General features: G+C 39.9%; 2 protein-coding genes across 2 annotated transcripts in view; both read left to right on the forward strand.

The window, feature by feature from the left end:
- Positions 1 to 33,214: 33,214 nt before the first annotated feature.
- On the forward strand, positions 33,215 to 110,856 carry asz1 (ankyrin repeat, SAM and basic leucine zipper domain containing 1). The gene is made up of 13 exons (XM_060840060.1): positions 33,215 to 33,277; positions 49,903 to 50,065; positions 55,584 to 55,706; positions 63,016 to 63,127; positions 68,782 to 68,893; positions 69,142 to 69,276; positions 69,932 to 70,059; positions 70,542 to 70,617; positions 71,327 to 71,383; positions 83,491 to 83,603; positions 102,076 to 102,181; positions 103,274 to 103,387; positions 110,707 to 110,856. The coding sequence occupies exons 1-13, from the start codon at positions 33,275 to 33,277 to the stop codon at positions 110,854 to 110,856; spliced, it is 1,392 nt and encodes a 463-aa protein (XP_060696043.1). The 5' UTR covers positions 33,215 to 33,274.
- An 11,210-nt stretch (positions 110,857 to 122,066) lies between these two features.
- Positions 122,067 to 144,179, forward strand: part of wnt2 (wingless-type MMTV integration site family member 2) — a 24,122-nt gene continuing 2,009 nt past the window's right edge. The window contains exons 1-4 of the mRNA XM_060839340.1: positions 122,067 to 122,149; positions 129,747 to 129,967; positions 131,079 to 131,356; positions 133,103 to 133,367. Of these exons, the coding sequence (XP_060695323.1) occupies positions 122,067 to 122,149; positions 129,747 to 129,967; positions 131,079 to 131,356; positions 133,103 to 133,367 (847 nt within the window). The remainder of the gene's footprint in view (positions 122,150 to 129,746; positions 129,968 to 131,078; positions 131,357 to 133,102; positions 133,368 to 144,179) is intronic.

A 144,179-nucleotide genomic window follows, 5' to 3' on the forward strand; every position in this document is an offset into this window, starting at 1 on the left:
GGAACTGAGAAATAAGAAAGGGATGATCCCCCAATAGTCAGCAGGAAATTGAGAAACAAACTTGTAAGGAGATCTCAGTTATCTGTAAGAATAATAGGGTAGTTATGGTAGGGAATTTTAACTTTCCAAACACAGACTGGGACTGCCATAGTGTTAAGGGTTTAGATGGAGAGGAATTTGTTAAGTTTGTATAAGAAAATTTTCTGATTTAGTATGTGGATATACCTACTAGAGAATGTGCTCTTGGGAAATAAGGCAGAGCAGGTGACTGCGGTGTCAGTAGGGGAGCACTTTGGGGCCAGTGATCATAATTCTATTAGTTCTAAAATAACAATGGAAAAGGAAAGACCGGATCTAAAAGTTGAAGTTCTAAATTGGAGGAAGGTCAATTTTGACGGTATTAGGCAAGAACTTTCAAAAGTTGATTGGGTGCAGATGCTCACAGGTAAAGAGGGCGGCTGGAAAATGGGAAGCCTTCAAAAATTAAATAACAAGTTCAGAGAAAGTATATTCCTGTTAGGGTGAAAGGTAAGGATAGAAGGTGTATGGAATGCTGGATGACTAAAGAAATTGAGGTTTTGATTACGAAAAAGAAGAAAGCACATGTCAGGAGTAGACAGCAGAGATCGAGTGACTCCTTAGAAGAGTATAAAGGCAGTAGGAGTATACTTAAGAGGGAATTCAGGAGGGCAAATAGGGGACATAGAGATAGCTTTGGCAAATAGAGTTAAGGAGAATCCAAAGGGATTTTACAGATATATTAAGGACAAATGGGTAACTAAGGAGAGAATAGGGCCCCTCAAAGATCAGAGTGGTGCTGGAAAAGCACAGCAGGTCAGGCAGCATCCGAGGAGCAGGAAAATCGACATTTCGAGCAGGAACATCAATTTTCCTGCTGCTCGGCTGCTGCCTGACCTGCTGTGCTTTTCCAGCACAACTCTAATCTTGACTCTAATCTGCAGGGTCTGCGGTACCCACATCTGCCCCTCAAAGATTAGCAAGGCAGCCTGTGTGTGGAACTACAGGAGATGGGTGGGATACTAAACGAGTTTTTTGTATCAGGGTTAAATGTGGTGAAAGACATGGAAGATATAGAATGGAAATAGATGATGACATCTTTAAAAATGTCCATATTACAGAGGAGGAAGTGCTGGATGTATTAAAATGCATAAAAGTGGAAAAATCCCAGGACCTGATCAGGTGTGCCCTAGAACTCTGTGGGAAGCTAGAGAAGTGATTGTTGGACCCCTTGCTGAGACAGTTATATCATAGATAGTCACAGGTGAGGTGCTGGAAGACTGGAGAGTGGCTAACGTGGTGCCACTATTTAAGACAGGTGGTAAGGACACGCCAGGGAACTATTGACCAGTGAGCCTGACATCGGTGATAGGCAAGTTGTTGGAGGGAATCCTGAGGGCAGGATTTACATGTATTTTGAAAGGCAAGAACTTATTAGGGATAGTCAACATGTCTATGTGCATGTGAAATCATCTCTCATGAACTTGATTGAGTTTTTTGAAGAAGTAACAAAGATGATTGATGAGGGCAGAGCAGTGGACATTTGGGTGGCACAGTGGCACAGCAGTTAGCACTGCTGCCTCACAGCGCCAGCGACCCGGGTTCAATTCCCGCCTCAGGCAACTGACTGTGTGGAGTTTGCACGTTCTCCCCTGTCTGCATGGGTTTCCTCCAAGTGCTCCGGTTTCCTCCCACAGTTCAAAAAATGTGCAAGTTGGGTGAATTGGCAATGCTAAATTGCCCGTAGTGTTAAGTGAAGGGGTAAATGTAGGGGATTGGGTCTGGGTGGGTTGCGCTTCGGCGGGTCGGTGTGGACTTGTTGGGCCGAAGGGCCTGTTTCCACACTGTAAGTAATCTAATCTAATCTATATGGACTTCAATAAGGCGTTCGACAAGATTCCTCATGGTAGATTGGTTAGCAAGATTGGATATCGTGGAATACAGGGAGAACTAGCCATTTGGATAAGAACCGACTTGAAAGTAGAAGACAGAGGGTAGTGGTGGTGGAGGGTTGCTTTTCAGACTGGAGGCCTGTGACCAGTGGTGTACCACAAGGATCGGTGCTGTATCCACTGCTTTTTGTCATTTATATAAATGATTTGGATGTGAAGATAGGATATATAGTTAGTACGTTTGCAGATGACACCAAAATTGGAGGTGTAGTGGACAGCAAAGAAGGTTACTTCATGGGATAACAGGATCTTGACCAGATGGGCCAATAGGCTGAGGAGTTGCAGATGGAGTTTAATTTAGATAAATGTGAGGTGCTGCATTTTGGAAAGGCAAACCTTAGCAGGACATACACTTTAATGGTAAGGTCCTGAGGAGTGTTGCTGAACAAAGAGATCTTGGAGTGCAGATTCATAGTTCCTCAAAAGTGGAGTCGCAGGTAGATAGGATAATGAAGAAGGCATTTGGTATTCTTTCCTTTATTGGACAGAACATTAAGTATAAGTGTTAGGAAGTTATGTTGCAACTTACAGGACCTTGTTTTGGCCACTTTTGAATATTTTGTGCAATTCTGGTTTCACTCCTATTGGAAGGATGTTGTCAAACTTGAAAGGATTCAGAAAAGATTTACAAGGATGTTGCCAGGTTTGGACGATTTGAGCTACAGGCAGACGCTGAATAGGCTGGGGTTGTTTCCCCTGGATTGTCACAGGCTGAGGGGTGACCTAATAGAGGCTTATAAAATTATGAGCAGCATAGATAGTGTAAATAGACAAGGTATATTCCCTTGAATGGGGGAGTCCAGAACTAGAGGGCATAGGTTTAGGGTGAGAGGGGAATGATTTAAATGGGATCGAAGGGGCAACATTTTCATGCAGAGGGTGATGTGTGTATGGAATGAGCTGGCAGAGGAGGTTGTGGAGACTGGTACAATTACAACATTGAAAAAGCATCTGGATGGGTATATGAATAGGAAGGGTTTGGGCCAAAGTGCTGGCAAATGGGACAAGATTTGATTCGGCTATCTGGCCAGCGTGGACGAGTTAGACCGAAGGGTCTGTTTCTGTGCTGGCATCTCTATGATTCTATGTGTACAAATTAAACCTCCTCCACAATCAATACGCACAATTTTATGATTCATTGGATGTAAGGATCTGAATAAGTTAACCCCTAGTGTCCAAGGGAAAACAAGTATTTATAAAATCTATTGCCTTCATTAAATGGAGAAATGTGCTTCTCACTCTAACTGCTGCAGTTTTGTCCAAAATGTTTTATGGTTTACTAAGCTGGCTATTTTCTAAAAATCTTTGTTCAGGCACCTTGAGCATTATATTAATAGAGCAATATTAATAATGGGGTTAGGAGTCATTTTATCTCTTCATCCATGTTGTTGTCACATTCATACTTGACTATTTCATTCCTGGCCATCATACTGAAATAATACCGCAGTGGCCCATATGCCATCACCAAGTCACCCATTATTTACATGTGTGTAGTACATAACACAGGTCTGGCTTTCTCAGAGCCAGCTTTCAGAGTGAATAGAATGTTTGACACTCCAGTTTGTATTTGTCAGCCAGGGCTCCCAGATTGGACCAAATTAACAGCCTCAATCAAGGAACGCATATTCTATGAGATCCACTTGGTTGACCAAGTTACAAGTCGAGAGTGTGGTGCTGGAAAAGCACAGTAGGCCAGGCAGCATCCAAGGAGCAGGAGAATTGACATTCAGGCAAAATCCTTCATCAGGAATGATTACACATATGATTTATACTCTCCATAAACATGAACACATCTAAATGTCTGCTGCCAATATCCTGATATGCAACAATTTCTATCTGTGCTTGCTTATCCAGCAAATCCCTCACTGGCCTTTGCCCTTCCTATTTCTGGTAATGTTCAACAACCTGACAACTTACCAACAACATTTCCGTCCTCTAATTCTGACTTCTTACTATGCTTTTATCTGCATTAAGGTTGGCTGCTCATGTGAAAATGAGTGAAGAGTAAATAAGATTAGAGAAGTAAATGTACGGCTCAAAGATTGGTGTGGGAGAAAAGAGTTCTGATTCATGCAGCATTTGCACTAGCACTGGGGAAAGAGAGATGATCAACAGGACAAGCTTAATATAAACTATGTTGGGACCAGTGTCCTGCAAAAGTACATAATTAGGGTAGAGAAGGGTATAGAAGGTTCATTTGAAGGGAAGTTTAAAAATAAAAAGAAATGAGAGAGAAGAGGTACAGGTTAGTGAAGTGTGATTGTGGCAGAAAATAGGAAGTGACAGAAAATATAAGCAGAAGAATGCAGTCAAAAATAATACCATAACAAGTAATAATGGTAAAAAAGTCAAAGCTTAAGGTTCTCTATCAGAATTTGTGCAGCATTTGTAAAAAGATAAACAAGTTGGCCACAAACATAGAAATAAATGAATATGACTCGATAGCTATTACAAAGATGTGATAGCAAGGTGACAAAGACTGGGAACTTAATAGTCAAGAGCATTCAACTTAGAGAAGAATTAATAAATAAGTAAAGGATGTGGGATAAGGATATTAATAAGGGAAGGCATCAGTGTGGTGGTGAATAGTGATCTAGGTGCAAGGGTGGCATGTAGCTCAGTAATTAACTAGGACCCAGGTTCAGTTCTGGTCTTGGATGACTATCAGTGTGGAGTTTGTAAATTCTCCCTTTATCTGTGTGTGTTTCTTCTGGGTGCTAAGATTTCTTCTTACAGTCCAAATTTGAGCAGGCTACGCCGATTAGCCATGATGAATGGGGTGGGTGTGGGTGAGATGTTCTTCAAAGGGTTGATGTCGACTTGATGGGCCAAATGTCCTCTTTCTGCACTGCAGGGATTCTATAATTGCAATATGAAATAAGAAATAGCAAGGGAAAGAGTCATAGATCAGAGACAATTGGAGGTTTCCAAAACAGAACTTCATTATAGGTATCCCCCCACTTTTTGAATGTTCATTTTACACAATGTTGCATTTACGAAAGACCCACCTGTTTCCTCGAATCTGAAGAGGATTTTTGCTTTTATGAGAAATGGCGTTCCTTTTTCCCATATAAATCATGCACCTTGGCTTTATGCAATTTCCGGCTTACAAAAAGTTTCCTGGGAACGCTCTACTTTTGAACAGCAGGGACCACAGGATGAAGTATAAATCTGAAAATTATGGAGATGTGTAAGAAGGGCAATATAATTCCTATAGCTAATTTTAATCTGTATTGAATGGATAAATCAGACAAGCAAGTGTAACATGACAGATGAATTAATAAAATGCATCAGGAATTGTTTCTTAGAATTGTATGTTGCTCACCTACCTAGGATTATGCTTATTTACATCTAGGAATGTAGAATGAAGTAGGCTTAATAAACATCACCGTTAAGTGTTATCTAAGGTATAGCAATTATGACATGTTAGAATTTCAAATTCAGTTTGCGGGAGAGCAATTTGAGTCTCAAATCTGCATTGTCAAGTTAAATTAGGGCAATTCCAGAGGTATGGAGAAAGTGAGGACTGCAGATGCTGGATTTCAGAGTCGAGAGCTTGGTGCTGGAAAAGCATGGCATGTCAGGCAGCATCCAAGGAGCAGGAAAATTGACATTTCAGGCATAAGCTCTTCATCAGGAATGGGATGAGTGATGAAGGGCTTATGCCCGAAATGGCAATTCTCCTGCTTCTCGGATGCTGCCTGACTTGCTGTGCTTTTCCAGCACCACATTCTCGACTCCAATTCCAGAAGTATATCAAAAAACTTGTTTACAATTAACTGAAAAATGGACTGAGAAGAAGGTCAATTGAATGCTGGATAGTCTAGCCAAGCATCGAGACCTTGCAATCTTGCCAGGTAATGTGACATTCGAATAATTGAATGCCAGATAATCGAGGTTCCTCTGTAATTAAAGTGAGGATAGTGCAAGGCAAAAGGATGTGATAATGATACAAGTACAAAAATAAAAATAAACCCAGTGGACGTATAAGTGAGATATTATACAATGCACCAAATTCTGGGAGGGTTCCAGCACATTGGAAAACCACAAATGTGACGTTGCTGTTGAAGGGAGGGAGACAGACAGCAAAGGAGCAACTTAGCTTAAGATCCGTGGTTGGGAAAATTCTGGAGTCCATTGTTAAGGAAGAATGAACACAGTATTTAGAAAACTTAACACAATTAAATAGAGTCAACATGGTTTTGTGAAAAGGAAATCATGTTTGAAAATTTGCTAGATATGTTTGAGGATGTAACAAGCAGACCTAATAAAAGAGAACTGGTAGATATGAAGTATTGGATTTCCAAAAGGCGTTCAATAGGTGCCACATAAAAGTTTACTGCATAAGATAGGAGTTTACTACATTGGAATAATGTATTAGAATGGATTGAGGATTGGATAATATACAGAAGAGAGAGTCACAATAAGCTGGTCTTTTTCAAGTTGAAACATGTAACTAATGGAGTGATACAAGGATCAGTCCTTGGGCCTCAATTAATAACATTCTACATTTATGATTCGGAGGAGGGCGGCAGATTGTAATGTAACCAAATTTGCTGATAATACAAAAACAGGTGGAAGAGCATGTTTTGATGAGGATGTTCAGAATCTGTAAGGTAATATAGGCAGGTTGGGGGGATAAATGCATTTTGGTAATAAGAATCAAAAGACTGAATATTATTTAAATGGAAAGAGACTCCAAAAATTGCAGAACATTGGGATCTGGGTGTTTTATGCATGAAACACAAAAATTTGAGAAGGCAAATAGAACTTTAGCCTTTATTGCTTGTGGGTTAGAGTTTAAAAACAGGCAAACCGTTTTGCAATTGTATAGGGCGTTTGTGAGCATTTAGAGTACTTTGTACAGTTCCAGGTCATCAGCAGAGATTCACTACACCGATTCTTGGCTTGAAGGGGTTGACGAACTGGGAACAGGATAAGCCTTTATTCAGTTGCATTTAGAAGAATGAGGAGATATCTTATTGAAACATACAAGATTTTGAGGTGGCTTGACAGGGTAAATGTTGGGAGTGGGGACATCTGGAACTAGGCACAGGGTAGTGAAATTCTGGAATTTTCCAGCTTAGATTGTTACATGAATTAAATCACTGATAGCATTTAATGGTTAGATTTTTGAGGTATCAAAGAGTTAAAGGATATGAAGACATGGAGATGACAAAAAGAGTTGAGGCCATCACAAATCAACCATAATCTTAGACAATGGTGAAACAGCCTTGAATGGTCAAATGTTCTATTCCTGCTCCTATTTCTTGTGTCCTGATTCATGGCCAAGGCTCTGGTTGTCGGTCCCCTAATTTCAGGAATTCCCTTTCTAAACCTCTCCAGCTCTCTCCTCCTCTCCCCCTCCTCAAAATTTCCTAAAATTTACCTTTCAGGGCATACTTTTAGTCAGTACTTTAATTTCATCTCATGTGATTTTATCTGCTAACTCTCTTTTGTGTGATGCTTTGGAATACATTCAATGTGCTCTTTAAATGCAAGTTCTTGTTGTTTCGCATTCACAAATTATACTTGACTCATATAAGCATTTGCAAATGTAAAACATGTTTCCGGCTCTACATTTTTTCTCTCTTTAATTTATTATTTTGTATCTTACTTGCAAACTGTGTTATGCTCATTGTTTAAGGTTCATCAAATGTTATTTTGTAAACTGGAATTATGTCTTCAAAATGCAATGAAGATCTCCTGTCGTCACATAGCCATGAAGGGTGATTCTCATCGCTGTATATTTCTGTCTTTCTACCATCAGTTTCCAGCCAAGGCAGTTTATTCTTTCTTCCATCATTTTGTGTGCTTTCCCCCTTCTCTGCTGTAATCACTTGCATCTCCATTGCACCCATCTGCTGTTTCTATGTTTGTAACATTAATACATCCTTTTGCCTTACATTATAATCACTTCAGTTATATATTAAAAGCTTCTTGCCACCTTGTCATTAATGTTTGATTTTTGTTCTTTTTTTGCCTCCTTTCGACAGCTGGAAGATATTCATTTCTAAAATCATCCAATTCGGATTAAAAATCATTGACCAGACATGTTAACTCTGGCCCTGTCTCCACAATTCCTGTCTGACCTGTTAGGCATTTGAATTTTTGTAAATTATATTCTTCTGATTTTAATTAACATTAGTATTTTGACAGGTTGAAATTTGTTTTCATTGTCCATCTTGTCTACTGATCAGGTTTAAAAAGATTAATTTTGGCTGCATCAGCAGAATACTAAGTCAACAACAGCAATTTATTATTGAGTGTACATTTATATGGCATTTTGAACATGTAAAATTTGTTTTGGAGGTTCATAGTTAAAATTGTAGATTGTGATCCAAATAAAGACAGTTTAGGAGATGTGATCAAAAGTTTGGCAAGAGAGGTGATTTAAGAAGAAGCTCCTAATGAAAACAAGGTTGGAGGAGATCTGAAAGCCTGAGACCCAAGTAATGGAACATATGGTCTGTACACAAGTGTAGAAAATGCAGGAATACTTGTCAGGTCAAAGAGCATATGTGGAGAGAGAAATAGAACTACATTTCAGATCAATGACTTTTCATCAAAACTCATTTAATTAATAGTTTTGACAAAAGATCATTGACCAGAAAGGTGAACTCTTCCTCTTTCCACAGATGCTGTCTGACCCGATCAACTTCATGCCTTTTTTTAATAACAACATGTGATTTTTACAAAAAGAATATACAGCAAAAATATGACTATGGATATCAGTCCAGTGGCTGTCTGGAGGGAGAGAAACAATGGAATGTCACACCTGACAGGTGTCAAGGAAAATACAAAGGAATGGACTTAAAGAGGAAATTGCATTTCAAACTGAGCTATAATCTCCTTGGAGTTACTTTTGACTGTATATGATGGGAGAAATGACAACAATCTAAACAAGAGATACATTTTGTGTTTTATCTTTTCAAGAATACAGAAGAACCTGGGTTAAAAACAAATTCTACCCTTGTCTGTGTGTGACTGGAAGAAGGTGTTCACCTGTCTGTGCCACATGCTGAAGTACTCATGTGTATTAGCATTGACTAAAATGCTACTTTGCTGTCAAAGTCACAGTCAAAGAACCACACACTAGTCATTCTGCACTGCAGGTAAATGAGTCTCTCAGTCAGAGTCTTATAAGTCAGCTAGGCTGCAAGCTAATTCAAATGAAATAAGACCAAAGAAGGACTCTCTCACTCTGCATGTTGCCAGCCAGCTATCATCAAGACAAAAGAATTTCAAGAAACCTGCAAAGCCAAGGATCTCAAAGTCAATTGTTCAACTATTAATATTCCACTAACTGCCCTTTATGAACAACATATAGAAACTGATCCATATGTATTTTCTCTTTAATACCTATTGGTCTCCCTTCTCGTTTCTCACCTGTGTGTATTTGTGCTACATTACTGTTTTTTCTTGTATTTAGTAGCACACTCTTCTTAACTCAAGAAAACGAATTTAAATTAGCTAATTTTTAACAATGTAATTAATTTGGTTTGGAAGAGAAGTATCCATGAGACAGAGATTCTTTGTAAATTAACCTTGTAATATCCAAAGAGGGACTGAGTGAATAAAGAAGGGAACTAGCTCATCTAGCTTTACCCAATAGTTTGACAATTTGAAGTATCTGGAACTGTAACAATTTGTGGAAACCCGCTCCAAGGTTGGTTATAACAAATTGTAGTTTTCCAAATTACTCAATACTTTGCTTTCTTTAAGATGCAAAAGAGTCTTGCATTAACAGAAAGAGAATTTGTAGTGGAGGAGTAGTGTGGTTGACAAAACTGGAGAATGTCTAAGAAACAGAACCAAAGATTTGAACATTAAGATGAGAATTTTAAGTTTGAGATTTTGTGGAGTAAATGTCAATCAGCAAACATGATAAGTGGGTGGGACTTGGTGCAAGATAGGTTATGGGCAGCAGAGCTTTGGAGTAGCTGAATTTTATAGAGGGTGTCGATTGGATAATGGGTGGTCAGAAGACATTTTAAGAAGTTAAGTCTAATGGTGGCAAGGGCACAGATGAAAGATTCAATGTAGAAAAGCCAGGAAAAAGCAGAAGCAGGTACAGAATTGCAAATGTGTAGCCCTTATTCTGGACAGAATATTTGGTGAAAATTTTCATTTGAAGTTGAATAGGGTTCTGAGATTGACGCTGAGACTATGGTTGAGGAATGGAATGGAATGTTAGTAAGTATAGAGTCTTTGGCAGGCTCCAAAGTCATTAAACCATAGATAGTTATAGCATTAAAAGTTGTTATACATTTAGTGTTAAATTAGTGGCTAGTGAGTGCTTATTTATTTAGGTCTTAACTATATTTTGTTAAGTAAGTTCATAGTTTAATAAACAGAGTTTTGGCATGTAACCTCTATCCCACGAGTTGCACATCCTGTTCCATGTGATTAGGCCAGTACGCTTTGCGTGACCTGGAAAACCATCCGTGCAAGAACTGTTCAAGCTCCAGGCTTTGATGTTTGAACAGAAGTTTGTGTCACGTAGTGCATCAGAGGCTGACAGGATCATAGATACTTGGAGAGGTGTTCACCCTGTAACTTAAGGGTGTGCAGATACAGAAGGAGCGGACGACTGATAGCTAGCCAGGAAGGAACAGGTGGATGGTGCAGAAGTCCTCCTGAGAGATATTGTTCTCTAACCTGAACCCTGATGACAGCTTTTATTCCAATGGGAAATGCAATTAGATCCAGGTCCACAACTTCTTGACCGGTTCAACAAAGGGCCAAGAGGATGTTTGGAAAAACATTTTTGACAGATGATTTTATGGTTAGGGAACAAACAGGTATTTTGCGTGTGTACCAGGATGATATGTAGCCTAGTAAAAACCAAAAGAATTGTAGATGCTGTAAATCAGAAACAAAATGTTGCTGGAAAAGCTCAGCAGGTCAGGTAGCATCTGTAAGGAGAAATCAGAGCTAACGTTTCAGCTCCTCTGACCCTTCCCTCCGAATTTGATGATATGTTGCCTCCTTAGTGCCAAGATCAACAAGGGGACTGTAGACCACCTTGAACAAGGAGGTTGAACAGCCCTTACTGGTATATGGAATGAGGATGAGGTCATGCAATCAGATTTAAGAGAGCCTGCAAAGTGACTAACAAGCAGGACCTCGAAGTTAGTAATCTCTGGATTACTCCCAATGCCGTGTCCTAGTGAATACGGATATATAAGAATCGAACAAATGACGTGTGACTGGAGAGATAGTGCAGGAGAAATAGCTTTAGGTTCCTGGGACACTGGAACTGTTTGTAACAAAATGAGATATGAATGTGTTGCACAATTTGCACTTGAACTGAGCATGGACCAGTCACCTTGTGCGCTGGTTTGCGCATGCTATTGGGGAAAGTTTATCCAACTTGGCAGGATTTGGGAAACAGGAAACATTAGTGAAAAAGTAAAACAAAAGACACAATGAATTTGGAGACACAGCCAACATTAGATTAAGTAGTGGGTAGGCACTAAATGGGATCAGAGTGGAAAACCCCACTGGTCCTCACCTACCACCCCACCAACCTCCATATACATCGTATCATCCGTCGTCTTTCCGCCACCTCCAAACGAACCCCACCACCAGGGATATATTTCCCTCCCCTCCCCTATCAGCATTCCGAAAAGACCACTCCCTCTGTGACTCCCTCGTCAGGTCTACATCCCCCCCAACCAACCCAACCTCCACTCCCGGCACCTTCCCCTGCAACCGCAAGAAATGCATTTTCAGCTCTGATCCCCAGCATCTGCAGTCCTCACTTTCTCCAATTAAATGGGATCAGTAAACAGAAATACAATAAAGTCCAAATTAAAAATAAACACTGCTGGAAAACCTTAGCATGTTTGGTAGCATCGGTGGAGAAAGAAACAGAGTTAACATCTTGAGTCCAGAAGGGTTTTTCTTTAGAAATCAAGGGGCTTAAAAAGTGATGAGTTTTCTGGTGTAAAAAAACAGAGGGGGAGGAGTAAAAGTGGAAGTAATGGCAAAGGACAAGAGCAAAAGGCAAAGGGAGTGCTAATAATAGTAGAGAAAAGATATAGATGACAAGTAGGCATTAATGGTTAGAGCAAAATGCAGAAAATAGGTCCGTTCTACAATGAGAAAACCCATTCAAACAAGACACTAGGGAGAGAGGTATGTGTGATCAAAATGGGGAACAGAGTTTATGGTCTGAAGTTGTTGAACTCAACATTGGATCCTGAAGATTGTAAAGTGCCTAAGTGGAAAATGAGGTGCTGTTCCTCCAGCTTGTATTGGGCTTCACCGGAACATGACAACAAGCTTAGCACAGAAATGTTAGCATGAGAGCAAAATGCTGTATTAACAGGTCAACTGACTAGAAGGCTAGGATCATTCTGGCAAACAGAGTGGAGGTGTTCTACAAAATCATCACCTGGACTGCATTTAGTCTCACAACATGGATGAGACTGCAATGTGAGTGGCAAATAGATTAGATTGAAACAAAGTACTGCTACACCTGCAAGTTGTGATTGGGATCTTGGATGGTGAGAAAGGAGAAGCCAAAGGGGCAAGTCTTCTATGATTGTGGATGAAGATGTCTCACGGAAGCTGCGGAATCCTTGGGAGTGAACCAGGATATCACGGAGAGAAATCAAATTAGCTTCCCCGTGCATGTATGTGAACATACAGAAAGCGGCAAATAGATTTGGCGAGCTGCAAGTACAGATATTGCCACATTAAGAAAATGTTAATGTGGTGATAACAGAGATCTAGATCAACAAATGGTAGGACTGGGTATTAAATAGTTTTTTGATGCAAACTGTTCAGTGAAGACAGGGAGGAAATAAAGGCAAGAAACAGTAATATTGATTAAGTAGAATACTACTCTGTTGAAGAAAGAGGATATCCTTGAATGCTCAACAATAAAATATATTTGGTCAGAACTAAAAGAGAAAAGATGCATTATTACATATTGGATGTATTCCATAGGCATACAAGTAGTGGGAAAAATGTAGAAAACATGTTTGCAAAGAAATTAAAGAGATGCAGAAGTTATCAAGAAGTTATAATGATGTTTCAATGCATAATTAATAATTATCTTAATACAGAGTAGAGAAGTAATTGTATAAGAGAGAGTGGCAAGAGAGTCAATAGTTTGTACAAGAGAATTTTGTAAATCAGTGCTGTTCTGGCCCCCAAAAAATGATGGATTTGATGCTGGAGAATGGGGTAGGTCAAGTGAATAAAGTAATACATGGCAAACATTTAGAGGACAGTGATCACAGTATTAGTTAATTATAGGAAAGGACAGGGAGAAATCAAGAGTGAAAGTAATTAATTAGGGTAGTGCTAATATTAATGGCTGTGGAATTGATTGGGTCAGGTAAAATGGAATCAAAAACTGAAAAGCAAATTGGATAGAATAATGAGCTGTCTTTAAAGAGGAGATAGTGTGGGTATTCTGGAGGTACATTCTCTCTGGGGGGAAAGATAGGAAAGCAAAGCCAGAGCTTCCTGAATAATGAATGAAATAGAGTATAATGAAGCAGAAGCAATGTGTGTAAACAGATGTCCAGTTGAGTTCTGATAAGAGTCAAGTTGGACACTAAATACTAACTCTGTTTCTGTCTCAACATACACTGCCAGGTGAGCTGAATTTTTCCAGCATTTACATTTTTTAAATTTTAGACCTCCAATATCTACAATACTTTTGTTTTATTTTCATGAAAATATACATTTGGTGACAAGAATTAGTAGAGAAAACATAAATTAATGGATTACAATTCAAAAGGGGGCTTCAGAATCCGAGTGATCTGGGAGTGATCATGGGCTGCACGGTGGCACAGTAGTTAGCACTGCTGCCTTACAGCGGCAGAGACCCAGGTTCAATTCCCGCCTCAGGCGACTGACTGTGTGGAGTTTGCACGTTCTCCCCGTGTCTGCGTGGGTTTCCTCTGGGTGCTCCGGTTTCCTCCCACAGTCCAAAGGTGTGCAGGTTAGGTGAATTGGCCATGCTAAATTGCCCATAGTGTTAGGTAAGGGGTAAATGTAGGGGTATGGGTGGATTGCGCTTCGGCGGGTCAGTGTGGACTTGTTGGGCCGAAGGGCCTGTTTCCACACTGTAAGTAATCTAATTTAATTGAGAACAAGTAATTGAATACAGCAGGGAAGATTGAAATCAGGTCATACAAGATGAGGTTCTGAATTTTATAAATAGACGCATAGAGTACAAAAACAAGAACGTAGTGATGAATTAAAAACAGAAAGTGCTGAAAACTTTCAGCAGTTATGTGGCAAGAGCCACATTTAAGTCAAAATGTAAACTGTTTCTCTCTCCAAAGATGTTACCAGACATGCTGAATTTCTCCAGCACTTTCTTTGGTATTTCAGATTTCTAATACTTTGATTCTGTTTTGGCTATATGTGGACCTTTATAAAACATTAATCAGCTTCACCTCTGGTATTGTACCTAACTCTGGGCTTCACACTTACAGAGAAATGTGAAGGCATAAGAGGGATGAAAAGTCACTGGAATAGTTCCATGGATGAGGTATTGCAGTTACATGGATAGATTGGAGAAGGTGGGATGGTGTTCGTCAGAGAAGAGAAGTTTGCGGGGAAATTTAATAAAAATGCTTGAGGTCAAGAGGGATTTGACCAGGCTGGGTAGGGATAAATGGAAAAATAGATTTCTATTGGTCGAAGATTGAGAACAAGAGAAGAATAGTTTAAGCCAAATAACAAAAAAAGGCAATATGAGGAGAAACTTTTTTATGTCATGAGTGGGTTAAGCCTAAAATTTTGATGAAGGCATATTTAATAATTGTTCACAAACAAGAATTGAATAATTTTTTGCAGATGAATAATTTGCAGGGCTATGGTGAAAAGGCAGAGAGTGGCACAAGCTTGCTTGCAGGGACTACAAATGGATATGAGATGGAGAGGGTGGTATAATGATACTGTTGCTGGGCTAGAAACCCAGAGGCCCAGGATAATCTTTAAGTACATAAGTTCAAATCCCACAGTAAACCCAATGGATTATTCTGGGATGTAAAACTAGTCTCAGTCAACTATCATCAATTGTTGTTACAGCCCGTCTAGTTTGACACTGCCCTTTGGGGACAGAAATCTGCTGTCCTTACCTGATGTGGCCTACATATGACTCACAACACATAGCATGTGTGATGGAATCATAACTGCTATATCTGAAATTGTTGAGCAAGCCACTTACTTCAATTAATGGTGGGCACCAAATGTGACACCTAAATCCTGCAAGAGAATAACGTAGAAAATGGTCTCCTTCTGTGCCCTAAACATTAAATAATTTTATGATTATATCAACTCTCAATAAATCCAGTGTACTGTATTTAAATAAGCAGGTTTTCTAAAAGTCACTAAGAAACTTGTAAATGGAATTTTATCCTACCATTTGTAGATCTTAGGTTGCTCACCATGGTTAGAAAAATGAACATTGACCTAAAGCGTCAAGTTAAAATATAACAGAGGTTCACGACAGCTGACCTATTTGCATTGAATTATGACTGGAGGTTCCGGTCAAGTATATGTCACGAGCCAGCTGTTGCTTTGAAGAGAAAACAAAAACATACACAGCACTCCTTGTTTATGTGGTGAAAGAAACAAAATTGTTCATCAGAGTGGCAACAGACTGTAACATCTAGCTCATAATAAAAAGTAGACTCTTGCAAAAAAAACATGATGAATTAAAGTTTTATACCACAATGACTAAAGATAAGGTTGACAGTTTAATATTATTAAGGAAACAAGGTGAATTAGCATAGAAAGCAGCTTTATATAATATAATGTACAAGGTCTTACTACAGTGAGTACATTATGATGCTATTGATGGTTCCATGGTAAATACACCCATTGATGCTATACTGAGCCATCTACAGCAGGGCAACTTCAAGCTTTGTGCCTTAGCTGCATTGAAGCAAATGATGCTTTGAAGATGTTTACTACCACTAAATAATATGTTATACACCGTTTTATGCAGCATAACATCTCAAAAAGTTTCACAAACAGCAGATAGACATTCACAGAAGTTACAACACCGGCAAACCATCTTGGATTATAGTAAAAGAACAGTATTTAAGGAGGTAATTCATTCTGACGGGTTTACGCTAGCTCTTTCAAAGAGTAGTCCAGTTAGTTCCAGCCCCTGGTAATTTTCCTACGTTCCTCCAATTGTTTCTCTTCCAAGTATTAATACAATTCTCCATTTGAAAGTTGTGTTTGAATCCATTTCCATTATTCTGCCAGGTAGTACACCTTAAATCTATTCATAGTGGTTACCAATACTTCAGCCACTCAAAACAATGTATCTAAAAACTTCATGATTTCTAGGAAAGGGTGGAGGACTTGCTCTATTAATAAAGACCATATTGAAATGTAGGTGTCAGGGAGGTAGAAGCATTTACAATAGCAATGTTAAAGATACGTTTAGACAGACACATGAACAGGTGGGGAGTAAAGGGATACAGACCATGTGCAGGCAGATGGGGTTACTTTAGAATGGCAGCATGATCAATGTAGATGGTCGGATGAAGGTCCTGTTCCTGCACTGTACTGTTCTATGTTTTGTTCTATTTCACAGAATGGTGGAACAGGCTCACAGCGCTGAATGGCATACTCCTGTTCTTACGAAGTGTATCCTCATAGTGGAGCCTTGACATTATAATGGCAGCTTGCCAAATAAATGCGGAAAATATAGTCTGTACCTCAAATGTAAAGATATGTTCCAAGGTAAAGGTAAGAGGCAGCTAATCGGAGATCATTTTAGTTTTTATATTTGCTCAAAGCAGATTGTAATTATTTGCCTTTATCGAGTCTTAAAATTTTTTTTTCGCATATTCATTCATAAGATGTGGATGTCGCTGGCTAGGCCAGCATTAATTGCCCAAGCCTAGTTTAAGAACATGGTGGTGAGCTGCCTTCTTGAATTCCTGTTTTGTGTTTTCTGTAACAACACATATAATATCATTAAGGAGGGAGGTCTAGAATCTTGACCCAGTGACACTGAAGAATTGCGTTACATTTCCAAGTCAGGATGGTGAGTGGCTGAAGGGGGACTTTCAGGTGGTTGTTTTCCTGTGTGTGTGTATATATATATATATACATATATATATATATATATATATACTGACCTCATCCTTCTAAACGTTCCTGGTCATAGATTTGGAAGGTGCTGGTTAAGGAACCTTGGTGAATTTCTACAGTCTGTACGTGGTATGTGGTGCTGCTATTGAGCATTGGTGGTGGAGGGAGTAAATGTGATGTCAAGCAGACTGTTTTCCTTGAATGGACTCATCCATAAGATAGAATGCATGGAATTGCAGGGAATGTACTAGCATGGATAGAGGACTGATTAACCAATAGAACGAGGAGAGTAGGAAAAAATGGGTGTTTCTCTGCTTGGAGATCAGTGGTGAGCAGGATACATAGGTCAGTATTAGACCTGCAGCTGTTCACAATACATATAAATTATTTGGAAGAGGAGACCGAGGGTAACATATCCAAGTTTGCTGATGACACTAAATTGAATGGGAAGAAAACTGTGCAGAGGATGTGAAGGGTCTGCAGAGAGAGTTAGATAGGTTAAGTGAGTGGTCAAGAGTCTGGCAGATGGAGTGCAATGTTGGCAAATGAGAAGTTATCCACTTTGCAAGTAAAAATAGTAGGTCAGAGTATTATTTAAATGGTGAAACATTGCAAACATTGTGCAGAGGGACTTAGGAGTGCTCATACAAGAATTGCTAAAAGTTGATTTGCAAGTGCAACAGGTAATCAGGAAGGAAAATGGAATAATGACTTTCATTACTAAAGGGATTGAACTTAAGAGCAGGGAGGTTCTGTTGCAATTGTACAAGGTGTTGGTGAGGCTGCACCTGGAGTATTGTGCACAGTTCTAGTCTCCTTACTTGAGGAAAGATATACTGGCTTTGGAGACTGTGCAGAGCAGGTTCACCAGGTTGATTTTGGAGATGAACGAGTTACCCTTTGAGGAGAGATTGAGCCACCTCAATTGCTAGAATTTAGGAGAATAAAAGGGCATCTTATACAAACATATAAAATTATGAAAGGGATAGATAAGATAGAGGCAGGCAAATTGTTTCTGCTGGTGGATGAGATGAGGACGAAGGGATATGGCCTTAAGATTAGGGGAAGTCGCTTTAGGACAGAGGTGAGGAGGAACTGTTTTTCCCAGAGAGAAGTGAATCTATGGAATTCACTGCCAAAGAAAACAGTAGAGGCAGCTTCATTAAATATATTCAAGATACAGCTGCTGCATGGGCGTTTTCATGGTAGGGGAAGTACAGGTTATGGGGATAATGCAGGCAAGGAGGAGCTGAGACAATGAATCAGCCATGATCTTAATGAATGGTGGAGCAGGCTCAATGGCCTATTCCTGCTTCTATTACAATGAAACTATGAAACTATAAGCTTCTTGAGTATTTTTGGATTTGCACCAGGTAAATGAGGTGTACACCATCATACTGGACCGGCTTTGGAGAGTCAGGAGGGCAAGATAGTCACTATAGGATTCCAACCTCTGATCTGCTTTTCTAGTCACAGTATTTATATGGCTAGTCCAATTCCATTTCTGGTCAATGGTAGCCCCCATGATGTTGATTTTGGAGTGAGGAAAGAAGTGAAAAACAATAATGCAATGAAACTACAAATAGAGTTTGTGTGCAAATTATGAAGTGATACAGAACACTTTATTTGTTAAAAGGAAAATACTGCTTTTTTAGGTGTGTATGAATCTGCATGGATATGCACTTTGCTTTCCTAGAATTGGCAACTAAACCTAATAGTCTGTAAAGTACCTTCTGTAAAGACTGTAAAGATTTGGAAGGCCGAAATCTACAAACTGGAAAAGAAATTATGCTTTGAAGGAATGTCCTCATGTAACTTTATTGAACTGCTTTCCAGGACTTCCAACAATTTCATTCGGTCTAACAAATCTTCTTCACTCAATAAAAGTCCACACCACGCCACGCCACCTTTCATTCTCAGAACAAAACTCACATCTTCCTTGCTCCCTATACATCAGGCATTAGTATCTTTTCATCCCCTCACCTGAACAATTAAACAATCACAAATGTCTCCCATGTTGCCTCCTTCATTTTATGCTTGGGATATATGCTTCCCATTTAATACTACTTGCAGCTTGCCTTTTCTTCCTAAATGACAAATGTGTGCTTCACATATCCAACTCCCCTTTTCAGCAACCATCTAGTAACTCTTACAATTTCTACAGGATAAAACTGCGCAAACTAATCATGGCAGGAGCAAGACCGGGGCAGATCTCATAAACTTCAGCTGTAAGAACCATGTCTTTTTTGTATTTTCCTAACCAATCCAAGCCCCCCCAAATTTTATTATGATCCAGATCCTGGAGTAGAGTGGTGCTGGAAAAGCACAGCAGTTCAGGCAGCATCTGCGGGGCAGGAAAATCAATGGTTCAGGCAAAAGCCTTTTACCTTTTTACCTTTATTATGACCCACCCAGGTAAAGTGCCATAAATTGATCCTCACTATTTCTGGGGTTGTATCAAAGACCACAAAAATAAAAAAAAAGCATGGTTCTTGCAGCTGAAGATCATAAGGTCCACCCTGATCTTCCTCCTACCATGATTAGTTTGCACAGTTTTATCCCATAAAAAGTATAAGAAAACAAGCAATGGAAAAGAAAAGACAGGAAACTAAAATAAGACATTAGAATTAGAAATGCAAGAGAAAGATAAAGTGTGGGAATGTGAATGTAAACCTTTATATGATGCAGATGAAGCAGAAGGCTTCATACGCTGATAAGACTCAGGTGGGGAGAAGCTGAGTCATGACTTAAAGTCCAAGGAAAAGTTTAAGTTGCACAGGCCCTACAAAAATTTGGGACAAAGGGATGTGGAGGCATTCTTCATGTCATTTGAGAAAATAGCTAGGCAGGTGAATTGGCTAAAAGATGACTGGACATTGCTTATGCAGAGTAAGTTGACAGGTCAGGTTTCTCAGGATTATGATGTGGTTAAGAAGACATTGGCTGCAAATAGTTAATATCTGAGGCTTATAGGCAAAGATACTGGAATTTAATGGAACAGTCTGGGCAAAACTATATTAAATTTGAAAGGGTAAGCAAAGTACCTTTGACAATAAGATAAGAGCATCAAAAATTTTACCCATGCATGAAGCTCTCAGAGGGCTTAACAGAAGAATTGAAAAGCTCACTACCTTCTGTAATAAGAACTCACGATGAGGACTAAATGGCTGCAACTATAAGACAAGCAGCATAATGGCTAACAAGTATGTGTTAATCCATTAAACTGAATATTTTGTTCTGTCATCCTTTTAAAACCAAAAGGGGAAGAAAATGAATGAGTGAATGAAAGGCAAGTAACCAAAGTAAGGAACAGATAACTGGAAATGGGTAACAAGATTTTGTCCTCAGATCAAAAAAGAAATTACAGAGTGTGGAAGTGAATAACTGAAGCCAAGGTATTTCCATTGCAACAAGTTCAGATATATTGTTTAAAATGTTGGACATTGAAAGGGAACCCATAGGAATATTGGAGTTCATAAGAATGAGTCTGAAAAGAAAACACTCTAGAAAAAGACCACAGATCAGATTACAGTTTAACTACAGTAAGAAATCAATGGTAAAAACTACTCAGTACATAAGAAGAAATTAGGGTAAATGACAGATTTTTTTTATCTAAAGGGAAGATAGCCCCTTTATCTTCAAAGAAAGGATCCAAGTCCATAACTGTTCTAGGAGATCCAGGAATTATCCAGTACTTCTTGCACAAGGATTTTGTTTTCCCTCCAGATACTTCATTGAAAGCAAATGTGTTAGTAAAGGGGATGACTGGAGAGTACTGTGTATGCCAGTTCTAATGTACGGGTCCAATTACAGTGTGAATTGTCCGGACTAGTGATAGTTGGGATGGCTAAGACATTATTTGTAGGTGAAGTTGATTTATTTCTGAAGAATGATTTGGCAGGAATGAAAGACCTACATTCGTCTATAATCAAGGAAAGTCCAGTTGAGGCTAAAGAAGCAGAACAGTTGCAAGTACAGGTTCTGGATATTTTCCATCATGTGTAGTGACCAGAGCAATGGCCAAACAAAGTCCATCATCAAAGGTCACATTAATACAACAAACAGACTTTAATATAGCTGAACATCTGTATAAGAATGAGAATGTTTCAAAAGTGGTGTTTGACATGTCTTCATTATTTGAGGCTCAGGAAGCAGATTCAGAATGAAGTTAGCAAAGAAAGCTCACAGTGAGAATAAAGGAGTTCCAGAGTGTTATGAGGAAGTTTTAATGAGGAAGTGAAGACATCCTCACAGATCTTCAAATGCAGAATGGACAGTTGTTCATCAAATAATCATACTGCCCAGATATTATAAGGAGGTATTGTGAGTAGAACATGAAGCTTCAATGGCAGAGAATATAGAAATATAAAAAACACAGGCATCAATAAACAAGTATCTTATGTGGCCTGGATTTCATAAAGGTGTAATGTAGTTCAGTCATACACATCAGGTGATAGGAAAACCTTAAAATATAATGAGACCCAGACTGACTCCTGGTGACCATGACAAGGACTGAATGACATCACAGGTTCTAAAAAGACACAGTGCAAGATAACAGACTATGACACTTCCCTCCCAGATCATCTCAATGCCTTCAACGCTCGCTTTGAGAAGAATTTTAGCAGAGAGGTAACACCTATTTTGACTGGTCCTGATGAATCTATCCCAACAGTCACTGCATCAGAGGTCAGATCAGTTTTCCTTTGTGTGAATCCAAGGAAAGCGATGGGGCCAGATGGAGTACCAGGCTGTGCACACAGAGCATATGCAGATCAACTGGCAGAGGTCTTCTCAGACATCTTCAATCTTTCCCCGCAGTTGGCCACTGTCCCTGCCTGTTTTAAGAGGGCCAACATCGTCCCTGAGCCTAAGAAGGCTCATGCAGCATGTCTCAATGATTACCACCCAATGCCCTAACTTTGGTGGTCATTAAGAACTTTGAAAGGCTGGTAATGGCATTAATCAACTCCAGCCTCCCCTCTACTCTTGACCAACTCCAATTTGTCTATCTGATCAACAGATCCACGTCAGATGCCATATCACTTGCCCTTCACTCCTCCCTAGAACATCTTGACATCAAGAACAGCTACATAACAATCATTGACTACAGGACAGCCTTTAACACAACTATCCCCTTGAGACTGATTACTAAATTTCGTGATCTTGGACTAAGCCCCAGTCTCTGCAGCAGGATCCTCAGTTTCCTGACCCACAGGCCACAATCAGTGAAGATTGTGGACAATATTTCATTCTCACTAACACTCAACACTGGAGCCCCCCCAGAGGTGTGTACTCAGCCCCCTACTGTACTCATTGTATCCCCATGACTGCGTCACCAAATACCAGACTAATGCCATTTACAAGTTGACTGATGACACCACCATTGTCAGTCGAATCTCAGATGGCGATGAGACAGACTACAGAAAGGAAGTGGAAGACCTGTAAAAATAGTGCACTGAGAACAATCTAGCTCTCAATGCCAACAAAACCAAGGAATTCATTATTGATCTTTGATGAGATGTTATTGATGCCTCCTGCACTTTAACAGCACAGAGGTGGAATGAGTGGAGAATGTCAAGCTCCTGGGAGTGGTCATAAACAATAAGCTTTCTTGGACTCTTCATGTGGATGCACTGGTTACAAGGGCCCGACAACAATTCTTCTTCCTCAGGTAGCTGAGAAAATTTGGCATGTCAGCGAATAGCCTTGCCAATTTTTATAGGTGTGCCATCGAGAGCATTCTGTCTGGATGTATCCCTATCTGGTATGGCAACTGTACCATTCAAGATTGGAGACAGCTACAGAGAGTGGTGAACTCAGCCTGGACAATCACAAAGGCCAACCTCCCATCTATAGAATCCATCTCCCAGGTCTGCTATCAAGGAAAGACCGCCAGCATTCTCAAAGATCCATCTCACCCTGGCAATGCTTTTCTACAACCTCTACCATCGGGGAGAAGGTGCAGAAGCCTGAACACATGCACCAGCCAGTTTTGAAACAGTTTCTACTGCTGTTAGAATACCGAATGGACTCACAAACTCGCCTGTATCTGTGTTTTTGCTTTTGCTACTGTTTACTTATTATTTACTTAGCTATGCTACTTAACTCTGTGATCTGCCTGTATTGCTCGCAAGCCAAAGCTTTTCACTGTGCCTCAGTACACATGACAATAAATTCAATTCAATTCAGTTCAATTCAATTCAATTCAACTTTTGCTACCTATACCAGTTTTTGAAGAAACACTTAGTCCACAGTTAGTGGATTGTGTATGACCATTACCATGAAATAAAGCAGGACATCAATATACTCTTACAATTATGGAGTTTGACAATACAAGACCCAGCGACTATTCCTTTAAGGATGATTTTGGATGGGGTAGTGGAAAAGTTAACTCAGTTTTTTCCTTATTATGTACTACCAATTGAGATACAGTCAGATCTTTCATATCTGAATTTCTGTAGGAAATTATTAGCAGTGTGGGAGTAAAATAATTGAAGTCAACTGTGTATTGTTTATGAACATAGGGAACTTTGGAGAGGTTACCATCAAACTCTCAAAACAATGAATGAGACATGCTGTCACAAATACCTATGGTTTGGGATAAAAGATTAGGTTTGTTATTATTTGCTACTAGAGATTCTCTAAATGAATCTATTGGATTTCACTCATTTGAATTGGTTTATGGTCATCTGTTAAAACTAATCAGCAAGAAGTTATTGAATGAAAAAGAGGAATTCTTATTGTTGGGCTAAATGTCCATGTTTCTAGAAAGAATCACAGGAGCATGTACAGTAGCACAAGAACATTTAAAAGTTTCACAGGCAGAAAAATGAAAGAGTGGATAGACAAGTGTTCAGCGACTAGGCACTTTAGGTGTGAGATGATGTATTGATAACTGTCACCTTTACAAGATTTCAATCTCTGAAAGCAAATTTCAGGGGTCCATATAAAGTAGCTAGAAGTGATAAATACTATTAACATAAACATGTTCAAAAGGTATTATTGCAGGGAAAAGGATAAAGATGAGCAAATGTATAAGGTGGTAAGATCCTTGAAGATGGTGGAGATAATAAGAGAGATGGAGGGATAGACAGTTGTTAAAGTGAGCCTCCTACAATTTGACTACCTAACAGAAATACTGAGACAGTGAGACATAGTGTTCTTGTATTTAGAGAAAGAAAAAGAGGAGGATCTGTAAGACTACGGAGAAAGTAAATGGTAATTTGTAATGATGCACTCAGATGCATTACATTACCTAGACATGATGTGTATGTAGGAGATTCACAACTGATAAAACAACATCCTTATCAGCTGAGCCCAGAAAAAACAAGCTCAGGTGGAATCAGGAATCCCATACATTGTGCAGAACAACTAGACTGAACCTAGTCAAAGCAGCTGGAGTTCACCAATAGTGTTAGTTCCTAAACTGGATGGATTAATTTTGTATAGATTACCGAAGGTGCAAAACAGATTTGTACCCAATTCTACAATTGGAGGATTGCATTGATTGGGTTGGTGGTGCTTCATTCCTTGCTAAGATTGACCTGTTGAAGGGGTAATGGCAAATACCATTAATATCAAGGGCGAAAGAAACTGACACTTTATTACCTCAAGTAGGTTACACCAATGTTGGGTGATGCAATTTGGCTTAAAAATGCCCCAGCTACATTGCAGAGGCTTATGAATCAAATGATAGCTGGAGTTGGTAACTGCATAGTGTACTTTGATGATGTTGTTGTAGTTTATAGTAGCACTTGGCAAGAGTAAGGAAGACAAGTTGAAGACCTTTTTAATAATTATAGCTGGCTGATGTAGTGATAAGCCTAGGGCAACAAAAGTGAAGGTTTAATAGAATTCCGGTTCCTAAAACGAAACATAAATCAATGTGTGGATTTTACTGGAAATTTGTGCATACTTTCAGTACAATAGCTGAACCTTCAAAAGAAACAGCAAAAGTGTTATGTTCTGCAGAATGCCAGACAGCATTTGGGAAGCTGAAGGCAATTAAATAAATGAACCAGTGCTGACTGTCCATGACTTTTCCAGAACTTTCCAAAAGGCAGTTGAGGCTAGTGATGTGGGAGCAAGTGCTCAGCAGAGTGGGAGGGGGAGTTGAAGTGTTGAGGCACGGGGCGGTGTGATTGATTGGTGCGGGTGCCCCGGAGATGTTCCCTACAGCACTGTGCTAGGAGGCGCCCAGTCTCCCCAATGTAGAGGAGACCGCATTGGGAGCAACGGATACAATAAATGATATTAGTGGATGTGCAGGTAAAACTTTGGTGGATGTGGAAGGCTCCTTTAGGGCCTTGGATAGAGGTGAGGGAGGAGGTGTAGGCACAGGTTTTACACTACCTGCGGTAGCAGGGGAAAGTGCCAGGTTGGGAGGGTGGGTTGTAGGGGGGCGTGCACCTGACCAGGTAGTCATGGAAGGAACGGTCTTTGCGAAAGGCAGAAAGGGTTGGGGAGAGAAATGTATCCCTGGTGGTGGGGTCTTTTTGGAGGTGGCGGAAATTTCGGTGGATGATTTGGTTTATGCGAAGATTTGTAGGGTGGAAGGTGAGCACCAGGGGCATTCTGTCCTTGTTACGGTTGGAGGGGTGGGGTCTGAGGGCGGAGGTGCGGGATGTGGACGAGATGCGTTGGAGGGCATCCTTAACCATGTGGAAAGGGAAATTGCGTCTCTAAAGAACGAGGCCATCTGGTGTGTTCTGTGGTGGAACTGGTCCTTCAGGGAGCAGATACGGCGGAGGCAGAAGAATTGGGAATACGGGATGGCATTTTGCAAGAGGTAGGGTGAAAAGAGATGTAATCCAGGCAGCTGTGGGAGTCAGTAGGTTTGTAAAAAATGTCAGTGTCAAGTCGGTCGTCATTAATGGAGATGGAGAGGTCCAGGAAGGGAAGGGAGGTGTCAGAGATGGTCCAGGTAAATTTAAGGTCAGGGTGGAATGTGTTGGTGAAGTTGATGAATTGCTCAACCTCCTCGCGGGAGCACGAGGTGGCACCAATACAGCCATCAATGTAATGGAGGAAGAGGTGGGGAGTGGTGCCAGTGTAATTACGTAAGATCAACTGTTCTACGTAGCCAACAAAGAGACAGGCATAGCTGGAGCCCATACGTGTGCCCATGGCTATCCCTTTGGTCTGGAGGAAGTGGGAGGATTCAAAGGAGAAATTGTTAAGGGTGAGGACCAGTTCGGCAAAACAAATGAGAGTGTTGGTGGAAGGGTACTGTTGGGGATGTCTGGAGAGGAAAAAAACAGAGGGCTTGGAGTCCCTAGTCATGGCGGATGGAGGTGTAGAGGGATTGGATAACCATGGTGAAGATGAGGCATTGGGGGCCGGGGAAACGGAAGTCTTGGAGGAGGTGGAGGGCGTGGGAAGTGTCTCGAACGTATGTGGGGAGTTCCTGGACTAGGGGGGATAGGACAGTGTCGAGGTAGGTAGAGATGAGTTCAGTGGGGCAGGAGCATACTGAGACAATGGGTCGGCCAGGGTGGTCAGGCTTGTGGATCTTGGGAAGGAGGTAGAACCAGGCAGTGCGGGGTTCCTGGACTATGAGGTTAGAAGCTGTGGGTGGGAGATCTCCTGAGGTGACGAGGTTCTGTATGGTCTGGGAGATGATGGTAACCCTCCAACCCCTTACACCTCTGATTTTAATCATTTCATTATTGGTGGCTGTTCTTTGGCTATCTAGGCCTTATTCTCTGGATTTCCTCCCTAAACTTTATGTTCCTCCTTTAAGACAGCCCTTGAAACCTAATTCTTTGACAAAACTTTTGATAACTGACACATTATCAATTTAGGTGCCTTGGTGTCACATATTTTAGATATAAGCTCCTTAAGAGATTTTATTACATTGATGATGATAGTGACCTCTCCCTACTCCCCCAATGAAGATACTTCAGTGGAGGAGAATCAGTAAAGCCTTTGAACAAGCACGACACCCAATCCTCCCATAGCCAGTCATTTTAACATAGCGTCCTACTTGCATGTCCGTGTCTCTGTCCTCAGCATCATGCAATGCTCCAGTGAAGCACACCGAAAAATAGAGGAACCACATCTCATCTTCAGGCTAGGCACTTTTCAACTTTCTGGACATAATATTGAGTTCAACACCTTCAAATTGTGAACCCATTCCTTCCCTTTCTTCTAGCTTTACTTGTTACATTCTCTGTCACCATGTCCTCTCTATCCTCCCCCCACCCTATTGGGATTGTCTGTTCTTTCCAGTTGGGCAGTTGAATACACCCCTGTTCTGAGTCGAGAGTGGGATGCTGGAAAAGCACAGGAGAATCGACGTTTCGGGTAAGAGCCCTTTATTAGGAATGAGGCCTATGAGCTGAGGGGTGGAGAGATAAGTGAGGGGGTGGCAGCTTTGACAAAGGGTCAGTTAGACACAAAACGTCAGCTCTTTTCTCTCCTTACAGATGCTGCTAGACCTGCTGAGATTTTCCAGCATTTTCTCTTTTGGTAAATGAGAGGGGGTTGGGGCTGGGGGGTGGGGTGGGGGGTGAAAGGTAGCTGGGAGTGTGATAGGTAGATGGAGGTTGGGGTAATGGTGATAGGTAGGAGAGGAGGGTGGAGCAGATAGGTGGAAAGGAAGATCGACAGGTAGGACAGGTCATGATGGCAGGGCTGAGTTGGAAAGTTGTTCAGCCATTCTCACATTCTAATCATTTAATCTGAACTATCAACATCTTTTCTCCCACAACACTTTACACCCCACCACCATCCACCATGGGAGGGGTTAATTATATCCAAGGGAGGGATTAATTATATTCAAGGGGTCTGGGGGTAATTACTTTCAGGGAAGAGGTTAATTATACCCAACGGGGCTAGGGGTAATTATACTCAAGGGGACTGGAGGTAATTATACTCAGGGGAGGGGTTAATCATATCCAAGGGGCTGTAGGTAATTATACATTGTGTTTGGGGGTAATGATTGCAGGGAGTGGAGTAATTATACCTAGAGCAGCTGGGGCAGTTATACCCTGGGGGATTAATTTACCCTGGGGGTTAATTAACCCAGGGATGTGTGTGAGAGTAATTATACCCCTGGCATTAATTTACCATGGAGGGGTGGGTGTGGGGGTAATTATACCTGGGGGTTAATTTACCTGGGCAGTGTGGGGGTAATAATACACTGGGGGTTAATTTACCCGGGGAGGGGAATGAGTGGGTAATTATACCCTGAGTGTTAATTTACCTGGGGTGTGTGTGTGTGGGCGTAATTATACCCTGAGTGTTAATTTACCCGTAGGGGGGAGATAGTTATACCCCGAGTGTTAATTTACCTGGGGGGAGTGTGGGGGTAATTATACTCTGAGTGTTAATTTACCTGTGGGGGGTGTTGGGGGGTAATTATACCCTGAGTGTTAATTTACCTGGGGTTTGTGTGTAGGGGGCAACTATACCCTGAGTGTTAATTTACCTGGGGGCTGTGGGGGTAATTAAACCCTGAGTGTTAATTTACCCAGGGGTGTGTGTGGGGGGATGTAATTACACTTTGAGTGTTGATTTACCCAGGGGTGTGTGTGGAGGTAATTATACCCTGAATATTAATTTACCCAGGGGTGTGGGGGGGGGGGGGTTGTGGGATAATTATACCCTGAGTGTTAACTTACCTGGGGGATATGGAGGGTAATTATACCCTGAGTGCTAATTTACCCGGGGGGAGGGTGTGGGGGTAACTATACCCTGAGTGTTAATTTACCCAGGGGTGTGGGGGTAATTATACCCTGAGTGTTAATTTACACGGGGGTTGTGTGTATGGAGGGGGGAGGTTAAGTATACCCTGAGTGTTAATTTACCCGGAATGGTGTGGTGGTAATTATACCCTGAGTGTTAATTTCCTTGAGTTTTAATTTATCCGGGGGTGTGGGGGGGGGGTGTAACTATACCCTGAGTGTTAATTTACCCGGCGGGGGAGGTAATTATACCTTGAATGTTAATTTACACGAGGAGATTGTGGGGGTAATTATACCCTGATTGTTAATTTACCCGTGTGTGTATGGGGGGGGGGGGGGTAATTCTACCCTGAGTGTTAATTTACCTGGGGGCTGTGGGGGTAATTAAACCCTGAGTGTTAATTTACCCGGGCGTGTGTGTGGGGGGATGTAATTACACTTTGAGTGTTGATTTACCCAGGGGGTGTGGGGGGGGGAGTAATTATACATTTGAGTGTTAATTTTCCCTGGGGTGTGTGTTGGGTGGGGAGGTTAATTATATCCCGAGTGTTAATTTACCCGGGGGGATGTTTGGGGGTGTAATTATAACCTGTGTGTTAATTTCCACGATGCAGGGGGTGGGAGTAATTATACCCTGAGTGTCAATTTACCCGGGGGTGTGAGTGTATGGGGGTAATTATACCCCAAGTGTTAATTTACCAGGGGTGTGTGGGGGTAATTGTACCCTGAGTGTTAATTTACCTGTGGGGGGTGTGGGGGATAATTATACCCTGTGCGTTAATTAACCCAGGGGTGTGGGGGTAATTATACCCTGAGTGTTAATTTACACGGTGTGTGTGTGGGGGGGGGGCTAAGTATACCCTGAGTGTTAATTTACCCAGGGTGGTGTGGGGGTAATTATACCCTGAGTGTTAATTTCCCTGAGTTTTAATTTATCTGGGGGTGTGTGGGGGGTAACTATACCCTGAGTGTCAATTTACCCGGGGGGAGAGGTAATTATACCTTGAATGTTAATTTACACGAGGGGATTGTGGGGGTAATTATACCCTGATTGTTAATTTACCCGTGTGTGTATGGGGGGGTAATTCTACCCTGAGTGTTAATTTACCCAGGGGCTGTGGGGGTAATTAACCCCTGAGTGTTAATTTACCCAAGGGTGTGTGTGGGGTGGGGATGTAATTACACCTTGAGTGTTGATTTACCCAGGGGGTGTGGGGGTAACCATACCTTGAGTGTTAATTTACCCGGGGGGGGGGGGGTTGTGGGGGGGAGTACTTATACCTTGAGTGTTAATTTACCCAGGGGTGTTTGTGGTGGTGGAGGGTAATTATACCTTGAGTGTAAATTTTCCCTGGGGTGTGTGTCGGGGGTGGGGGGGGTTAATTGTATCCTGAGTGTTAATTTACCCTGGGGTGTGGGGGTAATTATACCCTGAGTGTTAATTTACCCGGAGGGGAGTGGGGGAGTAATTATACCCTGAGTGTTAATTTACTCAGGGGTGTGTGTCGGGGGGGGTTAATTATATCCTGAAAGTTAAATTTCCCGGGGGGGGTGTTGGTGGGGGGTGGGTAATTATACCCGGAGTGTTAATTTACCTGGGGATGTGTGGGGGGGTAATTATACACTCAGTGTTAATTTACCCGGGTGGGATGGGGGGGGGAGTAATTATATCCTGAGTGTTAATTTACCCAGGGGTGTGTGTATGGGTGGGTGGGGGTAATTATACCTTGAGTGTTAATTTACCTGGGGGTGTGGGGGGGTAATTATACCCTGAGTGTAAATTTACCCAAGTTGTGTGTGTGGATGGGGGGTAATTATACCCTGCGTGTTAATTTACCCAGGAGGTGTGTGTGTGGGGGGGATAAGTATACTCTGAGTGTTAATTTACCCAGTGGAGTGTGGGGGTAATTATACCCTGAGTGTTAATTTACCCAGGGGGCATGTGGGTGGGTAATTATACACTGAGTGTTAATTTACCCGGGTGGGGTGAGGGGTAATAATATCCTGAGTGTTAATTTCCCTGAGTTTTAATTTATCCGGGGGTGTGTGTGGGGTAACTATACCCTGAGTGTTAATTTACCCGGGGGAGAGGTAATTATACCTTGAATGTTAATTTACATGAGGGGATTGTGGGGGTAATTATACACTGATTGTTAATTTACCCGTGTGTGTGTGGGGGGGGCGAAATTATACCCTGAGTGTTAATTTACCCGGGGGGGGGTGTTGGAGGGGGGGTAATTATACCCAGAGTGTTAATTTAACCAGGGGTGGGTGGGGGGGTAATTATACACCGAGTGTTAATTTACCCAGGGGTTGAGGGGTAATTATACCCTGAGTGTTAATTTACTCGGGAGGTGTGGGGTAATTATACCCTCAGTGTTAATTCACCCGGGGGGGTGGGTGTAATTATACCCTAAGTGTTAATTTACCCGGGGGGGTTGTGGGGTAATTATACCCGGAGTGTTAATTTACCCGGAGGCAGGGGGGTAATTATATCCTGAGTGTTAATTTACCCGGGTGTGTGTATGTGTGTGGGTGGGGTAATTATACCCTGAGTGGTAATTTTCCCGGGGGTGGGATGTGGGGTAATTATGCCCTGAGTGTTAATTTACACGGGGTGGGGGGGGGGGGGTGGGGGTGCAGGGTAATTATACCCTGAGTGATAATTTACCGGGGGGGTGTGGGGTAATTGTACCCTGAGTGTTAATTTACCCGGGGGGGGGTAATTATACCCTGAGTGTTAATTTACCCAGGGGGGTGTGGTGGGTAATTATACTGAGTGTTAATTTACCCAGGTGGGATGGGTGTAATTATACCCTAAGTGTTAATTTACCCGGGGGGGTGTGGGGTAATTATACCCGGAGTGTTAATTTACCCAGGGGTGTGTGTGTGTGGCGGGGGGGGGGGTAATTATACCCTGACTGTTCATTTACCCGGGGGGTGTTTGGGGGGGGATAAGTATACCCTGAGTGTTAATTCACCCAGGGATGTGTGTGTGTGGGGGTAATTATACCCTGAGTGTTAATTTACCCAGAGGCTGGGGGGGATAATTATATCCTGAGTATTAATTTACCGGGGGTGTGTGTGTGTGGGTGGGGTAATTATGCCCTGAGTGGTAATTTTCCGGGGGACGGGATGTGGGGTAATTATATCCTGAGTGAAAATTTACCCAGAGGGTGGGTGTGGGGTAATTATACCCTGAGTGTTAATTTACCCGGGGGGGGTAATTATACCCTGAGTGTTAATTTACCCGGGGGGATGTGTGGAGTAATTATACCCTGAGTGTTAATTTACCCAGGGAGGTGTGGGGTAATTATACCCTGAGTGTTAATTTACCCGGAGGCTGGAGGGGTAATTATACCCTGAGTGTTAATTTACCCGGGGGGGGGGCTGTGGGTGGGGCAATTATACACTGAGTGGTAATTTTCCCGGGGGTGGGATCTGGGGTAATTATATCCTGAGTGCAAATTTACCAGAGGGTGGGTGTGGGGTAATTATAACCTGAGTGTTAATTTACCCGGGGTGGGTGGGGTGCGGGGTAATTATACCCTAAGTGTTAATTTCCCAGGGGGGGTAATTATACCCTGAGTGTTAATTTACCTGGGGGTGTGTGGGGTAATTATACCCAGAGTGTTAATTTACCCGGAGGCTGGGGGGTAATAATATCCTGAGTGTTAATTTACCCGGGTATGTGTGTGTGTGGGTGGGGTAATTATACCCTGAGTGGTAATTTTCCCAGGGGCGGGATGGGGGGTAATTATACACTGAGTGTTAATTTACACGGGGTGGGGGGGATGCAGGGTAATTATATCCTGAGTGATAATTTACCGGGGGGGGGTGCGGGGTAATTATACCCTGAGTGTTAATTTACCCGGGGGGGTAATTATACCTTGAGTGTTAATTTACCCAGGGGTGTGTGTGGGGTAATTATACACTGAGTGTTAATTTACCCGGGTGGGGTAACTATATCCTGAGTGATAATTTACCCGGGGTGTGTGTGTGTGTGGCGGGGGGGTAATTATACCCTGACTGTTAATTTAACCGGGGGTGTTTGGGGAGGGGGGTAAGTATACCCTGAGTGTTAATTTACCCAGGGATGTGTGGGGGGTTAATTATACACTGAGTGTTAATTTACTCAGGGATATGTGTCGGGGGGGGTTAATTATATCCTGAATGTTAAATTTCCTGGGGGGGTGGGTAATTATACCCTGAGTGTTAATTTACCCGGGTGTGTGTGTGTGTGTGGGGTAATTATATCCTGAGTGGTAATTTTCCCGGGGGGGGGGGAGGGGTGTGTGGGGGGTGACAGTCATTGCCGATGGGGAGGGTGTGTCAGGATCACCCCCCCCCCCCGGGTGCTGTGACCTGACCTCTCGCCGCCCCGCTGTCGCTGTCATGGCGGCCCCAGCCCGAGCCCTGTCCATGTCCCCGGCCCCGGCCCCGGGCCGCTGTGTCGCTGCCGGAGCAGAGACGGAGGATTCCGACGATGGCTGGTACCTGGGCTGTGACACCTACGATGACATCCAGGCAATGGTGAGACTCACAAAACACCGAACCGAAGGGAAGGAATTACCGCCAAACACTCACCGGCGGGGGGGAGAGGAGAGTGGGAAATACCCCTCACCCAGAGAGAGGGGAAAATACCCCTCACCCAGAGAGAGGGGAAAATACCCCTCACCCAGAGAGAGGGGAAAATACCCCAACCAGAGAGAGGGGAAAATACCCCTCACCCAGAGAGAGGGGAAAATACCCCAACCAGAGAGAGGGGAAAATACCCCTCACCCAGAGAGAGGGGAAAATACCCCTCACCCAGAGAGAGGGGAAAATACCCCTCACCCAGAGAGAGGGGAAAATACCCCAACCAGAGAGAGGGGAAAATACCCCTCACCCAGAGAGAGGGGAAAATACCCCTCACCCAGAGAGAGGGGAAAATACCCCTCACCCAGAGAGAGGGGAAAATACCCCAACCAGAGAGAGGGGAAAATACCCCTCACCCAGAGAGAGGGGAAAATACCCCAACCAGAGAGAGGGGAAAATACCCCTCACCCAGAGAGAGGGGAAAATACCCCAACCAGAGAGAGGGGAAAATACCCCTCACCCAGAGAGAGGGGAAAATACCCCTCACCCAGAGAGAGGGGAAAATACCCCTCACCCAGAGAGAGGGGAACCCCAACCAGAGAGAGGGGAAAATACCCCAACCAGAGAGAGGGGAAAATACCCATACTCCCCACCCAGAGTACAATGGAGACCAAAGCTATTATCTTCAACCTAACATTAGCACTACGACTGTGCCACTGACTGTATTGCATCTTCAGGGACACTCAGGCAGAACCATACATTGTGAAATCTTGTCATTCTGGTCAATTCAGGTCTGAACTTCAAATGTCACATCTTTCCTGTTACCAAGGCTGCTGATGCACATCACAATATTGCCTGTGTCAGTCCTTCTGCTAGAACCTTTAATCATGATCTGGTGGGAAGCTAGGGAAGTCTTTGCTGGGCCCCTTGCTGAGGTAGTATCATCAATAGTCACCGGCGAGGTACCAGAAGACTGGAGGTTGGCTAACGTGGTACCATTATTCAAGAAAGTTGGTAAGGACGAGCCAGGGATCTATAGACCAGTGAGCCTGACGTCGGTGGTGTGCAAGTTGTTGGAGGGAATCCTGAGGGACAGGATTTACACATATTTGGAAAGGCAAGGACTGATTAGGGACAGTCAACATGGCTTTGTGCATGGGAAATCATGTCTCACAAACCTGATTGCGTTTTTTTGAAAAAGGTACAGAGGATTGATGAGGGCAGAGTAAAGCGTTTGACAAGGTTCCCCATGGGCGACTGATTAGCAAAGTTAGATTCATGGAACACAGTGAACTAGCCATTTGGATATAAAACTGGCTGGAAGGTAGAAGACTGAAGAAGGAAGGTGGTGGTGGAGGGTTGTTTTTCAGACTGAAGGCCTGTGACCAGTGGAGTGCCACAAGGATGGGTGCTGGGTACTTTTTATCATTTATATAAATGATTTGGATGTGAACAAAGGAGGTATAGTTAGTAACTTTGCAGATGACACCAAGATTACCTCAGATTACAATGGGATCTTGATCAGATGAGCCAATGAGCTGAGGAGTAGCAGATGAAGTTTAATTCAGATAAATGTGAGGTGCTGCGTTTTGGGAAAGCAAATCTTAGCAGGACTTATACACTTAATGGTAAAGTCCTAGGGAATGTTGCTAAACAAAGAGACCTTGGAATGCAGGTTCATAACTCCTTGAGAGTCGCAGGTAGATAGGATAGTGAAGAAGGCGTTTGGTATGCTTTCCTTTATTGGTCAGAGCATTGAGTACAGGAGTTGGGAGGTCTTTTGGCGACTGTACAGGACGCTGGTTAGGCCACTTCTGGATCACTGCATGCAGTTCTGATCTCCTTCCTTTCAGAAGGATGTTGTGAAACTTGAAAGGGTTCAGAAAAGTTTTACAAGGATGTTGCAAGGGTTGGATGATTTGAGCAACAGGGAGAGGCTGAATAGACTGGGGCTATTTTCCCTGGAGCTTTGGAGGCTGAGAGGTGACCTCAGAGTTTTATAAAACCATGAGGGTCATGGATAGGATAAATAGACAAAGTCTTTTTCCTGGAGTGGGGGAGTCCAGAACTAGGGGCTGTAGGTTTGGGATGAGAAGGGAAAGGTATAAAAGGGACCTGAGGGGCAATGTTTTGATGTAGAGGGTGGTGCATGTATGGATTGAGCTGACAGAGAAAGTGGTGGATGCTGGTACACTTGCATTATTTAAAAGGTAAATGAATAGGAAGGATTAGATGGATATGGGCCAAGTGCTGGCAAATGGGACTAGCTTAGGTTGGGATATCTGGTTGGCATGGATGAGTTGGACCGAAGGTTCTATTTCCATGCTATACATATCTATGACGTTCTAAATGCATGCAGTTTTGATTTGCTAGCCTTCCATCCTCCAAAATCTATGAAGTCCAACTTTGCCATAAAGTGTATTTAAGTATTATGAATAGCATTAGAAGTGGAATTCACTGTTTCACAGAGCTTGGTTCCAACAGATGGCAGTGAAGTACAGAAAAAAAGGCAACTTGAGTTTGTATAGTTAGGGCATGGAAAATTTTTATGTAAATATTGATTAAACATATATATTATGAATTTGACTTTAACTGCTCAGATGGTTAATTTATTGATGCAAATTGGGTGTGCATGTTTTTGAAATTATGCAAAACCGAAAACCTTCAGTTTTTTTTATATGTTAGTGCTGTTGTTTTACATTGAATTCAAGCATTAAAGCTTTGGGCATTTAAAATTTTCAATATTAAAATAGTGTTAAGGAACCAGGATTCATTCCTTTTTAGAATGTAAGCATTTTGGTATACTGTATTTTAGGTTATTCATTTTATACTTGTAAAAGTACATAATTAAGGTTTACTTAAATTCAAGGGCAAAGGGCAATCATTTGAATCAATGTTGATGGTATGTGTGTGTGGCTACTGAGTTTTCTCATTCTTCAAATGGGGACAATCTATGTGCAGAGCTTAATAATTTGTCTATACGATAAAATCTAAATGCAGTCAGGCAGGTAAAGGAGCTTCATAGCCCTTTGCATGTATATCTTAATTTAGTTTTTAACTTTATGCAAATTTAGCTCGTTCAAATGTTTTGCTTTGGATATTAACAAGAATTATATATTTTACAAACCTTGTCCAGTATACCGAGTGTACTTTTGTCCAAAATTTATCGAGTTTGGAACTTGGCACAAATTTTGCTTACCTACTGAACCATCAATATTTTTCCATCCTTGTCCTGCCCTATGGCAGTCCTTGCACTTGAAGAGTTCTGTACTCAACAGCAAATGGTCAATAACTCTAAACTAGCCAGTTGGTTAGCACAACAACTAATTGGAGCCAATAAAAGAATGTTGTAAAAACTAAGGTTAACATTGTAGGAACTAGAGTTAAACTGGATTTTTGGGCCTTCCTGGGGCTTGCTTATTTGTTTTTGATTGCTACCTTTCCTTACTCACTAACGCTTTAATCATGTTAGCTGTTGTCACATAGTAACAGTTGAAAAGGGTGGCACTGGAAAAGCACAGCAGGCCGGCAGCATCCGAGGAGCAGGAAAATCGACATTTCAGGCATAAGCCCTACTAGGAATGTGACAATACCTTCAGTGTTTTTTGGTGATATGAGATAATTGGATTCTTGCTGAAAAGCAATTAGAAGAATCAAACCACATGATCAGTAATTGTCACCTTTCTATTTTACACTGAAAAATAGAAAATAGGATCATGAGGAGGCCTTTTGACCCTTCAACCTTGTTTCACTGTTCATGACTGATTATCCAACTCAGTCCCAGATCCGACCTCACCCCCACCTCCCCGCCCCATAGTCTTTGTGGTCCCTTTAATCCAAAGAACTATACCTAACTCCTTGAAAATATAGATGGGGACCAAGTACAGTACTCCAGTAACCACTGTCTGCCACTTGGGATTGGAGATGGGGAGGACCCATTTATTTCTACTCTTTATTTCTAGTCTGCTAACTGTCGCTGTCACTACCCCAATCACATATACATTAATTTTACATGTTGATTTTATGTTGGTCCTTATTGAAAGCTTTCACATTCACTGGCCCCCACTTGTCGATTCTACTAACCATATTCTTAAAAAAATTCCAGATTTGTCAAGCATGATTTCCCTTTCGTAAATCCATGCTGACTTTCATTGTTTTCCAAGTCCTCTGTTATTTAATATTACATAATGGACTCTAGCATCTCCCCCCCCCCCCCCCCCCCCTGCCGCCGCCCCCCCCCCCCCCAACCGATGTCAGGTTAACCACTGTATAATTTTTTGTTTTCTCTCCCACTTTTTAAAAGATGAGAGGTTATATTAACTATCCTCCAATCCAAAGGAACTGTTCAGCCTTTGTAGAATTTTGAAAGACGCTTAGCAAGGCACCTACTGTTTCTGAGGACACTTCCTTTAATATGCTGGGATGTAGATTATCGGGCCCTGGGGACTTATCATTCTTTAATCCCATCAATTGCCCAAATCTGTTTCCTTACTAATATTGATTTCCTTCAGTTCCTCCCTCTAACTAGATGCTGTGTCCAGTAATATTTTTAGGACTTTGTGACGTCCTTTGAGAGAGAGAATATCTGGCACACGAGGATTGCTTTAGTGTTATACACTTCACACTATCTAAATTGGCACAAGGCAATAGTCACAAGTAAACAGCAAGTTTTTTTTCCCCAAATTAGCTGACAACACTTCATAATAATCACAGTAATTGGCATTACCTCAGTGATTCCAGTTTTTCCTGTCTTCCAGTTAACTGAGTATTCCTTTGTTGATGGGATTTAATTCATTCTCTTCCTTTCACAATCTCCCTTGCTTTCTCCCTTTTCTGCTGCTGGCTTCTCTCCATCTCCCCTTTACAGTGACTTCCTTCATTGCTCTCCATCTAGTCTCTGTTTCGGTCACTCTCCCATACCTCCCTTGCAAACACTCAATTCTCTCCCCTGCCCCTTTGCAACTATGTGCTTCCCTCCCCTCCCTTTGCAGCCCCTTACTTCTGAAATGCTCCCACCCACTCTTTGTTCCACCCAAAATTTGCATCCACTGGCTAATGCCTCAATTTCATCAATTGCAGGCTTCTCCCACCATTTCTGGTCTTGCACAACAGACCAGCTGGGTCCCACTGCACCCACATCCAAATCCATCATCAAAAGACAGGAACGAAGCAGCATGTGACAGGAGAGAAACAGCCTCTTTTAAAAGTTCTCAGTTCTAAGTACAAGCTTGGCATCTTCTTAATTGGTCATGATATGTACGAATGATTTAGATGAGGGAACTAAAGCGTAACTTCTCCAAATTTGCAGATGACATAAAGCTAATTGGGAGGGTAAATTATGATGAGGATGCAGAGATGCTTCAGTATGATTTACACCAATTGAGTGAGTGAATGCAGTGTATTGTGGATAAATGTGAGGTTTTCCAAATTGGTAACCAAAACAGGAAAGCAGACTATTATCTGAATGGCAATAGATTGGGAATGGGAAAGGGAAAGGAGCAACAAAACCTGGGTGTCTTTGTACACCAGTCAGTGAAATTAAGTATTGAGGGCAGCATGCGGTGAATAATGCATAAATGTATTGGCATTTGTAGCGAGAGGATTGGAGTACAGGAGAGGGGTGTCTTGCTGCTATTGAACAGGACATTGATACCACACCTGGAATATTGTGTGTGGTTTTGATCACTGTATCTGAGAAAGGTTGTTCGGCTATGAAGGGAGTGCAAATAAAGTTTATCAGACAGATTCCTGGGACAGTAGAATTGACATATGAAGAGAAACTGCATAGGTTAGGACGATATTCACCAGAGTTGAGAAGAATAAGAGGAGGAAGCTCAAAGAAGCCTATAAAGTCCCAGCAGAACTGGACAGGATGAATGCAGGAAGGATGTTATTGGTGACCAGGGATCACAGTCTAAGGATTTGGGAAGGGCCATTTAGGACTGAAAAGAGGAGAAGTTTCTTCATCCAGAGAATGGGGAACCTGTGGAATTCTCTGCCACAGAAAAGCATTTGAGGCCACATTATTCAGTATTTTCAAGAAAGAATTTGATATAATTATTTGGGCTAAAGGAATCAAAAGATATGAACAGAAAGTGGAAAAGTGGTACTGAGTTGGATGATCGATCTTGATCATATTGAATGGCAGAGCCAATTGGCCTGCTCCTATTTTCTTTGTTTCTGTGTAATCGAAGGGTGGCAATTATTAAAGATATTGTTGAATTCATCTGGAAAAAGAAATTATTTCTGAGAGTAATCGATTTAAGTGTGCTCAAGGCAGAGATAGATCTTTAATTAGTAAAGGAATCAAAGCAACTAGAAGATTACAGGGAAAAGGCAGGAGAGTAGAGGTGAGGATTACAAGATCAGCCATAACTATATTGAATGGCGGAGTAGGCTCGAAGGGTTGAATGGCCGACTCCTCATACTTTCTGTGTTTCTGAAGTGACAATCTCTAATACTTCACATTTGCAAAACTGAATAATGAACGTGTGCATTAAAAATTCTTAAGGAGATTTCTCTGGTTTTGTTGGCTGAATCGACATTCACAGGAGCTGTACATATCAGCAGGATGGTGCATGTTTGATCCTGAGTCTACACTAAGGGCAATGAAATTTTGCATGTCAGTGTCAGGGAGAGGAATCAACAAGAATTCTTAGGATCAATCACCATTGCTAGGAAATACACTTATATGGAGATCAGGGTGAGATCTAAATCTAGCTTGGTTATGGGCTCAACCTGGTTGATTGTCTGACTTTCTGTCAGCACTTACTATCTTAGTACGCATAAAGAATGGCTATTTGGACAAGGTATTTGAGGACTCCCACTGTGCTGGACCATGTACCAGTAAGAATCAAGCTTTCAAGACATAAGAAAATTAATGGTAAAAAGGGGACAAGATCAATGTAACTTAAATATTTTATTACACATACACCCCCTCACAGACTTAAGACACTCTGCACTCACTTTGTACTTGCAGAGTTACGTTGCACTTTGCTCAAAAACTGCATACATTCACGTGGAATTCTGAGCTCAAAAACTGCATGAATTTATGTAAAACTCTGTTATCTCACTTTTTAGATTAGAATCAATTTAAACATCAGGTCATAGACAGAGAACACAGAGGGCTAACACCTTCAACATATTGTCTAACTATCACCATTGTTAACAGCCAACCCGAGAATGCAACTTTAGAAAAATGATTTTGTGATTTACACATGAAAGGAGTGAAACTATCACTGTATTCTAACGGATGAAAGGCTTAACAGACAATCAATTTTTCAATGTATAATTTCAGTTACATCACAATGCAAATTTTTGCAAGAAATTTTGTATTTCGATCGAGCCCTCCACTATCACCTGATGAAGGAGCGTTGCTCCAAAAGCTAGCGTGCTTCCAATTAAACCTGTTGGATTATAACCTGATGTTGTGTGATTTTTAACATTTTATTTTAAGTTTTGGAGGTGACCAGTTATTTGAAATCATCGTTTGGTTTTGTTGTCTGCTTAGTGAATGGATAACAAGGTTCATGGTGGACTAGTTAGTAAAGTTAGATCACATGGGATTCAGGGTGAACTTGCCAATTGGAGACAAAATTGATGGTGAATGGTTGTTTTTCAGACTGGAGATCTGTGACCAGCAGTGCTCCACAGGAATTGGTGTTGGGTCCACTTTTGTTAGTCATTTATAGAAATGATTTAGATGAGAATATAGAAGGCCTGGTTTGTACATTTGAGGATGACACCAAATTGGTGGCGTAGTGGACAATAAAAGTTATCTAAGATTCCAAACAAAACTTGGTAATTGGGTCAATATGCTGTAGAGTAGCAGGTGGAGTTTAATTTGGGTAATTGTGGGGTTTTACATTTTGATAAAACAAACAAGGGCAGGATTTGTACAATTAAAAGTAATGCCTTGGGTAGTGTTAGAGAACAGAGACCTAGGGGTTCAGGTGCATAACTCTTTGAAGTTTGCCTCACATATAGGTAAGGTGGTTAAGAGGACAATTAGCACACCTACATTCATTGCACAGACCTTTTGAGTGTAGGAGTTGGGATGTTGTGTTGAGGTTATACAAGATGTTGGTGAGGCCTCTACTGGAGTACCGTGTCTAGTTCTGGTCACCCTATTATAGATAGGATAAGTTGGCTGAGGGCTGGGAAGAGATTTACCAGGACCTTGCCAGGAATGGAGCGTTTGAGTTGTGAGAAGAGGCTGGATAGTCTGCGACATTTTTCACGCGTGTAGAAGGGTGAGAGATGACATTGTCAAGTTTTATAAAATCATGAGGGTTATAGATAAGGTGAATGGTAGATGTCTTTTCCTTAGGGTGGGGGATTTCGAGACTAGGGGATATATTTTTAATGTGAGAGGAGAGAGATTTAAAAAAGACATGGGGGGCAGTTTTTTTTACAAAGAGTGGTTTGCGGGTGGCATGAACTTCCAGAGGAAGTGGTGGATGCGGGTAGATTAACAACGTTTAAAAAACACTTGGATAAATATATGAATAAGAAATATTTGAAGGGTTATGAGCCAAGTACAAGCAGGTGGGACTAGTTTGGGATTATGGTCAGCAAAGACTGATTGGACCAAAGGATCTGTTTCTGTGCTCTATGATTCTATGATGCTATGACTCATTGTATGATAAACAAACTGCTTTAATAGCTGCTTGTTCAAATTTACAGTTGGGATGAATGAATTTTTTGTCAGTGCAGATTTTTTTTAATCAAATAAGTTTACTGACTGCACTTTTAGTCCATGTTGTTCAAGGACCTTAAATGTTAATGCTTGTTTTAATTCCTGCCCACTGGTTGACTGACTTTGCATATCAATCTTATGGTTTATATTTCTATAACTGCGAGGTTCCAATCTGAATCTCTGGCACCTGTAAAAAAAACCTTCAGTGCTCACTCTGCTGAATCAAGCTTCCTTTCACAAGCAACAAACTTGTAGGTCCAAAGACAATCAATAGGGCTACATATCTCTTGCTGGAGAAGGGAGCCAGATTTAGGCTAGTAACAGCCAATGCTGGCTAACAGATATTGGTAACTCCTGTCTAAATTAACATGTTTCAAAAATAAAAGCATCATATTTTAAATTCCACCTTTAAATGTAGCTTTGTTACTTATTAGAACTGTTAATCTGCAGTTTTTTTAAGATCTTGTTTGCAGTAATAATGGGAGAAAAGTTCCAGATGGGAGAGTTATATTTGCAAATTATAATGTAAATGTCATTTGTAATTTTACAAGTATATGTATGTCTCAACCTTTAGCATTGTAAGGGATTTATTTTGCATATACAATAGTACACGTAGTTCACTTTCTGCTACTCAATGAGCTGGCAAATTAGACTAACCGTACTAGCTTTATATTTCCTTGATGTCCTTGGCATCTGAAAGAAAGGTCTATTGCAGCTACATGTTTGTAGTCAACCATTGTACCCGAGTATAGTAGTTAAGATCAGAACCTCTTGATAATTTACCTCTTAGAATTTTGGAAAGCATTATTTGATGGACTTGAATGCTTTAGGCCTATTTTGTAAGTAGCTTTAAAAAGAACACCTCCAGTTGTTTACTTAATTATGTACACTTTGTTCATAATTATGCAAAATTAATCTTAACATGTCAAGTACCAACAAATCTTATGAATAATTGTCTGTGTTTTATCATCTAGTTTATAGTACATTATTGCTATATTTGCACATCTTCAAAGTTGAGTCATTTTAGTGGCATGTACAATTTTTTAAAACTCATCATCCTCATTTGTAGATACATTTTCATCTTGTTTTGTTTATGTAGTCATTCCAAATTTTTGAAAGAAAATGCAAGAAGCCTAATCCTTGTATTAAATGTAATCTCTTTAGTGACAACAATAGTAGTAATTTGCCTTTTCGGCTGCAAATGTAATTGTTTTAGTTTTTGTAAGTAGTACAACATTTGCTGGCTTTTCCCATGATTTTCCAAGCAAGATTTTAGGTTTAAGTTATATAGAGAAAATCAACTCCATTAGATTGTGTTTGACAGCATTCCAAAATTCTCAGATATTGCTCAGAAATTCCAGTGGTTGGATAGCTGTTTCTCTGTTGTAGACTGGAGTTGTGCATTGGGACCTTCTGGAATTTTTGACACAGCTGACCGAGGAAATTGCCTGGGAATTGAAACTTCTGTTGGGCAATTCCCATTGATGCAGAATCTTCTGATAAATCTCCTTAAGTTGGAGAATTCTGTGGATTCAGACTTGCATAAGCTTAGTCGTCAGCCAGGAAAAGTTGGAGGATTTAGTATCATTCCTGGGTAATTATTAAACTGGATTCCTGACCCACCATTGTCCCCTTGCCACTGTACCCTTCATTCAACCTGAACCTTCCTGAATCCAGATCCACCCTTCCCCTCCTCAGCCTTTCTCAACAGTTATCCACTTAGCTAGCGTCCTAACCCGCTGATCCACCTAGCACTCTAGTACCTTGTCCAACTGCCATCCTATCCCTCACTTACTTTAGATATGCCATTCCTCAGTCACAATGGCTTTGCACCTTCAAACAATTCCACTCCTGATATACAAAAGCAAATGTCATCTTGGCCTGCACTGAGTGTTTTACTTCCCTGTATCCTCCATATTCAGAATAGGCCAGATTCAGCATTCTGGCTGGAAGATTCATCAACAGGTAAGTGGGTAACCTTAAAAAGTTAAACCTGTTCCAACTGTAATCAGAATTACTGAGCCTTTGCAAGAGAGGCAATCATTTTGCACCATTCAGTAACCACTTTCACAGTTCAGCTCCTCCATAGCTTCGCTCTACATCACAATTACCGCAGTAATGTTTCCTTTTACCAAATTTGCATTGAACATTGCAGAACAACATTTTAGTGGCTCGATGGAAACAGTGTTGATATGGCTGGTGTCTCTCCAGCATTCTTTTGACTTGGTCCAAAATGTGAAATTAAAGCAATGCCTGGTAGTCACAGTCTTTGAAGATTAAATGTTTTGGCTTTCTTAAAATGAATCAGTTGCTTTTAATTTATAATTCTAATCGATTATATGACCATAAAGTATAGGAGCTGAAATAGGCCATTCAGCCATTCATTAAGGTCATGGGTGATCTGATATTTCTCAATTCTATTTTCCTTCCTTTTCACTATAACCCTTGATACCTTTATTGATTAAAAATCTATGTTAGCCTTGAATATACTGAATGACCCAGCCTTGACATCCCTCTGTGGTAAAGAATTTCACAGATCCAATCCCCTCTGAGAAGAGAAATTTCTCATCTCTGCCCTATTATTCTGAAATTATGCCCTCTGGTCCTACAGTCTTCCACAAGAGCAGATGCCCTTCTCGCATCTCCCCTGTCAAACATCTTAGGAATGTGTTTCACTAAGGTCGCCTGTTATCCTAAATTCCAATGATTGCAGTCCCAACTTACTCAACCTCTCCTCATAAAATAGTCCCTCATGCCTGGCATCAACCCAGTGAACCCTTTCTGGACAGCCTCCAATACCAGCATACCTTTCTTTTGATAAGCGGCACAAAACAGTTCACAGTGTGCCAGTTGTGGTCTGATTAGTCACTTATGTAGTTTTAGTAAAACCTCCTTAGTTTTATGCTCCATTCCCTTTGAAATAAAGACCAACATTTCATCTCCCTTCCCTATGAACTGCTGAACATGGATGACAGCTGTTTGTGATTCACGATGAAGACTCAAATTCTTCAGTACTTTCCTTCATGTTTCTTCAGTTAAATAATATTCACCTTTCCCTCATTATATTCCATTGCTAAACTTCTGCCCTTAATCCTGCTGAATTTTTCTATATCGCTCTGTAGACTCTGAGGCATCCTTATCACATGCCTTTCCACCTGTTTTTGTGTCATCTGCAAACTTGGCTTTATACATTTGCTTTGCTGTTCCAAATCTTTCATATATACTGTAAATAATTACAGCCCCAGCACTGGTCCCTATGGTACTCTACTAGTTACACATTGTCATCCTGAAAATACCCCTTTATCCCAACTCCCTCTTTTAATTATTAGACAATCCATTATAACATACCATCTCTAAAATTGTGACCTGCTATTAAGTAACCTAATGTGTATACCTCATCAAACAACTTCTGAAAATTCGGTTGTACCCACCGCTCTCCTTCATCTATCTTGCTTGTTACATCCTCTCCGAATTCTAATAAATTGGTTAGACGGATTTTCTCTTTATGAAGCCATACTGACTCTGCTTAACCATGTATTTCTAAATGCTCTGCTTTCAAATCCCCAATAAAGATGCAACATCGTTCCAGTAACAAGTTTTAAGCTAACTGGCTAATAATTTCCTGTTTTCCTTTTCTCCTCTTTTTACACAAAGGTTTTACATTGGCAGTTTTCCAGTACTCTAGGATTTTTCTAGAATCAAAGGATTCCTGGTAGATTACTGTTAGTGCATCCACTATCTCTGTAGCTACTACCTGTACTATCCTAGGATACATTCTATCAGAGTGAGAGAACTTTTGATTCATTAGCCCCATAGTTTCCCACACTTATTCCTAGTGATTAGTTCGATTGTTGATTTCTTCTCTTCTTTTTGCCCTTTGACTATTTTGTAATTTTGAAATGCTGTTAATGTCCTTTACTATGAAGACTAGTGCAAAGTATTTATTCTTTTCCTCTGTGTTATTTCCTGGCTCCACATTATTATTTTCCCAGCTTCATTCTCTGAGAGGCCTATATTCACTTCTGTCTTCATTTTTGAATATTGAAAAAAGCTCTTTCTATCTGTCTTGCTATCACTTGCCAGTTTGCCTTTTTTTGGTCTTTTTTTGTTGGTTTATAAAACTTTCCTTATCTTCTGACTTACCACGAATCTTTGCCATTTTTTTTCTTCTTTCAATTTGATGTTATCCTTAACCTCCCTGGTTATCTCATCACCCTTCCTAGAATCCTTCTTTACTGGAAGACAGCTTTGTTTTGACTATTTCTTTGTTAATATTCAGGCTTTTGGAGAGCATATAGTTTGGAATGGGACAGGATGATCTCTGTTTCTCTTGCTGCAGCTGATGGAGCAATATTTAATGTGTGGCACTGGTGCATCCAAGTGCAAACAATGGAGGGCATTATCTTCACATTGAATATCTGAGTGTGGGTACCAGAATTTATTAATCACCAATTCTGGTTTATAAGACAGTTGGATATTTAAAAGTGAAAGCAATGTCAGGTTTGTCAGTTATTCTGGATATTATGGACAGCTATGGACATAACATTACACTAACTGCAAAAAGGTGTGCTGGCTATGAAGGGAATGCACGAAGGTTAACAGACTCATTTCTGGGGTGGCAGAATCAATGGATTCACAACACAGTGATCTTAAAACACTCAGTGACCCTCAACTTTATTCAGTTGTTCCTCACCAGACACCACAAATGTGCTACTTGCAGTATGTCCCCAAAATAGCTGGGCAGTACGACTCTCTAATGAACAAACATTCATCCAACACTTATGGATCTATAACGGGGCCTCCACTTCCTTATCAGCATTTTGTTATTAAAGTAGTAGCACACTGCAACTCCTTTCACATCTACCTCAAAATAAGCTAATTGTGCTAATTTATTTATTTTAGGATCTGCTTTTTGTGCCTCAATTAGTGATGTCCTACCAAATTACTCCCTCTGAAGTATCTTAACCTTTCTATCCTTTTGTTTGTGGAGTCGTTTCAACCTTTATTTTAACTTAACCAGCATTCTGATTACCCCACAAGTAGGGAAAATACCCAGAATCTATTCCTGTAATTGTTCTGTTTCTTGAACCTCCTTTGAGCATTCCATAATTATGGACAAAGCTATGACCTTTAGTCCCTACAGATTACAACAGGATCTTGACCAGATGGGCCAATGGGCTGAGAAGTGGTAGATGGAGTTTAGTTTAGATAAATGCTTTGGGAAAGCAAATCTTAGCAGGACTTATACACTTAATGGGTAAGGTCCTAGTGAGTGTTGCTGAACAAAGAGACCTTGGAGTACAGGTTCATAGCTCCTTGAAAGTGGAGTTGCAAGTAGATAGGATAGTGAAGAAGGCATTTGGTCTGCCACTCCTTTATTGGTTACAGTATTGAGTACAGAGTTGGGAGGTCATTTGAGGCTGTACAGTACATTGGTTAGGCCACTGTTGGAATATTGTGTGCAATTCTGATCTCCTTCCTATTGGAAAGATGTTGTGAAACTTGAACAGTTTCAGAAAAGATTTACAAGGATGTTGCCAGGATTGGAGGATATGAGCTATAAGGAGAGACTGAATAGGCTAGGGCTGTTTTCCCTTTTAGCTTCGGAGGCTGAGGGGTGACCTTATAGAGATTTACAAAATTGAGCGGCATGGATAGGATAAATAGGCAAAGTCTTTTCCCTGGGGTGGGCGAGTCCAGGACTAGAGGGCATGGGTTTAGGGTGAGAGGGGAAAGATATAAAAGAGACTTAAGGGGCAACCTTTTCACACAGAGGGTGGTACATGTATGGAATGAGCAGCCAGAGGGAGTGGTGGAGACTAGTACAATTATAGCATTTAAAAAGCATCTGGATGGGTATATGAATAGGAAGGGTTTGGAGGGATATGGGCTGGGTGCTGGCAAGTGGGACTAGATTGAGTTGGGATATCTGGTCAGCATGGACAGGTTGGACCGAAGAGTCTGTTTCTGTGCTGTAAATCTCTATGACTCTAAGTCCAGAAGTTACCAAGATGTAAATCTACTCCTTCAATAACCAATGTCTTTTCTACTCAAACAATTACTACTTCTGATAACATCCTATTCCAGTTGTATTTTGTGTAATGGAACTGGAATGTAACCACCATCAATCCCATTTATTAGTACTTTGCTTCCTCGGAACTCTCCGGAAGGAAATCTAAACATTTTTCCAATAAGTGACTTGTGTTGTCCCTGTATCTCTTAGTGTATTTATGGATTTAGCTACATCATCTGAAAATAAAGAAATAACTTTTCCTTTCAACAAAAACCCTCTATAACTTTCATCTATCTTAAATATTTAATTATTATTAACAAAATTCACCTCTGGCTTATTTGTTATAATCAGAGCTACAATCTGGTCCTTTGTGTTATCTCTTTGAGTTGCCTTCTGTGACTTATTTTGACAAACACTTTTAAGTCCCATGGATTTACCTCATAACTTTCAACGTTCCCAACTTATTGAAAAATAAAAATTTGTGGTTGGCTGACCAGGGCTGGATCTCCCTTAATTGTCCAATTCAATATCCAACCAGTTACCTGTCTCTGAGATTAACCACATCTTGATGCTAAATTTCTCCAGTGTTCTTAGATCATTAATAAGCCTGTATAATCTTTCCCACCCAGTTTGCAAGAGCAAATGTGAATCTTTTGTTCATTTTTTTTAAAACCAGAATCTGTTCAAAGTTCAATTGTCAACTGAAACTCTCAGTTCCAAACCAAAAATGAGAAAAATAATCGCAGCCTCAACACAGTTCTCTGGTCTAAATGGATCAAAAGGTATGGGAAGAAAAATGGGAACTGAGTGCCCAGCTAGATGATTAGCTTTGATCATGTTGAATGACAAATCTGGATTGATGGGTCGAATAGCCTACTTTTGCTCATATTCTGTTTCTATTAACATTGCAGGATGGATAAGTAGAACCATTGATGGCAAGTGAATGTTTAAGGTCATTTGTTTGGTAGCAAAAGTTGGTACTCTATACCTTCCTTCCTTTTTCCTTCATCCTAGCTCCATTTAATTACATTCATTCCCCTGAAAGGAACAAAAGCAACAGAATAGAGCAGAAGGATATTGACCTCATGCTGCACCTAAAGATGGTGCAGCTGTAAATAGTCACTGTTAGTACTGTGTAAATTTTTCAAGCTACTGCAATCTGAATACCTGCAATTAAACATGGAAATCCAGATATTTCTGCAAAGTATGCCCCTGCTTCAAAGGTGTGCTTGAAGAATTTGCAAGTGGAATTAATTCAAATTCACCAATTTATTAATTTCCAACAATAGCTAGAGAAGAAGCAACAAAACATTAATTCTTGTTCATTGAAGGTTAACTACTTACCAAGTTATCACAATTGCCATACAACCATTTTGGTTCTGAAAAGCTAATTTTACATATGTACAGTCTCCCTCATTTTACATTTACAATATTGCAGGTATTTTAATGAAAGATATGTTATTTTTTTGTAAAGTTTTCCTTTTGAAATTTGTGTTTCACCCTTATCTCATATGGATGCCCTAACTTTATTTTCCTTTCAGGTCAATTATTTCAATGTGACTTTAAATTCTCTACCTTTTACTTCTTTCTTGTTTGTGAGAATTCTTCAATTAAACTAATCAGTCTGTTGCTGCCTGTCCAATTACCACAGTCACACTAAAGAATGGACTAATTTGAAAGAGATTGAGGTGGGAAATCTATGTTCCAGTGCCACCTTTAGCTTTTCTTGAAGTCAGCAGCAAGCACTACACTCTAGCCTACTGCAAAATATGTTAACTGCTTTAACCACATTAAAGAAGAGCATTTACCAGTTCATTTCTGTCTACTTTACTCCCCTGTGCTTACCAGGTGTCATTCCTTTTTTTTCAGGTAGTGAAGACTTCTCAAGTGAAAACCGATTCAAAGGATGAGCCTTCGTTACTCATGCTGTCAAAAAACAAAAAAGCTAAAAACAACGATAAAGATACAGGAACTTTGAAGGAAGCTCTGGCATCACAAAAGTTACATTTGGTCGAACAACTTCTAAACTCAGGTAAGGAAATAACTGCATTTTTCTACTTTGTTTTGTTTTAATGTATTGTTTCCTGCTATGCATGCTAAACTCCTGATACTGAAAGAGACATGTTTGACTAGCACCAGGGCAAAAAAAAACCTTATTTTCCCTATCTGTTGCAATCGCACTGTTTGTGCCATAAACAGGAAAAAGCAGCAAAGGAGGACTGGTTGTCAAATGAGAGCACTGCCCATATCCCACAGAACCAAAACTTGAATGTTGCCTATCGTGTAATTATAAACCATCCTTCTTCGCTTTGCTGTTCAGGTTGGGTAAGGTTGAATCCCTCATTACCCAAAAGTTGTGAAGCATACAACATATAATTATAACCTGGTTATTTTTGAAGAGGATACCTATTGTCACTAGGTAACCAGCCTGCGCAAGGAACTGCTGCAGAATGAATGAATCATTACTGTTGCTTGGACACTGTGTACAGACTTGCCTGATGTAATGGTTGTGGGTACAATCAAACTGGACATCGAAACAATAGAATTAATCTCTATTCAGAAAGATGATGCGATCATGCAAAGTGATCTGGGCGCAGTTGATGGAACCCTGTACTTTTTGTGACAACTTGCAATGCAGACAAATCTGAGTGGTTCCTCGTGCAACTTTGAATAGCAAACTGGAAAATGTTGATGTTACCAGCTTAAAGTCTTACGGCAGACGTGTGCCCATTGATCGCACAATGTTGTCGTTCCTAAATTCGAACCTGTAATCAGTAGTGTAGTTTTGGCAGTGCCTCATTGGTGAAATGGTGTTTGAAATATCAATTATGTGAAAATAAAGCAGAAATGTCTCCCAATGACCCTTTGTGGCTATGGTATCCTAAGGGATGCCCACCTGTCTCTTACCAGATCCTCTGCTCAATCTTATCTTGCCTGATCTCTGTTAATTTCTAGCTCCACTGGCTAACCTTCCATGTGAACACAGAACCCCACTGGTTCTCACCTACCACCCCACCAACCTCCGTATACAACGTATCATCCGCCGTCATTTCCGCCACCTCCAAACAGACCCCACCACCAGGGATATATTTCCCTCCCCTCCCCCATCAGCGTTCCGCAAAGACCACTCCCTTCGTGACTCCCTTGTCAGGTCCACACCCCCCACCAACCCAACCTCCACTCCCGGCACCTTCCCCTGCAACCGCAGGAAACGTAAAACTTGCGCCCACACCTTCTCCCTCACTTCCCTCCAAGGCCCCAAGGGATCCTTCCATATCCGCCACAAGTTCACCTGTACCTCCACACACATCATCTATTGCATCCGCTGCACCCGATGTGGCCTTCTCTATATTGGGGAGACAGGCCGCTTACTTGCGGAACGCTTCAGAGAACACCTCTGGGACGCCCGGACCAACCAACCCAACCACCCCGTGGCTCAACACTTTAACTCTCCCTCCCACTCCACCGAGGACATGCAGGTCCTTGGACTCCTCCACCGGCAGAACATAACAACACGACGGCTGGAGGAGGAGTGACTCATCTTCCGCCTGGGAACCCTCCAACCACAAGGAATGAACTCAGATTTCTCCAGTTTCCTCATTTTCCCCTCCCCCCATCTTGTCTCAGTCAGTTCCCTCAACTCAGCACCGCCCTCCTAACCTGCAATCTTCTTCCTGACCTCTCCGCCCCCACCCCACTCCGGCCTATCACCCTCACCTTGACCTCCTTCCACCTATCACATCTCCATCGCCCCTCCCCCAAGTCCCTCCTCCCTACCTTTTATCTTAGCCTGCTTGGCACACTCTCCTCATTCCTGATGAAGGGCTTATGGCCGAAACGTCGAATTTCCTATTCCTTGGATGCTGCCTAACCTGCTGTGCTTTAACCAGCAACACGTTTTCAGCTGTGATCTCCAGCATCTGCAGACCTCATTTTTTAACCTTCCATGTGAACAGTTACATTTTTAAAGCAGATGGAGTACTGCAGTATCATCAAAATGTTGTACAAGTCACAAAGTTGTTATGGAAATCAAAACAAAGCCTAAACAAAAGGACAATTGTAGCTTTCGACTAACATTATTGATCTTCACTACCAAGTGGTCTTTCATAATCTTCACATTTTCATTTATGTGGTTTAGTCCATTTTGGCTTAGACCAACAGATTTGTTTCTCAAAGGCAACGTTTATTTTGGATTGCAAGTGGCAATAGATTCAATCATTTCCTGATTATAGTTACTTATAGTGCTGGTCAAGGCAGCTTGAGTAAGAAATCAATAGGTAAGTTATCTACTTGAGAATTCCAATATAATTTTGAATTGGTTGGACAGGATTTGTATCTCGACAACTTTTACTGTTTGACACTCAACTTCAAAATCTGCAAACTAAATGTGTTCGTTCAGAGAAACTCGAAAAAAGTTTTGTCTTTTGCACTTTCATGGATAGGTTGTGTTTTGTACCACTTCCAATAGTTGCTGCATTTTACTGCAATTGTGCCAGATAAACAATATAGGTAACCTTGTTTGGAAATTCAGAGTGATGAAATTATCTAGTGTAACAGATATTGATCTTCAGAAATGACATGGGTGTGCGGTGGAAGCCCAGGTGTAAATTGGCAAGAATAAACAAAGTCTATTGTTCTCCCAGGATGCTGTGAATCCTGGGAGCTAGAGGGCTTGCTTGTAGTTGCTAAGCTTCCTAGCAAATTAGACAAATATCTGTTCAGCTCTTGAAATATAATCCAATAATATCATAGGCAGTGGGTCTCATTTATTTTGAGGTTATGTAAATGTGAAAATAAGAAACTTGTAACTTCCTTTTAATTATATGTTGCTACTTAGTAGTAATCAATTATTTGGGCTAAAATAGAAATATTTAAAATCCGGAATTATGTTTTCTATTTCTATCCTGTTGGACCGTGACAGTTTTTCTTTATTTTTCAAATTTTTGATATGGAACTGCGAACTGAAGTTGAAAGTAAAATTTTGAACTATGAGTGGCAACCTGTCTTTAACAAACAATCTGATATTTGTTTATGGGGACTGACCTGGAAAGTTAACTGAACATGGATTATTGTTCCAAGAGCATTGTACACATTTCCTCAGCCGAGATTTATTGTGCTCGCGGACTGGCAGCTGCCTGGATGTCAAAAGGGACAATCAGTGGGAACCTATGCTGACCACTCAAACAAAGACAATGTTGAGAAAAAACAGAAAGGGAAACCAAGGTTTGACCTTTTGGCCGAGTTGCATTTGTCATGCTTTTTAGGGACAGAACGTAACCAGAGAATTTTCCACATTGCTGGGTGGGTGTCTGTTTTAATTATATTGGAAAAGCTTGGCTAAGTGCTACACTTTGGGCAAAAGCTCCTTCATCAGGGCTTTTGTCCGAAATGTCAATATTCTTTCTCCTTGGATGCTATCTGACCTGCTGTGCTTTTCCAGCACCACTCTAACCTTGACTCTAATCTGCCTAAGTGCTACACTTGTTGTGGCGTGCAAATCTTTCGAGTTATTGCCGGAATTTTGTCAGGCCCATTAAACTTTGCAGTATCCAGTGTCTTCAGGCATTTTTGATATCAAGTGAAGTGAATCAAATTAGTTAAAGACTGCCAGCCATTATTATCTACAATATAGTTTTTCCTCTGCACAGACCCCTGAGTGCTGTGCATGGCAGAGTCTCTGCAAGTGGAAGCCAATCTGTTGCTACGCTTATCACAGTGCATGGAACCTTCTAACAGCTGTGCTGTCATGTAGTTCCGAGGAAATGTTGCTAGCATGTGATAATGGTGCCCTCTGAGGTCAAAATAGATCATCTGTTCAGTAACTCTGGCTGAAGATGCTGCCTACTTCCCTTTTTAACTAATGTTTTGGGCTCCCATCATTGAAGATGGGGATTTTTCTGGAGCCATTTATGACTGGATGTGATAGATCTGTGCATCACAGTCTAATCTGTTGGTTGTGGATTTCCTTAGCCTGTTGACTGTTGCTTCTGCTTTGGCATTCAGTAGGCCTGTATTTTAGGTTCACCAGATTAGCTGTTCCTGGTTGCTGCTGACATACACTGATGCATTCTTTCATTGATCGAATGTTGGTTTCCCAGCTTGATGGTAAAGTGGATGATATACTGAGTCATGATGTTTCAGATTAGGTTGAAATTCAATTCTGCTGCTGATGGCCCACAATCTCCCATGCATGCCCAATTTGAAGTCGATAGATCTGTTCATCATCGGTTCTATTTCACATATGGTGGTCCGACACAACACAATGAAGGGTATCTTAATGTGACAACTGGAATTTGCTGTATAATGAATTCATTTTTATTATCTGAGAATGGGGCTTTCAGGCTACATTTGCCAGTTTTGCAAGTTAGTTAATTCAATTTTAACCACCAAAGTAGAGGCACTGATTCAAAGGTTTTCAGTGGGTCATTCTAAACCGTTCAGGCATCACTGAAGAGTCATAAAGTATTACAGAGCAGAAACCCTTTGGTCCAACCAGTCCGTGCCGAGCATGATCCCAAACTAAACTAGTCCCACCTGCATGCTGCTGGCCCATATCCTTCCAAACCTTTCCTATTCATGTAATTATCCAAATGTCTTTTAAACGCTGTAAACTTGCTAACCATGCCTTCTGTACTCTTATTCAAATCATTCAGATAAATGATGAACAAAAAAGGACCCAGAACCAATCCCTGTGGATCAGTGCTGGTGACAGACCACCAATTCTGAAAAGCAACCCCACATCATCACTCTCTGTCTCCTGCCGTTAAGTCAAGTTAAAAGATTACAGGCAGTTAGGAAACTCATGAGTATGAAAGAGGGAGTGAGAGACGTAAACTCCATGTTAGGAATGCTGCTATTAACTATATTGTTGAAAAGACAGCTGAGATATATATGCTTTGTGAAGGGGTCTTAATGAGGAATCAGTTGCGACTGGATGGATCCCAGACGTTATGTTAAAATATAGTTCATTATGAAAGTAGCTAATAAGTGAAATGTGATTGGTTAATCAGCCAATACTTTTTGAGGTATTAATCGTCTCCAGTTGATGAATAGCACAGCTTATGTTAAGATTTTTATTGTCTCTGGTGAATATCGTGCTCTGACAAGTAGCCAGATCTGGTGTGTTGGCTTTTTTGTCTTACTAATAATGCAGTTGTTTATCAATAGAGTATTTGACAAGGGAATTAAGCAGTTTTCGTTGTCTGAATGTAAACCAAATGGACATTGAAGCTCCTTGCTGTTTCACACTAGCACTTCAACACACTGTACGGTTATGCTAATGACTATTGAAATATTTAAATATTGTGAAGTTGTGACATGTATTAGATGCAAAATAACAATAAAACTTCTGTTCTGCATTGATCTTTGATTACAAACTTGTAAGATATCTCTAAAAGACACATGTTTAAGAAATATTTATTGGAACATAAATATTAGACATACAAGATCATTTTAGAAGCCATTCTAAATATAAATAAGTTCTATTTGTGTATTTTTTTTTGTAATAATACAATAAATTACTGTTCTAACCTTTAACATTCTTTTTACAGGCATAGATGTTGAAACACGTTTTGGTTTTGGTTGGACGCCATTGATGTATGCTGCAAGTGTTGCTAACTTTGAAATTACTCGTCTCCTTCTCAATAGAGGTGCTAATGCAAGTTTTGCAAATGGTAAAATTTTATTCTAAAGTATCACATCTTATTTTTTATTTTCCTCGCTGTGACACTGTCTCACCTCCATCAAATCAACCAGAGGTGTAGAGATAATCAACAGAAAAGATGGGAGACTGTTCAACTTACACCACCTTCAGTCCACAAGCAAAGTCACTCAATGTGCAAATGACGTGTTCGCACTCACTCAGAGATCAAGTCCTGGGTTACTGCCAATTCCTTACTAATAATGGGAAAATGGGATTTCATTAAACACCTGGAAAACTAAGATCCTTTTAAACCCGCTCTATTGAAAATGGAATCAAGTGACTTCTAAATTTATGATAAACTTGAGAATTGCTGAAAAAATATACATTTAGTTGAAACTTCTTGTCTTTCACTTATCAGCACATTTCACAAGAGTACCAATTCAAGGGAAAATCCAACATTTATACTGCTTGAGAGGAGGTTGCTGATTGGTTGGCAGGTGGACTCTGGTAGAGGCATGGCATGGTGAATTCAACAAGTAATTGGTGATTGTTAGTTAAATGCAATGCTTTACTTAATGTTTAAAAAGGGATGTTGATCTTGATTGGTCAGGGCCCTGAGAAATTAACTAGTGAATGACTATCACCTATTTTATTGAGTTGAAAAATATACAATATGTATACTTATTCTTTCTATCCACAGAGAATAGGGTCCTGTGTGTTAATATGACATGACAGCAAACGTGTCATGTCACAAGCCCAAGTGTCTGAAGAGTTATTCACAAATTCCCCAAACTTACAACTCACGATATGTCACCGAGACAGGTTTAGAAATTATGCAGCATTAGATAAATGAGGATATGTTTTGAGTATAGCCTGGGTACATTCTCACAGTCAGAGGTCCCTTGGTGAAAAAGTTAGAAAATAGGATGTTGTACCACAAGTGGTTTTTAAAAAAAAAGTTTGCAGTTTGATAATACAAGGACAATCAAAACTGTCAGGGAGAATGAAGAAAGAAAGTGAAAGGAAAAGATGCAAGTGGTACTAACTAAGTAATGGGTCCAAAGATCTTCTAAAGACATATTAAAGGAATAGTGGGGAAAATTAAAAACCAATGCATGACTTAGATTCTAAATGATGCTTTCCTTTTTTTTTGCCAAAAAAAGGAGTTTTTAAAAGCTATGTTAATGAAGAGGTTGACAAGATATTAGATGAAATCAAAATAAAACAAGAAGCACTCAAAAAGGGTGTCAGATTAATGTGGATGAGTCACACATGCAGAAGATGTAGATATTTTTACAAACAATCTGGGAAAAAATTAACTGTTATTTGACCGAGCTTGGACTAGGAAAGGAGAGTTGGTATTAATTTGTTAGACGTCATAAATTAGTTGCAATCACTTGATTTAGGTTTTAAATATTGTAACAGAGGCTGGATCAGGGTTGATGTGTGTGTGTGTAGACTTCAGATGTTTGATAAGTACTATATATTAGACATCTTGGTGATATTGAAACCCATTGAGCAAAAGGGCTGGTAACAGTAACACAAAATGAGCTAAGGCAGACCTTGACAACAGGCAGCTTGCTGGCCAGAATGTGATCCACCAAGGGTTCCTATCTGGCCCAGAAATGAAGTTCCAAATACAAGTGAATAGATATGGAAGATTTTGCAAGAGGATGCTCCTCCAATCAGAGACCGCTCCTCTTCAATGTTTGAGCATCGAACAGGCCTTTCAGCCCATAATGCTGTGCTGAGCATTCATCTTAATCTAAGATCAACCTTAGCTATACACCCCTCAATTTACTGCCATCCATATGCTTGTCCAGCAGTGGTTTAAATGTCCATAATGTCACTGACTCTACTACCACTGCTGTCAGTGCATTCCACGCACCCACCATTCTCTGCGTAAAGAACCTCTGACATCTCCCCTATACCTTCCCCCTGTCACCTTAAAATTATGACCCCTAGTGACAGTCACTTCTGCCCTGGAAAAAGTGTCTGGCTATCTACTCTATCTATGCTTCTCTCATTGCCATGTACACCTCTATCAAGTCACCTCTCTTTCTTCCTTCTCTCCAGTGTGAAAAGCCCTAGCTCACTCAACCTCTCTCTTCATAAGAAGAGCCCTCCAATCCAGGTAGCATTCTGGTAAATCTCCTCTGCACCCTCTCTAAAGCATCTACATCCTTCCTATAATGAGGCGACCAGAACTGGGCACAATATTCCAGGTGTGGTCCAAACAGGGTTTTATCGAGCTGCAACAAAACATTGCAGCTCTTAAAATGCATCCCCCTGGTAACAAAAGCCAAAACACCATGCGCCTACTTAACAACCTTATCAACTTGGATGGCAGCTTTGAGGGATCAATATACTTGGACCCCAAGATCCCACTGTCCCTCCACACTTCCAAGAATCCTGTCTGTAACCCAATAATCAGCATTCAAATTTGACCTTCTAAAATGAATCACTTTGCATTTATCCAGGTTGAACTCCATCTGCCACTTCTCAGCATCCTGTCAAAGTCTTGTAACCTGCAACAGCTCTCGACACTATCTAAACACCACCAACCTTGTGTCATCAGCAAACTTACTAACACAACCTTCCACTTCTTCATTTATAAAAACCACAAAGAGCAGCGGCCCAAGAACAGGTCCTTCCGTGACACCACTTGTGTCACCACCTCCAGGCGGAATAGTTTCCATTCATTATCACTCACTGTCTTCTTTCGGCCTGCCAATTCTGTATCCGGACAGCCATATTTCTCTGTTTCCCATACCTCCTAACTTTCTAAATGAGCCTACCATGGGGAACCTTCTCAAATACCTTACTGAAACTCATATACACCAATCCACTGCTTGACCTTTATCAGCTTGCCTCATCGCATCCTCAAATAACTCAATAAGGCTTGTGAGATATGACCTGTCCCTCACAAAGCCATGCTGACAATCTTTAATTAAACAATGTTTTTCCAAATAGTCATAAATCCTATCTCTCAGAACCCTTTCCAGTACTTTGCTTGCCACAGATGTAAGACTGACTGGTCTGTAATTCCCAGGAATTTACCTATTTCCTTTCTTGAACAGAGGAACAACATTTGCCTCCCTCCAATCACCCGGTACTACTCCCATGGAGAGTGAGGATGCAAAGATCATCGCCAGAGGCACACAGTCTCCTTCCTTGCTTCCTGTAGTAACATTGGATATATATCGTCCAGTCCTGGGGATTTATCTATCTTAATGCTTCCCAGAATTTCCAGCACATCCAGTTTCTTAATATCAATCTGTTCATACCCATTAACTTGGTCCATGGTGTTCTCACTATTAACAAGGTGACAAGAGGAAGAAAGAAGTTTACAAGGTTGAGGAAGCAAGGTTCTGGCACAGCTTTAAAGGATTACAGGTAGCTAGGAAAGAACTCTTAAAATGGACTGAAGAGAGCTAGGAGGGAACATGAAAAAGCCTTGGCAGGAAGGATTACTGAAAACCCAGAGGTGTTCTACACTTATATGAGGAATAAGAGAAGGATCCGAGAGAGTGGAAGTAACTTGTGCCTGGAGTTTGAAAAGTTAGAGGAGGTCCTAAATGAGTTTTTGCTTCAGTAATCGCTAGAGAGAGGGACCTTGTAAGTAAAGTCTGGGTGGGATGCTGTTTGCTGAGTCAATGGAGACTTGTTGGGCCGAGTGGCTTATTTCCACACTCTATTCTGTGGAAAAAGGTATCAGTCTGCCTTGGGACTGTTGTCAAATGGCACAATAGGCCTTCTGAAGGAACACACTGTTTGTGTTCTGAAGATTCACACGGGAGTCAATGTTAACTTTCTTTCCTCTCAGCACAGATGCAATAAGACGTGCTGAATTTCTCCATCATTCATGTTTGTATGAGAGAGAGGAGAGTGTGTGTATATGAATGAAGGAGACAATATTGGAGGCAATGAATGGGCAAGCTTGTGTGTTCAAGACAAAGAATGTTTCTGGGTATGTTTGGGTTGGGGTGAGGGGGGAGGGGGTCAAAGGAAGGGGTGTGGGTGTGGATAAAAGGGAGATTGACTGACTGTGTGCATGCATGTGGCCAAGGACGAGGTTGGGAGTTTGTGTGTATATGAGTGATGGAACAAAAAAAGCAGACAAACAGGCACCCTTCCCCTCTCAACCCTCTTCCTGAAAAGCCTTATCACAAAACTGGCAGAAAGAGGAAAATAACTTGGTCTGAAAGGTATCCTACTCCCAACCTTCATTTTTGTATAAATTCCACCAAAGTTCACACAGCGTTTCTGTCATCAGAAGCAAGCACAAGACCAATGTTCATTAAATTCAACTTAGTCAGGTGCCAGTCCTCAACATTTTCCATATGATCTGAACTTAGTGCCTTGTGTGTTTCTCTCTGCTTTCAATCAAGATGACAAAAAAAAAGCTTTGACGTAGATCTTCTGCTTGGTGCTGTTTTAATAGTCATTTTTATGAAATGCTCACCAATTTATGTTATCATAACTATGTGCTGACTTGCTGTACCTAAAGGTAAAACTCCTGTAATTCATGTATTGGGACAGCCAGATACCTGCATCTGAGCATCACACTTTCTTACCATTTCAATCATGTGCTTTTTTAATCTTCCTGCCAAATAGATAATTTCACATTTTCCCACATTATACTCCATTTGCCAGATCTTGTCTATTCACATAACTTTTGTAGCTTCCTTATGCCTTCTTCACAATTTATCTTCCTATGTATCATTGTGATATGAGCAAAGTCAGCAACTATACCTTTGGTTCCTTCATCCAAGTCAGTTATGTAAATTATAAAAAGTTGAGGAGCTAGCACTAATCCCTGTGGTAGACTGCTTGTTACATTATGCTGAATGGAAAATAACGCATTTCTGATAACCGACTTTCCTATTAACTAGCCACTTTTCTGTCGGTGGCAATATATTATCCACTGCGCCATAAACTTCATTTTTCTCAATAACCTACACCTGCGGAAAAGTCCTCAGCTATTCACCTTATCTATGCCGCTCATGATTTTATAAACCACCTAAGGTCACCCTGAAATGAGCTGTCAGAGGATGTGGTAGAGTTTGGTACAAGTGCAACATTTAAGAGACATTTGGATAGGTACGGGGATAGGAAATGTTTAGAGAGATAGTGGCCAAATGCAGGGAAATGGGACTGGATCAGTTTTTGGAACCTGGGCAGCCTGGGCCAGTTGGGCTGTTTCTGTGCTGTATGATTCAAACTCTATATCCTTTGATGTCGTACCTTATCAATGCCTTCTGAAAATCCAGGAACAGTACATTGATATATTACTTCCTCAGAGAAATCCAATAAATTTGAAATAATTTCCCTTTTGCAAAATCATGTTGACTCTGTCTGTTTACCTTGAATTAAATGACCTGATATAATAACTCTTCAAAATAAATGTTACCATCTTCTCTATGGCAAATGTTAAGCTGTAGTGTCCTGCATTCTGTCCTCCCTACTCCTTTTGAATAAAGGAGTTAACATTCATTTTCCATTCTAACGGAACCTTCTCCAAATCTGCAGAATTTTGGAAAATTAAAACTAATACTATAATTATCTCACTAGCCACTGCTTAAGATCCTAGGAGGAAGTCCAGGACTCAAGGATTTAGCTGCTTGTCGCCCAATTTGTTTAGTCCTGGTGATAGTTTTTTAGAGTTCTTTCCTCCTTTTATTTTATTTGTAGCTAGTTTGATCATGCTCAGTATATCCTTTACATTGAGGACAGATGAATAATACTTCAAGTTGCCTGCCATCTCCTTATTTTCCATAACTGACTCCCCAGACACTCTTTCTCTAGAACCAACATTCACTTACTTAAAAAGGAGAAGAGTTAACTATCTATAGGAAAAATTGGGATCTGTTTTTATATTTCTACGTTAGCTTTTCCTAGCTTGGCTGGAATGCGCTGCCTCGGAGGGTAGTTGAAGAGGGAAACCCCAACCTTTTCAAGTGTTCATCCAAATATATTTTAAATGTCGTAACATTCAAGGCTGTAGGCCAAGTGCTGGAAAGTAGGTGTAATGTAGATGGGTTATTAGATTTTTGACTGCTGCAAAAGAAATCAGTGCTGCTTGTAGCTTTGTGAAAGAATTCCTTCTGTCCCCTTATTCACTGAAGAAAGGAAAGTTCTGTACCTTCATCATATTGTAATTCAGTTTTCTATTATTTTGTGAGTCAATATTGGCCATTTCTGAAGATTTAGATTTTGAGTTTTTGCAGGGTTGAACGAAGTAATTTTGAGAATAGCTTTTTAATACTTTTGATGTAAAATTCTGTTAGAAATAAGATTATGCATGTGGAGCTATCGTAAGATCTCAAAGTTGAATATTTTTCAGGACTTCAGTTATTATCAACTGTAAACCATGACATTAGTAGGAGGTGGGCCAAAGTTGCTACAAGCATGAAACAAAACCAAGACAGACTGGAAAAAAAAATCCCGACCAAAAAGCCACAAACTGTTGCCTATTTAATTTTATGAATGGCTATGACGTAGATTAATGTAAAATCTCAGATTCACTTTGTTCCATTGTATATTTTTTCACTTGTAACTTCTACGTTTCAAATTGACCACATCTGTGAATACAAGTGGCCTGTGTTAAGACATTCATTCATACAATTTGTAGTTACTGAGCTGCAGAACATTGCATGTAGTGAACAGATGGTTAAGAGTATGTTCAGGAGGGTAATTGGTGCTTGAGGCTGTGAAAGGAAGCAATTATTGTGCATACGTCAAAATTCCAACAAAGTTCCTTTAAATACGTGAAAATTGGGCACAGTTATTTTATGTTCTGCAAATATGGCCAAGTATTTATGTGGAATTTTGGTTTGTGTTTTATCGTGAACTGAAAGTTAAATGCTTTAAGCAGTGATAGAGTGAAAGACTATTATGTATTACTACATAAAATGACAAACCATTTTATGACCTTGTTCTTTTAATATTTTGAATAAAATTAAACTTAAAATGGTTTTAATAATTTTAATTTATAAAGAAACTTTTATCACTGATATAGTACATAACTTTGATTGTAATCTTTACTCATTAAATCACTTCACTTCATCTTACTTAAAATATTTAATTTTGTGATACATACATATCGCATTTAAGCAATAAAAATGCAGGTTATATATTTTGCTTTTAGACTGAAAATTAATGACTGATTTGGAGTGGTGCGAGCAATAAGTAAAACCAACTTAATTTTCCACTACATAGTTAATCTTCACATTTGAATCAAACGTTTCACAATATTCCTTTCCCTCTTTGTTTCGTATTTTTATATCCATTCTAAGTATTTTCCCTTTTTGTCATAATACTTTTCTCAAATTCTGTAGATCAATATACTGTGTTGATGGCTGCCTGTGCTAGTAATGAACCAGAAGAAAAAGTGGTCAAGTGTGTAGAGTTGCTGTTGTCCAGAAATGCAAATCCAAATACTTTCAGCAGGTAAAAATGTTTACTATAAATCCATAAGCTGCCTTGAGAAAGGGGATCACGGAAGTATTCAATCTTGCTCATAAGGCTCCTATTCTGCTTTAATCACAACTGTACACTGTTGACAAAGGTCTAGAAGTAAATCTCCCAATGATTCCAGCAGAGAGATTTGAGATGATGGAAACTGAAAAAATAATTGTGTACAATCAATAATTCTACCCATTTGCAAAATGTTTCATAACTAAAATCTTAAGGTGGCTTGGTAATTGTAGCAACTAAACATTCGAATTTCATTTCCACTTCAAGATCTGGTACTAGATACCAATCTTAATGTTTACCAACATTTCACTTTGACAGTGAATTTCAGAACGTTTTCTGGGAGCCTTCCCAGTCTAGAAAGTTGACCAGGGAAAATACCATTCAGAGCTTCCATTGGAGTAACTAGGTAGGCATTCATAGATTTCTGGTCAAAGCTGCAGTGCAAATGCAGGTTAATCCTGTTTGATGAGGAGTAAGAACAAGATAGAAATAGTCTATAATGTGTAAGAGTTTTTAAAACAATTATTTGAAATCAATGATACTATGAAAGTCCTACAAATTTATTTGTTGTTAGGAATGAGTATTGAGGCTGTTATACTGTGGAATCATTACCCTTTGTGTTGTGACACCAAAACTTCTTGTTGTATAATCTTGTTCATACATATCTGCACAGCACAGAGTCTACCCATCATGATTCTGTATGTTCATTCTTGATTTGGCACCTGCAATTCTGCTGTTAAGTAAATATTTATCATGCTTCTTTTAAAGGAGTCAATGGACTGAGCCTACTGTTGACTTGTATTTTATGGGAGTTAAGTTCTTTCAGTTTCTAATTTTAAAGTTTGCTCATTTTGCACCTGCTTAAATATTCTCTGAACTTTCAGAAACCAGCTTCGTTAAAGACCTACATGCCTCCCTTTTTACAATACCAATTTAGCTTTCTAACATGATTACAGGCGATTAGGTTTCTTGAGAAGCAATAGCTAGCTTTCAAATTTGTTTTAGATATAGTGTTCGTATATCTTTTCTTTCATTCTCATTTTGGAGCATTTGCACTATGGACTTCCATTGGTCCATTGTAATGGGCAAAATATTGTAGTGGGTTGCCAGTGGCTTCTGCAGGGTGACTAACCAGGAAACTCTACTCTACCACCTAGCATCCAGTGACTTCATAAACCTGGCTGTGTTATGAATGAACATTCCATGACAAGCAAATCCTGGCATGGAATTCAAATCCAGAGCTCCTGCTTCAAAGATTAGGATGCTACTTCTACACCTCATGATCTTTTCAAAATTTTACACGAACAAAAACATTCTTTTATATTTGCAAAGCTCACGGAGGACCTCTGGTGGTAGAAATATTTAGTACACCATAGAATTTGATAGACTTTAATCTTTTTTATTCAATTTTGACATCACTAGCTAGCCAGCACTTCTTGCCTATTTCAAGTGCCCTTGAGAAGGCGGTCTACTGCCTCCTTGAGCTGCTGCAGTCCCTGTGCTGTAGGTTGATCCACAATGCCATCAGAGAGAGAATTCCAGGATTTTGACCCAGCGAGTGTGAAGGAATGGCAATATATTTCCGATTTGGGATGGTGAGTAACTTGGAGGGAAACTTGCTGGTGGTGGTCTTCCCATGTACCTGCTGCCATTGTCCTTCTGAATGGAAGTGGTTGTAGATTTGGAAGGTGCTGTCTGACAATCTTTGGTGAATTTCTGCAATGCATCATGTAGGTAGTACACACTACTGCTACTGAGCGTCAATGGTGGAGAGAGTGAATGCTTGTAGATGTGATGCTAATCAAGCAGGCTGATTTGTCCTGAATGTGGCTTTGATGTCAAAGGCTGTCAATCCTACGTCACTTGAACTCTTCAAAACTGTTTTCTCCTCTATTCAGTGTTCCACATGAACAAAAGTTTGTGCAGCATTTGATTCGATACATTCAGGAACATTGGAACCAGTCATGTGCTGTAGTCCCATTATCACTAGTTGATCTGTTAATCAAACCTTTAGAGAACTATTTGAGTGCCATCTTTGGATAAAAACAAAATACTATTGGAAGTCTGAAATAGTAATGAAGTACTGGAGAAATTCAGCAGATCTATCCGCATCTGAGGCAAGAGGTACAGAATTAGCATTTTTGAGTCTGACATGATGCCCTTTGTTTCTCCACAGATGCTGTCAGACATGCTGAGTTTCTATCGCACTTTGTCTTTGCTATATATAACTCACTTCAGGGCAAATTGATTTTGTTTTAGTTCATGAGTAATAGTTGCTTGTGTAGTGTAATAGGGAATGGTTGTTCATGTAAGGTAATTGAATTCAGTTATTTAGTGGATTCAAAATGGCTCCTAAGCACTTGGCTACCTTGGAAGCTCCTCATATTCCATGACTATCCCTAGCCATCTGTAGGCATTCATTCTTTTCTTCCCTCACTGAATTCTTTCTTTTGGTGTTTCTATTCCTTTGATTCTAATACTGGGTGCATTTTATTTAAAACATCAAAGTCAACTGTTTAGATACCCTGCATATAATAGTTTGAACCTTATTCTCCAATCTTCCCTTGTGAGCTCTGGTAAAGACACGAATGTGGAGTTTCTCTCAGATGTGGCTTCAAAATTCTGTCTGTTTTTTGGACATATAGGACCATACTTCTGCACTGGACTTTATATTAGAATAAAGTGAGGTCTGCAGATGCTGGAGATCAGAGCTGAAAATGTGTTGCTGGAAAAGCGCAGCAGGTCAGGCAGCATCCAAGGAACAGGAAATTCGACGTTTCGGGCATAAGCCTGAAGAAGGGCTTATGCCCGAAACGTCGAATTTCCTGTTCCTTGGATGCTGCCTGACCTGCTGCGCTTTTCCAGCAACACATTTTCAGCTATATTAGAATAAACTCAGCTTTGTAATAATATGATTTTCTTTGAACTGTTGAAAAGATCTGGAAAAATCTAAATCTTCTTTCAATTTTAGTTTCCAATTCCTGGACTTCTCTCAACACCAGTAAAACATTTTACCTCCCAGATTGTCACTATTTACACCTTATCAACTTCTGTCTCTGATTTGCTGCTCTTTTGTAGTATTCTGAGTGACTTTGGCCAACCTTTCCCTGCTGTCACTGAGCGGCTTCAATTTCCTGCTGAACCTGTGAATGGCCATTGATTGTGCTGGGATTTTATACTCTGTTCATTACCAGAAAATCACACCTGGACTCGAGCAAAGTTCTGCTTTCGGATTTTGTGGTGCCCTTCAACATCACTGTCATCTTACTATCTTTTTAACTGACTCTGTACATTTCCCATGTCTTACTTCCTACAAAAATACTTCCATCATTGTGTTCTCCAGTACTCTAGTTTTACATTTTCTAATAAACCTGCTCAGAGATTTATGACACACTTCTGAAATACTGGGACTTGAATATTGGATTCCTGCCTCAGAGGAAGGGACATTATCACTGCATCACAAGAGACTTGCCCTGTCTTTACATAGCTCCTGGATTTGACTTGCTTCATGTCTCCCAACTCAGACAACTGCCCATCGATACTTCATGCTTACTCTGATCTCTGAAGCAGACTGGAAAGGAGATGGCGAACAGAAGGTTAAGCTTCTAATGTCAGATCCAACTATATTACATAGAGCACTAGGAGGTTCTCCTGTTTTCTAATTTTAATACCCAGATCTTTTTGTTTAAAGGGAAACTGCTTTAAGTGAGGCAGGTGGTTATGTTTTAAAATGGCTGCAGAGGTCTTCATACCTACAAGAGAAACCAGTTTTCTGAAGTGGATTGACAGTAGAAATGTCTGGATAATTTCCATGGATAATTTCATACCTGCCATTGTTTGAACTAACTGACAAAACGCCTAAAGACAATGGTCAACAACTCTTCGTCTGTACAGACTACCAAAGACAAAGAGAATCCCTTATATATAAAGGATGCTGAAGACTCCACGCTAACTTTGAGCTTGTTTGTTTGCTGCAGAAATACATTAACATGAAGAAAGTCCACAGAATGGATCACCAGCATCTCTTCACAGTTTCTTTATAATAATTTTAAAAAAACCTTTGTGTCATAGCACACACTCCTAGGAAAAGAACAGGTTAAAATTTAAAAGAAGCTGAGTCCTGAAGAACAACCAGCTTAGCTGTTGTAGCATCATCACATCTTCAAGACCAATATAGAAACATGTATTTTATTGCATTGATTTTGACTTAAAATTATACCTTTCTTATCCTATAGCTTGTTTTGTTTGCTTGCATGCTAGTGTTTCTTTATGTTGTCGTATTTGGGACAGGTCATAACTTTTTAATAATGTTTTAATATTTTTAATTAAGCAAATTTACAATAAAAATATCTCCTTAATATTGATTACCTGAAGAGATTTGGTAAGCTCATTTCTTCAAAACATTACAAATGATTTAAGTCATATTGAATTGTAAAAAAAAACACATCATCTAAACATTTCAAACCATTATAGCCAACCTCAGGAGTGCAAGTCCTCCAAGAACCTATCCGTTGTCCTCTTCTAGCTCTCATCTTTATTTTGTCTTTCAGAGCATTATCCAAGAGGAATGCTAGTTTTCCAGAATGCACTAACAACATCCCATTCTACCTTATCACTAATTCTTTTGATTCCTGCACTGTTGCTAAACTAGTTTCAAGTTGCATGGAATGTTAAACATCACTGATTGTTTAAAGGAACTTCTGTGGTCTGCATTAAATGGGACTGAATTCTGTAGCAGTCCATTTGATGGCATGGCTATCATTAGAGTCAACTTGGCTTTCTACTGATCGAAAAGGGGAAAGATTAGTTTCAAGGTATAGCTCCATGAGTATGGTTTACAGTGTTAAGTAGAGATAATGTGTTATTGGTACCAGGACAAATTATTATAACCTTGAGGTATGATGTTTCAACTGTCCTTCATTAATTAACACATTTACTGAATCAAATACCACCAACAGTTAGAATCACTGTTTAGATTCTAAGACTGTTTAAGCGCAACTACTGTAAATATAATTTATTTATAACAAAAATACAGCAATCTCAAAATTTGCATTTTTAAAAATTGCTCCCTTGTTTATCTCTTCTTCCTGGGTATGTTTCAATGTGTATATGTGACCTTTTGGCAAGCTTGAGCCAGATTTCATAGCATATGCATTTCCAATAAAGTTGATCTTCTTAATCTGTACTTTGGAGTTCAGCTAACTCTGTACTTTGACTCAGTGCTCATTCCTTTAATGGGCAAACCATCAAGAGTATGGCTAGCCATTACATTTCTCTTAATGAAATGTTATCCCAGTTTTATCTTTTTCAGCTGTATTTTATTTGAACAGAAACAACTCACATTATTACCGAATAATCTGACGGTACCATCCATCCAAAATGTCAACATTACGGAATTTGATGGTTTCTTTTGTTCAGAATTTGTGAACTGATAGTCCACAGGTATAAATAATTTAAATCAATTGCAGAAACGTAAAGATGAGTAGGTTGGCGAGATTGGGAACCTATGAAGCACTACCTTTAGGAAAGCAAATATCAATTCGAAAGTATTTCTTCTAATTTATTTAGATAGTTTGTTTATCTGCTGTGTTTTGATTGCAAGCTCAACTGTTTATTTTCCCTTTCAGGAATCAGATGACCCCATTAATGTATGCAGCTAGAGAAGGCCATACTCAGACTATTATACTGCTGGTGGCTCATGGAGCAGAAATAAATATTCAGGATGAAAATGGCTACACAGTATGCAACTTTGGTCAAGTGTCGTTGTCAGTTTTAATATTTGAAAAACATCTTTGTTTAAAAGTACATTTTAACAAAAGCAATTTTTGTTATATCTTAATAAAGACATTTTGCTTCAGGGAAAAATATGTGAATAAGATAACAGGTGATATTACCAGAGTATAAAACATTACAGCCTCTAAATTAATTTTCCAAACTGAGTCATTCTAAGTGGTCTGTAATAAATTTTTCTACTCCATAAAACTTAGGCACTGACATGGGCATCTTGTCGAGGCCACCAAAGTACAGTGCTGAAGCTAATCGAGTTAGGAGCTGATAAAACATTGAAGACCAAAAATGGAGAGACGGCAGCTGATATTGCTGAGAAAAATCACCATTCGCAGGTAAAAAAAAACAAAATTGTAGCCTAAAAATACGGAATTGGGGCTGTAGGTTTTAACTGTTTCTCTGTACACATTGGGTCATTAAGATTGTGCTGTCTGAGTTTACTGGAGATGTAATAGTAATGTTTGGCTTTCCTATATATTAGATAAGCAAGTCCCAGAAGAGCAACAATCAGTTCCTAAATCTTTGGATGTCTCCTGCAAAACATCAGAATCAAACCAAGTCCATAAACCCAAGTAATTGAGAACTGATCCATCAGTGTAGAAACTGAATTTGAACCACTAATGGCAGAATTTTTATGTTCAACATTAATAATTGAAATCCTAGTCAGAAGCTTAGCTGGTACAGCTGTATAATTCAGCATGTGAATTCAACAGACTAAGCAGTACAAAAATGCTTAAACATAACTAATGCACTTCCTTGTGTAACATATTTATTTCATTATCATCCATGTTTAGTATTAGATATGTAATCTGTTATTGCCATAGGTTTTGTTTTACCAAAAGTTTATTAGAAATTTAAAAAGAAACTTAATTTGAAATTAAGTTGTGCAGAAATATGTATGTGGACCATTAGTGACAAACAATTTGTAATTAAGATCATTGTTTAATTCAATATAATAAAACTTAAAACATTCTTTTATTTTCCTTCCAGTTAGCGTCATTACTCACTGTGACTTCAAATTCGCCCTTATTGGGAAAACTCCAGAATGTAACGAAAGAGGAGGCAATTTTCAAATACGTCACAAAACATTGTAATGCAGGGAAGAACAGCAGAATATGGTAACAGGCAATGTTTCTTGTGGAATAAAACAAATCATGAGAATTTTTCAAGTTATGTAGTTTCCAACCACATTTGTTTTAACAGATTTAACTATACTGAATAAATGTCAGTCTAAATAAATAAGAAATTACTGCACAGAAACGCTTCCAAATGGTTGCTGAATATAAAGGGAAATAATTTTTAATCTGTTTTAATCTCTATTAAATAATGAACGGTAAAATAGCTCTAGGTAAGTACATTTTTAGATTTTGAGTTAGTTCACCGACTTATAGACTTATAACTAAAATATTAGAAGTCTGGACAACCAAATACAATGTGTTTCAAATCTTACAACTTTTTGGACATACTTAGGATTCAGTGTTATTTAGGAAAATAAATGTAGATATATAATAGGAATTATGATTTAATTTTTGCTTAAAACATTGATGTTTTAACCATAATTTTCCCATTGATTAAATATTGTAATATACAATCTTCATAGTTCAATTTCAAATTTTGGTGATGTACAACTGTTTCTGTCTGGACTTGAACTTGAACATCTTCAAGGCTTATTTGAGGTATGTTTTGTTCAATTTTTTTGATAGCTCAAAGTAATTCACTTGGCATTGGTATTTTATATCGCCACCAAACTATCTATCAAAATATCCCATATTTTGAATAACTGATATACATTTCATATACTGGGAGAAAGTGAGAACTGCAGATGCTGGTGATCAAAGTTGAGAGTGTTGTGCTGGAAAAGCACAGCTGGTCAGGCAGCATCTGAGGAGCAGGAGAATTGATGTTTCAATCATAAGCTCTTCATCAGGATCCTGATGAAGAGCTTATGCTCAAGACTTTGATTCTCCTGCTCCTCAAATGCTGCCTGACCTATATTTCATATACTCTCAAGTGCACGTGTTATGTTTTCAAAATGTAAGACAATAAATATTTTTTGTTATGGAGCTATAATTTGCAAAGCTTGAAATCTTTGACCAATTATGGAATAGAACTCCCAAATGTGGCCTATATAGAAGTTGATTGTAAAAAGTTTGCAGAAGTTTTATAAGCTGGAAGCAAAAGTGTTAGTTAGAATGTAGCAGAACATATAACTTAATTATACTTCATCATGGAAATGTTAATGAGGAGAGTTTTTACAAACTATGTAATTGATATTTTGTGATATCGTTGCAAGTTAATGTCCCTCCATTAGAGTTGAACTCCATGTTATTAAAAACATTTGTAAAATATGCTATTTAAAATATCTTCTTTTATTACCTTCTGAAGGAGAATGAGATATCTTTCAGAGGACTTCTGACAATGGGAAAAGAAGACCTTGAAAAGGTTTGTTAACCATTTTTTTTAAGAATCATTTTATAGTTAAAGAATTATTCTAGTCTATGTGCCTTTATACTACATGACTAAGGAATATGTTCATAGAATCCCAACAGTGCATATGAAGATCACTTGGTCGATTGAGTCTGTACTGACCCTCTGAAGAGCGACCCACTCTCCTACCCTAACCCTGCATTAACCATGGTTAATCTACCTAGCCTACACAACTCTGGACACAAAGTTTACACTAGCAATTTAGCATGGCCAATCCATCTAAGCTGCATATCTTCGGACTGTGGGAGGACATTGGAACACCCAGCAGAAACCCATGCAGACATTGGAGCAACATGCAAACTTGACATAGACAGTCATCCAAGGCTGGCATTGAACCTGTGATCATGGCATCGTGAGGCAGAAATGCTAACCACTGCTGCCTTATATAGTTGTAATAAATATTTTCCTATTCATAATTGAGTCCTGTATTTTTTAAAATCTTTTCAATGATGTGTTTTAATATTTGTTAATTTGCTTGTAGAGGAGAAAAGACTGAGAGAGCATAGACTTAAAGTGATGTATAAATGAAGCAAGAGCGGTTTTTCACGTAGCTCATGGTTAGGATATGTAATGTACTGCCTGGAAGTATGGATAGAGGCAGATTCATTCAAGGTATTCAAGAGGGTATTTGATGATTATTTGGATAGAAATAGTGTGCAAGGGTATGAGGAAAAGGATTGGCATTGGGAATAGATCAGATGCAGGCATGATGGACCAAATGGCCTCCTGTGTCGAAACAATTCTGTGACTCTGTGAACACGCTGACACAGGAAAAGCAGCTAGGAGAAGTGGGATACTACTTAATTAACGTTTGAACAGTTAGACTGCCTGCCACTATAGGCATTATTTATAATGCCGTCATAGTAAGAAATTAAAATTATGACACTAGTCAGTTTCTTGACATTATTTCTAAGCCTTGAACCACATTTGTAATGGTCTTTAACCAGAATTCCACATTTTTTTTTGTCTTAACTGGAAAGCAAAAGTATCATCATGTGCCTTTCCATTCTTTAGGTGATGTATCACTTATTTTCTTTGTGATACCATTCAATTAGGATGTCACTTATAATGTGGACCAACTGTAATCAATGTGAAAAACATGAATGCTATCAGCTTTACTGTTATATATGTGTACAAGAAAGCTAAATGTAACTTTTGGGTGAAAATTTGTGAAAATTCTGTAAATCAAAATGGGTTCTAACTTTCCTTTTGTTCATTCGCGGGATGCATGTGTTGTTGGTTGCACCAGCATTTATTGCCCAACCCTAGTTGCCCTTGAAAAGGTAGTGCTGAGCTGCATTGTTATTGTTGATAGACCCACAATGCCATTCGGAAGTCCACGATTTTAACCCAGCAACACTGAAGGCTTGGCGATATTTTACCAAGTCAGAACGGTGAGTGACTTTGAGGGGTACTTGAAAATGATGGTGTTTGGACATATCTGCTGTCCTTGTCCTTCCAGGTGGTAATGGTCATGGGTTGGGAAGGTGCTATCTAAGGAGTCGTGGTGAATTTCTTTTAGATGATACAGACTGCTGCTACTGAGTGATGCTGGTGGAGGTTGGAAAAGTTTGTGGATAAGGTGCCTATCAAGTTGGCAGATTTCTTTAAAATGGATGGTATCAAGTTTTTTTTAGCTGCATTCACCCAGGTAGGTGGGGATACTCCATCACATTCCTGACTTGTGCCTTGTACTTGATGGACAGGCTTCAGAGAGTCAGGAGGTGTAATTCCACGCAAGAATTTGAGCCTCTGACCTGCTGTTATAGCCATTGTTTTTGCGTGTCCAGTCCAACTGGAAAGTAGAGTTAACACATTTTGGGTCCAGTGACAAACCTTCTGCTGAGATTTTCCAGCTGTTTCTGATTTCCAGTATCCACAGTTGTTTGCCTTTTTGTCCTAGAACTGAGATGACTGGCCTCCAACAAAGTTTTTTTCTCCCCTGATTCCCACTGATTCCAATTTTCCTCGGGCACCTTGATGCCACAGTCTGTCAAATGTGGCCTTTATGTCAAAGACAGTCACATTCACCTCATCTCTGAATTCACCTCTTCTGTCCATGTTTGAGCCAAGGTTATAATCAGGTCATGAGATGGATGGTCCAAACTGAGCAATTAGGTGAAAGTGAGGACTGCAGATGCTGGAGATTAGTCAAGAGTGAGGTGCTGGAAAAGCACAACAGATCAGGCATACTGAGTGATTGCCACGTAATTGCTGCTTGATAGCACTATTTTTCCTTGCGTGTATAAGACAGCTTAAACAGCTGCAGCTTTTACGATTCAAGCTTCCCTGAAATTACGTGAATACCAATGATGCTGCTCTGACCACCTCTCATAACTGTACTCATAATTAATTCAGAAAACAGTGTGGATGAACAGATCTGTACATCTGTATTCTCTACATAACTTGTATATTCCAGTCAACAATTGACCAGGGGTAATTCAGGAGGTATTCACAGTTCCTGATGTGGGAAACTTTTGCCAGAATGTAATGATAGCCTTTGCCCAGTTTTTCATGTAAAGAAGAAGCAAATATCCTGTAAATGTCTTTCTTGCAACCCATTCATCAAAGGTTGGGTGAAAGTAAGGTATCAGCTTAGCAATCTTCCATGTTATACATCATGGTTTGGGCCATGATCATCAACTGAATTAACATAGCTGATGTGATTCAGAGCTCCACTCCGGCACGGCAGCCTCCACTGTATATGCTGCAGCTGAAGGCTTTGGGCTAACAAGGTGCAGAATTCACTGACCTAATTTTCTCTGGGACATTTTTCTCAGCCAGCTACGCTTTTCATTTCAGTTCACCTCTTGCAATGTGTTTCCAAATAGTCAGCCTGCAGATGTCATAACTCTCAGCAACAATCTCGCAATTACCAGTGTCAGTGTCCACTATCTTCATATCTCACTTGTAGTAGAGTTATGAATGCTGTGGAGGTTATGGCTCAGAGGCAAGCTCACTGTACAGAAGGTCTTTAGGCACTTGATGGAGTGGACAGATAGGTGGCAGACGAGATGCAATGCAGAGAAGTGTAAGGTGATGGAAAAACATTGAAAGGCCATATCAAATAGGGGATATAATTCTAAAGGGTCTGCAGGAGCAGAAAAATCTGAGAGTAAATATGCATTGATTACTGCTATTGGTAATTGACTCCTTGCAGACCTTTTTTTTGATGGATCTGTCAAATGTCCTCCCCTGTTAGATAAGTCTGGTCAACATGCAACTAGACATTTCAGGCAGAATCTTGATTGTTTCAGTCCCACCTTTAGAGAATACGTGATGTACTCTAATCACTTCCTGGCTGCAATCTGAACTGACCTGAGAATAAATTAGGCATTCTCAGGTAGTTTTCTCTTTCTCTTCCAGGTCAAGCTGTTGAAACATGTATGTTCGAATAAAGGTGTTAGACTGTGCACTGAATACAAACTGAGAATGTATAATGCTTTTAATCATTTCGATTGATAGATGTTTTATCCAATCTATATGATTGTCTGGGCAAGTAGTTTAATTTCTGTTTTGTGAAACCAGCCAAGCACTTGTATAAAACAAAACATTGACAAAGATATCAATTAATATTTAATTAAATACCTTATAATTCAAAATACCCAGGTTTCCATTTGGTACTTAGCTCATTCTTCAACGTTTTCTGAAATTTTACATGAGTTTGCACGGCTATTTGTTTGCCCTGACCATGTTTTAAGTTTGACAATATCTTTCTAAATTGTGTTGGGGGATTCTCTAGTCTGAGGTACAGACAGATGTTTCTGTGGCCAGCAGCAAAAAATCAGAATGGTGTGTTGCTTTCCTGGTGTCAGGATCAAGGATGTCTCAGAGAGGGTGCAGAATGTTCTCAAGGGGGAGAGGGGCCAGCAAGAGGTCATTGTCCACTTTGGAAACAACGACATAGGAAGGGAAAAGATTGAGATTCTGAAGGGAGATTACAGAGAGTTAGGCAGGAATTTAAAAAGGAGGTCCTTGAGAGTAGTAATATCTGGATTATTCCTGGTGCTACAAGCTAGTGAGGGCAGGAATAGGAGGATAGAGCAGATGAATGCATGGCTGAGGAGCTGGTATATGGGAGAAGGATTCACATTTTTGGATCATTGGAATCTCTTTTGGGGCAGAAGTGACCTGTGCAAGAAGGACGGATTGCACCTAAATTGAAGGGGACTAATATACTAGCAGGAAGATTTGCTAGAGCTGCTCAGGAGGATTTAAATTAGTAAGGTGGGTGACCCATGGAGATAGTGAGGAAAGAGATCAATCTGAGACTGGTACAGTTGAGAATAGAAGCGAGTCAAACAGTCAGGACAGGCAGGAGCAAGGTAGGACTAATTAAATTAAACTGCATTTATTTCAATGCAAGGGGCCTAACAAGGAAGGCAGATGAACTCAGGGCATGGTTAGGAACATGGGACTGGGATATCATAGCAATTACAGAGACATGGCTCAGGGATGGGCAGGACTAGCAGCTTAATGTTCCAGGATACAAATGCTACAGGAAGGATAGAAAGGGAGGCAAGAGAGGAGGGCGAGTGGCAATTTTGATAAGGGATAGCATTACAGCTGTATTGAGGGAGGATATTCCTGGAAATACATCCAGGGAAGTTACTTGGGTGGAACTGAGAAATAAGAAAGGGATGATCACCTTATTGGGATTGTATCAGACCCCCAAATAGTCAGAGGGAAATTGAGAATCAAACTTGTAAGGAGATCTCAGCTATCTGTAAGATTAATAGGTTGGTTATGGTAGGGGATTTTAACCTTCCAAACATAGACTGGGACTGCCACAGTTTTAAGAGTTTAGATGGAAAGGAATGTGTTAAGTGTGTCCAAGAAAAAAATCTGATTCAGTATGTGGATGTACCTACTAGAAAAGGTGCAAAACTTGATCTACTCTTGGGGAAATAAGGCAGGGCAGGTGATTGAGGTGTCAGAGGGGGAACACTTTAGGGCCAGTGACTATAATTCTATTAGATTTAAAATAGTGATGAAAAAGGATAGACCAGATATAAAAGTTGAAGTTCTAAATTGGAGAAAGGCCAATTTTGACGGTATTAGGCAAGAACCTTCAAAAGCTGATTGGGCCAGATGTTTGCGAGTAAAGGTACAGCTGGAATATGGGAAGCTTTCAGAAATGAGATAAAAAGAATCCAGAGGAAGTATATTCCTGTTAGGTTGAAAGCAAAGGCTGGTAGGTATAGGGAATGTTGGATGATGAAAGAAGTTGAGGGCTTGGTTAAGAAAAAGAAAGAAGCATATGTATGGCATAGACAGGATAGACTGAGTGAATCATTAGAGTATAAAGGCAGTAGGAGTATATTTAACAGGGAAATCAGGAGGGCAAAAAGAGGACATGAGATAGCTTTAGCAAATAGAATTAAGGGGAATCCAAAGGGTTTTTACAAATACATTAAGGACAAAAGGGTTACTAGTGAGAGAATAGGGCCCCTCAAAGATCAACAAAGCGGCCTTTGTGTGGAGTCGCAGAAAATGGGGGAGATACCAAACGAGTATTTTGCATCATTATTTACTGTGGAAAAGGATATGGAACATATAGAATGTAGGGAAATAGATGGTGATACCTTGTAAAATGCCCATATTACAGAAGAGGAAGTGCTGGATGTCTTGAAACGCATAAAGGTGGATAAATCCCCAGGACCTGGTCAGCTGTACCCGAGAACTCTGTGGGAAGCTAGAGAAGTGATTGCTGGACCTCTTGCTGAGATATTTGAATCATCGATAGTCACAGGTGAAGTACCGGAAGACTAGAGGTTGGCTAACGTGGTGCCACTATTTAAGAAGGGTGGTAAGGACAAGCCAGGGAACCAGTGAGCCTAACGTCGGTGGTGGGCAAGTTGTTGGAGGGAATCCTGAGGGACAGGATGTACGTGTGTTTGGAAAAGCAAGGACTGATTAGGGATAATCAACATGGCTTTATGCGTGGGAAATCATGTCTCACAAATTTGATTGAGTTTTTTGAAGAAGTAACAAACAGGATTGATGAGGGCAGACCGGTAGATGTGATTTATATGGACTTCAGTAAGGCGTTTAACAAGGTTCCCCATGGGAGACTGATTATCAAGGTTAGTTCTCACGGAATACAAGGAGAACTAGCCATTTGGATACAGAACTGGCTCAAAGGTAGAAGACAGAGGGTGGCGGTGGAGGGTTGTTTTTCTGACTGGTGACCTGTAACCAGTGAAGTGCCACAAGAATCGGTGCTGGGTCCTCTACTTTTTGTCATTTACATAAATGGTTTGGATGTGAGCATAAGAGGTACAGTTAGTAAGTTTGCAGATGACACCAAAATTGTAGGTGTAATGGACAGCGAAGAGGGTTACCTCAGATTACAACAGGATCTGGACCAGATGGGTCAATGAGCTGAGAAGTGGCAAATGGAGTTTAATTCGGATAAATGCGAGGTGCTGCATTTTGGGAAAGCAAAGATTAGCAGTAATTATACACTCAAATGTAAGGTCCTAGGGAATGTTGCCGAACAAAGAGACCTTGAAATGCAGGTTCATAGCTCCTTGAAAGTGGAGTCGCAGGTAGATAGGATAGTGAAGAAGGCATTTGGTATGGTTTCTATTATTGGTCAGAATATTGAATACAGGAGTTGGGAGGTCATGTTGCGGCTGTACAGGACATTGGTTAGGCCATTGTTGGAATATTGTGTGCAATTCTGGTCTCCTTCCTGTTGGAAAGATGTCATGGAACTTGAAAGCATGTTTACAAGGTTGGGGGATTTGAGCTATAGGGAGAGGCTGAACAAGCTGGGGCTGTTTTCCCTGGAATGTCGGAGGCTGAGGGATGAACTTATAGAGGTTTACAAAATTATGAAGGGCATGGATAGGATAAATAGGCAAAGTCTTTTCCCTGGGTTGGGGAGTCCAGAACTAGAGGACAAAGGTTTAGGGTGAGAGGGGAAAGGTATAAAAGGGACCCAAGGGGCAACCTTTTCACACAAAGAGTGGTACTTGTATGGAATGAGCTGCCAGAGGAAGTGATGGAGGCTGGTACAATTGCAACATTTAAAAGCCACTTGGATGGGTATATGAATAGGAAGGGTTTGGAGGGACATGGGCCGGGTGCTGGCAGGTAGAACTAGATTGGGTTGGAATATCTGGTCGGCATGGACAGGTTGGACCAAAGGGTCTGTTTCCATGCTGTACATTTCTATGACTCTATGATTTGCCCTTTATCCAGATTTTGCACTATTAAGAAGGAGCAAGCAATGATAGATTCCCCGTTTTTTTTTTATTTTAGTTGGCAGCTACCAGTATAATCATGTAATTGGTGGCAATAGCACTGATCCTTCCACTGAGTGGAGTGTATTTTTTTTTCTTTCAATTTTATGTTTTCAATTTCTCCAAAGTCACTACAACTGAACACTTGAATGAGAGGACATTCAAAGTAAGTCATTGAAACAGTTTTATTTTACATCCCATGGATGGAAAAGCCATGATCAGATTAATCTATTTTAAATTGTCTTTTAATGTCTCTGACACTCATTCAGGCATTCTGAAAGGATTCTTGTCTGTCTCCTTGCCTTGCTGCCCTAAGAATTTAACCTCTAGAGAGCAATGTTTAAGTTAGTCATAACATGATTAACAAATATTACATTGATACCCACAACCCTGTCCCTGTGACAGTGTTGTCAGGTATCCCAAAAGTTAATTACCTGAAAAAAACTTAATTTTTAAAAAAGGTTGTTAGGTTTTCAATTACAAAAGGGTTTGTTGTTTACAAGGGAATGTTCTCTAGTACATTAAATATGCACTGCAGTTGAATTTGGCGATAGGAAGGGGATTTCATAAGTTTGATGTCTGCCTGTACATCTGTAAGCATTAACTTATCACTCAATAACTTTAAATGTCGAATTAGAATTTAAATAAGCACAAGTAATTTCCTGTCATTATGCACTCTGTTCACCAAACATTTGCTGGAAACTGTATACAGTTCTATATCTGGGTCTGAAAACACTGTCTTGCAATATACTGAGGTCATTTAAACTGTCTGATTGTGGCTAACAGCCTATAAACTTGCCAAAATTTTACAGTTTGATTTGACACATAATTGAATCATTAAGCTCACAAGATTTCTTGATACTGTTTCTAATACCACAAATAATGTTCATTCAACAGTCAAGTGGACAAAATTGTTCTCACTTCAGTGTCCATTCTAAAAATCACTGGAAAAACAAAGCTTTCAGCACACTGAGTGGTATGTTTCATTCTGTGTTTGAATGTTCCTTGTCACATTTCAGCTGCATTTAAAACATTTCAATTTTACCAGTAAGGTTTTCAGAAACATTGACCATAAAAAGCCATTTGTTCAACTGAGCTCATACTTTCCAAAGAGTTATCATATACTGAACCTTATTTAATCTTCAAAAGGAAATTTCTGTAAATCTTCTCCCTGTCAAAATATTTCTGCATCCCCATACATTTAGTACAGCATCCAGACTCGAACTATCTCACCATTCCTTCACTTTTGCTGGGTTAACAACCTGGAACTCAGGTTGTGGGCGGCACGGTGGCACAGTGGTTAGCACTGCTGCCTCACAGCACCTGTAGACCCGGGTTCAATTCCCGACTCAGGTGACTGACTGTGTGGAGTTTGCACGTTCTCCCCGTGTCTGCGTGGGTTTCCTCCGGGTGCTCCGGTTTCCTCCCACAGTCACAAAGATGTGCGGGTCAGGTGAATTGGCCAAGCTAAATTGCCCGTAGTGTTAAGTAAGGGGTAAATGTAGGGGTATGGGTGGGTTGCGCTTCGGCGGGTCGGTGTGGACTTGTTGGGCCGAAGGGCCTGTTTCCACACTGTAAGTCTAATCTAATCTAAACTCCTCTCCCAGTAGCATTGTAGGTGATCTTGTGTTAGGAGGACTGCAGTGTTCAAGAAGGCAACTTCTCCTGGGCAAGGAGTGGGTAATGAACAATTTCTGAGCAAGTGACAATTACATTAGTTGCACACATAAAAAGGCAATTTGCACTTAGACAGCAGCATTGATATATCGAATTTTGAAAAATAGTTTTGTTCTGAAAATGAATCCTGTTTGACTTAAACATTTTTGAGCAAATGAGACTGAAGAATCAGTACTTGGGTCTTTTAGGAGACTAACTTTTCTCTGTTGCCAATTGTCTCCTGAAAGAGCTTTCTTTTGTTATCTCTGTCTCCAACAATAAAATAGTTCCTTCCTTCTCCATATAATTGAGGCCATCTTCAAGTTGTTTCTGATTTTTCACAAATTATTCCCACTTGCCCACCAAACTGATCACAGTTGTGTTGAAATAAAGGGTGCAACATCTGAAGAGAGGAAGCTACTTACAAAGTAAACCAGTATGGTGACTAGTAAGAGACTTTGGGTGGTCAGTGATCAGTAAGAATGGGATCATGGGTGAGGTGAGCTTGAGGAGGGTGGAGTAGGCTAGAAAAGAGAGATGAGGAGAAAACAGACAAGAGTTTGGGCAAAGAAAACAAGGATTAACTTGTACATTAAAAATGAACATCAAGCAACATCTTATTCAGAATGACAATGTGTCCTTGTGCAGGTGAAACAGGAATTAATCTCTCTATAACTTGTTTGAGTAACCATTTCACTTGAATAATCATTTAAACATTCCTTGACCTTTGCAGTTGGCAGAACCCTGCTGTTGAATATTATTCCACTTGGTATTTCAAAGTGGATACTCTCAGTATTGCTGATATCCTGTAATGTGTCAATATACATATATTGGGCCGAATGGTCTTCTCCTGCACTGTGTAACAATTCTATGATTCTATTTTATTCTAGGACCAAACATTCCACTGTCAGGGTAGATAATTCTTTCCCATTTAAATGACCACATAGCATTCTTCAGGTGTGAACTTGTACGGTTAAACCTTGATTTTCACATTGGAGTTGGGGTCAAAGCAAAAGGAAAATCTAGCCCTGAGTTAATTCGAGACATAACAGAGCATTTGACTTCATATTTATCACATTTCTAAGCAACACTGCCACTTACCAGACTTTTAGAAAACTTAGCTATAGTATTTTTAGCTTCAATTGCACTTACTCCTTTCTAAATTTTTGGACCTTTTGTAAACTGGGTTAACTGTCATTGTATTCTGAACCTTTAAACAGTAACTCTTAACAGTTGTCCTGGATCGGAATATTTTCTGTCTTTCTTTCCTGAAAGAGAAAATTTAGCTTCTTGGTGCCAAATGCCTTGTATCTCTGTATCTAATTCTGTATCAAACTATTATATATATTTTCTTCACTGCCATCCTGATTACTTTTCTTAATGTAACTCATGGTGTCTCTGTTGCACTAGGGATTCCATTTATAAGAATGGCAGATGTTCTCAAATTAAATTGGAGAACTTATTGGAGTTTGAAAGAATTTGGATAAGCTCATGATTAAGAGCGGTTTGGAGGGATATGGGCCAAGTGCAGGCAGGTGGGACTCGTTGAGTTTTGAAAACCTGGTGGGCAGGTCTGGTTGGACCAAAGGGTATGTTTCCCTATTGTATGACTCTCCTGACTGCTATAGATTTACCTTAGAAGACAGGATGGAAGAGCAGGAGCTGAAAACAGTTGTCTCAAACTAGAAAACAAACCTATGCTGATGGCAGTAGTTGAGGATGAGAGTAGAGTGATGGGGAAGAGAATTGAAGAAGCTCATAAATAGAGAAGAAAAATTGAGTTGTTCTCTTCCCTCTCCTGGAAGAGTGGATAGCTTTGCAAAGTGAATGAGGAATTTGAGGAATGAAGCTGTGGCCCAACTTGGGATGCAATAGAGAAGAAAGATAGTAAAGGTTTTGTTGCAGACATGAACATCAGTGGTGGTGAAAGTGTTCAAACAAACTGGTGACTACAGAAACATTGCTGCAAATTAAAATTTGGAAGCATGTTTTTTCCAGTGATGGAAGAATTATTTCCTAGTGGACACAGCGTCTTTGGTTGGAAGGGGGTGAAGGGATAAGGCTAGTGAAGCATTTAAAGAAGTGATCAGCAATGGCCTAGTCAATTTTATTTATTCAGCCAGTGTGGACATGCATACACGCCTCCATATTTACCGTCTTTCTCTAGTTACCTTTCAAAAAGTAGTTGCCTTTGAAAAATAGTTGCCTTTGATCACTGAGCTCTTTATCGTGAAAATATTCTCTGTTGTTTAATGAAGAGTCCAACATTTTGATCCTGTTATGATGAAAGAAACTACATATATCCAAATCAAGATGGTGTGTGACTGGAGAATGTGTGGTTCTAATGCGGGGACAAGGTTAGGGATGCTGGACAGTCACCTGTGTGTTATTGTTTGAGATGTAGGTGAAGAAATATTGAGTTGCTTCAGTGCATCTTATAGATAGAACACACTATAGCCATGGTGCAACAGAGCCAGAAATTATGGCACTGTTGAAGGGTTGACCATGATTATGGTTGGGAGAGTCTGTTTGAATGGAGGCCTTTAGGGAGGACGGGAAGGCAATGATATCAGAAAAATTAAGCAGAGCTAATAAGAAGATTCAAATCATCAAGAATCGATCCACCTCCCAGTGCAGATGCTAAGGAGAGTAAAGACGATTAAATACGAGACACTCAGAATCAAGTTTCCTGACCAGTTAATTTTTAAGGGAAACACCCATTTGTTTGTTTACCATGCGAAGTTAAGAATTATAACTGAAAGTTGATATGTGTATAATATTCTTCAATAAAATGAATTGCAAAATTATTTGTCAATTTGTACAATGGCCCTGAGAAAATCTTATGAAATGTGAAAATACATTTAATAGTCAATCATCAAGTCATAGAAATATACAGAATAGAATCAGACCCTTTTGTCCAACTCGTCCATGCCAACTAAATATCCTAAATAAATCTAGTCAGCATTTGGCCCATATCCATCGAAACTCTTCCTCATCATACACTCATCCAGATGCCTTTTAAATGTTGTAATTGTACCAGACTTTTCCACTTCCTTTGGCAGTTGTATATTTGTAGAGAACTGTGAAAAAATGCATAGTCATTCAAAATTTTTCCTGGACTTGGTGCAAATTACAGACATTTTACTTTTAATGCAGATTAAGATCACTGATCCTGATGACCAACGGAAAATTTTGGAAGCAGTTTGTGAAATGCAGCCAGAAGACTTACAAGTTACTCAGTTACCTTCACTGGACAATTTTGATTGCAGGTAATACAAATAATAACTTAAATTAATTTAAAGTAAAAGATAAAACGGGTGTTTTTCTAACTGCATAGTAGCTGTTTTAAACAAAAGAAAAATGCCATGTTGCCAAACTACCATTATATTTTGGAACAGTTCTGCAGTTTAACATCAATTTTAACATCAATCTGTGTGCTACTGTTACTTTAAAAAGATAGCCTGGCACAATAGCAAGTGCTACATTGTTTGAGGTACCATCTTTTAGGACATTCAAATAACTGAAAACATACTTAAAGGATCCTATGGCATATAATTTTTTTAAATGAAATTGAAAAAGCAGGATATTTTGCCGGTAAGCTAATGAACATTTCACTTACTTAAAACAAAAATGAGATAATCTTCTTTTGCTTGTGGGGCAGCTAGTTGCCATGGTTTCTTACATAACGATACATACAGTAACTTCATAAGTAGTTCATTGGTTATGAGTACTTGGAGATGTTCCAAGAAAGTTATTCTATACAAAAGCGAGTTCCTTTTTTTAATTTAAGGGAATAACTAAGGCTATTGTAGGAAGTGGTTCAGACACCTTTGGTTGCCATTATTGAGGTAGATATAGCTGATGATGCAGCTCACAAAATATGGGTGAATCCACCTGGGAAAAGTCAGTAAACCCAGGTAAGTGATTGGAGGGGCAGCAAATAGTTAGGGACATAAGTGCTGGCAGTGAGGAAGTCATCAGGAGAGCATCCACCCAAGGATGGTGGGGGGTAGCTTGGAGGCTGCAAGGAAGGTAAGAGAAGGTGGAGACTCCTGGATTATTGGTGGGTTCAGTGAGACTACAAGGACAAGGGAGAAAAGGAAAGGGCATGGAAAATGAGGGAAGGCATGCTGCAAGGAAAGCAAGGGGGCAGGGAGGCTGCAAGAAAGATGGGGGCAGACACCGGGTAACTGCAAGGAAAATGGGAAACAACAAGGAGGGTGAGAGGAAGCTTAAGGATATCAGGCTTATGTTGAAGGTGGAAGACACCGATCTGCTCTGTCCCAGATGTAGAGACACTACAATGCCTCAAGATTTTTGGATAGCAGACAATTCTGTGTTGATGGTCTTAAATTGATAGAGACCTACATTCTCCCCAAATTCACCCGTTTAATTTTCTCTGGTTCTAAATCTTGCTTTAAAGAAAGAACAATAATATTTCCCTTCTGATTGAGTATAGCTCATAGCAATGTAATCATTCGTTTGGTTAACTCATCTTATACTTGAAAAACAAAGTTGCCACTTCTTTTTTCCTTCAAATAACATTTATAATCAATCAGCCTGATATGAGTAGTGGGGAAAGTGCTAGAGTTCATTAAAAAGAAAAATCATAGCTTAACACTTAGAAAACAGTAATAGGATTGAACACAGTCAACGTGGATTTAAGAAAACAAAATCTACTGGAATTCTTCAAGGATGTGACCAGTGCAATTAATGATGTGAAGCTAGACTATATGGTTTATTTGGACTTTCAGAAGGCCTTCAACAAAGTTCCACATAAGAGACTGGTGTGTAACATTAAAGCATATGGAATGGGAGGTATTCTATTCAGATAGCTAGAAACTGTTTGGCAGACAGGAAACAAAAAATAGGAATCAATTTTTTTGGGGGGAATGGTAAGCAGTGACTGGTGGCGTATCATAGAAATCAATGTCAGAATCCCAGGTATTCATAATATATTAATGAGTTAAGATGTGTAATCCAAATGTAATATTTCCAAATTTGCAGATGACGCAAAGCTGGGTTGGAGGGTAAGCGGTGAGGAGGATGCAGAGGTGCTTCAGTGTGATTTGGACCAATTGAGTGGGTGGGTAAATGTATGGCAGTTGCAGTAAAATGTGGATAAATATGCAGTCTCCCGATGCAGTCTCCTCTACATTGGGGAGACTAGATGCCTCCTAGCAGAGTGTTTTAGGGAACATCTCTGGGACAACCACACTGCCTTGTGGCCCAACATTTCAACTCCCCCTCCCACTCAGCCGAGGACATGGAGGTCCTGGGCCTCCTTCACCGCCACTCCCTCACCACCCGACGCTTGGAAGAAGAACACCTCATCTTCCACCTCGGAACACTTCAACCCCAGGGCATCAATGTGGACTTCACCAGTTTCCTCATTTCCCCTTCCCCCACCTCAGCCCAGTTCAAAACTTCCAGCTCAGCACTGTCCCCATGACTTGTCCTACCTGCCTATCTTCCTTTCCACCTATCCACTCCACCCTTCTCTCTGACCTATCACCTTCATCTCCACCCCCATTCACCCATTGTACTCTTTGCTACTTTCCCCCACCCCCACCCCTCCTCTCATTTATCTCTCCACCCTGCAGGCACTCTGCCTCTATTCCTGATGAAGGGCTTTTGCCCGAAATGTTGATTTTCCTGCTTCTCAGATGCTGCCTGAACTGCTGTGCTTTTCCAGCACCGTTCTAATCTAGAACCTAGGCAAGAAAGCCAACTACTATCTAAATGGCTATAAGTTGAGAAAGGGGAATGTCACCGAGACCTGGGTATCCTTGTGCATGTGTAACTGAAGGTAGATGCTGCAAGAGTAAGGAAGGCAATAACACGTTGACCTTCATAGTGAGAGGATTCGAGTACAGAAACAGGAATGTCTTTCTGTATTAAAACAGGGTTTTGGTGAAACCACACCTGGAATATTGTGTGCAGTTTTGGTCTTGTTATCTGGGGAAGAATGAACTTGCTATAAATTGAAGGTTTTCCAGTCTGTTTCCTAGGATGGCAGGACTGACAGAAGGAGAGGTTGAATTGGTTAGAATTATATTTGCTGGAGTTCAGAAGACTAAGGGAGAATCTCAGAAACCTATAAAATTCTAACGGAACTATACAGGGTAGATATAGGAAAGATGTTCCTGATGGCAAGGGACTCTGGAACCATGGATCACAGTCTAAGAATGTGGGTAAACATTTAGGACTGAGATGAGGAGAGGTTGTTTTTTTCACCCAGAGAGTTGTGAGCCTATGGAATTTGCTACCACAGAAAGTAGTCAAGATCAAACCGTGTGTGGTTTCACGGTGGAGTTGGATATGGCATGAAAGAGATTAAAAGATATGGGAGAAAGTAGGAACAGTAGAATGATCAGATTTGATCATCATCAATGGCAAATAGGATAGCCTACTCCTCCTATTTTGTGTTTCTAATTGCAAAGGCTTACAGATCAGAATTAGCACTGCATTATTTTAAAATCATTATAAAATACAAAAATATTGAATGATTCTAATATTAATGGATGAAAGTAGCACACTGACTTTGAATGCAAGAAAAAAAACTTAAACTTACTTATTGGAGCAAAGTTAAGCAAACTGCAGGGAGTATGTGGAAAATGTGCACAAATTGTTGAAAAGTCACATGAAATTAAGCTAAAGCTGCTCTAACTTTAATAATTTAAAAGTAAAAATTAAAGTGAAGAATTTAATATCACTAAGATATTAATATTTCTAGATACTAAAGGCTAAAACATCCATTTAGATGTACGATTGTTATTTTAACCATGAGAATTATTTTGCAATAAACCTTTTGTTTCCATTTTTCTTATGACCTAAGAATTCATGAAACCATTGAGGTCATTCATCAGTAACAGATTATTGTCATTGTGTTGATGTAGTTTTTAGAAGGTTCACATTATTGATGCTCTTCAAGCAAATATTGTAATTAATTACTCCTTGGAAGACCTTCCCGTAAGCAGACAGGTATTGAAAACCTTAATTCCCTCTGCCTCTCTGCAAATATGCCTAGGTTCACAGAATGTCCCTGAGATTGTCAGAAAGTTTGGATTTAGGTTATGGATGACAGAGGGAATGAGATCAACCATTATCCTGTCTTCCAAAATAAGCCATGCTTTAATTAATTCAATTTGAGTACCTTAACCACCTTAACTCCGGCAACGTTCTTTTGAAATTAGTGTTTTGAATGAAAACATTTTGCTAAGATAATGTTTATCATAATTTGCAATGTAAATTGTGAGCACAAGATGTAGTTTGTTTCATTTTTGTATCAAAAATGTGATTTTGTTTTCCTGAAGGGCTCCAAAAGGAGAGATCTGTTGTTCAGTCATCTAAACTATCAAATATTTATCAGCTATATTCCAGGTTGAAGTTACAAGGAAAGTTTTAAGTAAACTTATTCTGTTGCTTGATAGTTGAAGTTTTTATTTGACTTTTTCAACTGCATTGCCTTTTTAATATTAAACTTGGTGTAAGAATACTGCAGTACATCAAATCCAATTGGCAATTGTCATTTAAGTTGTTCAGTATATGGGAAAAAGTCTTAGCTGTATATTTTCGGAATCTGACTCTGCAGTCTGTTTCTAGGATGTGTTTATATGCGTCTATTAATAAAATTTGGCTTTCCATCTTTCTGGGGTTTTCCGTGGTACACATACACAGTTAAATCATCATTATTTATGAAATGTTAAATTATTGGAGCGGCTGGAATCCTATTCTGATGGGATGTTTCAGAAACCATGGATCTTCAATTGAGTACATTACTTAATCTTTACATCATCAGATCAAAAATTGATCAAATACAGATAAAATCGTAATGTTGCTAATCATATGAAGAAAATTAAAACATCAAAATTTTAAAAACAATGTAATCCACAAGTTTATCATTGCTTCTAATGAATTGCAAAAGTTGCCCTAATGATGAAAATATTTAATAGAAATTGTAATGCTTTTTTCTTTTGTCTGTAAAATAATCAATGGAGTCAGTTGTATGAATAGATGGAAACAACATTGCTAAGTTTTTTTTCCAAATAGTAATGAAGCTATAGCCTGCAAAAGCTGTATCGGTTATGAGTTGAATAAAATTTGTTGTTCCAGAATAAGGTGAAATCTGTGTTCAGCCAAATCTAAATATCAATTAAATTTTAAAATCGACATATTTTGGGAAGTACGTTATATAATGTGTCATTCGATATAAAAAGGAAAGAAACAAACTGACATCAAAAACACCTCAAACATTTGATTCCAGCATTTATCATAGCAAATTAATAGGAATATTGGACAGCTGTTAAGATATTTTTGTACTCTATATTCAACTGCAGAACTGTTAGCCTTTTTAGGAGTTGAGATATTTTTGAGGCAACGAACTTGAGTGATGACAACGGAGATGTGAATAAAACCTGACCCACTGACGTTAAATGAACATTTGTGTTATTTGTGTATCTTGTCTTTGAGAGTTCACGTTTAAGGTCTAGATATTGTGACATTGTTGGAGTTGGACTGCTGTAGGTCTGCAAACTGTCTTCACAGAAATCAATTGTTTGCTGTAATCCCTGCTTCATGATTTACCATGTATTTTCTGCTTTAAATGAATGAACCCGCAGAGTCGATCAAGCTGTTGAGTGATTATTAGACCACTATCACTAACATGGCAATTTCCACAAGTGAAATTTGTAAGTCTAAAATCATTTTGTTATATCAGCTCATGCAAGCCTCATGTCACTTATTTTTCCCTTCCAATATCACTTGGTTTATTGGAATTTCAGACTGGTGTAAACCATGCCTGGCTTTTAAATCCCAATTAAAAGAAATACTAGTGAAGCGGGCGGCACGGTGCCACAGTGGTTAGCACTGCTGCCTCACAGCGCCTGAGACCCGGGTTCAAATCCCGACTCAGGCGACTGACTGTGTGGAGTTTGCACGTTCTCCGTGTCTGCATGGGTTTCCTCCGGGTGCTCCGGTTTCCTCCCACAGTCCAAAGATGTGCGGGTCAGGTGAATTGGCCATGCTAAATTGCCCGTAGTGTTAGGTAAGGGGTAAATGTAGCGGTATGGGTGGGTTGCACTTCGGCGGGTTGGTGTGGACTTGTTGGGCTGAATTTTAATTGATGTAATTTTAAATGAGCAGAGATTGAAAACTAGAATTTGTAACTTTTATAATGAGAAAAGTATATTTATCCATAATGCATAAAGTTACCAATCACAATCTTCTATTTTTCATAACATGTTGCTCAGTGCATCAGAAAATTACATTAAATTGAAACATCAAATGTGGATTATTTAAATTATAAAAATCATTCCCTTGATTTTTTCCCAAATTCTTGCCTTGTTTTCTTACCGCTTCTATCTTAAAGAATGTGCTACACTGAGTGTTGGCTTCTTAGAGGTTTTGGCAGTTCCCAGAGTCTACTTTTTTACTATTACTACACATTTCCCTGATATCCCCTCCTTTCTATGATAGATTTCCATGCAATAACTCTTTCAAATAGGCATTATTGAAGTGAAGTAATTGAAAAATCATATACTCCTAAATTTAAATGCTAATAACCAGTTATTGATGGCAGTTAATGTAGGATTTGTATTCTTGCTAAATTAATTTTCTTTCGTCCTTTATTTATTCCTACCCCTCTAGGAGCTTTCAAAGCATAACCAAAGCCCCAGTTGTCACAGTAACAGAGTTAGAGGTAAACAGTAGTATCAGACAAAATGATGTAAGGACAAAGTCTTCCAACATTGCTCCGAAATCTTAGCCATCTGTTTTTGTTCCAAGCCAACAAAAAGAAATACATGACCTCTAATCTGAGATGTTACTGTACCATTTCATGTACGAAGTTTGCAGATGACACCAAAATTGGAGGTATGGTGGACAACGAAGAGGGTTACCTCGGATTACAACAGGATCTTGACCAGATGGGCCAATGGGCTGAGAAGTGGCAGATGGGGTTTAATTCACATAAATGTGAGGATCTGCATTTTGGGAAAGCAAATCTTAGCAGGGCTTATGCATTTAATTGTAAGGTCCTAAGGAGTGTTGCTGAACAAAGAGACCTAGGAGTGCAGGTTCATAGCTCCTTGAAAGTGGAGTCGCCGGTAGATAGGATAGTGAAGGCAGCGTTTGGTATGCTTTCCTTTATTGGTCAGAGTATTGAGTACAGGAGTTGGGAGGTCATGTTGCAGCTGTACAGGACATTGGTTAGGCCACTGTTGGAATATTGCATGCAATTCTGGTTTCCTTCCTATCGGAAAGATGTTGTGAAACTTGAAAGGGTTCGGAAAAGATTTACAAGGATGTTGCCAGGATTGGAGGATCTGAGCTATAGAGAGAGGCGGAACGTTGGAGGCTGAGGAGTGACCTTATAGAGGTTTACAAAATTATGAAGGGCATGGATAGGATAAATAGGCAAAGTCTTTTCCCTGGGGTTGGCGAGTCCAGAACTAGAGGGCAAAGGTTTAGGGTGAGAGGGGAAAGATATAAAAGAGACCTACAGGGCTACTTTTTCACACAGAGGGTGGTACATGTATGGACTGAGCCGCCAGAGGAAGTGGTGGAGGCTGGTACAATTGCAACATTTAAGAAGCATTTGGATGTGTATATGAATAAGAGGGGTTTGGAGTGATATGGGCTGGGTGCTGGCAGGTGGGACTAGATTGGGTTGGGATATCTGGTCGGCATGGACGGGTTGGACCGAAGGGTCTGTTTCCATGCTCTACGTCTCTATGACTCTATGACTCTTTCATCAATCCATGTACTCAAGAATATGCTTGACTATCTTTGTTAACCAAGCATTAGAAGAAGGTATACAAAATGCTGATGACTTGACAAGAAGGGTAATTATTCTCCATCATTGAAGATTTTCCAGCATTCCTTTTCACCCCACATTCAAGGATATTCAGTCAACATGCCCACTAAAAACTTCAGAACCTTAAAATTTCTGTTCTGCCATTCTTCAAGAATCCTATGTGGATCCTTGTGCATAGTTATTAGTTCAACTTAAACAATCACAAATTGCATGATTCGTCTGGGATCAACTTCAGTTTTAAATCGATGACTGATATTTATTAGCAAGAAAATGTTTTTAAACTAAGAATGAGGGAGTGTTAAAGGGAAGTGAAGGCAGATTGTAATCTTGTATTTAATGAACATTAAGGAACTGGCACATTGTGTATTTATTAACATGTCAGTTTTGACAACAGCAGAGAAAAATCAGTGAAATAAAGTAAACTAAAAATAAGTTAAGAGGAGAAATTTGTGGATGTAATTAAAGTAATGCATAATTATGGAAGGAAAAAGAAAAGAGGAATTTAAAATAGAGAAATCTCTGGAACCTAATGGTTTTGTTATGAAGTTGAAAGCATGTCCTGTACCTTTAAGAGAAAGAGAGAGAGAATGCTGTTCTGAACTGAGAGCTTACAAGCACCTGGCTGTATGACTAGATACCATCCCAGAATGTACAGGAAAATTGAAATTCTGTAACATTTCAATTTGGAAATTGAAATGCTGAGTTTTGGTTGCTGTTTTGACAGCAATTCAAATTTAACCAATCAGCTTAAATTATGCCCCAGGATACTCAAACCCAATCGTGTTTGAATTTATTGTTTTGCCAACATTGAACCAGTGAGACCATCCGATGTTGGGGAGTATAAGAATGCGGACATTGTGAAAATTGGTCAGAGAGTAACTGACAGAAAGAGAGAGAGATAACTGCCAATATAACATCTTGCTCTGCGAGAAATTAGAAAACACTCTCTATCAAAGGTACCTTTTCATGTGAAACATGCTTGCAGTAAAAAAGAAAGATGATGATCCAGGGAGATCAACAGCCAGAAGACTGAAGAGACAGAAGAAGACAGAGACTGTGAGATATTTGAAATTAAATTGATGTAATTTTAATAAGTGTCATATTGGAACGACATATTATTACAGAGTTGGAGGCAGATAGTAAGCAGTTAAGAGAAAGGGGGGTTAGATTTTGGGATAGTTTTTGTTTAAAAAGTTCACTTTCAGAGTTAGAAAATATATTGTTATTTTCTTTAAACAGTAGAATTTGGAAGTTCTGTGTCACTCATATTTTAACAGAGTATGAGGTGAGGTAGCTTTTCTTGGCATTGGGTTTAATTAACAGAGGGGTTCACCTCTGTGTTGTAACAGTTTCAACCCCAGGAGAAAAGGGTGATAAAAGGTGTGTTTACCATAATTCTTTTTAATTGCCTTTTTGGAATGCAATTGTTCTTGACAAAGCCAGCATTTATTGTCCATTGCTAACTGTCCTTGAGGTGGTAGTCTTGAACTGCAGCAGTCTATTTGGTGTACAAGCGCCACAGAGCTCTTCAGAAGGGAGTTCCCAATTTTGATTGCACCAGTAAAGGAGTGGTGATTTGGTTCTAAGTTCAGATGGTTTTGAATGATAGTGGGGAATTCAGTGATGGCATGCCGTTGAAGACATGGAAAAAAGGTTTGGTTTTCTTTCTCTAGTTGGTGGTGGTCTTTGCTAGACACTTGAGTGATGCAAATATTTGTCATAATCTTCCAAAAAGCCCATTTTGGTAACTACCTTATCTGTTGTATACCTAGTGGGGAATATCACCATTTGAAGAAGTTAATAAATGTAATAAAAGTTGCTAACAAAGTGTTCCTGAAGGCTTTACAAAGATTGTTAGCCCGTTTGGACCCTGTTGCAATGGTATTAAAGTTTGATGCATAACCATTAATACCTCTTGTCATTTTCCTTTAGTTGTTCATTAGCAGATTTATGGCACTGGTTTTGTAAAGAACAAATATCCACTCATGAAATAATTATGAAATTCTCTCACAAACAAAAACAGAAGTTACTAGAAAAGCTCAACAGCTCTGGCAGCATCTGTGAAGAGAAAGCAAAGTTAATGTTTTGGGTCCGCTGACCCTTCCTCAGAACTCAAAGGAATATAAATTATTTTCCCCAAACTAAAAAAGTGATGACCTATTGACAAAAAAAAATCATCAAATCAGTTTAGGATTGTTATTAATTTTGTTACAGTAACCTTCCAGAATTGAGCAGAGGCATATTAATAAACAAAAAGGGTAAAATAGACTGCCTCAAACACTTTTTCAGTGGTTATGCTATCCCACCCTGTGCTACTTTAGTTGATTCAAGGTACTAGATGGCAAATATTCATTTACTACTTGTTTATGCTTAAGGGGAAAGACAACATTCATCATCTGAGGTATTTGGTAGGGTTCTACACGTACTAAGGTGACTGCAAAGGCTGATTTGTGCTCTGAAGGTCAAGTTACAAATAGAACAGGGGATAACATATAACAACGAATTTTGTACAAGTCATAAATTGAGTTGGGATTTTCTCTCTGCCTCTGATTAGGCATTTGCTTTTAACAGAGACCACATCGGGTTTTGTTTTTGTTGTACCAGATGCAGTGATCTTGAATGGAGCTTCCCTCAGGCCACTCAGTCAACATCAGAACTCCTGATGAAACCTTCAGTCTGTCTTGGTGGTGTAATCTCCATGACACCATACCCCAGACTCAAGTTCTGGACAAAGATTTGTTTTGATGAGGAAATGTCAAGCATCCTGGTTGCCTGAATAGCCCAGTTCAGTTGTAACTGCCTCAATAGAATGTGGACAGTGGTATGTCAGCTTGAATGAGTATCTCAGTGTCTAGTATTTTGTCTGCCATCTCACCTTCAAGAGTTTTTATAGGCAGTTCAAGAAAGTGAGTGAGCTTGGCGTGAACCTGGTACACAGTCGAATTATCAATGTATAGAGTGAAATTGGCAGGACTATTGCTGTACAGACTTCTAATTTTTAACAACTTGGAGTTTGCCTGAAAATTATCTCTAGAATCTTCAAGTGTAGAAGTTATCTGATTTTAATATCTGAATTAGATCATATGAAAGATTAATTTATGACAGGTAAAGTTCTGGAATATCAATACCAGCTTACCCCATGGACAAACAACATGCTGTTAGTTGAAGGAGTATTGAAGATCCTTGCAGTTAAGCTATTTAGGATTGATGCATTGCCATTTGCTTTCACAGACACATTTTTCTTCTGAGACTATTAGGATGATTGGTGTACAAACAGTTCCTTAAATAGCAAATATTAAATATTGATTGACATTAAGTCCAACTCTGCAAAGCTCTTGCTGTGAAAGTTGTTTAATGATTTGGCTAAAATATATACTGTTGCACTAGTGATGAATGGGAAAGGTATAATTTACTTTGTCAGTGACAAATTGCACTTTCTGTGTGTTGGTTGAAGTTCTGTCATTTATTTTCTGCTTTCCTAGTGTCCAGTTCTGAGGGTTTTATTTTTAAATATAAGTGAGGGTGAAACCAGGTTTTCAATTGAAGAACTACTTCTGAAAATGTTTTTATTTCAAAACATTTATTTTATGCATCTTCAACATGTAAAAGAAACATCATGTTAGCAGGTATTTGGTTTCACTGCTACTCTTAAGGATTTTTTTAAAGAAAATTTAGTCACTTTTGGAGCAGAACTATTTTTTAAAAAGTGAATTTCTGAAGTTCAATTTATTGGAACACTTTTTTCATAATTTATAATACATTGAACTACTAAATGTTACTTGAAGCTGTTAAATTTTACACAGGAAGTGGTTTTGGCAATGCTTACAGTAATATCAAAATAGTTTTTATAAGTATTATAGCTATCCATCAGAACCAACAATGTATTGTAATCATATCAAAAAGATGGTTCAGTGAAATGATAATAAACTTTCAAAAATAGCTCAATAGAACAGTGATAAGGAACCATTGGCGAGTACAATCTGATGATTCAAAGAAGTGTTACTTCAAAAAACTGAAATGTTGATTGACTTTTAAACATCTCCAAAATGTTGCTGTATCAGGAGTTTCCCATTTTAGAAGTGGCTGATTGAGTATTACGACCTGACAGTGTGATGAAAAAGCGGGTAGTTCAAATTTAAGTCAACAATCAGTCTCCAGATCACAATCTTTTGATGCAGTCAGTTACAGGTCAAGAATCTGATTTTGAAACCGATTGCATGCAACTGCAATTCCAAGATTTGTTCCTGTATCCAAACCCAATATAATGATTTTGAAAAATAAAATTCATAATTTGATTTAGTAAATATGAGTCAATTCATTTTGTACTTAGAAATTAGTTTCATTTATATATGCATTGTGCACTGCTGCTTTTAAGTGGTGAAAGATTTGTGCTTAAGTAATTTTATTCATTCATGGGGTGTCAGTTTCATTGGCTGGGCCAGCATTTATTATTCATCTGTAATTGTCCAGAAAAGTGTCAGCTGTGAGGCTGGAGTGATGTGTAGGCCAGAACAGGCAAGGACATCGTTTCCTTCCTTAAAGGATATTAGTGAACCAGATGGGCTTTTCCCTACTATTGACAATGGTTTCATAGCATCGTTAGACTCTTAATTCCAGATCTCTATTGATTTCAAATTCTGGTTTTGAACCCAGGTCACCAGAGCATTACCAGCATCTCTGGATTAATAGCCTAGCGATAATACCACTAGGCACTCGTCTGTCCTTCACTATCAATAATCTTCCATTTCGTTACATAATACAATAAACTGACCCATCATAAATTAAATTTCAAATGAACTATTAGCATTTCCCAATGCAGTAACAGATCAGTCTCTCCCTAGCTTATTCCACATCTATGCATTTTTCCCTTGGGCTTACAAAATGGTGCAAAAAGAGCAGTCTTGATCTTGGAGCTGGAATAAGCAATTAAGCCTATGCTAGCTCCTATTTCTTTTGTTCTTTAACATGTTTTTTTTCCTCCGATTTCAAACTGATCTCAATCTGAAAAGGCCAACCCCTTATCTTGAGACTCTGAGTTAAAGACCCTCTTGCCAAAGCAAGTAGTCTCTTATGATGCACTCAGTCAATTTATTTGTAATCAATCTGTTCAGGCTTCTGCAATAACACATTTCTGTAACAGTTGGGACTTAAATCTGGACAATTACCGTTGTGCCACAAGAGCCCCATCTACCCTGTCCACTTCTCAGAATGGAACAGAATTAAGCACAGAAATGGTTCATTAAACTGTTTGCCTCTATCAATGTTTCCTCACCTAAATCTATCACTGTGACCCTCCAACCCTTTTCGCCTCAAATACTCACATAGCTTCCCCTTAAATGTATCTAACCTAGGTGTTTCATCTATTCCTCATAGTACAAAATGCCACATTCTTATCCCTGTTTACATAAAATAAGTTTCTTTTGAATTCTAAGTTTTCTTTTAGTGCCCATCTTATATCCAGGTTCACTGGGCATGTTGTTTCTCATAAGTGGAAACGAGCTGTCTATCCATTCTATTTAAATCTGAACTTTTCATAATTTTAAAGACGTTTACTAGATCAGCCACCAGCTGTCTTTTTCTCAAAAGAGACAGTCTGTCAATCCTTTCGTGAAATCTATGCGCACGAATTTCTGATATTATTCTTGTAAATCTTCCCTGCTCATTCTCCAGTGCCTGTGTATCCTTTTCGTAAGATATGGACCAGAATCTGCAAGCAATAGAAAAAATTTGGCAAGTTCATTGCCCATTCTGCAGATTTATTAATCTCCTTCTTCTTTAATTTGTTGCAGGTCTTCCTTCACTCTCTCTCAAAATGTGGTGTCATCCACAAATTCAAAAATTGTGATTTTGATCCAAAGTTCAAATCACTTGGGATTGGCTACAAACTTCATATTTAACAGAATTGCCTGTAACCTAAATGGCATGTTAAGATATTCTGATATTATAGTGTCTGTGACATTTAGCATGTGAGTGTTGCTTTGTCAAAATATAGGCAAACAAGAATTTGTTGGATTCTTCACAACAATGTTGAATCCTCTCCACACTGAATACAGATTATGCACTGGGCAAGTTTATCATCAACTCCATATTCATTTTCCTTTTTGGGGAAAAGAAGGATCAAAAGTAAAAATATTTTTACTTTTGAGTGCATCTCTCATTAAGAAAAGGTAGTTTGTGAGAATATTTGTATCATCGATAGTCACAGGTGAGGTACAGGAAGACTGGAGGTTGGCAAATGTGGTTCCACTGTTTAAGGAGGGCAGGAAAGACAAGCCAGGGAACTATAGACCAGTGAGCCTGACCTCGGTGGTGGGCAAGTTGTTGGAGGGAATCCTGAGGGACAGGATTTTCATGTATTTGGAAAGGCAAGGACTGATTCGGGATAGTCAACTTGGCTTTGTGCGTGGGAAATCATGTCTCACAAACTTGATTGAGTTTTTTTGAAGAAGTAACAAAGAAGATTGATGAAGGCAGAGCAGTAGATGTGATCTATATGGACTTCAGTAAGGCGTTCGACAAGGTTCCCCATGGAAGACTGATGAGCAAGGTTAGATATCATGGAATACAGGGAGAACTAGCCATTTGGATACAGAAGTGGCTTAAAGGTAGAAGACAGAGGGTGGTGGTGGTAGTGGAAGGTTGTTTTTCAGACTGGAGGCCTGTGACCAGTGGAGTGCCACAAGGATCGGTGCTGGGCCCTCTACTTTTTGTCATTTACATAAATGATTTTGATGCGAGCATAAGAGGTACAGTTAGTAAGTTTGCAGATGACACCAAAATTGGGGGTGTAGTGGATAGCGAAGAGGGTTACCTCAGATTACAACAGGACTAGACCAGATGGGCCAATGAGCTGAGAAGTGGCAGATGGAGTTGGAAGGTCATGTTGCGGCTGTACAGGACATTGGTTAGGTCTCTGTTGGAATATTGCATTCAATTCTGGTCTCCCTTCCTATCGGAAAGATGTTGTGAAACTTGAAAGGGTTCAGAAAAGATTTACAAGGATGTTGCCAGGGTTAGAGGATCTGAGCTACAGAGAGAGGCTGAACAGGCTGGGGCTGTTTTTCCTGGAGTGTCGGAGGCTGAGGGGTGACCTTATAGAAGTTTACAAAATTATGCGGGGCATGAATAGGATAAATAGACAAAAGTCTTTTCCCTGGCGTTGGGGAGTCCAGAACTAGAGGGCATAGGTTTAGGGTGAAAGGGGAAAGATATAAAAGAATCTTAAGGGGCAACTTTTTAACGCAGAGGGTGGTACGTGTATGGAATGAGCTGCCAGAGGATGTGGTAGAGGCTGGTACAATTGCAACATTTAAGAGGCATTTGGATGGGTATATGAATAGGAAGGGTTTGGAGGGATATGGGCTGGGTGCTGGGAGGTAGGACTAGATTGGGTTGGGATATCTGATCGGCATGGACGGGTTGGACTGACGGGTCTGTTTCCATGCTGTATATCTCTTTGACTCTATGACTCCAATTCGGAGGTCAGTTTGGCACCACTTACCATCTTCCGCAACTACACTGGCACCACCCCCCACCTTTTCCTCCACTACATTGATGATTGTATTGGTGCTACTTCGTGCCCCCACGAGGAGTTTGAACAGTTCATCCACTTTACTAACACCTTCCACCCCGACCTCAAATATAGCTGGACCGTCTCAGACTCCTCCTTCCCCTTCCTAGACCTCTCCATTTCTATCTCAACGCAGACATTTACTACAAACAGACCAACTCCCACAGCTACCTAGATTACACCTCCTCCCACCCTGCCCCCTGTAAAAACTCCATCCCCCCATATTCCCAATTCCTTCACCTCCGCCACATCTACTCCCAGGAGGACCAATTCCACTACCGAACAACCCAAATGGCCTCCTTCTTCAAAGACCGTAATTTCCCTTCAAACGTGGTTGACGATGCTCTCCACCGCATCTCCTCCACTTCCTGCACCTCCGCCCTTGAACCCTACCCCTCCAATTGCCACCAGGACAGAACCCCATTGGTCCTCACCTTCCACCCCACCAACCACCGGATACATCGTATCATCCTCCGTCATTTCTGCCACCTCCAAACAGACCTCACCACCAGGGATATATATTTCCCTCCCCACCCCTATCAGCGTTCCGGAGAGACCACTCCCTCCGCGACTCCCTCGTCAGGTCCACACCCCCCACCAACCCAACCTCTACTCCTGGCACCTTTCCCTACAACAGCAAGAAGTGCAAAACTTGGCACCCACACCTCCCTCCAAGGCCCCAAGGGATCCTTCCATGTCCATCACACCTTCACCTGCACCTCCACACACATCATTTACTGTAACCATTGCACCCGATGTGGTCTCCTCTACATTGGGGAGACAGGTTGCCTCCTTGCGGAACGTTTCAGAGAACACCTCTGGGACACCCGCATCAACCAACCCAACCATCCCGTGGCTGAACACTTCAACTCCCCCTCCCATTCCGCCAAGGACATGCAGGTCCTTGGCCTTCTCCAGGCCTGACCACACGACGTCTGGAGGAAGTGCGCCTCATTTTCTACCTAGGAACACTCCAACCACACGGGATGAATGTAGATTTCTCCAGCTTCCTCATTTCCCCTTCCCCCACCTTATCTCAGCCCTAACCCCTGGATTCAGCACCACCCTCTTGACCTGCAATCTTCTTCCCGACCTCTCCAGCCTATCACCCTCACCCTCCCCTCCTTCCACCTATCGTATTCCCAGCGCCCCTCCCCCCTACCTTTTATCTCAGGCTGCCTGACACACCCTCCTCATTCCTGAAGAAGGGCTTATGCCCGAAACGTCGATTCTCCTGCTCCTGGGATGCTGCCTGGCCTGCTGTGTTTTTCCAGCACCACATTTTTCAACCACATTGCACACAGAGACATGAAGGTTTTACTTGCCCAAAGAAGTAAAATCTTAAATGAAAATGTTGATATTGTGATGGTTCATGAGGTAGAGTAATGGCCCCCTTTAGAGGTTTCTGGTGAGCAGCAGCTTGCTTCCAGTAAATGATCATGCGATTAGTTAGCTGGTCTATACAGAGGAAAAAGAGGATCAACCAGAAGATTGCAAGCAAATAGAAAGGTAACTGATAATTGGTTTTCATTGCAAAGAGGATCTGAGTACAGGAGTGAAGGTGTCCTGCTGAAATTATATGAGTGAGCCTGCAGCTGGAGCATTATGTACAATTTGGTGTCTTATCTAAGGAAGGGTGTGCTTGCCATAGAGGAAATGCAGTGTGGTTTGCCAGACTAATCCTTGGAAAACAGGATTACATACAAGAAGAGTTTGAAAAATTTGGACCCAAATTCTCTAGAATTTCAAAGAATGATGAGCAGGGGCAGTCTCAAAATAAGGGGCACCACTCAAAACTGAAATGAGGAGCAATTTCTGCACTCTGGGTTTGTATATATATTTGAATTCTGTCTCTGAAAGTGCAATGGGAGTTTAATCATTGAACCTGTTCAAGATAGAAATTGGTAGATTTCTGGAAACTAGTGACATCGTTGAGGGATACAGGAGTAGGAGTAGTGGAGAAAATGTCATAAAGGTAGATGATCAGCCACAATCTGTTTGAATGGCAGAGCAGGCTTGAGGGATCCTCTTTGCTATGTTCCCAAGCTAATTATTGGATTCAATAAGTCTGTTGATTTGGTTCTGTTCAGTTTGTTTTAGGATTTAGATAAGCTGGCTAGAGGCAACATTTCTTTAAAGCAGAATTCAGTTGAAATTCTGCTGGCTAAAAGGTTTTTTTTTAAAAAACCTTGGTTAATGGGAAGATTAGCTTCACTGTGAATTGAACTTCCGGGATAGCCAAGCTGAGGAGAGAGAGCGAGAGAAAGTGAGTTCATAGACAAAAGAGTGCAGAATTAAAGAATAGTAGAACCCAGAGAGTTGTGTCCCAAAGGATCTATATTGAAGATCTTAGCTATTCCTATACTAAATTGGGAGTCTACAAATGTGGAATGGTTGGAGGAGATCTAAAGAGAAAACTTCTGCCAAAACTATGTGGGATGCCCAAGAAATTTTGTCTCTTCTACAATTTTATGAAGGATTCATTTTGAGACAGTTAGAGCAGGGATTTACTGCAAGTCTGTATATGGTCAAAAGGTATTTGGAGTATTGTAAGCACTTTTGGGTTTCATCATATGAGGAGCAGTTGAGGATTCTTGGTCTGTACTCAGTGGAGTTGCGAGGAATGAGAAGTTCTCACTGAACCTTACAGAATACTGAGGGCTCTGAATAGAGCAGATGTGGAGAAGATCTCTCCACTAGTAGGAAAGACTCTGAGCAAATGGATAATCCTTTAGAACCAAAGTCAGGAGGAATTTCTTCAGCCAGAGGATAGTGTATTTGTGGAAGTCATTACCATGGAGGCCAGGTCGTTGACTGTATTTAAGATAGAGATAGGTTCTTGATTAGTAAGAGGATCAAAGGTTACAAGGGAAAGGTGGGAGATTGGATTGAGAAATATTATCAGCCATTAACAAAACCAGAACAGACTTAATGGGCCAAATGACCTAATTTAAATTCTATATCTTATGGTCTAATCTTCAATAAGTGGATATATTTAGAAAAATCTGACATGAAGTTTTTTGGGATACAAGTTAAATGGGTGTAGAAGAAAACTTGAGTTAAGTTCTGATCACAGAATAAGGAACTGTTCATCGTATCTTTTATTAATGTTATGGAACTGACTGTTTAAGATGGAGTATTTATCTATACTTTACTTTCCATGTTTGTCTTTGATTTTGATATAGCAAACCTCTTGTTTTAAACCGTAATCCTAATAAGTTCATTCTTTTCATAAACATTTGGGATTTTGGATCTTATAAAAACCTTGTTACTGGTCTCTACCAAGATCATAGCATTGACTGTCGGTTTATGTTTTAGATAATTTACATAATAAACTTATTTTTTTCTTTTCAAGCAGTGAAGAACTCACAAAATTTTTGATCAAGCTGAAGAAGCACTGTGGTCACTTGAAGTTAACAGTTCAGAATGTGGCTAACCAGTTATCAACCAATTCAGAACTGGTATGTTTAAGAGGAAATGTTCTATTCTCCTTAACCATTGCAGAATGTACCTTTATTTTGATCATTCAGAAAACTGAACAGTTCTATGTTGCCTATTAAATAGACCTTTTTAAATTACGTTGACTAATGTTAAAATATTTAAATGTTCTAATTTTTAGGAAAGAACTCCGACATTACATTACATTAATGCTGAAAAGGCAAATATTTTTCCATCATACCAAAATTTTTACATCCAATTTTTAATCCTCTTAAGATGGAAGGCAACTCAAGCTAAGTTATAGTCCATGAATATCAGCAGCCTGTGGTTCCTATCCAAAGTGACTGTGTTCAGACTGGACAAATATTCCACCTCGGCTATTCAACAGCTGAACCCAATCTCTTTTTTCCACCATCTGTACACAAATTATTGTCAAAGTTATTGAACAGATCTGTTGGATTTCCCCACTCCTCCCCACCGTACCAATCTGGGTTGAATACTTGAAAATACACAGAAATTAATTTATTACTCATGTGGCCTCTCAATAATGGGTTAGCTGGTCAGCACAATTGGCTGGATAGCTAGAATGTGGATGAGATTGGTACCAAGGATCTTTTACCTTCCTCTACACTGCCAAGAGGCTTGGGTTCAAGCCCCACCTGTTCCAGAGCTGTGTTATAACATCTCTGAACAGATTAATTAGAAAGAATCTGGGATTCAATCCATGTTCTGGCTGAGGTGAATTCAGGGCCTGCTTCCTTGACCTACGAATTGGAAAAACCATCACGTTTTGCTGTGGTTTGTTGAATAAAACCTGAAGGCTTGTCTTTGGGCCAAGAATTAAAGAAGGTCTTGATAATTACATTAATAAAATTATGGCAGCACCTGGCAATTTGTAACAATATTCATTTAGAAATTTATACAAAAAGTAACAAGAGAGTCCAGTGCAAAACAGCTCATCTTAAATGTTTCTCTAAGGAAAGCTTTCATTTTGCTGGTGTGATATCAGATCACTTGGAATTCAACTTGAAGCCAAAGATTTGACCTTTTTCTCCCCACTGATGATCTTGTACTATTAACTTCAGTTTGCATCACATTTGTCTCCCTATTTTCAGAGAGTACTGGATGTAGACCCTGACCGAAAGTCTGCTTTGGCCTGTGAAGACCTGGTTAGATGTATTCAGGATCTGGATAAAGAAGTGCAGAGATTGAGGAATGTTCTGCTAAAGGTAAAGGGAAGTGTTCAGGCACTTGTGCAGTTTTAAATCAGTAGATTTTAGTAGTTCTTATAAAACATATTTTTAAAGTAGAATTTTCTCTACATCCTTGTAAAAAGACTATAGATCAGATATAATGTGGATAACACTTGAGTGGTGACAGAGATGCAAGGGTGGAGAGGTCAAGGCTGTATGTTAACACCACATCAGTCATTTGGGAACTAACAACATATTGACAGGCATTTGGCAGAAAGTGTCACTTGAAAGTAATTGACTGTTGGAGTGGGAATAAATTTAGAGATGCAGCAAATGGAGTATTAGTGTCAGCAAAGAATCTGTTACTGAATGAAGCCATGTGGAGATCTTGCAATTAATATGAAAAGAACCTGACGAAGAGTTAATATTTACTTTTAATGCATAATGTTACATATGAAAACATCCTGACATTTAAAGGGGCTGTAGATATGAAATATTCTCTGTAAAATCTATAAATTGCTCGAAAACTCTTGATGTAGTATTTTTGTTTAATTGCAGTATATACTTTAATTCCAGTGCTCAAAAAGACAGTTCGAGTTAGCAAACTTAGTTGAGTAGAACTTAATTTCCAACTTATATAGGCAATCTTATCAGCCATCCGCTATTTAAAATTGGTTACCCAAAGGAGTTTAGGAGTGCAGGAAAATACATTGTGAGGGAATATTTTTGGCAGTTAAATATAAAATCAAGGTCCATCAGTAATTAGAAACAAAAACGGAAATTGCTGGAGAAGCTCAGCAGTTCTGGCAGCATCTGGGATGTTTCCCAATTCTGAGAAAGGGTCACTGAACTCAAAACATTAACTCTGATTTCTCCCACAGATGCTGCCACACCTGCTGAGCTTCTCCAGCAATTTCTGTTTTTGTTTCTGATTTCCAGCATCCACAGTTCTTTCAGTTTCCCAGATCAGTTTTCATAGTACTGGCAAGGTTAATGAGTCAGGTTGAAGATAGTAATTATTAAAATTGTTTGAAATGATCCAAGGCTGAAATAGGGATTTCCCTATTCTCTCCTTTCACTTCTGAAAACAATGGCTACAAACAGGATTCTTAGTTCAGATTTTGGAGGTCACTAAAGCACTCAGCACATCTGCTGGGCTATTGAACTGGAAGCTGCTCTCAGGAATCCTGAGCTATGGGTAGGCACATTTACTGGCTTACCAATAAGGATCCATTGGAAAGAATAAATATTAATGCTTTGATCAAATCGAGACCCATGGCATTTCAGATATCCCAAATTTAAGGTTGCTGCTCCATTCGTGGTCGTGAAAATATCATTTGGCTGCATGGTTTCAACACATCTCTCGCTTCCATGCTTAAACTGACGTGAGAAGAGAGGTTTTTTTTGATTTCCACTGCTTCCAGACACCTTTTTATGTACATCTTCCTCCTCCTTCCCACTCCCCCACCGAGGATAAATCTTTTCAAATAGTAATTCTAATTATAATTGTTGAAGTTACAGTATTCTAAGCTGAATGTCCACCATCTTCAGGCGTACCTTTGAAGGAGCACCATGTCACTTTTAATAGTTGAACAGGAATCTAAGGCAGAGTGATTTTCTTGAAGCATTAAGCCACATGAGTTACAAAATATCTACAAAATAGCAACACGAGTTAATGAACACACCTTAATGGGCATTGTAGCTTTGACTGGTTCTCTGAGAAATTTAACTTTTTTTAAGCTTAGAATCAATAATTTAGTTCCTATTTTTAAAGCTATAGTTATTTATCGTTTTGGTTTTGGATGGTGGCTGCTGATTGAGCTCAAAGTGAGTTTTATCCTAAACTCAAATTAATTAAAGTATTTAAATTGTTAATATGTTTTCTGCCTCAAAATAAATTTGAAAAACCAATCTGTAAATTTGTACAATGGTACAAATCCTTGAACTGAGAACAGTCATAGAATAAAGGTCCCAATGGATTCCAGACATTGAGTGAAATTTATACGGAGTTCCCCTCTTTCATAGCAGCAAGGCCAAAGTGGCAATCTGAGATTTTGTTTTCCCTCAGAAAATCTGGTCCAAAGTTTCATCCTAATGCTTTATCTTGATTGTATTGTCTGGTGCTACCACTGTGCAAATTGGAATAAATCTAGAATAGGTTTAGCAGCTCAAATCTGAGCATTCAGGAGACACACTGGGTCATCATTAGATGCAGAATTATATTCCACCACCATCTATAATTTCATTGCTTACCAGGTCCCAGACTTTACCATTCCCATTTAACCGAGCAACTATCCCTGATATGTGCCAGGAGCAATGTTTTCTCAAATTACTCTTTGCTGTAAACAGCCTGTTTGCTACATTGTCCCTTTTAGATTCCTATGTAGCCATGTATACACACATCTTAAGGAAAGTAGTCATTATGCAAGGCCTGTTTGTTCCCTGTGAAGGGCATTTCACATTGTTGTGTGACAACAGTTCTATGCAGCTGAGAGACATTGGCCAGAAACAACCAAAACTGAGCTTTAGTCTGGAATACAGGAGTATAAGTATGCTGAATAGCAGAGCCAGCATGTTATTGGCAGATCTGCATGATCTGATAATCGATAGATTGGAGTGACCCATAATTAGCAGATCAAATCAAAGTTCTTCCATTGGCATATTCAAATGTGGATGGTGGTGAGTGATTAAATTACCTACATTAGGAAGACGTTTTATGAATATGTGCTTCCTCAGTGATGGCAGAGAGACCAGCATGAGAGTGCAAAAGATCAGGCTGAAATATTTCCCAGCCCTGCCAGTCATACTTGCGTCCCATGATTAAAGAAGTTTTTAAAATGCAGCACCCAATATGCTCATAGTCAGATTCCTCACCATGGTAACGGGCACACCACTTATTTTTAGTGAGTTTGATTGAGGGATAAATATTGGCAGGGTACCAGGGATAAAGTACTCTATGCATCTTTAAAATATTGCCTTAGGATCTTTTACACCCAGCTGAAAAAGCAAATGGAGCTGTGGATTAATGCATTTTTGAAAGGATGGCACTTCCAACAGTGCATCACTGAATTTTCAATCAAATCTCTTCATTGTCTGAAACAAAAGTTAAGCCATGGCAAGATTTTTCAAAATAATATGCTTCATTTTGTACTTATTGCTACATTGTTATACGTTTTAAATTTAAATGAGATCTAATGACTGCCAATCTGATAGAGGTTTCAGAGCACAGTATAGAACTACAATTAATACATAAAATAGATTAAAAAGTTAATTAACAAGCAGCTAAAATAGTACAATTTGCAGACAGTAGCACAGAGGCAAGAATTACAGCAACTGCTGTTGAATCATCTAATTGCAATCAGTTACTCATGATGGGAAATCAAGTGGCCACAAGCAGAACAACATTTGCACAGACAACTTAAGTTCTTACCTGTGCATTGCCTATTGTATTAATGTTACCAGGATTCCAATCTTCATTTATTTCTGACTGCTGGTTAGAATGGAAGCACCATTGATGATACATGTAGATAAATTGGTCAGTCACTTGGACAAGCTGTCAATGCGAAGAGTTCTATTGTGAAATTTTGACATTTTCACCATTCTTAGTTATTTTCTTGATGAGCCGGAAAGAAGTATTCATTGTTTTTTGAAACATCTTTCCAGTAGCCAAATAATTCCATCATGCATAGCGTTTAGACAGAATGGAAAAAGAAGCATTAGCCCTGATAGAAAAGAATGGGAAGTACAATTGTGAAGAAAGAAATCAGTTCAGAAGATTGGTATGTACATTCGGTGTTGGTAATCAGAAACAAAGTTACTGGGAGCAGTTTATAGCCCCACTAACAATAGTTATATCATTGAACGGCATTGAGCATGAATCATTTGGAGCTTCTGAGAAACATAACATGGTAAGCGTAAAGGACCTTATTCTTCATGTCAAGGGAACAAATTGAATAGCAAAACTGTTCTGAAAGGTTTTTATTTAAGAATGTTTTTGTGACAGTTCCCTGGAACAATACATTTTTGATAAATTGACATTAGGGATAAAGCTGTTTTGTATCTAGTGTTGTACAATGATTTAATTAGTAACCTGATAGTGAAAGATTCTCTGAAAAAATGTGATTATAATATTAGATTAGATTAGACTTACAGTGTGGAAACAGGCCCTTCGGCCCAACAAGTCCACACCGACCCGCCGAAGCGCAACCCACCCATACCCCTACATTTACCCCTTACCTAACACACTACGGGCAATTTAGCATGGCCAATTCACCTGACCCACACATCTTTGGACCCACTAATGGGCGGCACGGTGGCACAGTGGTTAGCACTGCTGCCTCACAGCGCCTGAGACCCGGGTTCAATTCTCAGCTCAGGCGACTGACTGTGTGGAGTTTGCACGTTCTCCCCGTGTCTGCGTGGGTTTCCTCCGGGTGCTCCGGTTTCCTCCCACAGTCCAAAGATGTGTGGGTCAGGTGAATTGGCCATGCTAAAATTGCCCGTAGTGGTAGGTAAATGGTAAATGCAGGGGTATGGGTGGGTTGTGCTTCGGCGGGTCGGTGTGGACTTGTTGGGCCAAAGGGCCTGTTTCCACACTGTAAGTAATCTAATCTAATCTAATATTAAATTCCACATTAGGCTTCACAGTGACTAAATCCACAGCTAAACAAAAATCTTAAATTAATCATGTAGATATGAGGGGTGAGCTGGCTGAGGTTGGCTGGATGAATACATTAAAGGGTAAATGTGGCATTGTGGTAAATGAATAGTGAGAAAGATTTACAGAAATAATTCACTGTATTCAACAAAAATATGAAGGATCCCTCCTTGGATTGCTGGGTAAGTTGAGTATAGTGTTATGTTATGGTTATAATGTTGCAAAGAAGAGAGCAATGCCTAAACATTACTAATAGAATTGGGGAAGTTTTTAAAACCAGCAAGGGCAATCAACAAGTTGACAACAGGAGAAAATTAGAATATGACCATAAACTATAAATGAACATAAAACCAGATTATTAGAGCTTTTACAAATGTATAGTTAAAGCAAATGTCAATCCTTTAGTCACAGAGACAAGCGCAATTGTCATGAGGAAATAGCAGAAGTATTGAACAAACATTTTGTCAGTCTTCACAGTTAAAGGCGCAAATTACTTGCAAAGTAACCAAAAGGCTCAAACTCAATAGCAAATGAGAAAAATTATTGGCAAAGCTTAAGTAATTTAAAGCCGCCAAATTCCTGGCATTTGATTGCCTGTGTTCCAAGGTTGGAAAGCTGGAGCTGCAGAGATAATGGATGAAGTGATTATGACTTTCCAAAATTTCCTGAACTCTTGAATGGTCTCAGCCAGTTGAAAGTCAACAGATGTAATGGCTACAAGTGAGTCAGCCTGACATCAGTTGTCTAGAGACTTCTGAAATCTATTATGGAACTTGTAATGCACTTAAAACAATCATAATATGATTCAACAGGTTCAACATGGTTTTACAAATGAAAAATCATATTTGACAAATTTATTAATGTTCTATATCTTTGACAATCTCTACATCAGATGATAGTGAATTTTCCATCATTCAGTATATTTAAGGATGAAGAAGACAGATTTTGTTCTCCTTGAATTGAGGGATATTATGAGCAGGCAAGAAAATGGAGTTGAGGCAAGAGATCTGCAGTGATCACGTGGAATGGCTAGGCTGCTCAAAGACAAAAACGTTAAAGTTTAATGTATAACCCAAGCATTAGTATTACTGCCAACTCTATGTTCCAAGGATGAATATACTTTCAATAATTTCTTCCACTCATATTCCTAAAGAGTTATTTTTTTATTTTAGATTACGGTTAAAAACATAAGTATATTGTGATTTTTTAAAAATCACTGACAGCGACTAAAATACATTATTTTTAGAATTTGACAAGATTTTTGGCCTTCTGCAATTTTTATGCTTTATTCATCGTAAATTTTGATGTTGAGGGTGGAAATCTTCTCAGTTAGTTTGTTTTTAGCTATTGATTTCTAATTTGATATCCAATAAATGGACTCTCCACTTCACATTAGAGTATTTAATTGATGGAAATTATTTTACTCTCCTACATGACAGAGATTCTTAATGTGTGACAGCAGACTGAATCAGAGCTCATTACTTCTTTGCAGTTGACATTGATTTGAGTAATCACATGTTAATAAAGCATGATTCAATGCAATTAGCTGTCCAATTCAAAGATAACAGAAGTCTTCTTCATTTATATTCACTGCACTTTATGAATCACCACATTACTGTTTGAAGCATATTTATGATATAGTTACATTTTATAAACTGAGATTATATTTTGGAACTGTGTCTTTACATTAGAGGTAAATAATGGAGTCAACTGACCTATTCTGCAGTTTGCCTGACATCAAGCCTGGATAGTCTGATTGTAGAAATCAAAGGAGGCTTTAGATTGGTTTACTCAGAAGGTGATGAATGGTCTTCACATTTGGAGATGATGCCAGCAATCTGAGTTCACAATGAGTAGACTGAGTCTCCCAAATCCTAGAATGGCAGTGGAGTTATCAGACTGTATCAGTTGGATTGTAACTGTTTATTTGCTTCTATAATGAAAAGATGGAGAGAAATAGCTAAATTGTACTTCTGCCAGAATGCAAAGTTAATGTGCTTTATATTTTCTTTGAATTCTTCTCCATGGCAGCAATTTTTGAGATCAGGTTACAGACTGCAAATTAATGCATACCTTAAATGGTCTAAGGTTTCTCTGTGTTCAATAGAGGGTTGAGGATTCTTGGCTTTTAGCTCTGCAAATGGATGTAGGAGGGCAATAGTCTTCAGTCAGAAATTCATTCTGCAAGGATCTAAACAATTATGGGAGATGCACCCTGGTGTGGTTGGTAGAAGAAGTATCATTGGAATAAGCTTTACTGTTGCTGGTAATTTCTAGGAACTCTCCAAAAGTAGAGGAAAATATCTCATCCCTTATAGTTACCACCTTGCGAGGTTGAGATACAGCAACCCACTTGAATTGAGAGCACTGTGGGCTATTGTTATAAGGGCAACAATTCTACAGTGTAATGTGTGATAATTATAAAAAGGCAATTTTCTGTAATTTAAAGTACAGATGGCTACAGTAAAAGTTTGAAAATGTGTAATCTTGAGTCAGTCTTTAAGTACTTTGAATCCTTTTTTTCTAAAGTTGCCAGTCTCTAATGAAATTAATTCAACTGAAAAATCTTTGATCAGCCTCTAGAGTTCATGTTGATTTAATGCTAAACCCTAACATTCAGGTTTTTCGAGAAGATTTGTGTGTACTTTTTATTTTTGTATTTTTAAAAATGCTCTTTAATTGTATCTTTCCATTTTAGTTGCAGAATGACCAAGAGCAAGCTCCCAATCGGATACCAGCCTTGCAAAGTTATTTCCAACCCAATCGATTCTTAAAGAAAGTAGCAATTGGCCTGTTTGGAACTGGATTTATATTTTCCCTCATAAAACTACGTGTGCTGAGAAATTAAGCTGGAAATTAAGGTTTTTTTCTTTCATTCTTGGTTTTATTTATTTGAAAGATTTGGTTCTTGGCATCATTCTGCTTAATGAAGAGTGCTACTATTTTTCATCATTGTATTTTTGTTTAAGTTAAAACAATGGTGCCATTTAAAAATTATGTTAATTATGAATATTGTATCTGAGATGGAAACATTTGTAAATAGTTGCTGTAACTCTAATTATCACGTTCATGTTGTATTAAAACCTGCTGAAAATAATGTGTTTTCTTGCCTAGCAAGTTTTTCATAATTTTCTATATGAGCCTTCTGCAATTATGAGAACCTCATGCACTCTATTTTTTCATTCAGAAGTTAAGCCAATGTTTGGTATCAAAAAGAAAACTTGTCGTTCGAAAAGTATTTTTATTAGATCTAGGCCATAAATGATATGTGCAAGTAATTTACCAGTAACTGAGAGGAAATGAGGACAGCAGATGCTGCGGAGTCAGAGTCAAAAAGTGTGGCCTGGAAAAGCGCAACAGGTCAGGCAGTTTCCGAGGAGCAGGAGAGTCGACATTTCGGGTAGAAGGGAACTGAGAGATGAATAGGAGGGTGGAGGTGGGACTGGGGCTGGAGCTGGGAATGACGTAGCAGGGAAGGCGATAGGTAGATGCAGGTGGGGAGGTGATTGTGATAGTACAGAGTGGAGGGAGGGGCGGATATGTCGGAAGGAAGATGGACAGGTCATGAGGGCTGGTGCCGAATTGAAGGGTTGGATCTGCAATGAGATGGGGGAGGGGAAATTTGGAAACTAATTAAGTCTGCGATGTCATGTGATTAAAGGGCCCCAAGGTGGAAAATGAGGCGTTCTTCCTCCAGGCGTTGGGTAGCTTGGGTTTGGTGGTGGAGGCAGACCAGGACCTGCATGCCCTTTGGTGGAGTGGGAGGAGGAGTTGAAGTGGTTGCTCACAAAGTAGTTGGGTTGTTGGGTGTGTGTGTCCCAGAGATGTTCCCAGAAATAATTCACGAGTTGATGCTCTGTCTCCCCGATGTAGAGGAGACCATATCGAGAGCAATGTACAAAGTAGATGAGGTGATGGATGTACAGGAAAATCTCTGCAGTCGTGAAAAGATCCTTTGGGCCATTGGACAGAGATGAGGGGAAAAGTGTGGGCACAGGTTTTGCATCTGTTGTGGTGGCAAGGGATGGTGCCGGGTGTGGAGGGTGGGTTGGTGGAGGGGGTACATGGACCTAACAAGGGAGTCAAGGTGGGAATGGTCTCTGTGGAATGCAGATAGGGGTGGCGAGGGAAATATGTCTTTGGCGTAATATATGTAATTGTAGGTGATGGAAATGGTGGAGGATAATGCACACTATCTTGATATTAGCAGAGAGGAAGGTGAGGACCGGGGGATTCTGTCATTGTTGTGATTGGAGGGGTGGGGTTCAAGGGCAGAGTTATGGGAAGTGGAGGAGATGTGCTGGAGGGCATTGTTGATCACGTGGGAGGGGAAATTGCGGTCCTGGAAATAGGAGGCCATCTGGAATGTCCTGCTGTAGAATTGCTCTCCTAGGAGCAGATGCTGCAGAGGAATTAGAAGTAAGGGATCACATTTTTACAGGAGTGGTGAGGGTGGGAGGAGGTTTGGACCAAGTAGCTGTGGGTTTGAAATAGATTACCAGAGAGGGAGGGGTCCAGGAAGGAGAGGGAGTTGTCCAAGATGGTTCACTAACACCTTCCACTCTGACCTTAAGTTCACCTGGACCATTGCAGACACCTCCCTCCCCTTCCTGGATCTCGGTCCCTATCTCCGGTGACCAACTCTGTGATATTCTATCGGAAAGATGTTGTAAAACTTGAAAGGGTTCAGAAACAATTTACAAGGATGTTGCCAGGGTTGGAGGTTTTGAGCTATAGGGAGAGGCTGAACAGGCTGGAGCTGTTTTTCTTGGAGCATCGGAGGCTGAGGGGGTGACCTAATAGAGGTTTCCAAAATTATGAGGGGCATAGATAGGATAAATATACAAAGTCTTTTCCCTGGAGTCGGGGAGTCCAGAACTAGAGGTTTAGGGTGAGAGGGGAAAGATTTAAAAAAGAGACCTAAGGCGCAACTGTTTCACACAGAGGGTAGTACGTGTATGGAATGAGCTGCCAGAAGAAGTGGTGGAGGCTGATACAATTGCAACATTTGAGGCATTTGGATGGGTGTATGAATAGGAAGGGTTTGGAGGAATATGGGCTGGGTGCTGGCAGGTGGGACTAGATTGGGTTGAGATATCTGGTCGGCATGGTCAGGTTGGACCAAAGGGTCTGTTTCCATGCTGTACATCTCTATGACTCTGTGTCCACCTGTGCCATCAGCCTATCTCTGTCCTCACTCAGTCTTGGTTTAACCTCATAGTCAACAATCCTTATAAATTTTGATGCATACGAAGTCTAGGTCATCAATATATATATATATATATATATATATCAAGAAAGGTACTAGTGTAAGACCATAGGATGTAGAAGCAGAAGTGAGCTATTTGGTCCAACATATCTGCTCTACATTTAATGAGATCTTGACTGACCTGATAATCCTCAACTACACCTTCATTTTTGTGCTGAACTTTTGATTCCCTTATTGATTAAAAATCTGTCTATCTCAGACATGAATATGCTTAATGACCCAGCCTCTACAGTTCTCAACAATAAAGAATTTCCACCTTCTGAGATCAAACAGTTTTCCTCATCTGTTTTAAACGGGTTACCCGTTATTCTGAGATTATGCTATCTGGTCCTAGACTCTGAAATATGGAGAAAGCACCTCTACATGTGTACCCTGTTAAGCAACTGAACAATCTTGTATGAGTTTAATAAGGTGGTCTTCTCATTCTTCTAAATCAAAATCTCATCTAAATCCAAGCTACTCAACCTCTCCCTACCCAGAATACTTACCAATCTGAGAAAATTAACTTCTATTTGAGGCACCCTTGTACCGCCCTCAGCAGTAATCTGGCTCTCCAACTGAAGCTGTCCACTGCTTTCCATGGCTACCCATTTTGTGCACTGAAGATATTTTCAAGCAAACTGTTTAGCTTTCTTAGGATGGATATCATACCTCTAGGATCCAGGCATGACAAAAGCGCTTAAATATTTCAGATTCCTCAGTTGTGTTGTGAAATGGGGGTAGTGACATTTGAACCCAGATCTACCAAATCAGTGGTCGGGACACCACCATTGTGTCGCAACAGCCCTATTGTGACCTTGTAGATGTTATTAAACAATCTGTTCAGATACATCTGGAGCAGGTGGGGCTTGAAATCAAGCCCTCTGATCTGGAGGTAGGAATGCTATAAATGCACCAGAAGAACCTATATTGTGAACATATATGTAGTTGTTAATCAGGCAGTGAATGGGAAAACAGACAATTGGGACAATGCTTTGTAAAGTTGCTCCAGTAGGCACACAGGTTATTTTTGCATTTGGTATCTGCAAATTGTCTCAAACCTATCCTATTCTATTAATTTTCCCATTGGTGCATCTAGATCCACTACATATTACTACATCATTGTTTTGACTATATCATTCCCCTCTCCTTGGTTAAGGCAAAGCCTAGATTATGGACCATCTTAGATGGGGCAATTGGAGGATTAGAGATGTTTGATCCTTAATTCAACAGCTGAAAAATGGCTTCTTGTACACAGAGTGTGAACTGTCCTGTTTACCCATGCAATATCAAGAATAATGTTTCCAGTGCTCCGTGTTTTGGCTCTTAATACCGACTTGGTTGTATGGTGTCATTGATAATTGCAGTGCAAAAGGACTTCACATTTCCACATCAACTCAAGGATTCAGATGCAAAATACAAATTGCTTTTGCAGGAATGTTATCAAACAAAAATTGACACTCCATCAACTATGATAGCAGTTAAGCCATCCAAAAGCTTGGTCAGACAGGTAGGTTTTAAGTTACAACTTGAAGGAGGCAAGAAATGGAGGGAGGGAGAGGTTGGGGAAGAGGAATTCTCGAGTTTAAGGTTTGGGCAACTGAAAGTATGACTGCTAATGGCCCAAGGGTTGTAATCCGGTGTATTGAAGAGATCTGATTAAAGAGGCTGGTGGCTTGAGGCATCATTTCTATTAAGTTGAAGGGGTCAAACTGTCATAACCCATTTGCATAGATGTTTACAGCACAGAATGAGGCCATTCACTTCAATATGTTTATGTCACTCAACAAATATTTGACTGCACTAATCCCATTTCCATCTTCTAGTCCGTAGCCCTGGAAAGTCTCCTAAAGCAAGTGAACATCCAAATGTTGCTTTGTTACAAGAGGTTCTGACACAATCACACTTTCTGGTAGTAAGTTCCAGATTCTCACACCATCTGAGTGGAAAAATAAAGCTTTGCCCCAGTTATTGGCCCTCTTGATCTGTACACCTATACCAGGTTTTCTCTCGTAATTCACTGCTCTATGGAAATACTCTAATTTTATAGCTCAGGCCCTCCAGTCCAGACAGCATTCTGTAAATCTCCCCTGCCCTTCCTCTAGTCCAATCACATCCCTCCTACGAAGTGGTGACTAAAACTGCACAAGGCCTAACCAGCCTTTCACACCGTTCCAGTGCGACCTTTATGCTTTTGATTTCTACACCTTGGTTAATAAGGCAAGTACCGTATACAATATGCCTTTTGCACACCAAACTCCCTCTGATCTTCAGGTCCTACCATGCAGAGTGCAGCCCCTTGCCTTGTTAGCCCACACCTCATTTACTCACTAATCAGCATGTTCAGAGATGCTATTGCACTCGGCTGGAGCAGTTGGGGCTTGAATCTGGACCTTCTGGCTCAGAAATACAGCACAGAAGTAGTGGCCCTGAGTCCCATGCCATCATCTCCTTACTTCCCTTTTCTAGTTCAATTCAATTTGGTCCTGGCTCCGGCAAGAAGCACACGTGTTTACTAATCTTCAAAGGACCGTGCAAGGCGTCAGACTGATAGTGAAGGCTAATTAGAGGGAATGGTATACGGAGGGCTGTATGACTAGTGGAGGGTCACGGTCGTGAGTCGATTGGAGAGCAGGGGGAGTGTTTTATAAACGAAGCGTTTCTTAACTGGGTGCCGAAGTCATCAACGAAAAGAACTTTAGAGGTAAATGAGATTTAGTGCGAATTAGAAGAGAGAAGCGTTTTAGGAGATTTAGAGATGTAAGATCCGATAAATTGATCCATTTTGATCCTGCTTAATGGATCCAATGGGGATTGGCCTCACAACAACCCCATTCTATAATGTGGTGTTGACTAACGTTTTAAAAAGAGTTGAGAAACCGAAAAGGTGCTGTCCGTACTTTTCGAAAAACTTTAGTTCAACGGACAAACTGGCTATGATGTCTACAGCGAGAGAACGATACTCACTCACACCCGAATCCCCTACCCTATTGAGAGCGTTATTTAAAGAAAAAAATTGATGTATTTATGTGGTGAACTGGGTTTGCAGTTATTCTCCATTCTTGTTAGTGTCACCTTTCAGTTCCTCATTGAGCCCATGATAGTGTATCATTGTCATAAAATAGAAAGGGAAGGTGCGCCCGAGAGCGTTCACTCTCCCTGGTATGTTTCAAGTTTAATATCACAATGCGCTCATCTGCAAAGCCCTCTTGTTGGATTCACCTTTCCCATTTATAGCAGACTTTCTGAAAGTACGTGCACCTGTTTATAGTGCGTTTTATTATTTCGTACGGTTAGTGGAACCTCCGAAACTGGGAGAGCGAATAGCAGGACGAAAGATACGCCGGAAGATCCGAGTGTGTGTGTGTCAGGCTGGACCAGACAGGGGGATTTAAACGGCCTTTAATTCGCCCCAGTGTTGGCACAACCCTCGTGTCTTCTTGTCCAGACCAAACACTTCATAAGATTTAACGCTTTTAATCCTTTACCGAAAGGAGTTCTTGGCAAGTACTTCCCCCTGCTATGTAGTCTGAAAAAAACACCCCGCCCAGTTACTGGTAGATGGACATGTTCCTCGGTCAAAATTAAACGAACCAAAAGAACTGCCACTTTTTGGTAGCATTTAATGTTGACCGAATTTCTTTCCATGAAGCAATTACTTATCCACCTAATTATTTCACTTCATGGTGTATAATGTGTAAAGTTAAAAATCACACAATAACAGGTTATAGTCCAACAGGTTTAATTGGAATCACTAGCTTTCGGAGCTAGTGCTTCCAATTAGTGCTGTTGGACTATAACCTGGTATTGTGTGATTTTAAACTTTGTACATCCCAGTCCTACACCGGCACTTCCAAATGATAATGTGTAACATAAGCAGAGCTTTATGAACGTAAAGGGCAGCACGGTACCAGCACCAGGGTCTCAGGTTCGATTCCAGCCTCGGGCGACTGTCTGTGTGGAGTTTGCACATTCTCCCAGTGTCTGCGTGGGTTTCCTCCGGGTGCTCGGGTTTCACCTGACCTGCCCATGCTAATCGGTCAATGCTACATTGCCCATAGTGTTAGGTGCATTAGTCAGAGGGAAATGGGTCTGGGTGGGTTACTCCTCGGAGGGTTGGTGTGGTCTGGTTGGGCCGAAGGGCCTGTTTCCACACTGTGGGGAATCTAATCTAATAAAATGTGTTCGAATACAGAATGGTTGTTTTTTGTCGACAGTAACTTCTTTTTATCGCCAAAGAAGCACGTAATGTATTTTTTTATAAATGGGTTGAATTTGCAGACATTTTAAATTGTTTCGGATGTTTCGATTGCTGACGGGGGTGGGGTGGGCATTACGAGTTCTGGGGTGGGGGGGGGGCGCTTGCAAAGTAAAACCTGCCCATCATTTTCCACTTCTGTTAATCGCTTCATGCACCCTTGAGCTAGTGCTTGTCAAAGCCCGCTCTTGGGCTTCAGAGGTTTGAGAGCCGTTCTGAGGGCCGCTGGACGTGACAAATAATTGCTTTCCTTGAAACCGTGGCCCCCTGTTTGAAACGTGGCCGTGTTCTCGGTCCAGTCAATTAGACTGACTGCTTGAAAATTTCATCAGCTCTGCTGGCCCTCGCTCCACAGTCTGACCCGCTGTGATCTCCAGCATTTATTGTCTTCTGTATGGATTCCAGCATTTACAATAATTTGCTCCTACCTTCCAAATGGAAACGGGCCCGAATATGCATTTCCCACTGAACCAATTAAAAGTGCAATCAGGAGAATGCAACTGACCTTACAAATAAAGACCTTGAGTCTCCCGGAAGATGTTACAATTTGCAAATAAAATTGCAGTGGCGTGTCTTTTTTTTTTGCATTCGTTTTGTTTCAGTTGTTTTCCTTGTGCTATTTGGAAGATACCGCGCGCTGTCGACACAATCGCTGCAGCAATAGTCGAATATTAAAGTGTCAAAAAATCAGGGCAAAAAATTTCATACTCATGTACCTTTCATTTGTTTAAACGAGTATTTAACGAAAAAAGATGTGGAATTGGTGGCTCACTCTGAAAAACGAGGCTGTGTATTCTGAAGCTCACATCTTTAATTATTCTAAGACCGATGCTGATTTCATTTCGTCTTTCCATAAGCAACGTGTATAGAGATTAGCGCCAAAAATACGGCATTTGAAGAGTTTAGACCAGAATTTTAGTTCAGTCCTTCATGAATTGTTTGGAATCGGAAAGGAGACCTAATGAGGCACTTAACAGAATAATTTAGCCAGCAAATCTATCTAGAAGCACTCTGCTCTCGGCCCCACATCGATGTAGATAACAGCAGAGTCGTTCGAGGGACAGAGTTTGATTATTTTTCCGCTCACTAACTGAAAGCATCTTAATTATAAAGTAACATGTAAGTAAGGATTGAGAACCTGTGTTGATACAACTCGAACAACACAAGTTTTTTTTTAGTTTCATGTGAACAGCATCCAGACTGTCAAGACAATGGAATAAACTTCCAGCCAATGGGAATATCCAGTTTGAAGAAACTACCATATACAAAGTAATTCGATTTGGTGGGTAAAGTTTATCAGATCCGCATTTTCACTGTGTTAACATGTGGTACCGAGCTATGTACCTGTAAGAATATATTGAACCTCTGTAGATTACATTACATAATACAAGTGGGTTGTGCAAGTGGTGCAGATTGCGTTTAAAATATTTCCTTCCTATCAGTCGTAAACACACCGTTCAGTCTACGATTACATAACGTCCATTGGACAGGCTGGAGATTACAAATTATTGTCATGGAGAAACCTCTTCAATTGTTCTTATACAGGTTCCTTTTTCCGGTACATCAGTGCTTTGTTGTGTATGAAGGATCCCCAGCCTCCCAGAAGTTCTTGTGATATAGTGGCAGTGTTCCCACAAGAAGCCCGGGTTCAGGTCTCACCTGTTCCAGATGTGTGCCTGAGCAGTTTGATTAAAATAAATACAATACCTTTGAGCGGTTTATATTATCGCTGAGGTTTATTCCTGGTCGCCGTAAATCGTAACAAGCCGAGGAATTCACAGGTCCATCTGACGATAACAAATGGAAAAAGAGATGTACTTTTCGAAGGAACATGTCCAGCGTTTCAGGGAACACCTGGGATGTACCTCTATAAACGTCTGCGTTAATAAATGAAACCGTTTCTCAAACACGCTGCTACGGTCATGACTATAATCAGACTGGGGCTAAACATGGCTCTCAATTCTGACTTAATCTCCCAACAGCTTATTAATCAATACATGAGCTTTACTTCATTTCGTTTTCCATTGTTGAGACCCGGAATACTGTAGAACACGAGCAAGAAACTGTCGAGGTTTCTGCAGGGAAGATGCTGAAATCCAAGGAGCCCTTTAATCCATTAACTGCGCTCCGAGGGAACCTTCTCCTTTGAGACATATTATTGAAGTGATGGAAACGCAGAATTCCACCCCTTTCCAAAATTAAAAATCTATTGGAATTGTTGTGAAGAAGGCAATTGGAAGCTTCTTTCTAAACACAAAACTCCCATCGGCAAAATACTCAAGGTTTCAAAGCAGTGAACATTTGATTTAAATTTCTGGAGATTGTGTACAGCTAAAGAGCTTGCCGACTTGCTGATGATGAACTTTAAGGAAAGAAAATACATTTCACCTTGCGCTTTAATTGAATCGTTTCATTATAATCAAAATGACCCCAAAATATGTCTTGGATTTCCCTCTGATTATGCTGACCTTCAGCCAGAAGGGAAATTGCGAATTTATTTGAAACTAAACTTATTTGTAAAAGAATGGTACAGTTTCCATGGGAACGAAGATGACATTGTGCATCAAAAGTCCAACCATTCTGCATCATAGTGTAACATCTAATTTGATATGTCTAAACATTCCATATCTCCAAATCATGGGAGTCATTCTGAAGCAATCCAATAAATATAGACAAAACCCTTTGTTGAGAGAGGCGAGAGGTGTAAACTAAACGGATTCCGTTTAAAACTGGCCGTACAGTCAGCAACGCGTGACTGGCCTAAGACAACATTCTGTGATTTCAGTAATGACCATTTGCAAAATCTAGGCAACTACAGCTCATAATTGTTTTGCTTATTGAAGGTTTGGCGCTTTACCTTGTTTGGTTTTTCTGATCCGCCTGGACATTCCAGCAAATCTAAACATGGCAACTTGATCAGAGGAAACTGCGCCTCATTATTCGCATTTAATGTCTTCTTTTATGTAACAAGAAACCAGTGGATTTTATTCTGTTATTACAGATGAGAATTTATTAGCCCACGGAAATCTGAAGTTATGCCTGGTTCTAGCATGTCTGTCTGTTCTAATGTTGATTTCCTAGTTTCAGATTAAGGTTTTGCAATGGAGAAGAAATTAATCGGAGCCCCAGGATTTAATAATGTGATGTGGGACGATTGTAACATGTATCCTATTTGGTGGGAAGTGACCGTGTCCTAATGCCAAGAAATAAATACTAATCGAACATGGCACTTGCATGTGGTGTTAAAACAAGTTTTTTCTCTCTCTCTCCTTGTTCATGGGGTTGAATAAACCACCTCCTAACACTACTGTTCTACAATTACGTGAAAGTGGTTTGAGATGGTCATGGATGTTACGCTGCTTATTGCAGCCTGTATCCTGTAGGTTGTTTTGGGTTGGGAAGAGGTGGGCACTGACTCACCAGCCTCTTCAGCAAGGCTGTTCACCAGCCCATGTATCATGGGCTTCTATCAGCACCACAGAACCGCATTGTCAGAACCTGGCATGTTGGCCTTTTTCAAAACCGAGATCAAAGACTGATCCAATGAGTTTTGTCAAAATCTCGGGATATTCTTCAAGGTCAAATGACCTGACAGCAACTGACACTGTTTTACACACACACACACACACACACCGGGCTCCCTTTCTCTGAGTTGGCGAAATCAATGTCAACAATGCGAGCATTAAAAACTCACGCAATGACTTTATTTGTGTTCCGCTAATATCAGTCCCGTTTAGTAATCAAGTTATTGATCCTAATTCATGTAACACCCTCTAGTTTAGGGATTGCTAAATCCCCATTAGTTGAAAGTGCACATTATATCCGGAACTATGGAGATGATGGTCTAACCCACAAAACTGAGTATTTCACAGTTTATTCCGGTCGAGGAGTTTATAGTGAGCTCCCTATAGACCATGGCAGGAGCACTGTGCTTTTGCACCTTGTATTTGCCCATTGTAGCTCTATCGCACCCAACAGAAACCTCGTTTTCCCAATCGCATTCCCACAAGAATTTCCAATATATTATTGATTCCTCGCTTTGGTTGGAAGGCGTTCGTGGGAAGCCCCACTATCCAGTCCAGTCCGGTCCAGTTCAGGGCTGACGAGTTTGGTCCCTCCTATGAAAATGATGAAGTGCTGACGCCTCGGGAGGTTTTGCCGCGAAATCATTTCATCCATCAAGGTATGTTCGCCCCACCCCGTACGGAACCACAGGACTGACAGCAGCCTTGATAATCTCATCCTCACCCCAGCCCCAACCCCAACAAAGATTAACATGGCTATGTCCCACAGCAAGCACATACAAGTCCAGTAACTGTAAAGTGCACCAGACACCAGAGTTGACCAAATGCTTCTGTTGGCAAAACTACAGCGGTCGGTGCGGTATGCCTTGCCCCGTTTGTAATGTTGGTGAACTGCTCCCTGGACTCAGGCAGTAGACACTCGCTCCGTCTGGGTTGCTGGCGCTTGCTCATCTGAAAACGCCAATCGATGGAACATCTCCTCCAAGCCATGTGTGATCTGACTGGGATCAGGACTGCAGCGTTTTAACATGAACTCCCTGCTCCGGGGTCTCTGGCTGTCCCTCTTCCTGATCTGCGTCTGGCTCGCACCTCGGATCTGCTCGTCATGGTGGTAAGCCCCTCACTTTTAGTAGGTTTGTGTTTGAAGGACTGCAGATAAATAACCCCAAAACACCGCGGTCCTCCCGTCCCTGCCCAGCAATCTGATGTTTTTACGCCTTTTTAGTTTGTAACGCACTCGACTTCCTCGCGGTCCTAACGCTCTCAACCTGGAGATTGCTGCAAGTGAAAATAATCAGAGAACAGAAATAGCTTGCGAAATGCCACCTCTGCCTGTATTTAAAACTCGTTTTACCATCTCCCCCACTCTTTATTTGAAAAGTCAATATTCTGTCTCAGTTTCTGAACAAGGGCCAGTTCAAACTTCCACATTTTATTTAGCTTCCAACCCTGTTGTGGAACACCAGTGTTGGCCCATGTGCCTACACTCTGAAAGCACAATATTTCACAGACTGTCCTCTTGCACAACGATCTCTCCTCTTCAGGCAGAAGGTTTGGGGATTGAGGTGAGGCTATTCACTCGTACAGGAGACCAGTGGCAACAAACAAGCGATGTATCTTAATGAACATGTTGAGAGAGACGACACATTTCACGGGATAGAACAGACAACTTGGACAGACAGGGGTTCAAGACTGTACAATAGCCCCGCAGTAAATACTTCCCAGATGGAAACAAATGATCGAATTTTTGCCCTACTCTGACATTGTGAGTTGTGAAGCTGAGGATTTACACATCTAAGAACTTTGTTTTCAATTCTGCACAACGCTTCGCCCTGCTGGTTTTCTTTTTAACTTGTTGGTAACAGTTCCCTCACCTCTCAACCCATATAAACGGAGCTGAAAACTCATAGCTCCCAATCCATCCCCTGAAGTGCTCGTTTGAATCTGTCAAATTAAATGCCGATCAATTGGGATTCTGAATGAAAATGCCGGCAGATATAGAGGGGGTAAATCTCAAAATCATATTTACACGACACATGCTGTGATCCTAATAATTTAGAGTTGCTCTCTGACAGTGTCATTCTCGATGGCAAACGTCTGGGCCCATCCAAAACGATAGGCGAACGGCGTTTCGCTCGAGACTTTGCAACCGGCTCAACTCACAAACCCAGCAATGACGGCTCGCCAAATACTAAAAGTAAACTCCTTCAATATGTAAGCACAAACACTTTGTCTTTGCAAATGTATCAGGAAACCAATCTTCGATTTCTCAAAACAAAATCAGCAAACTGTTATAAAATTTTTACAAGTAATTGGGATGAAGCAAAGTTGGAAATTTATGAAGTCTTCTTAAAAGAGTCCTAAATTGATGAGTTCTTTTTGACCGATACTGCACTCAAACTTTAGCTCATCAATATTGGGAACAACTATTTGTAAAGAAATTTGTCCAGCAGCTGAATAGAGCAAAACCAAGTGATTGTGACCTTCCATCAGACGCCGCCTTTATGTACCTGAACTTAAGAATGTTTTGATGTTTTAAATACAATGTGCAGGTTCCAAAAAATGTGCAGGTCAGGTGAATTGGCAATCCTAAATTGTCCGTAGTTTCAGGTGCATTGTGTCAGCGGGAAATGTGGGGAATTGAGTCTGGGTGGGTTTCTCTTCGGAAGGTCGGTATGGACTTGTTGGGCCGAAGGGCTGTTTCCACACAGTAGGGAATCTAATCTAAACTAATAATTCGCTACATGGTATTACACAGGATTACAAAGGGCATAGAAACAGGCGATTCGGTCAAAATAACTCGTGCTGGTGATAATACTCCACTGGATCCACTCTTCAATTTCCACACCTAAATTTACTAGCATAGCTCTTCATTCCATTCTCCCTTGTTAATTGACTGGATTCCCCTTAAAATCCTCTGCAGTATTCGCTTCAATTACACCCTGTGGTGGCAGGTTCCACATTCTCACCACTCTTAGAGTAAAGAAGTTTTTTTCTCTGGACTCTCTATTGGATTTCTTGGTGACTATTCGATTGATGATGGCCCATAGCCATTCTCTTCTCACAAGAAGAGTCATTCTCTTTGGATCCACACTATCAAAACTTCTCATTGTTTTAAAGACATTAGGTCAACCCCCAACCTTCTCTCTTTAATAGAAAAGAGACATAGTCTGCCTGTCAATTTCTGGTATTCATCCTTGTGAAACTTCTTTATACTGTCCTTAGTGTCTCCATAACTTTCTTATGATACGGTGATCAGAAATGCAATCAATATTCTAATGTGGTCTGACTAATCTTGCTCACAGGTTTAGCATAGCTCAATTCTATATACTGGATTGGACTAATTATTGACTAACAAACATAACCCAGGGAATAAGAATAAATGGATTATTCTCACATAGGCTGGCTGTGACTAGCGGGGTAATGCGAGCATCAGTACTTGGGCACCAGCTGTTCATAATAGATAACAATGGAGGCAGGGACCAAATGTTATATTTCCATATTTGCTGATGATACAAAGCTATGTGTAAAAATAGGAGAACATTGGGAAAGTGACACAGAAACAGGTGATTTGGCCAAACCAACCCATACTGGTGTTTATGGAGCAACTTTGTAACTTTTCTCATCTAAATTTAAGAAGAGCATAGCTTTTTGTTCCATTTCCTATTGTTAATTAACTTAGTTTTAAATGATGCCACCTGGTTTTAGACTTCCTAACTTCCTTCTTAGAAGAAACTCATGTGTGTCTGCCCCATCTATCCCTTTAAATACTGTATTTTGTAACGTTCAATAAGATCACCTCTTATTCTGATGATACATTCTATGTGACAATGCGTGATATAAGGAAGTAGTAAAGTGGATTCAGGAGAATTTGGACAGGCTCAGTGAATGGGCAACTACGTGGCATATGGGATATAATGTGAAAAAAAACATAAGAATTAGGTTAGATTCCCTATAGTGTGGAAACAGGCCCTGAGGCACAACAAGTTCATACTGACCCTCCGAACAGTAACCCACCCAGACCCATTTCCTTCTGACTAATGCACCTAACACGATCGGCAATTTAGCATGGTCAATTCGCCTGATCATCTTTTACTCAGATGAGTGTGAATCTTTGGAATTCTCTGCCAAAGAGGGCTGCGGAGGTTTAGTATTTGAGTATGTTTAAGGTAGAGGTTGATAGATTTCTGATTACCTATAGCATATGAGGTTATGGCATGTGTTGAGTAAAAGACATGAATGTGTTTGATCAACCATAATCATATTGTTTGGCATGGTAGATTCAAGAGAGCTGAATAGTCTGCTTCTGTTCCTAAATAATATCATGCATTTCCTAATCCTCAATTCGTTCTTTATGTCTTTATTTATTCATCAAGTATCATTGATATTTAGTTTGATTTTACCTTTTAATGGGATACGTTCTGTATCAGTCCTTAATATGGGCCTCAAAATGTTCAAGATAGAAAACTTAAAAAAAAGAACAAATGGAAGAAAGATGAAAATAGAATTTCACAGCACCACAAAATGATGTCCTGCTCTGTTCATTTTCATTTTCTGTCTTCTTTATGTCAGAAGCAAGTTTAGCTTGCAATCAGCAATCTCAGGGATAGCTTTCCAAAAGTTTATTTTGATGTGAAAGGCTCTTCCTGCCCCAACTATACAAGAATGCATTCACAGAATGTTTTTGTTTGTCTTCTCACTTTCAGCATCAATGACTTATATGTTGCTGACATTGAGAACATTGACATCAATGAATTATATGTTAGGCAAATAACTGCAGAAAGATGCTCTATTTCCTAACTTGCAGTATCTTGTTTCATTATTTAAATGTTAACATATTAATTTCTCCCACTATTTATATATTTAGGGAATAGTTTCCTCCACCTTTTTTGTAGCATTGCAATTTATCAGAATGAGCTAGGATTGTTAACTTCCTTAATTCATTCTTGCAATGTGAGTATTGCTGGCTGAGGATAATTAAGAGTCAACTACATTGCTGTGGGTTTGGAGTCACATGTAGACCAGGCCAGTTAGGGTTGCTTTTCTTTCTTAAAGGACATTAATGAACCAGATAGTTTATTCTGACAACCAACAACATTGTACGTATTAGGCTCTTGATTCCAGACTCCTACAATATGTTAAATCAAATACCACCATCTGCAGTGATGGGATTCATCCCAAGTCCCCAGAACATTACCTCAGTGTTAAGATTAATAATATGGCCTTAATACACTTTGCCACTGCCTCTCCAGTTTCCTTGCTTAGTCTAGGAAGTCATAAGTCATATGACGTCAGGTTATAGTCCAACAGGTTTGTTTGAAATCACAAGCTTTCGGAGGGATTGAAAGCTAGTGATTTCAAATAAACCTGTTGGACTTTAACTTGGTGTCATGTGACTTTTGACTTTGTCCACCCAAATTCTGGATTAGTGGTGCTGGAAAAGCACAGCAGTTCAGGCAGCATCCGAGGAGCAGTAAAACCGACGTTTCGGGCAAAATCCCTTCACCAGGAATACAGGCAGAGTGCTGAAGGGTGGGGAGATAAATGAGAGGTGGATGGGGGTGGGGAGAAAGTAGCATAAAGTACAATAGGTGAGTGGGGGAGGGGATGAAGGTGATAGGTCAGGAGGAGGGTGGAATGAATAGGTGGAAAAGAAGATAGGCAGGTAGGACAAGTCATGGAGACAGTGCTGAGCTGCAAGTTTGGAACTGGGGTGAGGTGGGGGAAGGGGAAATGGGGAAATTGGTGAAGTCCACATTGATGCCCTGGGATTGAAGTGTTCCGAGGCGGAAGATGAGGCGTTCTTCCTCCAGGCATCGGGTGGTGAGGGAGCAGCGGTGAAGGAGGCCCAGGACCTCCATGTCCTTGGCTGAGTGGGAGGGAGAGTAGAAATGTTGGGCCACAGGGCGGTGTGGTTGATTGGTGCGGGTGTCCCAGAGATGTTCCCTAAAATGCTATGCTCGGAGGCGTCCAGTTTCCCCAATGTAGAGGAGACCGCACCGGGAGCAACAGATACAATAAATGATATTGGTGGATGTGCAGGTAAAACTTTGATGGATGTGGAAGACTCCTTTCGGGCATTGGATGGAGGTGAGGGAGGAGGTGTGGGCACAGGTTTTGCAATTCCTGCAGTGGCAGGGGAAGGTGCCAGGATGGGAGGGTGGGTTGTAGGGGGGCGTGGACCTGACCAGGTAGTCACGGAGGGAACGGTCTTTGCAGAAGGTGGAAAGGAGTGGGGAGGGAAATATATCCCTGATGGTGGGATCCGTTTGGAGATGGCAGAAATGTCATCGGATGATTTGGTTTATGCAAAGGTTGGTAGGGTGGAAGGTTAGCACCAGAGGCGTTCTGTCCTTGTTATGGTTGGAGGGATGGGGTCTGAGGGCAGAGGTGCAGAAAGTGGACGAGATGCGTTGGAGGGCATCCTTAACCATGTGGGAAGGGAAATTGCGGTCTCTAAAGAAGGAGGCCATCTGGTGTATTCTGAGCTGGAACTGGTCCTCCTGGGAGCAGATATGGCGGAGGCGGAGGAATTGGGATGGCATTTTTGCAGGAGGTAGGGTGGGAAGAGGTGTAATCCAGGTAGCTGTGGGAGTCGGTGGGTTTGTAAAAAATGTCGGTGTCAAGTCGGTCATCATTAATGGAGATGGAGAGGTTCAGGAAGGGGAGGGAAGTGTCAGAGATGGCCCAGGTAAAGTTAAGGTAAATTTGTCTACCCAGTCCAACACAAACATCTTTTAGGAAGGACAGTAACCTCTCTATAATGTAATGATCAGATTCAGGAACTTACCTTGGGAGGAGCTTTACTGTTCTTCAGCAGTGTATCAGGACACATATGCTGTACTGACAATAGGTTCACACTTTATGCTTCTTGTAATAAGTCATAAAATTTATTTAATATTATAGAATTTTTATTCTTTGTGGTCAATAAGGTATGATATAGCCAAACACAATGGTATAATTTAGCCTGTCCCAACCATTTACTTTTGGCTTTGAAACAATTTCTGCTTTAAGAACATTTTTAAGGCATGATTGCATTATTTTCTACTGTCAGGGAGGGGAGAATCAATACTAGAGAATGGGACAATTGAGACTCCAGTCACATAATTATGGTGGTTCTAGGCAGCTTAGTTACATCATAGTTAGATGCAGAGCAGAAATCTTGAACTTATCCAACAATAAGCTTTTCCACATATCCCCATGCTCCACCTCAGGGGAGCACTCATACTATCAAATAAAAATAGATCAAATTATTTTACTGAGGATCATTGAATATGGTAGACAAAAAGACTCTCATTAAGATTGCATTCTTACATTCTCTGTCTATAGATTTTTTTAAAGGATCCCAACCATGTCAAAACAGACCATTCGGCCTAACAAATCCACACTGACCCTCCGAACAGTAATCCACCCAGACCCATTCCCCTATCAGAGGTTCATATCTTCATAGGTTGAAGTAATCAATTTATTTTTAATTTTAAGGTCTTTGCAGAAAATCCTATACAATGATTTAATACAATAGATTCTGCCATCTTCAAATTATCAGGCCATTAGCTGCTTAAGTGAAGATTTTCAAAGCTCAAGTCTCAAATAATCACCTTTCATTATCATTTGGAATAGTGACCTGCAAATAGCTGTCTTATCAAATCAAAGTTAAAATTTGAAGTCGGGTTTTTTTCTCAAAGACAACAACATGGAGTTATTTGTAAGTTCCTGCTAATTAGTAACCTGGCTAGGTCTGGAGAAAAGAACAAGTAAGTTGTCAGGAAACTGAATGACAACATTGGCTTTACAGTGAATCTCTTCAAATGCACCAGTTCCTTAATGATGACTACAAAGTCACATATTGAGGCACCATTACTACTATGGTCCAGCTATCAACCTGTTTACATTTTTCCACATCAGGAGCATGAAGGATTGAAACTCTTGGGACCCAGTTTGATGATGGGGTCTTTTTTTAATATATGCATTCTTGGGTTGCGACATTTATCATCCATCCTTCCCTACCAACAGGAAAGTTCAATGAGAACCACAGGTAACAACTGCCAAGGACTTATCAATGATTTCCAAGGTTCTATTTAAATGTTGCAGCAATCGTTGTTGAAGTATCATTAAGCCCTATTGTCCTGCCAAGAAAACATGGAGAGAATTATACAATCCCTCAATTAAGACTAGAAATAACGAGTGACATTTTTCTCCAATTGAGCAGCAGCTTCATAGAAATAATATTTCTATTTGCCAATAAGTTGCGGTTGCTGCATGGAATTGGGAGTTTTTAAAAAAATGATCAGGTCAAATGACTTCTTGCCTTTATCTAGAACGCCAAACAGATAACAATATTGCAACTTCAAGCAACATGCTTTCCATATGATATAGACAAGAGATCCTCCAGTGAATAAATTTCACAACAACAGGATTTCTGATTCCCAATTTAATAAACCACAGTAGGTATTTCCAATATGGATTGATACTTTGAGAGTTAATTTCTTTTCATTTAGTGGAGGTTGCGCATCAGGCGGGGTTCGTGAGATAGAGAGGAAAATAATACAACGGGGAGATTGGAGATGAGTGGAGAGGTGATTTGAATATGTGGTTTAACAGCATTTAATCATATTTGGTTGCAACTTGCAAAACAAAAAAATCTGTGTTCTATTTTTAAACATATCCAGAATATGACTTTCTTTTGTCATTTCTATCAATTCTGACAGGTATATGGGTGCCCTTGGAACCCGAGTGATTTGCGACAACATCCCAGGCTTAGTGAGCAGACAGCGACAGCTTTGTCACAAACATCCCGATACGATGCAGTCTATTGGAGATGGTGCTAAAGAGTGGATTGCAGAATGTCAGCATCAATTCCGTCATCACCGCTGGAACTGTAACACCTTGGACAGAGACCACACGCTTTTTGGTAGAGTCATGCTTCGAAGTAAGTAAACCGTGGAACCGAAAGCCACACCACCGTCCTGAGATATGATTATTTTCACAACACTGCAACCGTTCTCCTCAATGTGGCGATGTTTTTTAGACTGCAGTCATATTTTATTGCTAGCCTTTTCAAAGATAGCTGAGAAATGTGAAGAAGAACTGGCAGGTCAAAACCTGTACTGTTAGCTGTGCATCATCCTAGGTCAGAGTGAGGTCACCCACAAATGAACTCTTGTGTTCATAAACTTAGATGGGTGAATAGAATTTGATTTGCTGGGCTAAAAATCTGCAATGTCAGGGAACATGAGCCCCGTTTTAAGTCTGAGATAAGGAGAAAATATTTTACAAAAAGATTGCCAATCATTGGCATTCTCTGCAGGAACCATTTAAGGCTGTGATAACCAGATTTTTAATCTCTCAGAGAATCGGGGATATAAGGAGTGGGCAGAAAACAAAGTTGAAACCCAAAATCAACCATGAGTGTATTGAACAGCAGAGCAGGCTCATCGAACTGCATGGTGTACTCCCCCTCCTATAATTTGTATCCTTGTGACAATGTAAGTTGTTGATCACTATTATTTAACCAACAATTGTTATATAATTAAATATTACTCCAACTGTGCGAGATATTGTTTTGTTCTGATTATGAAATGGTGACTTGAATTAAATCCTAACTTATTTCTATGCCTTCATTAAAGTTGTATATGGATGCATTTACAACCCTAAACCACTAAAGGATTGCATTCTCAAAATAGTGAATTATGAAATTTTTTCACTTAAGAAAGACAGATGTAAGATAATTGACAGAATTTAGGTCCTAAATTGAAGAAGAATTAAACACAAAAATGCATCCTGGTTTTATGTTCCCTGTGTTTGCATCATCGAACAATATTTAATTTTTTAATTTCCCATAAGTATTTGTACTTTTGAAGATACAGATCTTTTGAATACATGATCAATTTCAAAATCAATTAGAAAAAAGTTATATGAATGTAAAAAAGGGATACTGATGGTAAATAAAATCCTTTAAGTGGGTAATCATTTCTGTTTATGTGGGCTTGTGTTGTGTCATGAGGCATTTTAACCAATTATCTTGTGCTATTCTGATACAGGTAGCAGAGAAGCAGCCTTTGTTTATGCCATCTCCTCTGCAGGAGTTGTGTTTGCCATAACAAGAGCCTGTAGTCAGGGAGAACTCAGCTCCTGTTCCTGTGATCCTCAGAAGAAAGGCACATCCAAGGACAACAAAGGAACCTTCGACTGGGGAGGATGCAGTGATAATATTGACAATGGTATTAGTTTTGCTAAAGCGTTTGTGGATGCCAAGGAAAAGAAAGGAAAGGATGCTAGGGCACTGATGAACCTTCACAATAACCGAGCTGGCAGAAAGGTTTGTTCATTCTTATGCTTCAGCTTCTTTTAAGTAGAGACTATGTGCTTGTTTTGGTAATGAAGTGTGCTTTTGCAAAATCGAAAATATACGCAAAATTCTTTTAATTTCAGTTATAAAAAATATGCAACACATTCTTGATATTGCATAAATGGAATAATGACTTTTTAAAAAGTGTTTGTGAATTGATGTGCTTACCAAAATCTTCCCTACCCCAGGCATCCAAAGGCAACATCAAAGATCTAATGTTAGCTTTAAAAAGGTTGAATTATAAGTAAAGTTTGCCCCATTTTATCCCAACCTTATTTCCTCACTAAGCTCTCCACCAGTCACATTTGTGGCCAGTCAGGCAAGGTACTCCTCAGGATGTACATTAGCCTGCATTAATCACATTGACAGAAACACGTAAATATTCTGCACTGGACAGAAAAATACATTTACTGCAGTAATTATCATCGTGTGTGCTTGCCTGAAAACGGGAGCTTGACTCCTAATAATCTTTCCATGTCTCTTTATACTATGTCAGTCTTTTTACTTGCCATAAGTTGCTTTAATTTTCAAACTGCCTTACATTGACAGTCTTTCATTCTATTTTTTTCATTGAAATCGTTTCTTGGTAACACCTCTTACAAAGCCATTCTCTCTCAAATGTGATCTGTCCAGTCACTGTCTTTTCCTAATTATGTTCAGCTAATTTTTTTATTCATTTACTCTCCACAGCACTTCATCATTTGCTACTTTATCAATCCAATTCATCGTTTCCACTCTTTTTAGTATCCGTATTTGGGTTTGCAACACTAAGAGACATTAAAATAACTTTTACATTAAGTCAAAAAGATTGAAAGTTAGTTTTTAATCCAGTTGCCCCACTTCATTTCCTCGCTGAAAGTAGCTTTGTATATTAGCAATACAAATTAAAAGCAGAGGAGGAGGGTGAACTTAAAGCACTATAAATCTGAGAAGATGCATAAAATGCAAGAAACAACAGCTGAAAAGAAAAAGATTACTTTGATTGCAGCCCCTTTGTCAAAACCGACAAAGGGTTGAACCTTGATAAGTTAATAACTTTTATCTTTTTTCTTTTTAATAAACTATTTCTAATTTTATTCAAAACATCAACAGTTTTGTTTAAAATCACATTCTGGTGTCAACGACAGAATTAGAGTGCTCTGATTTTATGCGGGTGGGGGGGTGGTGTGACTAGCGTTTAGGACTTGCCAAGTATAATAATTAATTAATTCTCCACCCATAGGTTAGACAAGAGATCAGCTCATTGTAATAAATTATCTTTCAGTCTTGTGGGTAGGAAAGTTGCTGGCAACCCTGTGAATGTCAACACAGTAGAAGTAACAACTCTTGGTGGAAACCATCCTGTTCCTCTAACTCAATATTTTCAGGATTCTAGTGAGAACCAGACATAGAAAAAATATATACTATACTTTAAATTTTTAATAAGAGTAGATGCAATTATAATTCCTGCACATGAATCCACACTCAATAGGATTTGAACAACTTTCTACTTTGTTCTTGTTTTCTACTTTGCTCTTGTCTTAAGTTATGGCTGGAATAAAATTGCAACAGTTTTGAGCAATTAAATTGTAATATAGCTTAATTTGCAGTTAGATTCACCTGGTGCCAGTTATTTATTTGTTATGTCTTGATTATTGGTGCTGATGTCTCCAGTGAATTGACTTTTCAGTGGTATTGTTGGTGAGAACTGAAGGCACTATGTTATTTCCCTGGCAGGCTGTAAAGCGTTTCCTGAAACTTGAATGCAAATGTCATGGAGTTAGTGGATCATGTACTTTGCGAACTTGCTGGCTTGCCATGGCAGACTTTCAAAAAACTGGTGATTACCTGCGGAGAAAATATAATGGGGCTATCCAGGTGATCATGAACCAAGATGGGACTGGTTTCACTGTAGCAAACAAGAACTTTAAAAAGCCAACAAAAAATGACCTAGTATACTTTGAGAACTCACCAGATTATTGTGTCTTGGACAAAGAAGCAGGTAATCCATCACTACACTATTTGTATTATATTTTACTGAATATAAACCCATTCTACTTGCTGCTATCACAGTGTAACATAGATTGGACTTCTATATGTATTCATGAAAACGCAACATTGTTTTTACGTTACAGCACACATCCTTCCATATATGTTGCCTTTTGTACCAGAATTTCTTCGATGATTTGTTTTCTCCTATGGGACTTGGTTTTGCATCTGACTCAAATTGGCAGTGTAGTATAAAAATTGATGGCTTTATGACCTTCAATTCAACATTAATTCATTATGATTCCAGAGCAGTAAATGACATTGATGCACTAAGATGCTCCTCTGAGAGAGGAGCAAGGAGTGCTACTACACAAAGTAAAAGACATTTCACACTGCACTTAAATCATACCATACCCAAACAAGAAGTATTGAAGCTAGTAGAAAGTACCAATAGTAAGAAGCCATTACATTACTTAGTGCTAACATTCTTCCTGTGATGCAGCATTTACTAGAAAATAAGAGAACATCTTAATGTTCACGACAAATTTGCTTTTTGGACTTAATTGGCAAAACTGTCCATTGGGTGAAGCAGACGGAGATAATTTAGTTGAAATGTTGATGTGCTTTTGGTTTCAATGAATGCTACCTCTGGCTTCCTTAAAGAAAATGAGTTGGGCAGTTACCTTTCATAATATTCATGTAAAATAGTTAAGACGGGAGGCAGGCCACATATATGTATAAGTACTGTTTGTTAATAAGATGTGGGGAATCGCTGTTTAGGCCAAAACTTATTGCCCATCCCTAAATATCATTGAGAAAATGGTCATGAGCTGTCTTTTTGAAGCACTGCAGTCTTTGAGCTGTAGGTACATCCAGCATCTGATTAGAAGGGAGTTTCACGAATTCTGATAGTATTTAATTCTTTTGATATAAGTTTGTGGCTCTGTAGTTAGCACTGCTGCCTCACAGCACCAGGGACCCATGCTCGATTGCAGCCTTTGGTGACTGTCTATGTGGAGTTTGCACATTTTCCATGTGTCAGCATGGGTTTCTGCTGAGTGGTCCGGTTTCTTCCCGTAGTCCAAAGATGTGCAGTCCAGGTGAATTGGCTGTGCTAAATTGCCCATAGTGTTAGGTGCATTAGTTAGAGAGAAATGGATCTGGGTGGGTTAATCTTCCGAGGTTCGGTGTAGAATTTTTAAGGCCTGTTTCCACACTGTAGGTAATCTAATCTAATGGACTAGAAGTATTGACATTTTTAATCCTATTGTTATAAAAGCATGTTCTGTACTTCATGATATTAAGCCAATATGGAAAATTTAAGGGCGTTTGGAGTGGACAGGAAGAGTTACATGGAAAATGAAAATCAAACAATAACCCGAGCATAGTCCTTTCAATCTTAAAATGCTCTTGTAAATACTTTGCAATGAATTTGGATTCAGCAATCATATTGTGCTGTGTTAGTTACAAGCTTTCATGTACTCACTAATGCATATTTCCTCATAGACAAATTAAATAGCTGTTGAACTTGACCAGATTAAATAGACTTCCAGTGCCTTTTATTGCTCCATCTAAAATCCCAAGTTTTGAATAGTTTTAAATTAGGTTAATTCTTGAACGAAAGGAAATTAGTTTGTATTTTAACCCTGTTTTGTCCTAAATGGTTGTGGGTGGCAGTCTTTTGACAGTAAGAGCAGTACTTCCAATACTAGCTTACGTCTACATAGCTCCTGGCAAATATATAGTGTTCAATCGTCTCTGCAAATTTTACAGTCCTAAAGCAAACATTAGTGTTCCCTGGAAATGTTTGCATAACATCTTGCAAATTCATGCTTTTGTTTTACTCACACTTTTTATTGGCACACACATGCTTTCTTTAAAGTCCATGTGGTAATCCATCAGAATATATTACAATCTTCTGTCCACTGTGCCAGAATACAGCTGCAGCTTTAGGAATGGCAGGAAAATATTACTTCATTAGAGAAGTTTTTCACTCAACATTTTTTTTTCTTTTTCTGTAACAGTCAAGGTTAGCTGACATTAGAATGTGTACTTTATGTGTTTTACAGGACTGTCAGAGTTTTAATTATTCAGTGACACAGGTTAAAACATTCTAAGCAGTACATGATTATGCAAATATGGCTATCAGTATAAAAATTATACCAACAAGATTGAAGGGAAATTTATGACATTCATGAACATTTGATATTCATGGTCTTCATATTGAGTCTATTTTTGTGACATCTGTTAGCTTCATTACCTACAAATAGCAGTAAATGTGTTGAAAATGAAGAATGTCTGTGGAATATTTCCACCACAACATCTGCTGATGATTTTCCTTTCCTTTATACTTTCACTTGACCTGACAGAACTCTAATGTGTCAAAGACAAATTTCACAGTCAGATCTGCCAGACACCAAGTCAGTGAACCATGAAATGCAAAGAGTTGTTAAGAACTGGCAACAATGTATTGTGGGTAGAAAATGGAATGTTCTACTGGTGTAATACCAAAAACTGGACATGTCTAGAAACCTGGTGATTGTAAAACTAAACATCATAGGTTTAATCCTTTCCTCATCCAAAATGTATGTTAGTGTTTGTGCAAACCAGTTAAAAATAATGATGGTAAATGTATATAGATGGTACATTATGAAACAGTTATTTTGGCCCAAACAAACTATGTTAGTGCTATGTGATTGAACTTACTTTCCGGTTCCCATATTCTGTTCTCCAGCTATCCACACAGCCAAAGTAAGAGTATCAGATGACCGAGGTGAATCTTTAACCATGCTACTTGGCACCACACACATTTTCACAAACATGCACACAGGGGTGCACAGACACACACAAAACTTTCAAAGATGAATATTGTACATATGAATGAAAAAAATCTGAATTTTTAATTATATGTTGTGCCAAGAACCAATGCATTCAAATTTCAGTTTGGTACAACACTGTGGGGTTAAAGGTAGTCATCCTCTCCAAAATTAGATCCCTCATTTACAGCCTTAAATATCATTATGCCTATCATAGATTCCCCAATCAATAGATTGTGCACAGAATTTTATTAAACCAAGATTGCCATTGACAATCCCAGGATGGGTTCCCACTCTTGAGTACAGAGAACCTTGTACATTGAGGATAACAACTGGCCTGATACAGACTTTCATCATCCTGCCCCCAAATGGATTTGACTGGACTTTGATCATCTGCTCAAAGTGACGGATGATAGCATAATCAGAATACCTAACATCAGGGCAGGCCAAAATAACTGCTCAGCAATTTCCAATTTCAGGGTCTTACTCTGAATCTGGTTAGCTCAGTTGGTGGATGACTGATTTTGAGGCTACCATGAACTTCATGCCTTGCCTGACACATGATGACCATCAGGTTAAACCATCACCCATCGTCTCTTTCACTAAGGAGAGAGCAACCCTTTAGTCTTTCAGGACTATGACAAGTGCAATTTACAGGTACCTGCCCTTGAGGTTCCTCCACTTACAGATTCTGTCACTTGAAAAATGGAAAGACCAAGAGAGAACGAAGCCCTGATTAGGGAAGCAACTCTGTCTTTTCTTTGCTCACTGCTCTGCAGTCATTTCATACTCTCAGCAATTGTCAGTTTTGCTGACAGTCAATGGTCATAAAAAAAGCTCACAGTCTATGACAGTGTGGAAGACCTCCCAGTTTCAAATAATTTGAAAGCTGGTCTGTTGGGTCTGACAGTCAGAAAGAAAGATGCTGGTAGCAGATTTCCAATGTTGGAAGTCTGCTGTTTGGTGGATATTTTCCATGCCTGAATTTCAAGCACTCATTAATCAGATTTCTGCTCTTTCCCTACCCCAAGTATTGTGCTGTAGGCAATAACTTAGTTTGCGGAATCATTGCATCAGCCTTCCAGACTCATTCTAATCTTGAATATGGACACAGCTCTACTTTAAACACTATTCCAAGAAGTGAATCCTCCAGCCTAATAATTGAATGTATGATGACGTTTCTCTTGTTTTCTGTTTGAAGTCTGTTGAATCTAATTTTTAAAACTGTAAGCCCCTACTCTAGACCTGTCAATTTGTGCTTCTGTTTACCAAACCCCATTCTTTCATAACTTTAAAAATTTATGTCATCTCACTTCATACTCTAACGTACTACTGGAATGTTGAAAAAGTTCACAATGCAGTATCAAATTAAGTTCAATTTCAAGTTAAAAAATGTCAGATTGAAACTTGTGATGAAAATGAGAAAGTCAGTGTTGGGAATTTCTAATGTTTTCAACGCTTTGCAGTGTTAGCATTCAGCATTGCAATTGAATAAAATGCTGGATAGATTGTTCAAATCGTTCACCCTTCTGACCTAAGAGTGAGAATGGTTTTCCAAGATTTTAAGGCTAGTAACAGCTGATGTCAAATAACTAATTATAATTTAAAATTCTACCTCATGAAAGAAGCACCAGAAATCACATCAGCTTTGATCATTCCTGAGTGCTGATGGTAGAGTTATAATGAAGAATGAATGTCTAACTGTTGCACAGTATGGTCAGTGAAAACCTATTTACTTTAAGAATATGGTCAACTTCAGTACTGAACACTCCAGTGTCTGTAAACTGGTCACTCATTCCTCCACATCAAATGACTGCCAACTTTTACACTGAAGAGAATGCAGATAAGATATAGAATCCTTCCCTGAATGAATAACTCATGATAATAAATGATACAGTATCCTATTACGAGAATGTTTATTTTGCTGCCTGCAGCTAGAGACTGAATAATATCATGGGCAGACCTTTGGACATCCCATGATTTCAGAATGTGGGTTGGTAAAAGTGAGGGGCAAGGAGATGTTTCCAAGCTGTGTCTAAATGTTTACAAGGTGAGAAGCCTCTTTGAGAAATCAGCCTACTATTATTACTCTTTTTTGTTATAAATATAACATCAGAGAAAGCAACTTTCACTATTCATTAACCCTTTAGTTATTATATACTTGCAAGCTGATTCCAGACTCATGACTTAATGTACAGCTGCTTAAGCTGTTGTGAGAAACTCTGTCATGTAATCTTTACTTCTATGTCAGTTCATGTTGTGTCATTCACTTTACACTGTACATGTTTACCTTTAATGCAAGGGCAAAGATCACTTCTGAAGTTGATGCACGTATGAATGCTCCTTAGGTATCAATCAGTATTGGCACTTAAACCTTATTTATTCCATAATTAATATATTCTATTTAATTATACCTATTTTATAATAGTTTATAGTTGTGTCAGTCATGGCTTAACTGGTAGACTATTTGCATTTAAGTCAGAAAGCTTTTGGCTCTGGTGTCACTCCAGGATTTGAGCATAAGTATCAAGGCTGACACTCCAGTGCAGCATTGAGGGAATGCAGTTGGAATACTGCCTGACTGTATGCCTACACAGTCAGAGTTACCACCATTTGGATATGATGTTAAATTGAAAGCCCGTCATCCTTCTTGGATAAAACATTTCATAGCACTATAATGAAGAAAAGCAGGAGAAATATGTCTGATTTCCTGAGCAATAGTTATCCCTTAATTAACATCATTAATAAAATAAACCAATTCTGTGATCATTGTCACATAGGATCTTTGTAGGACCTTGCTTCACACAAATTGACTGCTGTTCTGACATTCTAGTAGCAGGTACACTTCACAGGGCATTGCTTTACAGTCCCCTGCCAATGGATTTGCAGGGGATGGGGGGATTTTAAAACTTCTCTAGCTGTCCTTGCCACTATCTTCCCATCCACCCTAAACTGTTTGCAACTTTACAGTTCCTGGGGCAAACTGTCCGCCCTCACTCTAATGAAATCTTCATGTGGTCAATTATAATTCAATTTTGGACCACACTTCTCCCAGCTTCAAATTCTCAGCCAATGTGAGAAGCTAAGTGATGAGGGGGTAGTGGGTGGTGGAGGTGAAACCTGCATGTTATCTGCTCAGTTTTTGAACAAGGAAATCCAATATACACACACCCATTTCCAAATCAGATATTCCCACTCCCAAAGTCTTTCCCCCGCTGAGTGTTCTCTGTATGCCAGAACTTACCATTGCAAACTCCACACTGCTCCCAGCTTGCTCCCCCACATTCAAACTCCCTCTGCCATCCCTGGGGCTTCCATGGTGTCCCCACCAGGAAACCCTACCCCACATCTATTGGGTAGTATGGTGGCTGAGTCTTTAGCATTGCTGCCTCACAGCACCAAGGACCTGAGTGCAACTCCACCCCTGGGCAAACTGTCATTGTGGAGTTTGCTCATTCTTCCTGTGTCTGCGTGGGTTTCCTCCCACAGTCCAAAGATGTACTGGTTAAGTGGATTGGCTATGTGCTAATGTGCCCATAGTGTTCAGGGTTGTGCAAGGGAGGTGTATTAGCAGACATAGCTAATGAGGGTGAATCTGGGTGGGCTGCTCTTTGGAGGGCCATTGTAAATTCAATGGGCTGAATGGCCTACTTCCACGCTGTAGGGATTCTATAATATCTAATCCTGAAAGCTTCAGCAGATGGCCAGCAATGAACAGCACTGAAGGTAGTGCTGAGGTTCAGTAATCCTATCTCCAGCCAATTAACCATCCAGGAGCGTGAAATGGCTAAAGGAATGTTGTGACTGTCAGGGATCCTCTTGACATATATGCTTTTTATTTCAGTGTACAGTGCTAGTGAATAATTATCAAAGAAAAGTAATTCAGTTAGCATCTATCATGTAACTAACTCTTCTGGATTCACAGAGCACTCTGGTCAAGTAATGCAACATGTTTTTCTATTCTACTTCAAAAAGCAAGTACACAGGCAAGCATTTAGCAGACCTTTAAGCCCACGGCTGACCTTGATGTTTCAGACTTATGAATGAAATTGTAATTTCACCTCCACACTGCAGTAATAGTCCCTGGCTAATACCAACAGATCACAACTTTATACAACCAGCTCCCAAGTTGTGATCTGCTTAACGACAGCACTTCAGTATTTATTATTAGGGAAGAACTGGCAGACCCATTCACTCTTTGCGAGCATCAAAAAGAACAAAGAACTAGAATGCATTAAAGAGGAATAAGCCGTGCAAATATATATTCTCAAGTTCAACTTGTGGTTGGTATTGACTGAGGTAATTTTAGGCAGTGTGACTGTTGAAGTACCTCTTCTCATACTGGACTGTGCAATAAGATCCCCAAACTCACTAGGATTTTATCTCACTGTATGGGGAGAAGCCAATAGTCCTTTCCACTGATGTTCAATGTTCTATTTGCTGAATTTTTAAAACTTGCACTATGATATTCCAAAAAGATGCAGCATTAATTTTATGGCATTTACACACCTTTCCATTGAATTTGGAATCTGGGAGTAATTCTGTGGTCTTAAGTCACAAGTGATGATTAACTGTCTAATGATGGTAGCAAAGTTGCTCATTCTGTGGCAACTTCTGACAGCAAAACTCAGACACTACAGCCACTCAGGCACCACACTTTCACAGCTACTGCCAACACATTCAGTATTGGCAGATTTATGAAAGACAACATTTTTGAGGCTGTTTGTGTCAAAGGCTTTAATCAAAATTATAAGAGTTATAGTCAATGTTTCCATTCTGTAATTTAATCAAAATATTTGACATTTTAAAAAGCTTTAGTTTAATACAATAATCTGCTTCATTGCTGTATAGTTTTAAAACCAATTCTAGCTGCTTCAGAAATCAGTTCCCAGAGAGAGTGCCCTTGGGTTGGTTCTCTGTCTAATTTGTAAAGCTTGAACATTTAACGTTGGCTCTGTGAGAGTTATGTGGGCAGCCAGCACTCACACAGTCCTAAAGGTTCCACAATCCACAGTTTCCTTCATGTATTTACTCTAGGCGTAAGCATTTATAGCTCTTTTTGTTTTGCTTGGTTGAAACTTGAATTATTGCATTTTAGTAGTGTGATTGTTTTTTTTAGTGCCCTTCTGTCTCCCAGTGCAGGAAAGCCACAACAAATCTCAGTGCCACGATGATTATTTTCATCTACAAACTGTAAAAGTGATGCTGCATCTGTTCAGAACAGACAAGAACCACCCAAGAATACTATAAGTAAAAGCAGAGAGTGCTGGAGACACACAGCAGGTCTGGCAGCAAAGTGGAGGGAAAGAAACAGTTCATGTTTTAAGGCTAGTGTGACTCTTTTTCAGAACTGAAAAGGGTTGGAAAATTGTAAAGCAAATTAGAGAAACAACACCTCATTTTCCTCCTGGGCATCTCGGAGGACTCAATGTTGAATTATCCAATTTCAAAAAACCTCCCTTCCTGTCCCCTGACTACCTTCTCAGCCCCTCCCCCTGCCTTCCATTCCTCTGATCGACCCTTCCTCTCCAGATACAAACCAGATTCATTCCTCCCATCAACCAACCAGGTTGTACCCTCTACCTGTGTTCGTCTATCCCATCCTCACCACCCCACACCCCCGGGAGAGAAGAGGAATAGGAGCAAATAGAACAGTTTGTCATCAGAAGGTGCAGAGAAATGAGAACAAAGGTGTTGCCATTGGTGATTGGAAGATGCAAATGTATAAAGAGTAAAAATTCCATCACCTTTGGTAGGATATGAGCAGCAAATATATCTTCTCCTTCCCTTCACTGTCAGCATTGCACAGGGACCATTCCCTCTGATCCACTCCCCCATCTCTCTTAACATTACCTCACTGACCCATGGTTCCTTCCCATCTACCACAGATCGTGTCACACTTACCCATTCACCTCCTTCCTCCTTACTATCCAAGGTCTAAACACTCTTTCCAAGTGAAGCAGATTTTCACTTCTTCCAATCTAGGTGATTGTATTTGCTGCACACAATGTGGTCTCCTTTTCATTGACGACACCAATGCTGACTGGGTGACCGCTTTACAGAACACCTCCACCATGTCTGTAGGAGTGACCCATAATTCCATTTGCTTGCCATTTCAATAAACCACTGTCTCCCAAGCAAGTAGTTCTGCCTTGGACCTGCTGCAATGTTCCAACAAAGCACAAAACCAGCTGGTAGAACAACACATTTCCTGCATAGACTCTTTATGACTTTATGACTCAATGTTGAATTTCACAATGTCAGAGCATGACACCTCTGTATCCTTAATTTTTCATACATCCTCCAACCACACCCATCCACACCACATCTACCCATACACAGGCGCACACATACTGTTAATGCATGTCTTGGCAGAACAGACCCATCTTCTTTTAACACCTTCAGTTGCTCTCTTTTTTAGGCAGGGATCTTAGCTTCACAACCAATAGTTATCCCTATGTCTTTTGCTCTGAGCATCCTCACAATCTGTTCCACTTGCTCCTCCTCTCCCTCTGACTCCAGCCTAAAATGTACAATTTTTCAAACTCTTTGAGTTCTGAAGAGAGGCATATTGGACTCAAAACATTAACTGAGTTTCTCTCTTCAACGATGCTGCCAGACTCGCTGAGTTTCTCCAACACTTTCTATTTTTATTTCAGATTCCCAGCATCCATAGCATTTTGCTTTGAGTTTCCAAGAATGATATACATTGCAAACGAATATTTGCAAAAGAAACAGGAAATCTGAGTTCCAATTATGCATTGTTCAGCCATCTACGATCATTTTGCTCTTGATCCATTTTTATACCAATCATTCTTTCTCTTCAATCTGTTACACAAACACCAATGTCAAAATGTTTTTTTGAGTTTCTTTGATTACCGAGCCCAATTGTTTCTTTAGAAGGTCATCCAACATTTTAAAAGCTGTTCTAAAAATAGCTTGGTTCTCAGTGACAATGTCCTACAAATTTCTCTAAGTAGAAGAACCACTGATTCTGGTCAAGGGCTTCAAACTGCCATATTACGATGACATGTGATCAGGTCGATCATTTCAACATTTCTTACCTAGATACATTTCTGCCAATGCCAATAATCTGTGTCAAGACTGTGGTGCTGGAAAAGCACAGCAGGTCAGGCAGCATCCAAGAAGCAGGAGAATCAATGTTTCAGGCACAAGCCCTTCATCAGAAATGAGGTTGCCCAATAAAGGACCTATGCCTGAACTGTTGATTTTCCTGCCTCTCGGATGCTGCCTGACCTGCTGTGCTTTTCCAGCATCACATTCTTGACTCTGATCTCCAGCATCTGCAGTCCTCACTTTCTCCCTGCCAATAATCTGTGTTTTCATATATGAATCCCAATAGGCATATAGTTTCTGGTAGTCTGAAATCATTTTGATAATGGAGGCTTGCAAGTCAACTGAAATTATCTTTAAATGTTTGTATGTTTATAATAGAAAATACACATTTTCTGAAATGAGCTTTGCTCCAGCTAATCCTAACCCTAATTACCTTCAAGCTTGGATTCTGGTGAAAATAAACTGTGCAACCAGTAACATATCTTTTCCAAAATCAGTTCTTGATGTAATTGTCTTCTAACACATTCCACCTTCAGTTCTTGTTTTGAATTGATTCTTGCATGCAATAAAGGTCAGAAGAGGAATCTGATTTCCTGTGCTTAGAGTTCAATGCATTTTAAATTGTTTGTATCACTCATGTCATTCAATTATGCAATATGTGCAAATGGCTTAGATGTGCTTCTATGGATTAGAAGCATATTCTTCTCACAGCCCAGTTTTCATAGACTTTTTTTGATTGATTTATCTGTTGTTTGATAACACATCATATTGAGGTAACAAATGATAGTATGTGTAAGTGCTATACTTAAGAATAAAAGTGGTTTAACTCTCTCCTTTAGCAGTGGACTCTGTAAAGTTTGAGATATTAGCCGAGTAATTGAAAAGATCAATGATGCAATGAAGAGAAATTCACGAAGTTACAAAATAGATAG

Source organism: Hemiscyllium ocellatum, chromosome 19 (genome assembly GCF_020745735.1).
Source record: "Hemiscyllium ocellatum isolate sHemOce1 chromosome 19, sHemOce1.pat.X.cur, whole genome shotgun sequence".
In the NCBI taxonomy this organism is placed as follows: Eukaryota; Metazoa; Chordata; class Chondrichthyes; order Orectolobiformes; family Hemiscylliidae; genus Hemiscyllium; species Hemiscyllium ocellatum.

What these genes read in the sequence shown, in the direction of transcription:
- asz1 (XM_060840060.1), top strand. An exon ending in CGAACAACTTCTAAACTCAG is followed by an intron (nt 50,066 to 55,583) that starts GTAAGGAAATAA and finishes TTCTTTTTACAG; the next exon opens with GCATAGATGTTGAAACACGT. An exon ending in GGGAAGAACAGCAGAATATG is followed by an intron (nt 70,060 to 70,541) that starts GTAACAGGCAAT and finishes CAATCTTCATAG; the next exon opens with TTCAATTTCAAATTTTGGTG.